Source organism: Oryctolagus cuniculus, chromosome X (genome assembly GCF_964237555.1).
Source record: "Oryctolagus cuniculus chromosome X, mOryCun1.1, whole genome shotgun sequence".
Lineage (NCBI taxonomy): Eukaryota > Metazoa > Chordata > Mammalia > Lagomorpha > Leporidae > Oryctolagus > Oryctolagus cuniculus.
This window is the reverse complement of record NC_091453.1, coordinates 110,626,077-110,770,255: the sequence shown is the minus strand read 5'-3', so window position 1 is coordinate 110,770,255 and position 144,179 is coordinate 110,626,077. Positions and strand designations below refer to the sequence as shown.

The following is a 144,179-nucleotide window of genomic DNA, read 5'->3' as shown; positions in this document are numbered from 1 at the left end:
TCCACTGGGATCTCACTCACAGAGATCTTTTGCCAGAGTGTCTTGGCTTTCCATGCCTGAAATACTCTCATGGGCTTTTCAGCCAGATCCGAATGCCTTTAGGGCTGATTCTGAGGCCAGAGTGCTATTTAGGACATCTGCCATTCTATGAGTCTGCTGAGTATCTCACTTCCCATATTGGATCACTCTCCCCTTTATTTATTCCATCGGTTAGTGTTAGCAGGTACTAGACTTTTTTTATGTGCTCCCTTTGACTCTTAGTCCTTTCATTATGATCAATTGTGAACTGAAATTGATCACTTGGAATAGTGAGATGGCATTGGTACATGCCACCCTGATGGGATTGAATTGGAATGCTCTGGTCTTTCTTTACAGACCAGAGGCAGCAGACGGTTAAATAACATCTTTTGATTAATTAAACACAAAATATAATAACCCTAAAAAAAAAGAGAACAATAAAAAAGGTCCAGTGAGCTTTTACCGCCTGCAGGATGTCCTTAAAATGCTCCTGGTAAAGTGCCCTCTTTCCAAGACGATCTCCAGTACCTGGGATTAAAGCATGTTGGGACTTAAAAAGGACTCTGAAACTCAAGGTGCCTTATTTTGAACCACAAATCAAGGTACGCGGTTTGCCAAAGGACTATTTTTCTACCTCATGGTTGTGTAAGAGCACTAGACATATACAGTTTGAAAAAAACCTTTTAGATCATGGACCATTTTGGATTTCAGATTTTTTTTGGATTAGGGATGCAACTGGTAAAGTCAATATAAATGTTCCAAAATCAGAATAAGTCCAAAATATGAAACATTTCCAGTTGCAAGCATTTTAGATCAGGGATACTCAAACTGTAATAGAAACAGTATTTTTAAAACAAACAACAAATCACCATCACAATAGGAACACACTGCAGAGAAATTAGGATATTTTGTGGGGTAGCTGGAGGAGGCAAGGGGCATGCCTAGTTGTTGCCATGCTTCAAGGCCCACCTAGAGCCTGAAATTTCAGGCTAGAGCTGAAGTGTCCACTTTTCTATTCAACAATTGGCTACTCTACTCTTTTCCTGAGCACCAGCTCTGTTCCCAGCCCGAATTTACTGGGCTGATGGTTCCTACCTGTGCTGATTTTGCTGCCCAGGCAATTTTTGACAATGTCTGATACGTTATTGGTTGCCAAGATACTGCATTACACAGCACATAGGAAAGCACTCACAACAAGAATGAAGTAGGGCCGGTGTTGTGGGTCACTAGGCTAATTCTCCGCTTGCGGCGCTGGCACCCCGAGTTCTAGTCCCGGTTGGGGCGCCAGGGTCTGTCCTGGTTGCTCCTCTTCTGGTCCAGCTCTCTGCTGTGGCCTGGAAGTGCAGTGGAGGATGTCCCAGGTCCTTGGGCCCCGCACCCGCATGGGAGACAGGGAGGAGGCTCCTGGCTTTGGATCCGCGTGTCGCGCCCCCACCGGCCACTTGGGGAGGGTGAACCGATGGAAAAAGGAGGATCTCTCTCTCTCTCTCTCTCTCTCTCTCTCTCACCGTCTAGCTTTGCCTGTCCAAAAAAAAAAAAAAAAAAAAAAAAAAAAAAAAAACCCTAGCCCCAAATGGAAGTGTTACGGTTGAGAAACCTTGCATTAGATTAAAATATCTGGAATAAAGCACCTAAGGGGTTATGGCACAGGGAGATCACAAATTGCTTTTTCTTATCATGAACACATTTGATCCCAGGACCAGACTAAGATAAGCCAAGTGAAGTGCTCAGAGCAGGAAACTGAAGGAGATATTCACCCGGGTGGTACCTCTGAGAGTGAATGCCTCCTTAAATTTTGTGCCCCGAGGGTCTCACTTTCCTCATCCTACCATCGCCTGGAGAAGCAGGTTGAGCAGGCCATAAGGGCTCACCCTGGACACCTCATCAGCTGCTGAGTTGGCAGCCAGAGCCCGAGGAAGACAGGGTCAGGATGAGCCGCATGTAGTCTCTCCAGGTAGTAGCAGCATGTTGCTGAGAGATGTACCAATTAATGGCCAGGCTGACAGCCGAACTTGAAGGCAGAGACTCCGTATGCATTGCATCTCCTGACTACCATATATTAGTCATGCGGAGGGGAGAAGCCAGCGCCGCCACATCCTCCTATACATCATCACTTCCCCATGAGCTTTTTTTTTTTTTTTTTTTGACAGGCAGAGCGGACAGTGAGAGAGAGAGAGACAGAGAGAAAGGTCTTCCTTTGCCGTTGCTTCACCCTCCAATGGCCGCTGCGGCTGGCGCACTGCGCTGATCCGAAGCCAGGAGCCAGGTGCTTATCCTGGTCTCCCATGTGGGTGCAGGGCCCAAGCACTTGGGCCATCCTCCACTGCACTCCCTGGCCACAGCAGAGAGCTGGCCTGGAAGAGGAGCAACTGGGACAGAATCTGGTGTCCCAACCGGGACTAGAACCCGGTGTGCCGGCACCGCAAGGCAGAGGATTAGCCTAGTGAGCCGCGGCACCGGCCCCCATGAGCTTTGACAGTGTACTGGGACCCTTCGGTGGGAAGACCAGCTGCATTCCATAAGGCTGCTGGTGTGTGCAGGCACAGGGCTCGGTAGAAGGAGCAGCTGGAGGCAATCCTCTGTTCTCCTGGGGCCTGGGTCTGCAAGGACCACCACCTTGCTTGCCTTGGGTTTAACCTTGACAAGGTCAGTTTCACGATATGTCACGGTGGGTCAAAAATAAGATTCATTCAAGGTACAACAAACACCAAAATACAGATAATAAAGGGAGACTCCGAAGCAGAGTCAAAATCCTCAGCAGCCAAGTCATGCAGCCGAAAGCAAAAGTGGTGGAAAAGCATTTCTAGAATGGCTGAGTAAGGAGTTCTGAGAACCCACTCCTCCGTGAAAGCAACAAGGACACAGGCAAAAATAATCAGAATCCACTTTTTCTAAACTCGGGAAATTAACCAAAGGCTTATAATAATTTGAGGCTCATTAGTTCAAGAAAAAACAGTCAAATCTCTGTAACAGCAGCAGCAACAGCAAGCTTTAGCGGGATTTTAACTTGCCCTATTCCCATCTCCCCTTCCCCAGCTCCACAGCAGCCATGGAAATCACAAGCTTAACGGTTACCGAAGAGGGAATAAGGGGTTTGAAGCGCCCTAATACCTATCCCCTGAGAATGATCACCATTTCACCTGTCTCACATCCCCCTGAAAAGCGCCCTTCTAAAGGTTTGTCTTTAATCTGACTCATGGCTTGCTCTGTGTGAACAGTCTTATCCCTAGGTCATTGTGGGAGAAAAAAAGGGGGCAATGCTTAGTATCACAGACACCTGAGGTGGTGTTAACAGTTGGGGCTAACAAGAGGCAGATCAAGAAGCTTAAAAGAAAAAAACTGGGGAATGAGATACCTAGCAGCGACTTTGTTCTTAGCACATAAGAAGTCCATTTGCCTGTGCAGGACTGTGCGCATGCCCAGCAAAGACCTGAGAAAGCCCAATCTCTCATCTCTGGCTGACCTTGAGGCTATGTACTTGCAGGAGGTGAAGGCTAAGGCAGAATTGTAACTGCTTACTAGAGCATTGAAGCCTTGTCCCAATACACACAAAGGAGCCTTCAACAAAGGCCCGGAGACTCACTGATTGAAGACCTTAGAGGAAATCTCTGTCTAATCATTAGCTGACCACTAGGCTAAGCAAACACAGACTTCAGTGACCTCACAATAAAGATTACAGACATAACAGAATTAGTTCTGTAAAGTCATTAAACAAACAGCAGAAGCAGCAGCAAGAACAAAGAGAAACAGCAACAGACCCTGTGGGAGGATCTGATTTCCAGAGGAGCCATATTTAAAATTTTAAAACATCCAGTTTTCAACAAAAATTATGAAATACACAAACAGCAAAGTATGGCCCTTAAACATGAAGAAAGAACTAATAAAAGTTCATCAGGTTTCCAGGGAACAAGGTCCATATTGACAAAAATCAGTTGCTTTTCTAAACACTGTAACAAACTGAAAAACACATTCATAAAACAATTCCACTTACAATATCATTAAATAAATAAAATGCATGGAAATAAATTTGACAAATGGGCGTGAGACTTTTACAGGGAAAAATCCAAGACATTTTTGCACGAAATTAAAAAGTCCTTAACAAATGCAAAGACATCCTATACTCATGGGTTAGAACACTTAATATTGTTAAAATTGCAATGCTTCTATAACTGACACACATATTTAAAGTGAAGCCCATCAAAATTCCAGTGGCTTTCTTTGCAGAAACTAACAAGCTGTTTCTACAGAAAAGTATGGTAACTGTAGCCTGTGATAAACGAAATGGAAGGGCTGATTTCCTGGTATGCTTGATTTACGCTATGTATATCTGTTGAAATATTGCACTATACCTTGTAAGATGTACAGGTATTTTATTTTAATCCAAACATTTTTAAAAGTTATTTTTTAAAAAAATTAACTAGCTGGTCCTAAAATCCATATAGAAATGCAAGGGACATTGAACTAACCAATCTTGAAAAGAGAAGAACAAAGTTGAATGACTCACTGTTTCATGATTTCAAAAATTATAAAAAAAAAACTATAGTAATCATGACTATGTGGTACAGGCAAAAGGATAGACATAAAGATTAATGGAAAATAATTTATTCCCATATCTTTATGATCAATTTATTTTTGATAAGAGTGACAAGACAATTCAATGAGAGAAAGAATAGTGTTTTCAATAAATGGTGGTGTAACAGCTATATATCCACATGCAAAAGAATAAGCTTAAGCCCCTTTTTCATACCAGATTTTTTAAAAACACATTTATTTCTTTATTTGAAAGTCAGAGTTACACAGAGAGAGAAGGAGAGGCGCAGAGAGAGAGAGAGAGAGAGAGGTCTTCCATCCGACCGTTCACTCCCCAATTGTCCACAATGGCCAGAGCTGTGCCGGTCTGAAGCCAGGAGCCAGGAGCTTCCTCCAGGACTCCCATGCGGGTTCAGGGGCTCAAGTCTTGGGCATCTTCTACTGCTTTCCCAGACCATAGCAGAGAGCTGGATAGGAAGTGGAGCAGCCGGGTCTCGAACCGACGCCCATATGGGATGCTGGCACTTCAGACCAGGATGTTAACCCAATGAGCCACAGCATTGGCCCCCATACCAGATATTTTTAAAAATTAATTCAAGGAATCGATGTTATGGTACAGTGAGTTAAGCCACTACAGGCAACGCCAGCATCCCATGTTAGAGTCCCAGTTCAAGCACTGGCTGCTCCTCATCCAACCCAGATCTCTGCTAATTCCCTGGGAAAGGAGTAGAAGATAGTCCAAGTGCTTAGGTCCTTACCTCACTCTCTCTCTCTCTCTCCCTCTCTCCTTTTGTCCCTCTCTCCATCTGTAGCTTTGCCTCTCAAATAACTAAGTAAATCTTAATAAAAATAAAAATCTCTCTCTCTCTTTCCTCTCTGACACTTTGCCATTCAAATAAATAAAATAAATCATTAAAAAGCAAAATTTTAAAAATTAACTCAAAATGTATCAAAAACAAAAAAAAAAAACCTCTAAAACTCTTATAGGCAAACATAAAAATAAACCTTCATGACTTTAGGTTAGATGATGCCTTCTTAGATAGGAAACTAAAAACACAATCAATAAAATAGGCTGAGTTGAATTTAATCAAAATTAAAACATTTTTTCTTCAAAGCACAGCAATGAGAGTGAAAAGACAACCCAAGAATATGAGAAAATATTGTTGAATCATATATCTGACTAAGGACTTATGTCTATCATACATCAAGAATTCTTACACTTCAACAAGAGGACAAATAACCCAAGGGACAAAAATATGACTGCAAAATTACAGATGAAAAAGATAAACTAGATAAATGGAACTACATCAAAAATCAAAACCTTTTAGATTGGGCATTGTGGTGTAGCCGGTTAAGCCACCCCTTGAGAAACCTACATTGCGTATCAGTGCCTGGTTGAAATCCTGCCTCTATTTCCCATCCAGCTTTCTGTTAATACATTTTGGAGGCAGCAGAAGATAGCACAAGTACTTGAATCTATTCCACCCACAGATAAGACCCAGATGGAGTTCCAGGCTTCTGGCTTCAGACTGGCCCAGCTCCGGCCATTGCAGCCATTTGGGGAGTGAACCAGTGGAAAGAAGATCTTTGTTTCCTCTCTCTGTAACCCTGCCTTTCAAATAAATTTAAAAAATCTAAAAAAGCTGGAGTGTTGAGTAAAAAAGAAAAAAAACTTAAAATTTTTTATTTATATAAAGGGAACAAAGTTCATGTATTTCATATACACAGTTTTAAAAGCATAATGATGCTTCACACCCAACCCTCACTCTATCGCTCCCTCCTTCACTCCAACCCTCTTCCTTATTTTTCTTTTAAGTTTCACAATGACATACTTTCAATTTGCTTTATAAACACAAGGATCTGGCATTGTGGCACAGCAGGATAAGCTGCCACATGCAACACTGGCATCCCATATGGATGCTGTTTCAAGTCCCAGCTGCTCCACTTCTGATCCAGCTCCCTGCTAATGCTCCTGGGAAGGCAGTGGAACATAGCCCAACCACCTGGGCCCCTGCCACCCACGTGGGAGACCTGGAGTTCCAGGCTCCTGGCTTCAGCCGGGACTTGGGGAGTGAACCAAGAGATGAAAGATTTTTCTCTCTTTGTGTCTCTCCCTCTCTGTAACTCTACCTTTTAAATAAATAATAACATAACTCTTTAAAATGTATTTGTTTAATTTATTTGAGGAGAGAGACAGAGACAGAGAGAAAGAGATCTCATCCATCGAGGTGCCCACAACAGTTAGGTCTAGGCCAAGGCTGATGGAGCCAGAAACTGGGAGCTCAACTCAGGTCTCCCATGTGAGTAGCAGGAACTCAGCAACCTAAGCCATCTGAGCCATCACTATTGCCTCCCAGGGTGTGTGTGCATTTGCAGGAAGGTGGACTCGGGAGCCAGAGCTGGGACTAGAACTCAGACACTCCAATATGGGGCACAGGCATCTCAACCAGCAGCTTAACCGCTAGGCCAAACACCTGCCCTGCACGTAGTCTTTATGTTTTATTTAAGATTTTTATTTATTTTTTTTTATTGAAAGGTGGAGAGATACAGAGGCAGACAGAGAGACAGAGTCAGAGGGAAATGGAGATCTTTGATGCACTGGTTCACTTCATGAATGCCCACAGCAGCCAAGGATAAGCCAGCCTGAAGCGAGGGACCTGGAGCCTAATTCAGGTCTCCTAAGTGGGTCACAGGGTCCCAAGGGCTCGGGCTACCATCTGCTCCCTCCCAGAGGCTGCACTGGCAGGAAGCTGAAATCTGAAACAAAGATAGGCCTGAAACCCAGGCATCGCGATAGGGGAGGGAGGCATCCCAAGTGGGCCTCTTAACCGAAGCACCAAACACTTGGCTCTCACTAAGAGTCTTTAAACGTAACTTTCCATTTTCTCGGAATGCCCCCTGGCACTTGGAAACTCTTGCTCCTTGGCTCTTCCTCTTCCAAACTCCCACACCTTCTTCGCTGCTAGCACAACCACTTGAAGTCCCACACAGTCTCTATTAATAGAAAGAACAAAAACATTTCCCTTTCAAACTTCTCTCCTTCCTACTTTCCCTACCTCAAGCATCCTCCTCTCACCACCCAATACATACTTGACTACGTCCTCATCCTCGGCAGTTCCAGCACGATGGAGTTGCGGCTGCCACAGCCCCAGGCTTTTTCCCGCGAAAAGGACTAGAAAAGTGATTTTTCACTCTTTTTTTGGGGGGGGACATTTTATTTTTTGTTGGTGCCCAGAGGTTTATTATTTTTCTCTCTTTTTAACATTTAATTTTTGAATTAAAATATCTATTTTTTTGAGATTTTCCCTCGTACTTTATATTGTACCGTTTATATAGTAGAGCCTTGGAATTAGTCGCTCCCTCTGTGTGTGTCTCTCTCTCTTTCTCTCTGTGTCTCTGTGTGTGTGTGTGTGTGTGTGTGTTTGTCTCTCATTCTTTCATTGAAGAAAATAAGAAGCGGATGGGGCCGGCACTGTGGCATTAGCGGGTAAAGCCGCCGCCTGCAGTGCCGGCATCCCATAGTCAGGAAAGCACTATAGCCAGAGTTGAGAATTACTGTTTGGAAGAAGAGGGAAACCAAAGTGGCCCAAGCCACTGTTTTCTGGGGCTACTAGAGCCCAGCAATTCTGTATAATAATGCATGACACAAATAGCCTGATAAAACGTAGCACATTTGCTTTTCAAATTGCTCATGGCATCCATGAGTTCTTTTTAGTGGAGGAGAACGTGATGGTAAGGTATCATAGAAATGCAGTGAGTTCTGTCACCTGGTTGCTAGTAGGCTTGAATGAGATCCATTGTGTTTGGGAGAAAAATGTGTGGGGAACAGAAATGGTGTGGAAGCAAAATGCTAACTTGACTATAGGAGTTTATTGATAGAAATCAGGCAAGAGGCCCCACATTGACAAATGTCAGAGAAAAGAGAGACAACAGGGCATGGCATATCTGTTCCTAGGTATGATCTGCATCCTCTTACCTGACTTCAGAGGCTTTTCAAGGGTTGAAGTATTTTCCTCTCAAAAGCTCACCAGGGGCCGTGGGTAAAGCACTGCAGGCCAGCATCCCATATGGGCGCCAGTTCATGTCCTGGCTGCTCCACTTCCCATCCAGCTCCCTGCTAATAGCCTGGGAAAGCAGTAGAAGAGGACCCAAGTGCTTGGGCCCCTGCACCCATTTGGGAGACCCAGATGAAGCTCCTGGCTCCTGACTTTGGATAGGCCCAGCTCTGGCCATTGTGGCCATCTGGGGAATGAACCAACAGATGGAAGATCTCTCTCTGTCTGTCTCTGTCTCTGTCTCTGCCTCTCTCTCTAACTCTGCCTTTCAAATAAATAAATACATCTTTAAAGCAAATCTCCCTCACAGTGGAGGCTACCCTCTTCCTCCCTGCTTCTGTCTTCGTGTGTTTCTCTCTTCTGCTTCTCTCCCTCGCCCTCCTTCTCTCCTGTCATGACTACACAGTTATCTATGCCTGCATTTCCAGTGTATACTTCTCTGGCAGACAGTCTTGCAATCCCATCCAAGCCTAGTTACTCTATCTACCTTTGGGACGGGGGCGAGTGGCAAATTGAGGTAGCAGTGGTGCTCAGATGCATCTTCTTAGTAGTTTATTACAGCTGTCTATGTGGCTTCAGTTGACTCCTGGATATGAGTCTTAGCACATGACACCCTGTCAAACAGCAGACGGTTGGTATCAGAATGCCACTTGTTCTCTGTGGTTCACAGCACGCTGAGAAAATACGAAATACCAAAATGCAAGCCCCAAACCAATAGCACAGATATTGGGGGAGGTCTGAATGTAATAGCAGCAACATAGATGAAGTACAAATTATGTCCAGAATTTGTTCCTGACATCAACAGGAGACAAATATTGTAAGCTGCTTTCCTGGCTTGCAAGGAGTCTAGAAATGTATATTCAAATATGCCAATGGTTTTCAAAGCAGATTTTGAGTGCTTCTAATGCATGCTGAGCCATACCAAAATGAGAATTTCCATGCAGCAGAAGCCCCCTGTAATGGGCTTTCATCAAAATGTCTTATTGTATGTGGTTCCTTTAGTTCCCAGTGTCTGTGCCCATGGAAATCTGATAATATCAAAGGCACTCATGGCTGTGTAAATACCAGATGTCCTATTGGTATGCTCTTTGTTCTTGATTTGAAGGGTGAGTGCTCCACTGCTGGTGATCTTTACCGAAGGCACTCTTTTGGAGAACCCCAGCGTGCTCACTCTGGCTATGTACATCACTGGCCAGTGGTTGCTTTGGTTTAATAAAGCTGCACTATGACTGCTGGTAGGGCTGTAAAATGATGTGGCCAGTAGAAAACAGTAAGGCGTTTCCTCAGGAAACTAAAAACGAAGCTACCATACAATCCAGCAATCTCACCATTTAGTATATATCCAAGGGAAATGAAGTCAGTATGTCAGAGACATCTCCATTCCCAATTCAGTAGCCAAGAAATGGAAACAACTGAAGTGTCAACCACCTGTGACCGGAAAAAGCAAACGTGGTGCGTTTACCCAAACAGAATACTGGTCAGCCATAAAAAGGAATGAAACCTTTGGCAACGACACGGGTGGAACTGTTGGTCATGATGGTGAGTGAAATCAGCCGAGCACAGAAAGACAAGCGCCACACGCTCTCACTCATTTTGGGGAATATAAAAACAACATTGATCTCACAGAAGTTGAAGGTACAATGGTGGTTACTGAAGCTGGGGAGATTGGGAGAGGAGTAGGGATGGGAAACAGTTGATTAGCAGATGCTAAGTCACAGTTAAGAGAAAGAAGTTCTGGCTTTCTATTGCATGGGAAGGTAACTATGGATAACAGATAATGATAATGTCCTGTAGATGCCTCTACAAACAATGCTATAAGGAAGGATTTGAAATGTTTTCATCATAAATAAATGATAAATATTTGAGTAGATAGATGTGTTTACCCTGATTGGACATTACACATTAAATACATGGCTCAAAACACTGCATAGTACCCCCACGAATCTGTACAATTTTTATGTGTTAAAATTGTTTTTTTCAATTTAAAAAATACTATATCTAGCACAACAGCTGTAATTAGAGCAATTACTTGATTGAATTTAAATCAGTCTACTGTCCTTTGGCAGCATCTGTCTGGTTTCTGCAGTACTCAGCCTGGTGAATCCAATGTGGATATGATGGGAAGAACCACCCCTGTATTCTTCACTGATCTCCGCCATTCCTCTGCAGCATTTTAACTTGCCATTCCTTCTGGGGCGGGGGGGGGGGGGTTCAGTAATGCATGTTGTCTTGTAAGAGAGAGGCCTCTGCATTATTTGTAAGCAGGGTGGTGGGGGGCACTGGATTTTCACGTGAAGGAGTGGGCAACTTCTGTAGGCCTGAAGGGTTCAGAGGAACTAGGGGGTCGCGACTTTTGAGTCCATCAACCCAGTTCCACCAGTGCAAGTCTCAAGGTCTCTCACTCCTTCCTAGTAAGGGCCCTGATTGCTGGAGTTGAGGATTCAACCTGCTACTTTTTTTTCCTAGCTTTATTGAGGTATAATTGACAAATCAAAATAGCATATATTTAATGTGCACAACGTGATGTTTTGATACATGTATACATTGTGAAAGAATTGCCACAAACCAGCTAATTTACATTCAAATCTTGGACCTGATGTTTGGCTGGTTTTCACATTGCAAGGAGAAAAACAAAGTCCTAGGCGTCTTAATGTGAGTTAATTTAATTATATTCTCTTTCCCAAGGTACATGATTCAGAATTGAACGCAAATGCTGCGTGCATATTGATGGAAGCAGACACTGAAAACAGAGATGTGGGTGAGGAAAGAGAATGCCATAGAGAGGATGGTGGGCAAAAAATATATGGAAGTAAAACTTCACAAACTTAGCATTTTTTGCTCTGTTGCAGTGTTAGACTCCACCTGCAACTGTGTGCTAACAAGGCAGGCTGCCACTACCCTCCAGGCTTGATGGGTGAAGAAACACCAATCTGCAGCCCTGTCAGGGCCCTGGGAGATGAAGATTGGTTTATGGAGCAATCTGGGAGCCGGCGAACCATGGTTTGCCCACCAGGATTCTGGGTCTGAAAGCGTGAGTGAGTTGTTGTAACGACAGCAAGTTGCCCTCGACTCCAGTGCCATCCAAATAAGTCATTTACCTCAGGTTGCTTACTGTTGTTTTTACAAATGATGAATCACTCCGACGCTCTGGACAAAGCAAGTCAGAGGGCCACTGTGCGCAAATGACTACCTTGGAAGCCTCTCCTCAACTGCTTTCCAGACAGAAAACAGCCAAGGTGAGAAGATTCTCGCTAGATTACAGGGAGGGCTGGTTTGTTTTTAAAGATTTTATTTATTTATTTAAAGGTAGGGTTATAGACAGTGAGAGGGAGAGACAGAGCAAAAGGTCTTCCATCTGCTGGTTTACTCTCCAAATGGCCGCAATGGCCAGAGCTGCACCGATCCGAAGCCAGGAGCCAGGAGCTTCTTCCAGGTCTCCCACACAGGTGCAGGGGTCCAAGCACTTGCGCCATTTTCTACAGCATTTTCAGGCCATAGCAGAGAGCTGGATCAGAAGTGGAGTAGCCAGGACTAGAACCGGTGCCCATATGGGATGCTGGCACTGCAGGCGGAGGGTTAACACACTACACCACAGTACCAGCCCCCACCATGAGTTTTAACCCCAAGTGATCATGTGGTCTTATTGTCAGATGCCTGATGTGGGTATGTACAGGAGCAGAAAGGATTTGTCTGTCACGTGGCTTTTGGTTTTGTGGTGGTGGTGTTGTTCTAATCAGGAAGAACACGATATATCCATGTAATCATGTATGGTGTCCCTTCTTACCACAGGGTGAATATCCATGATAGGAAATGCTTTAGGACCAGAAGTGTTTCAGATTTTAAAAAAATTTCAAATTCCACAGCATTTTGGATTTCAGGCTTCTGGATTAGGAATGCTCAAGGTGAATCATTATCCCAGCCCAACTATTTCTCAGCCGTCTCCTGGACCACTACCACTGTCTACTAACTGATCTTCCAATCACCTGTCTCATGCGCTTTGGATCTTTCCTCTGCACTGGCCCAGATGAATGTTTTTCTCCTATACACCTGCCCATGTCATCCCCTGCCTCAAATCCCTCCACTTACTGTCTCCCAGCTTCTGTGCTCAGGAGTCTGCACATAGTTGAGCAGAAGCTCTACGCGAGGTCTCACAAGGCAGCAGTCAAGGTGTTCGCTGAGGCTGCGTCATTATCTGAGGTTTGCCTGGGAAAGGATCTGCTTCCAAGCTCTTCTGGCTGTTGGCACTATTGAGTTCCTTTTGGGCTGCTACACGGAACGTGCCAGTTTGTTGGTGGTAGCCAGCCAAAGGCAGCTCCACACGTGGCAGCTCCACACGTGGCAGCTTGCTTCTTCCAGGCCAGCATCTCGAGGGAGAGAGCATCTCTCCTTAGCAAGAGGGACATTAGAATCTCCTGTCACGCAATCGCATACATAATCGCGTACACTCTCTCACTTTTGTTGTACTCCATTATTTAGCGATAGTCACAGGTCCTGCTAACACTCAGCGGGGGAGAAATCGCAGGAGCTAGGGATCATGGGGGCCACCCTAGAGTCCACCTGCCACAAAATCTTACCCTCTAGACTTACAGCCACCCTATTGTATAAATTTCTGGAGTCGGACATTATGACAATCCTTTATGAGATACTCAGTAAATATTTTCTGGCCAAAAGAATAAACACACTAGAGCTACACTGCCTTAGGCACCAAATTAGTTAAGGGGTAGCATTATAGAAAGAGTCTGAACTTGGGAATTCAGTGTTTCATCTGTCGGGGCCTCAGTTTCCTTATCAGTAAATTGAGTGGCATAAACCACCTTCTCTCTAAGAGCCTGTTCATCTCTAAAATCCTGAACTTCTATTTCTTTCCATCTGCACCCTTCACTAACTTCTTCATGACATACTAATAGCTAATGCTTATATAAAACTGACTTGGAGGCCGGCGCCGCGGCTCAGTAGGCTAATCCTCCGCCTGCGGCGCCAGCACACTGGGTTCTCGTCCCGGTCGGGGCACCGAATTCTGTCCCGGTTGCCCCTCTTCTAGGCCAGCTCTCTGCTGTGGCCAGGGAGTGCAGTGGAGGATGGCCCAAGTGCTTGGGCCCTGCACCCCATGGGAGACCAGGAGAAGCACCTGGCTCCTGGCTTCGGATCAGTGCGGTGCGCCGGCCACAGTGGCCATTGGGGGGTGAACCAGCGGAAAAGGAAGACCTGTCTCTCTGTCTCTCTCTCTCTCTCTCACTGTCTAACTCTGCCTGTCAAAAAAAAAAAAAAAAAAAGGAAAAAAACTGACTTGGAGTCAAATATTGCTTGACAAGTTTAAAACAGTAACACTACAGGCATACGTTCTATTCTCTCTCTCTCTTTTTTTTTAAAGATTTATTTATTTACTTGAAATCAGTTATACAGAGAGGAGATGCGGAGGGGGAGAGAGAGAGAGAGAGAGAGAGAGAGAGAGAGAGAGTTCTTTCATATGCTAGTTCACTCTCCAGTTGGCTGCAACGGGCAGAGCTGCACCAATCTGAAGCCAAGAGCCAGGAGCTTCTTCTGGTCTCCCACGCGGGTGCAGGGGCCCAAGGACTTGGGCCATCTTCTACTGCTTTCCCAGGCCATAGCAGAGAGCTGGATCAGAAATGGAGCAGCCAGGTCTTGAACTGGTGGCCATATGGGATGCCGGCACTTCAGGCAATGGTATTACCTGCTACGCCACAGCGCCGGCCCCATAAGTTCTATTCTTTTCCCCATTGTACGATTGAGGCAATAGATATTTGAGGAACATCAGTCTGGTCCTGAAGCGTACGCAGTAAGCGCATACACGGCACTGTTTATCTAAAAGAGAGAAACAAAGGAGAGAGAAAAAGGCAAAAGTAATTTACAAGGGCTGGCTGGTCATATTTAGGATTTCCTTTTTTAGAAGGTTCCCATGCGAGGTTTAAGCCCCACGAGTTTGGAGAAAGGAAAGGCGGAAAGTGCAGCTCTTTCTGGAAGCTGGCATCACCCCAGAACGTAGAGTGGGCATTGGTGGGACCAAAGCTCAGCACAGCCAGCAAAGAGCAGCGGGAATCAGAAGGCTGACAAACTGTAACAGGGACTGAACAAATTCAGTGTGGGGGCCATCTTCCCTTCCCTACCCCAGGCAGGCAGGCACCATCTCCCTCATGTCCATTTTTTTTATCTGCCTTGACTGAACAATGCCCCTTCCATGCTGAGAATTTCCCAGGAGAAAGGCAAGTAGGTAGGAGTCAGGTCAGCATGGACGGTGGGAGGGAGCTGCGCAGGAAAGGCAGTGAGGCACAACATACCCGAGTGACAGATGCTTCTTCATTAAATGATCAACTCCCTGACAAGCCAGACTGAGTCAAAGCCAAGGCCTATTAGGCCTGAACAGGGCTGGCCTCGTCCTCACACGTGGCTCCACAAGTCATTCTTCTATTTCTCTACTAGGTGTAAATCTATATTAAAGAGCAAGGTGCATTCTGACTCTCACTGCTTTCCTGTGAAGTGCTGGTTTCTGATCCACAGAAAGACATGAGGCTAAATCCTGCATTGCGATCTCTCAACCCTTTTGCATCTAAAGTGAATGGAAAGAATCATGCAAGCTGTCTACTTTGCCCCTTCCTTGGAGACTCCATTTTGCTCGCCTTCAATGAAATCAACAATTGAATATGGAAAGAAATACAAATTAATTTCCTTCATGGTCACCTTAGAAAGAAGGAAAACTCTGAACTCTGTCAACCTCTTTGCCCCAGCTTGCAGACACAAAAGGGGAGGCAGGTCGCCAGAGGCATTCAGACAGCACCACGGGGTGTGTACTGTGGTAGGGGGGTGGGCTCTGAGGCGGGGTGGGGGTGGGGAGGGTGGTTACCCTTAGGAGGCAAGGTAACTTGCTACAGTGTTTCTGAACACGCTGCCTGTTTATGCAGTCACATCAAAATAGCTGGAAAAGGTTTAAGTTTAGTGGAGGAAAACAAAGTGCAATGGAAAATTCTTCTGTTTTGATAACTCTTTGGAAGGCTTTAATGCTGGAGAATTCAGAAATTCCAACCTACTACAACAGTTACAAGTTTGGGGTCTCAAGGTTAGACTCTCTGGGTTCAAATCGGACTGCTCCCAGCTGTGCAACTGTGGGCAAGTTACTCAACCTCTCTGTGCTTCTGTGTTCTCATTTTTGCAATGAACATCACAACAGTGCTTATATTCACAGAGTTGTTACCAGGATTAAATGACTTAAAATTTGTAATATGATTACAATAGTGTCTGGCACATAGTATGCATATGTAAATATAAAATAAATAAAGTATTTGTTCCCAGCCTGTTAGGTCTTAAAATACAGATTTTTTTTTTCTTTTGTTTCACACAACTACCCTGAAAATTAGGTACTGTTATTTCCCATTTATTGATATGGAAATTGAGCCTGGACAGATTAAATGCCTTCCTCAAGTTTACACAGATTGTATGCTTCAGAAGAAAATTAAAAGCCTATTTTGCAGCCGGCGCCGCGGCTCAATAGGCTAATCCTCCGCCTTGCGCGGGTTCTAGTCCCGGTCGGGGCACCAGATTCTGTCCCGGTTGCCCCTCTTCCAATCCAGCTCTCTGCTGTGGCCAGGGAGTGCAGTGGAGGATGGCCCAAGTGCTTGGGCCCTGCACCCCATGGGAGACCAGGAGAAGCACCTGGCTCCTGGCTTCAGATCAGCGTGGTGCGCTGGCCGCAGCGGCCATTGGAGGGTGAACCAACGGTAAAGGAAGACCTTTCTCTCTCTCTCTGTCTCTCTCTCTCACTGTCCACTCTGCCTGTCAAAAAAAAAAAAAAAAGCCTATTTTGTAGGAATGGTGCTGTGGCATAGCGGGTTAAGCCACCGCCTGCAGTGCTGGCATCCCATATGGGTGCCGGTTCGAGTCCCGGTTGCTCCTCTTCCAGTCCAGCTCTCTTCTGTGGCCTGGGAGTGCAGTGGAGGATGGCCCAAGTCCTTGGGTCCCTGCACCCACATGGGAGACCCAGAGGAAGCTCCTGGCTCCTGGCTTCCGCTGGCCCAGCACTGACGGTTGCAACCAACTGGGAGTGAACCAGCAGATGGAAGATTTCGCAGTCTGTCTCTCCCTCTCTTTCTGTAACTCCAGCTTTCAAAATAATTGTTTTTAAATGAAGACTCTAGGGACAGGCATTTAGTCTAGCCATTTACACAGCTGCATCCCACCCCAGAGTGTCTGTGTTCAATACCTGCCTCCAGCTTTTCACCCCAGCTTACTGCTAATGTGAACACGGACTGAGAGGCAGCAAGTGTTGGTTCAAGCAACTGGGTTCATGGCACCAGTGTTGGCTCCTGGCTTCGGCCCAGTCCAATTCCAGTGGCATCAGGTGTTTGGGGTGGGGTGGGGGGGTGAACAAATGAAATAGAGTCCCTTTCTCTCTCAAATAATTTTTAAAGATTTTATTTGAATGACAGAGGGACAGAAGAGACAGAGACTGGTATTGTGCATATAGCTGGTGTTTTAGAGTTGGACATACCTCAATGTTAAGATCAAATGTACTTATTTCAAAATGTATTTATGGGGGAGGGTAGAGGGAGAGGGTTACCACCAGCCTGCTCACTCTCTAAATCTGGAAGCTGAGCACTCAATCCAGGTATGTTACACGAACAGCAGGGACCCAAGTACTTTCGCCATCCCTGGAGCCTCCCAGGGCGTGCATTAACAGAAGCTGGAGTTAGAAGAGCCAGGAACTTCGATGTATGATGTGAGAGGCTGAACTGGTGTCTTGCCAGTGTCATTAGTCCTAGGCAAATTGCACACCCCAAGTCCACCTATTTAAAGCTGTGATTAGTTGGACGAGTTTGTCTAATCTTTTTGTACCTCAGTTTCCCAATTTGAAAAAAAGCAGACAATAAAATAGATCTCATCGTGTTATGAGGATGAATGAAAAATATTCAGAATGGTTCCTGACACAAACACCAGGAATTGTGAACTCCTTTTTGCAGAATAACCTCCTAGACTCACTGGCTACATATTTTAACAAATAGCACTGCATTTTCTCCCTTGACTGCCTTAAAATCCTCAGATGACTATTGCCTGGGACCATTCCCCATGATTGATCTATGCGGACATAGTTTGTAAATTAGAATCAGAACATCTTGGGCACTCAACATATTCTACTCTAGTACATCTGCACGATCTGCTTCAACATCCAATACAGTGGCCGGCACCACGGCTCACTAGGCTAATCCTCCGCCTTGCAGCGCCAGCACACCAGGTTCTAGTCCCGGTCGGGGCGCCGGATTCTGTCCCGGTTGCCCCTCTTCCAGGCCAGCTCTCTGCTGTGGCCAGGGAGTGCAGTGGAGGATGGCCCAAGTGCTTGGGCCCTGCACCCCATGGGAGACCAGGAGAAGCACCTGGCTCCTGCCTTCGGATCAGCGCGGTGCACCGGCTGCGGCGGCCATTGGAGGGTGAACCAACAGCAAGGGAAGACCTTTCTCTCTGTCTCTCTCTCTCACTGTCCACTCTGCCTGTCAAAAAAATAAATAAATAATAAATAATCCAATACATGGAGAACATGAGAAGGAAAGTAGCAAAGCGAAAGGGAAAGACCCATTTCAAGATGGCAACAGAATGCCTCCAAAGCGGGCTGCCACATTATTTCGCACCTCACATGCTCTTTAGCAATGTGTTCTTGCCATTCTTTCTTTTTTCCCCTTTTTTTCTTCTATTTTTAGAAAGCTTTTATTTAATGAGTAGAAATTTCATAGGTACTGCTTTAGGAATACAGCGGTTCTCCCCCTGCCCCATACCTGCCCTCGCACCCCGAGTCCTGTCCCACCTCCTAGCTGCTCTCCCATCCCATGCCATTCTTTCTTTCCAGATGTGAATTCAGACTCATGCTGTGCCTGTTTGGACCAACAGAATCTGGCAGAAGTGACAGGGTATCTTCCAAAGTTGAACCTTTAAAGATCTTCAATTTCTGCTTTCTTGTTTAGAACACATCTTTCTTTCTTTTTTCAAGATTTTATTTATGTATTTGAGAGGCAGAGTTACAGTCAGAGAGAGGGAGACAGAAAGGTCTTCCATCCACTGGTTCACTCCCCAAATGGCAGCAACAGCCAGAGCTGAGCCGATCTGAAGCCAGTAGCCAGGAACTTCTTCTGGGTCTCCTATGCGGGTGCAGGGGCCCAAGCACTTGGTTCCACTGCCTTCTAAGGCCATAAGCAGAGAGCTGGATCTGAAGAGGAGCAGCCAGGTCATGAACTGGCGCCCACATGGGATGCCGGCACCGCAGGTGGAGGCTTAGCCAACTATGCTGCAGCACTGGCCCCTAGAACACATCCTTCTTGGAACCCAGCCATCATACGTTGAGAAAGCCCCACAAAAACTGACATGCTGCAGAACTGAGACTCGGCACCCTCCAGCCAACGGCTTCAACTGAGCTCCCAACCAGGAGCCAGCACCAATTGCTACTCCTGTGAAGGAAGCCATTTTGGAACGTCTAGCCATTCCAGAGACCAAGCCAACACCCCACAAAGGAGAAGAACCACTCATCCAATCCACATGTCATAAGAAATTAATAAATTGCTGTTGTTTTAAGCTATGGAGTCCTAGGGAAGTGTGTTACACAGCAATGGGTAATTGCTACTAAAACATTTATTTAATCATGCTGCATCCAGGTGCACTTGTTTACAAGGGAGCATCATCAAATGATATAAACCAGGGAAAAGGAAACACATCATATTACCTCAAAACAGGGGAGAGGCTTTGGAAAATTAGCAGGCACGTCTGTGTTAGTAGCACATAGATCTGTTCATATTTATAGAAGTAGCTTTTTACTACTTAATGTTTTAAACAGATTTGCATAGTGGTCAGTGTGAAAGATATATTTATGATTCTCATTGTGATTTCAATCACACAATAGGAAGCCATTTTTAAAAATCCTGCTGCTGAAGAGGTGAGAATGATTGAGTTCTCTATGTGACTTGCACATAAAGGCACTGAGACTTTCGGAGGAGAATGTGTGTGTTTTTGTACTGTATCTTTGGATGCAGTAACTGATTTTTTGTAAGCATTGCAACAAAATGTTATTTCCTACTCTGTGTTTTGGGTATGAACAGAAATTTGGGGCCTAGTAAAGAAACATACTTATAGGAATCTTAAATGAATGGTTTGTGTGACATTCAATTCTTCATTTATTCATTCAAAAGTCATTGCCTATAATCAAATGCCAAACAGGTTCTTCCTCTTCAAGGCTTAACTACCTTGTTTCATGTGAAGATACCCAAACTTTCATCACTGCAGTAAAATCAGACATTTGTTTCTTGTTCCACCCTTATGGGAACCTCAGTCAATAGTTCCATTGTCTGGAATACAAACCCACCCTCCCTATCTCTAGATTCCAAATCTGTGGCTTCAACCAACTAGGGATCAAACATATTTGGGACAAACTGCAACTGTACTGTACATGTACAGTGATTTTACTTATCTTGATTCCCTAAGAATACAGTATAACAGCAATTTCTTTCTTTCTTTTTTTGACAGGCAGAGTGGACAGTGAGAGAGAGAGACAGAGAGAAAGGCCTTCCCTTGCCATTGGTTCACCCTCCAATGGCCACCGTGGCCGGCACGCTGTGGCCGGCGCACCGTGCTGATCCGATGGCAGGAGGCAGGTACTTATCCTGGTCTCCCATGGGGTGCAGGGCCCAAGCACTTGGGCCATCCTCCACTGCACTCCCTGGCCACAGCAGAGAGCTGGCCTGGAAGAGGGGCAACCGGGACAGAATCCGGCACCCCGACTGGGACTAGAACCCGGGGTGCTGGCGCCGCTAGGCGGAGGATTAGCCTAGTGAGCCACGGCGCCAGCCCTATAACAGCAATTTCTACAGCATTTCCATTGTACTGGGTATCCTACATCATTTAGAGATGACTTAACACATATGGGAGGATGTGTTTAGGTTGTATGCAGATATGGCCTTTTTATAAGGGACTTGAGAATCTGCTAATTTTGGTATCTGTGGAGGTCCTGGAACCAATCACCTGCAGAATCCAAAGAACAATTGTACATGATTGTTCAAATGTAATCCAGCACCTTATTCAATTAAAGAAAGACCTTCCACATACGCCTGGCTAGAAATGATTAGTTGGCACTGAGTTCTCTGAAGAACTAGATGAGAGGCCTTCTTCTTGGCAATGCATCTACCTGCCTCCTGCTCTGGTCTGCATTCAGCAACCTGAGATGCGCGGAGCGAAAGGGAAATCACATTTTGCAGACCTACCCTAAAGAAAAACCTCTTCTCCTTGGAAAACACAGCCCTACTCATTAATTACTGTTCAGTTCATCATGTTTGGATAAGGATGGCACCTGATTAGAGGTAGTCAGAATTTTTAAATACTGTCAACGAATTGTGAATAAAAGACAATTTGCTTCCAAGGCAAAGGCACAAGTACTCACTTGATTCCTTGTTGCAAATAAATCACTAGAAAATTGTGTCTGGAAAGGAGAGGATCTACAGTGAAAAGCATTTAAATACTGACCTACTCAATGCAAGCCCTGGGCTGGGCGACTTGTTCATTTGGCCCATTTCTTTTACACTAAAGGACATTTTCCCCAAATGACAGTGCTCAGAAATAGATAAAACAAGCCTGTGATGCAAGCCATTGCATTCCAATTTCATTTAAACTACAATTCATTATATTCAGCCTGTACTTACTCAAGAACCCATTGTTCATTACTCTTTCATCACTCTATGATTACAACAATTTGTATGTGTCCCTTGTACATTGGTCAGATAATGAAATAATCATTTGTGCATCTACACAGTATTTTACACATATTGTTCACAGTCTAATTCACTTTACAAAACCATTTTATCATTTTCTAACAAGGGAGAAAAAAAATCTCTGAGGCATCACACCAATGGAGACAGTTCATTTATTTATTGAACTAATTTTTACTGGGCACATACTATGTGCAAGGCATTCTTCTAGGCACTGGGAAAGAGGACCAGAATCCTGTCCTTGTGAAGCTTACTTGTCAAAGAGAAAAGTCAGGCAATAAAAAGATACAAAAATGGGACCTGCTGTGGAACAGTGAATTAAGCCACTGCCTGTGGCACCAAAATCCCATATGGACACTGTGTCAAGTCCAAGGTGCTCCACTTCCAATCCAGCTCCCTGCTAATGGCCTAGGAAAGCAGTGGAAGATGGCCCAAGTTCTTGGGCCCCTGCACCCAGGCGGGGGACCTTGGAGAAACTCCTGGCTCCTGGCTTTGGATTGGCCCAGCTCCAGCCTTTGCAGCCATTTGGGGAGTGAACCAGCAGATGGGAGATCTCTCTCTCTCTCTCTAACTTTGCTTCTCAAATAAATAATAAAAATAAAACTTAAAAAATACAAAAGTAAAACACATGTTATACTGGGGAATAAAAAATACTATAGGAAAGATACATAACAGAAGAGGGGAGGGCATGTTTGGTGGGAGATTTGTGTACAGTAATTTTCAGCAGGATTATTGAGAAAGGCTTCATTGATAAGATGGCAAACCCACTAAGGCCTGAAGGGGAGTGAGTCAGTACGCTATACGGATATCTGGAAAATAGCTGTGCAGGCAGGTTGACTAGCAAGTGCAAAGGTCCTGAGGCAGAAGCATGTTCAGATGTGTTTGAAGAAGAGCAAAGATGCCCTGTGGAGTGGAGTAAAGTGGAGTGAGAAAGGAGAAGAGTGATGGATGAACTCCCAGAGTTAACTAGGCAGCATTACTGTTTACAGTCTTATTGGCTATTGTGAGAGCTTTGACCAGGATTAAAGCTGAGGACTGATATAATCAGACATTTTAAAATTTAGTTTGTACAAAATGGAGGAATCTGGAAAACATTATGCTGAGTGAAATAAGCCAGTCCCAAAGGAACAAATATCATATGATCTCCCTGATCGGTGACAACTAACTGAGCACCAAAAAGGAAACCCGCTAAAGTGAAATGGACACTATGAGAAATGGTGACTTGATCAGCCCTTGTCCTGACTGTTGATGAACAACTTAATACTTTATCCCTTTTAGTATTTTTTTGGTTGTTCTACCTAATACTATTTGTTGAACTCTGTAATTAACACACAATTATTCTTAGGTGTTTAAATTTTAAATGAAAAGTGATCCCTGTTAAATATAAGAGTGGGAATAAGAGAGGGAGGATATGTACAACTTGGGACATGCTCAATCGGACTTGCCCCAAACAGTAGAGTTAGAAACGTGCCAGGGGATTCCAATTCAATCCCATCAAGGTGGCATGTACCAATGCCATCTCACTAGTCCAAGTGATCAATTTCAGTTCACAATTGATCATAATGATAGGACTAAGAGCCAAAGGGATCACATAAATAAGACTAGTGTCTGCAAGTACTAACCAATAGAATAAAAAGAGGTACAGAACGATCCAACATGGGAAGCGGGATACACAGCAGACTCATGGAATGGCGGATGTCCTAAACAGCACTCTGGCCTCAGAATCAGCCCTTAAGGCATTCGGATCTGGCTGAAAAGCCCATGAGAGTATTTTAGGCATGGAAAGCCAAGGCACTCTGGGAAAAAAAAAAAAAAACCTAAATAAAAGATCTCTGTGAGTGAGATCCCAGTGGAAAGAACAGGTCTTCAAAGAAGGAGGTACCTTTCTCTGAAGGGAGGAGAGAACTTCCACTCTGACTACGACCTTGTCTAAATATGATCAGAGTTGGTGAACTCAAAAGGCTTCCATAGCCTTGCAACTCATGACAAGAGCCTAGGGTGATTACTGATGCCATAAACAAGAGTGTCAATTTGTTAAGTCAACAACAGGAGTCACTGTGCACTTACTCCTCATGTAGGATCTCTGTCCTTAGTGTGCTGTACATTGTGATTTAATGCTACTGTGATTTTAATGTACTCAAACAGTATTTTTTACTTTGTGTTTCTGTGTGGGTGCAAACTGTTGAAATCTTTACTTAATGTATGCTAAACTGATCTTCTGTATATAAAGATAATTGAAAATGAATCTTGATGTGAATGGAAGGGGAGAGGGAGCAGGAGAGGGGAGGGTTGCAGGTGGGAGGGAAGTTATAGGGGGGGAAGCCATTGTAATCCATAAGCTGTACTTTGGAAATTTATATTCATTAAATAAAAGTTAAAAAAAAGTTAGTTTGTAAAAGATTTATTTACTTATTTTTAAAGATTTATTTATTTATTTGAGAGAGTTACACAGAGAGAGGAGAGGCACACACAGAGAGAGAGAGAGAGAGAGAGAGAGGTTTTCCATCCAATGGTTCACTCCCCAGATGGCTGCAACAGCCAGAGCTGTGCTGATCCGAAGCCAGGAGCCAGGAGCTTCTTCCAGGTCTCCCACGTGAGTGCAGGGGCCAAGCACTTGGGTCATCTTCTACTGCTTTCCCAGGCCATAGCAGAGAGCTGGAACGGAAGTGGAGCATCCGGGTCTTGGACTGGTGCCCATATGAGATGCCGGCACTTCAGGCCAGGGCATTAACCCGCTGCACCACAGCACTGGCCCCTATTTATTTATTTATTTGAAAGTCCGAGTTATACAGAGGGAGGAGAGGCAGAGAGAGAGAGGTCTTCCATCTGATGGTTCACTCCCCAGATAGCCAATCTGAAGCCAGGAGCCAGGAGCTTCTTCCGGGTCTCCCACGTGGGTGCAGGGACCCAAGGACTTAGGCCATCTTCTTACTGCTTTCCCAGGCCATAGCAGAGAGCTGGATTGGAAGAGGAGCAGCCGGGACTAGAATTGGCGCCCACATGGGATGTTGGCGCTTCAGGCCAGGGCGTTAACCCGCTGCGCCACAGCACCGGCCCCTATTTATTTTAAAGGCAAAGATGCAGAGAGGTGGGGAGATACAGAAAACAAGAGAGATCTTCCACCTGCTGGTTCACTCCCAAAATGGCTGCAATGGCTGGGGCTGGTCCAGGCTGAAGCTGTGACCCTGGAACATCGTGCATGTCACCCATGTGGGTTACAGGGGTCCAAGAACTTGAGCATTCTCTGTTACTTCCCCAGACACATTAGTTGGAAGCTGGATTGGAATCAGAGCTGCCAGGGCTTGAACCAGAACCCATATGGGCTGCCGGTACCACAGGCGGCAACTTAACCTGCTGTGCCATGATGCCACCCTCCAATCTGACATTTTAACAAAGCCATTCTGCTACATCGAGAACTGGCCACTAGTCAGTAAGAGCAGAAGCAGGAAGACTAATTAGGAGGCTCCTGCAGCAATCTGGATGACAGATGATGGTGGTTTGGACAAAGCAGTGACAACATTCTGTATCTAGTTTATGGATAGGCACTACAGGCTTTGCCAACACAACGGCTAGAGAACATGAAAGAAAGGGAAGTCACAGATGACTCCAAGATTTTGATCTGAGCAGCGGGAATTATAGAGTTGTCACTTTATAAAATGGGAAGACCGATAGAAGATCCAGTTTTGGTAAAAAGATAAGGAGGCTCTTTTCAGATATATTAAGTGTGCGGTGCCTATTAGACGCCTAATAGAGACATTTTGTAGGTAGTCAGGGACATATGACTGGAGAATAGGAATGGGATGTGCCTGATGTTATGTTTTATGGCATCCTCACTTTATAGATGGTATGCAAACCATGAGAGCAGATGTGATCAATACAGGGGCAAAGACAGATGGAGAAGAGACCCAAAGCCTGAGCCCCGAGCCCCCTAATATTTAGAAGATAGGCTGAATCAGAAACCAGTAAGGAGTAAAAGAACTAACCAACTCTAGCCAGTTGCAGTTGTGAGAGTGTTGCCACTACTGAAGGCACAAGAGTGCTGCTGAGTAGACTCTCTTGGTAAGTCTAAAGGATGCTCCAACGAGGACCCTCTAATGAAAGAATGAGAGAGGAAGCAAGCCGATTCCTTGCATTTAAAATATTTGAATTGCAGGATGTTTGAACTCAAAGAGACCTCAGGCATCATCCAGTCCAGCCCCTTCACTATCTACATGGGGAGCAGGTGAAAATTACAGGGCTGTGAGACGCACAGGTGGAACTCGGGCTGCAGGCTTTTAGCAGCCTGCACATGCTCTTTCAACACACAGCTGACTCCTCCAGGGCACCACGGGTGAGAGTGTTCAAATCGACACACACTTTGAGGAGGTACCAAATGGAGATTTCCTCCCAATGTCAAGAGCTGAGGTGAATAAAAGAATTATCATGACATCAGGGAGGAAGATTACCAGCTTGGTGTTACCATTTCCTTTTTATAAATCTGTTTCTAGTCAATTAATTAAAAAGACATATGTTTTGCTCTCCAGATATCACTTATTATTATGTAAAGACAAACTCAGTCCTTGCCTGGGAAAGGTCGGAGCCTGCATTTTAATGCTGTAGTGAGCCACTATTTCCCCGAGAAACTTTCTAATCACTAATTCATTGAGCTCTTAGGATGCTAAGTGGTTTCTAGGTCAACAGATTAGCTGTCATTATAAGCTAAGAAATTGCCCATGGATGACAGTATAAATTTACACTTATTGTTTTGACAGCTGTTGAAGGAGATGGTTCAGGCTTTCTGCCACTAAGAGAAGGAACTTCCCAGGACAAATCCAAGATGACATCTAATCTAACACACAGCAAAGTAACCGGGAAAGTGCTGTCAGTGTCCAGTCTCTCCTTCGTAGTAGGATGCGATTCTGTGATGGAAAGAGAGGTTTCGTATTCAAGAATAGAATTCCACCTTGGGTAGAATTGGAGGTCCAGAGCTGAAATGAGCTCAGTTAGGAAAGCAAGGAAGGACTGGGACTCTCATAATTTTTCCTTTCTCTCCCCAAAATAGTAATGTAGTGCTGAATTATTTTGAAACAGTGTTTTCAAAATAGCCAGATTTTCTCTTTTAGTGGTGTCAGGTAGAGGTGGCTTATCCTTATGTCCCAGAGAGAAGGATGTAGTAGGCTGAATTCCCCCAGGGAATGATTTTTGGTGAAATCTTTATCTGCACTAGGGCCGAGTGGAGCCTCTGCTGGCAAGTGGTCATCTAATGAACTGCGAGAGACACTCGATTAGGCCAGGTGAGGGCAGCAAAAGGCTGATCATGGACCATGATTTCTGTCTGGTGTCAAATAATTAGCCCAGAAGGCATATACAAAGCGATGCACAATTGATCCATAATCTTTATCAGGAAGACCATAGCTTCAAGAAAAAAGTGAGAAAGTTGATCTCATCAAACTGAAACATTTTGCTCTGTTGGGTCCAGCATTGTGGCGTAGCCGGTAAAACTGCTGCCTCACATGCCAGCGTCTCATAAGGGTGCCTATTCAAGTCCCAGCTGTTCCACTTCCAATCCAGCTTCAGACTAATGGGCTGAGAAAAGTAGTAGAAGATGCCCCAAATATTTAGGACCCTGCCATCCATGTGGGATATCCAGATGAAGCCCCTGGCTCTTGGCTTCAGCCTGGTCCAGCCTCGGCCATTGCAGCCATCAGGGGAGTGAACTAGAAGACAGAAGATATTCTCTCTCTCTCTCTCTCTCTCTCTCTCTCTCTCCCCCTCTCCCTCTCGCTCTCGCTCTCCTCTCTCTCTCTTTCCTCTCTGTAACACTTTCAAATAAATTTAAAAAAAAATCTGCTCTGTCAAATATGTGAAGATGGAAATGCTATAGACTGAGAAAAAATACTTGCAAACAACATCACTGACAGAGCATTAATATGAAGTAACTTCAAAAAGTTCATGGAAAATAGAATTAAAAGATACATTTAGGGGCCAGTGCTGTGGCATAGTGGGTAAAGCCATCGCCTGCAGTGCTGGCATTCCATATGGGCGCCAGTTCGAGTCCCGGCTGCTCTTCTTCCAGTCCAGCTCTCTGCTATGGCCTGGGAAAGCAGTGGAAGATGGCCCAAGTCCTTGGGCCCCTGCATCCTCGTGGGAGACCCGGAAGAAGCTCCTGGCTCCTAGCTTCAAATCGGCACAGCTCCGGCCATTGCAGCCATTTAGGGATTGAACGAGCGTATGGAAAACCTCTCTCTGCCTCTCCTCTCTCTGTGTAATTCTGACTTTCAAATACATAAATAAATAAATCTTTAAAAAAGATAACATTTAGGCCGGCGCCGCGGCTCACTAGGCTAATCCTCCGCCTAGCGGCGCCGGCACACCAGGTTCTAGTCCCGGTTGGGGTGCCGGATTCTGTCCCGGTTGCCCCTCTTCCAGGCCAGCTCTCTGCTGTGGCCAGGGAGTGCAGTGGAGGATGGCCCAGGTGCTTGGGCCCTGCACCCCATGGGAGACCAGGAAAAGCACCTGGCTCCTGGCTCCTGCCATCGGATCAGCGCGGTGCGCCGGCCGCAGCGCGCCGGCCGCTGCGGCCATTGGAGGGTGAACCAACGGCAAAAGGAAGACCTTTCTCTCTGTCTCTCTCTCTCACTGTCCACTCTGCCTGTCAAAAAAAAAAAAAAAGATAACATTTATTATTTTTGGTGCAAAAATTTAAAATCCGTACATAATTTTTCATAATAAACATTTCCATGAAGTTTCTTTAAAAAAAAGATTTATTTATTTATTTGAAAGGCAGAGTTATGGAGAGGCAGAGACAGAGACAAAGAAAGGACTTCCATCTGCTGGTTCAGGCTGCAATGGCCGGAGCTGCGCTGATCTGAAGCCAGGAGCCAGGAGCCAGGAGCTTCCTCCAGGTCTCCCAACTGGGTGCAGGGGCCCAAGGACTTGGGCCATCCTCCATTGCTTTCCTAGGCCACAGTAGAGAGCTGGATTGGAAGTGGAGCAGCAGGGACTCAAACTGGCACCCAAATGGGATGCTGGCACTGCAGGCGTTGGCTTTATCTGCTATGCCACAGCGCCAGCCCCTCTGAACTTTTTAAAGAACCCTCATTTGTATAGATTTCAAACTATTTTGCACTATAATAAACTTATATTTTAAGTTCAATTTCCAAGAACTTTTTGACGTACCTCCTACATGCACATATACATGTGTATGCATGTGTAGATAGATACTTACATACATAGACAATGTGTAAGCCACGACAGTAGATGAAATCACTACATGGGTAAATGGAGAAGAGTCTCAAGACTAGAGCCCAGGGCACTCCATAGTTTAGAAGAAAGAAACAAAACTAGCGAGAAATGATAAAAAGGAACACTAGGTGCTTGAATATAAGTTGTATGATACATATATGTATATGAATCATATATAATATATAATGCTTCACTATATAATTTTGCTTGTGTTGCACCTTGTTCTATTTCCAAGATTGATGATGTGTATCTTATCTCCTTCTTCCCCCTTGGTTAAGTTGGCTAGTTTTCTTGCACTGGCCTGGATTCAATAAAAAAATTGAATCCATGCAGCAATTTAAGCAGTTGAAATTTAATACAGATAGTCCTCAACTTAGGACGGTTTGACTTATGTTTTTTTTTTCAGCTTTATGATGGTGCAAAAATGATACACATTTAGTTGAAAACATACTTTGAATTTTGAATTTGGATCCTTTCCCAGGATAGTAATATGTACTATGATACCCTATTGATGATGGGTAGCAGCAGTGAGCCACAGCTCATAGCCAGCCATAGGACCAAAAGGGGAAACAATCTATACTCTACAGTGTGCTTTATTGCTACGTTAGGATGTTTGGTAGGTTAGGTGTATTAATACACTTTTGATTTATGATATTTTCAACTTATGATGGGTTTATCAGGACATAACCTCATTGCCTTACAATAAATAAATGATTGGGGCTGGTGCCATAGTGCAGTAGGTTAATCCTCCACCTGTGGTGCAGGCATCCTATATGGGCACCAGTTCTAGTCCCGGCTGCTCCTCTTCCAATCCAGCTCTGCTGTGGCCTGGGAGAGCAGAAGATGGTCCAAGTCCTTGGGCCCCTGCACCTGCATGGGAGACTGGGAAGAAGCACCTGGCTTCTGGCTTCAGATCAGCACAGCTCCGGCCATTGTGGCCATTTGGGTAATGAGCCAATGGATGGAGGACCTTTCTCTCTGTTTCTACCTCTCACTGTCTGTAACTCTCTCTCTCTCTCTCAAATAAATAAATAAATAAAATCTTTTAAAAAAACAATAAATAAATGACCTACAATTCTACATAAGAAAATGCAACTATCGTCCTTATACGTGAAGAAATTCCCACCCTCTCCCAGATTAAAAAAAAATGGATAGCCAAAAAGTCATTGTATCAGTTTAGGTATTTGGCCTGGAGGTTAAAACAGTGCTTGGGACACTCTGGCCCCATATCAGAACGCCTGGGTTCGAATCCCAGCTCTGCTCCCAATTCCAGCTCCCTGATAATATGCACTCTGTGAGGCAGCAGGTGTTGGCTCAAGTAATGAGGTCTCTGCCTCCTGCATGGGAGACTGTGATTGAGTTTCAGGCTCCTGGCTTTGGCCTGGCCCAGCCATGGCTGCTGTGGGCAGATTAAGCCAATGCCTGTGATATGGATCAGAGTGCCAATTCAAGTCCTGGCTGCTCAGCTTCTGATCCAGCTACCTGCTAATGCATCTGGGAAAGAAGTGGAAGATGGCCCAAGTAGTTAGGACTCCGCCATCCACGTGGCGACCTCGATGTAGTCCCTGGCTCCTGACTTCAGCCTGGCCCAGTCGTGGCCATTGCAGTCATTTGGGGAGTGAACCAGCAGCTGAAAGATCTTTGTCACTTTGCCTTTCAAATAAATAAATAAATCTTTAAAATTATTAGCACATACAAATTAATATATGCACTTATCAAGCTATGAAAAAATACGGACGTCTACCACAATTATAGTTTCTCTAATTGTTCACAAAATTGTCAAAAGTTTTGGTTATTTTATGCAAGGAGAAGTTGAAAAAACTTCAATTTCCTTTGTCCTCAGCCAGAACTTCAGCTGCCCCATTTTTTACATGGTAGAATGCTCTAAATTTTGATTCCTGAAAGGTCTGTTTACCGAATCACACTGCCTTTTGGGTATTGTTGTGGTTTTCCGTTAATCTTTACTATTGGACATGGAAGTGCCAAGAAACACCTCTGAAAATCCCCGGCATTCCAGAGAGTTTTCTTGACTAAACTGTTTAGCACTAATCTGCCTTCCTGTTGATAATCTAGATCACTCCAGCCAGAAATTTAGCCTCCCTTTTTCCCTGTTTTGTTTAGTGGTATAAGAAGCCTAATATATTCAAGTGGTGGGCTCAGCTTCCAAATCAGTGTTATTATTTTGTGTCTCTTGGTGGAAACAACAAGTGATCTCCAAAACAGCAGAGCAGAGGGAGGTGAAAATGCTTTGATAGGGAAGGAAGTGACTCCCACTTCTAAACTTTGGTTCTGGGATCTATGTGATCTAGCTACCGAAGGGGTAGTACCATGAAACAATCAGATTTTACAGCATCCTGTTGTGAGAAGTAAACATTTGGTTTATTTTCAGAGTAAGATGTTTGTCTGTGAGTAGACAACTAGCTAACATAAAAAGCTAGGCTTACATGCACCTGAAAATTCTTAGGCAAACAGGCTGTTTGGGCCCAAACAGCTGAAGCCAAAGTGGAGAAGATTGTAACCCACAGTATTCGGCCAATGAGGAGCCGGGGGGGGGGGGGGGGCGGTGGGACCTACGTGCTAGGAAATAAATAGCTTGCTGTAAAGGACCCTGGGGTATGCTAGCTCACTAGGCACTCGGTCTTGCAAGGTTGTTGATGAAGTCTCGCTTTTGCTGCACTTTCTGAGTGTGTCCTTCGAGTGGATGGATGAGGCTGTTTCTCAAAATTTGTGGGCTTGTCTGGGGTTCCTGTGCCTGGGTGGAGTCAGGGCTCTGATAGAGGGGTAGAAGTGTCCTACCTGATTTTGGGTGGCCTGCTCTGTCCAGGTGCCTCGACTCACCACAGAAGCTTCAGAAAAGCTGGAGAGTGTTATTTGGAGGACAGTGGAGGTGGCAAAGAAATGGAAAAGAAAAAGCAGGTACTGCAGCAACCAGGCAAACTCATGCATGAGCCAAGGTAGGAAAAAATGGACTATAAGCACTGCCTTGGTGGTTGGGTATTTCAGAGGTCAACTGAATGTGAGACGTAGCCTAAGTACACAGTATTGTTCTCCTGTAGGGGAAAGGGCTGGAGATGGACAATGCGGGTCCCGGGGTATACAAGGTACCTCCACTATGGGGGATTGAGATCACAGGGAAACTCGGACACAGAGACCAGTCGAAATGGGGAGTCAGAATTCTAGGCCTAGGGAAGCGGGGTGCTGAAGAGGTTCTTTGACATTCACCCCGGATAGTCCATTGGGGAGAATGTTGGGGTCCTGGAGGGATGATCCTCGGATCAGGAACAAAGAAAAGGGAAAAAACGATTAGGTATTGCTGTTCTACTTGGCCTAAACACCTAATTTATGAACGCTCGGTCTTTTGGCTCAAGTTAAGCTCAGATGATATCACAAAGAAGTTACAAAAGATTGAGTGGAATGAGAAATCAATTGAGGCGCTATCAAGGGAAGCCCAGAAAGTTTTAATGGAAAGAAGAAAAACAAAAAGCCAAAATCATGGTTTCCACTGTAGAAGAGGTAGTTACAACAATTGGATCAGAATCTCCTCTGTGGGGCCAGCTCTGTGGCGCAGCGGGTTAAAGCCCTAGCCTGAAGCGCCGGCATCCCATATGTGCGCCAGTTCTAATCCTGGCTGCTCCTCTTCCGATCCAGCTCTCTGCTATGGTCTGGGATAGCAGTGGAAGATGACCCCTGTACCCACATGTGGGAGACCCAGAAGAAGCTCCTGGCTTCAGATCTGCACAGCTCCGGCTGTTGCGGCCATCTGGGGAGTGAACCAGAGGATGGAAGACCTCTGTCTCTGTCTCTCTCTGTAACTATGTCTTTCAAATAAATAAAATCTTTTTTAAAAATCTCCTTTAAAAAGATGGGGAAATCCCAAATTTCAACAAACAGCTAGGAGGGAAATACAGAAGGGAGCTTCTAAAACTATACGTGGATGTTACAGGTGTGGAAAGACAGGACATTTCAAAAGAGAATGCCCAGAATGGATTAAGTAGACAAGGTAACCTCCCTCCTGACTTTTGATGAAGTTTAGGGTGGATCAGGGGTTCCTTCCAAGTTTATCCTTGATAAACTTTACGATGGGACCTCAAGGGGAAGAGATGACACTTTGGTTGACACTGGGGCTGCTCGTTCTTTAATGCATCATCCAAAGGGCACAGAATTCTCCAGAGAAAAATTGAGAGTGTCAGGGGTAAAGGGGGAGAGTTCCCAGGTTCCAAAAAAAAAATGCTAATCAGACTGTGATCAGAGTGGGGGGGGGGAACGATCCCCTACTATGGGTAAGAGGGTAACAGGAGGATTAAAAAAGTGTACCATTACAAGTTAAACTCAAACAGCTGGGAGAAAACTACCCCATTCCTATTAAAAGGGAAAACTAGAACCTTGCCTGTCACCATGATACCTTAATTCTTCCAGTGAAAAAACCTGATGGGTCCTATAGATGACTATAGAACTTAAGAGCTACAAATCAAGTTGTCCAGGCTCACCGCCCCTTAATGTCAAATCCTCACACCCTCCTTAGTAAGATCCCGTATGAACACAAATGGCTTAGTGTGATGTGTTTAAAAGATGCTCTTTGGACTTGTCCCTTAGACTAGGGAAGCAGAGGTGTTTTTGCTTTTGAGTGGGGAAAATTCTGAAAATGGAAGGAAATAATACTGCTGGACTGTTACTACAAAATTTCACAGAAGTCCCAGATCTATTTGGCCAAGTGTTAGAAAAAGTCTTGGAGCCGACGCTGCGGCTCAACAGGCTAATCCTCTGCCTAGCGGCGCCGGCACACTGGATTCTAGTCCCGGTCGGGGCGCCGGATTCTGTCCCGGTTGCTCCTCTTTCAGTCCAGCTCTCTGCTGTGGCCAGGGAGTGCAGTGGAGGATGGCCCAAGTACTTGGGCCCTGCACCCGCATGGGAGACCAGGAGAAGCACCTGGCTCCTGCCATCAAATCAGCGCGGTGCACTGGCCGCAGCGCGGCGGCCATTGGAGGGTGAACCAACGGCAAAGGAAGACCTTTCTCTCTGTCTCTCTCTCACTGTCCACTCTGCCTGTCAAAAAAAAAGTACGAAAAAAGAAAAAGTCTTGGAACAGTTCCAACCTTTTACAGATACTCAGTTTCCACAATATGTAAATGATCTAATCTCCGGACAGAAGTGGGGATAAAGTGTCAGAAACCACTATAAAGTTAACTTTTGGGAAAAAAATGGATTACAAGTCTCTTAAAAAAGTAAACCACAGTTTGTAGAAAAAGAGGTAAAATACTTGGGACGCTTAGTGAATCAAAGTGAAAAATCAACCCAGAGAGACTATCGGGTATAGAGAGTCTGTTGTTGCCAAATATAAAAAGAATTCAGAAATCTTTTGGGACTGTCCAGTTATTGTAGATTATAGATGAACTCTTACGCTCAGAAGACAAAGGCTCCACATCACAAATTGTTAGAAGACCTCCCATAGTCTCCAGAAGAAATTCAGACAGAAGAATTAAAACGGGCCCTTATTAACAGCACCAGTCCTGGCCTTCCCATTCTTAGAACAGCCATGCCATCTCTTAGGTTAGACCAGGGTGTGGCTCTTGGGGTACTCAACTAGATGTAAGGAGGAAAAAAGACAACCTGTTGCTTTTGTCTCCAAACTCCTTGATCCCATCTCTAGAGGCTGGCCTCAATGTGTACAAGCAGTAGCAGTCACCAACCTGTTAGTGGAAGAGAGCAGAGAACTGGCCTTTGGCAGGACCCTGGTAGTGAGTACTTCGCATTAGGTCAGAAATATTTTAAGTAAAAAAGCTAGGAGATGGCTAACAGACTCCTGAATTTTAATTATGATGCCATATTATTAGAGATGACTTGATGTTAACAACAGACACCTGCCTGACTCCAGCTAGTTTACTATGGAAAAGAAAGGAGAGTCCACATCATAGAATACCAGACTAGGGTCAGACCATTTCTCAGGGAAATGCCACTATCTGACAGGATGAGATTGCTTGTGGATGGTTCATTCCAAGTGATAGACACAGTGATTTTGCTATCATCAATGGCAACAGTCAATTCTTATGTGAGGGTGTATGATTACCTAACAATTGGTCAGCCCAAACCTATGAATTGTATGCTCTCAATCAAGCACTAAAACTCCTTATGCCTAAGGGTGATACATATATCTGGGGATATCTGGACAGAGAGGAGCCTTATAAATAAGAGAAAAGGAGCTGGTGGTTCATTGGGAATTAGTGAAACAAGTTATAGGAAGCCTCTTCCAAAAGAATTTGCTATGGTTCATGTAAATGCTCATCAAAAGGGAAATTCTACAGAAGTTTTAGGAAAAAGACTGGCAGATAAAACTAAGAAAGCCTATCTAGAAGAAGAAATAAAAATATTCAATAGAATGCCACACATCCCAAGAGTCACACTAAAACCCAAGTTTACTAAAGGGGAAAGAGGAATGACACATAATATGGACCACTCTAACTGAAGATAGACCATAGGTGCCCCCTGATGGGAGAGAAATAAGTAAGCTCAGGATGAAGGAATTAATGTCCCATAATATAAGCATGTTGGGTCCCTAGGCCATGTGTGATGCAATACTTAGAGACTATGGGTGGTGTGCAAGAGTCTATACCATTGGCCAGTGCCACGGCTCAATAGGCTAATCCTCCACTTGTGGCGCCGGCACCCCGGGTTCTAGTCCCGGTCGGGGCGCCGGAATCTGTCCCGGTTGCCCCTCTTCCAGTCCAGCTCTCTGCTGTGGCCAGGGAGTGCAGTGGAGGATGGCCCAAGTCCTTGGGCCCTGCACCCACATGGGAGACCAGGAGAAGCACCTGGCTCCTAGCTTTGGATCAGCGCAATGCGCCAGCCATGGCGGCCATTTGGGGGGTGAACCAACGGCAAAAAGGAAGACCTTTCTCTCTGTCTGTCTCTCTCACTATCCACTCTGCCTGTCCAAAAAAAAAAAAAAGTCTATACCATTGCTAAGCAGATGTGTGGAGGTTGTATAACATGTCAGAGGATAAATAAAGTAACTGGAAAACAAACCACAGGATGAAGACCTCCTGGGTAATGGCCATTTTGAAGTAGGCTTTACAGAAATACCTAAGGTGGGAAGACTAAAATACTTGCTGCTAATAGATCGTTTTTCCGGCTGGGTGGAAGTTTTCTCCCTCAAAATTTCCACCATTAGTTTGGTTAGTTTTTAATGAGCTATTTTTCCATTAATTAACTTTTCTCTGGTGTGTATACTGATAAACCTATCAAACATGAGTATTTTTCATATCTCTTACCATTAGCATCTCCTTTTCATGATGTTTTTTATAATTCTCTTCTCTCTGGATATTCCCCATCTGTTTATGTTTTCTACTGAGCCTTTAACATCATATTCCAAGTTCTTTTTTAAAAAAAGACATTTATTTTAAAGGCAGAGAGCTTCCACCTGCTGGTTCACTATCCAAATGACCGCAATGGTCGGAGCTGGGCCAATCCAAAGCTAGGAGCAAGGAGCCTCTTCTGGGTCTCCCACGTGAGTACAGGGGCCCAAGGATTTGGGCCACCTTCTGCTTTCCTAGCCACAGCAGAGAGCTGGATTGGAAGTGGAGCAGCCAGGACTTGAACCGGCACCCATATGGGATGTCACACTGCAGGCAGCGACTTTAACCTGCTGCGCCACAGCACCGCCCTCCCCCCAAGTTCCTTTCATACTTCTAACATCTAGTTAATACAAATACTTCTTGATTTATGATGGGGTTATATACTGATAAATTCAACTTAAGTTGAAAATAATTTAAATTAAAATGCATTTAACATACCTCCCTTAGCAAACATTCTAGCTTAGCAACACAATACACTGTGGAGTATTCTTTCCCCTTAGGACTGTATCTGACTGGGAGTTAGGCTTGCTGTCACTGCCCCTCATCACAAGAGAAGATGAGTCCATGTATTACTAGTCCAGGAAAGGATCCGTATTAAAACTCGTAGTATCAGTTACACTGAAAGCACATCACTGAAATGTGATCCCTGTTAAACATAAGAGTGGGAATAAGAGAGGGAAGAGATGTATAATTTGGGGCATGCTCGGGCTGACTTGCCCCAATTGGTAGAGTTGGAAACATACCAGGGGATTCCAATTCAATCCCATCAAGGTGGCATGTGCCAATGCCATCTCACTACTCCAAGTGATCAATTTCAGTTCACAATTGATCATAATGAAAGGACTAAGAGTCAAAGGGAGCACATAAACAAGTCTAGTATCTGCTAACACCAACCGATAGAATAAATAAAGGGGAGAGTGATCCAACATGGGAAGTGAGATACTCAGCAGACTCATAGAATGGCGGATGTCCTAAATAGCACTCTGGCCTCAGAATCAGCCCTAAAGGCACTCGGATCTGGCTGAAAAGCCCATGAGAGTATTTCAGGCATGGAAAGCCAAGACACTCTGGCAAAAAGATCTCTGTGAGTGAGATCCCAGTGGAAAGAACAGGTCTTCAAAGAGGGAGGTGCCTTTCTCTGAAGGGAGGAGAGAACCTCCACTTTGACTATGACCTTGTCTAAACAAGATAAGAGTCGGAGAACTCAAGGGGCTTCCATAGCCTTGGAAACTCATAACTGGTGCATAGGGAGATTACTGATGCCATAAACAGGAGTGTCAATTGGTAAAGTCAACAACAGGAGTCACTGTGCACTTACTCCTCATGTAGGATCTCTGTCCTTAACGTGCTGTACACTGAGGCTTAATGCTATAACGAGTACTCAAACAGTATATTTCACTTTGTGTTTCTATGGGGGTGCAAATGACTGAAATCTTTACTTAATGTACACTAAACTGATCTTCTGTAAAAAAAAAAAAAAAAAAGAAAGAAAGAAATTATCAATTCCCAACTTGACTCTCACTGGGATTAAACATGACAATAGGTCTGATCTGATTTCATCATCATTTAAAAAAAATCATCTATTATTTTTCACTTTATGTTTTTGTGTGGGAGCAAACTGTTGAAATACTTACTTAAGGTATACTAAGCTGATCTTCTGTATATTAAGATAATCGAAAATGAATCTTGATGTGAATGGAAGGGGAGAGGGAGTGGGAAAGGGGAGGGTTGTGGGTGGGAGGGACGGTATGGGGGGGGGAAGCCATTGTAACACATGAGTCGTACTTTGGAAATTTATATTCATTAAATAAAAGATTAAAAATAAATAAAATAAAAAAAAAAACACTGAAAGCACATCACTTGCACATCATTGTGAAGTCGAAAAACTAAGTTTAGGGGCCGGCGCCGTGGCTCACTTGGTTAATCCTCCGCCTGCGGTGCTGGCATTCCATATGGGTGCCAGTTCTAGTCCTGGTTGCTCCTCTTCCAGCCCAGCTCTCTGCTGTGGACCGGGAGGGCAGTGGAGAATGGCCCAAGTGCTTGGGCCCTGCACCCCATGGGAGACCAAGAAGAAGCACCTGGCTCCTGGCTTCGGATTGGCACAGTGCTAGCTGTGGTGGCCATTTGGGGTGTGAACCAATGGAAGGAAGACCTTTCTGTCTCTCTCTCTCACTGTCTAGAACTCTGTCAAAAAAAAAAAAAAAAAAAAAAAAAAAACTAATTTTCACCAGTTTCAGTAGGGGAACATCTGTATCTGAGTTTGGTTCTGTTGAATGCTTCTTAACAGTTTGAGTTTTTTTTTTTTTTTTTTTTTTTTTTGTTTTGTTTTGTTTTGTTTTGTTTCTCTGCATCTCATCAATTTTGGTTGTCAGACATTTTAAAAAAGAGATGCTTCATAGGCTGAGAAAGAGGTAAGTAATATTTAAGCCTGGAAATGCACACACGTTTATTCTGCTAATATTTTAGTGTGGGCAGTTAGGATTAATCTAGTCAGGTGTTGTGCTGGGTATTGGATTTTGCTGTAATTCCTGGTATATCACTAGCTTCAAATTCCACCGGCACTGCCTTGTGCTTTATTGAAAGGCCACACGGTTGTTGGGTTTTCCTCGTCATTCTTGGTCCACCTTCAGATTTAGGATTTCCCTATGAATCTGTGCCTTACAGAAGCTCCCCATCGAATGCTTTGTTTGCTGTCCCTAAGAAGCATACTGCTGCTGCTTGTCAACATTCTTAGCTTAGTTATGAGGGAGATAGGACAGGTCTCTATTTTATTTTTTTTTGCAAGACAATCGGAAAACAGTTATTATACTGGATGTGTATGTCCTACTATTAAAAAAAAAACAAATTTGCTGGTGCCATAATTTATTTGAACCTGTTTCACTGGGACAGACTCGTGTTCCATGCTATCAGTGTAATTTCCGGTTTGATGAGCTTGTCGGTACTTTTACTCCTACTTTGAAAGCCTGGTGAGGAGTTCAAAGTAGCACACGGCATCAGATGCCATTTATTGTTCCATTATAAATCATGGGACCCAAGAAGGAATGCTAAATTGACAAGCAAAACCGTAAAATAAGGGGGCGAGAAGTTCACTTCTTTCCCAAGCGACTGGCACAGAAACGTGTGGTCGCACAGTGGCAGAGGAAGGACAGAAAGGAAAGCCCTCCTGTTTTCTTGTTCCTCCTCAGGCTTAGGCAAGCCCTGTATCTTCGGTGTTCTACCTTTCTCATGATAGGAATCTGTAATGGCCTGAGTCCTGACGATAGTTTCCTTCTCCTCACTTCTCCATAGACTTTAATTTTTGTTCCCTTCACCCAGCAAGGGCAGCTAGTGATCTGTGCCATGAGGACAACAGGATCTGAAACATTTTCCCCATTGTAGCACGTATAGGGCATGGTCTGTCAATGGCTTCATGCCTATCCCTTGGTGGCTGCTGCTCGGCTCTCCTAGGTCCTCTCCAAAAGAGGATCTCTCTTCTGTTCTCCTACCCTCTCCTCTGTGTGATGGATCCAAGTAAATGATTCTAACCGGGAGGGTAAATTCCCTTTACGTCCAGGCTCCTAGGAGTCCTGTATTCCCCTGCTACCACATCTTTTGCCTTTCACAATTCATTAAGATTTTAGCTGAATTCTAAATACCAGCTTGTATGACACGACACTTTTCTTTTGACTTGGCCCCCATAAAAGCAAGAGCTCACATCAACATTAATCTTGGATATGTTTGTTTCTGCTTAGATCCAGGCTACTTGCCAGCTCTCTGCTGTGTTCTGGAAAAGTTATGACTTTGTAGATTATCTAGCATTTTCTTGTCATTAGTGTAGTAGTGATGCTATTTCCTGTTTTCTACATCCTAAGTGGAAGCTGCCTCTTTTAATGTTACAGCTGATAATTATTACATCTGCAAATGTAGTTATATATTTTTGTAGTTATATATTTTCATATAATTCAAATGAGAATGTTATTTCAGGTAGTTACCATTTCTTTTGCACTATACTTATTCCTGAATATCTAATATTTCCTTTCTTATAGAGTCCCTTGATTATGAGAGTTTATTTTAGTGTTTTTGTAAAGCAGATGTGCTGGTCACAAAGTCTCTGCATTTTCCTTCATCTGAGAAGTGTATTTTTGCTAGCTGCAGGATTCTGAGTTGACTTTGTCACTTTGGCACTTTATAGATGCTTTCCCACAGCCCCCAAATCTCCATGTTTTAGGATCTGAATTGCCTAGTTATTAGTATCAGTTTTTCCAAGTATGTAATGAGCCATTTTTCTCCAGCTATTTTCAAGACATTATTTATTTTGGACCTGCAGCAGTTTGACTATAGTGGATCAATGTGAAGTTTTCTTTGAATATTTCCTTTTCAGAGACAGCTGGTTTTTTTTTTTTTTTTGAGTTCTTATAGTATATTTTGCCAAAGTTGAGGGCATTGCTTCTTCAAATATTTTTTTCTACCCCAATAACTTTCTACTTTTCCTGTGACTCTAATAACATCCTTATTAGAAATATTACCTCAATTTTTTATCCTTTTCAGAGTAGGTTATTTGATTGCCTTATCTTCATATTCAGTATTTCCTATTTTCTTATTGAGTGCAATAAAATATTCATTTCAAGTTCAAATTAATGAACATTTTAGAATTGAAAATTTTAAGTGTGTTGTCCTTTACCTCATGCATAATATTTGCAATAGCTGCTTTAAAGTGTTAAAGCATTGGGTATTTCAATGTCTGGATCATCTCTGGGTTACCATATGTTAATTCCCTTTTCTTTCCAGAATGGGTCATGTTTTACTGGCTCTTCGTATGTTAGTAATGTTGACTTGTACCCTGAACATTGTAGTTATTTTGTGAGACTCTGGCTTTATAATAATCCTTTGGAGAATGTGGATATTTTAATTTTTTAAAGATTTATTTACTTATTTGAAAGGCTGAGTGCCAGAGGGAGAGACAGAGACATCGTCTACTTGCTGGTTCACTCCCCCAAATGGTTGCAACTCCAGGGCTGGGCCAGGCTGAAGCCAGAGCCAGGAGCTCAATCTTGATCTGCCACATGGGTATCGGGGTCCAAGTATTTGAGTCAGCTTCAAACTTCTTTCCTAGGCACGTTAGCCGGGAGTGGAATTGGAAGTGGAAAAGCTGGGAGTCAAACCCCCACTCCCACATAGGATGCCATCATTGCAATCAGTGACTTAACCCCACTGTACCACAGTACCAGCCCTTGAATGTTTTTAATTGTATCATTCAACACTAGCAGAGTCATACCATAAATTCTGACTGTCCTTCCATTAGAGATGGTTTCCATCTAATGTCAGTTCTCAAAAATTATAATAATACTAGTTTGGGACTATGCCCTGCCTGAGTGGTTCAGAGCTTAAGGCTGAGCCAGAGTTCATAGTCCAGATGAAGGGATCCCCTTTGCTAACTTTCCACCATATATCTTCACCACTTTGGCTCCTATGTTTTCATCAACACTTATTATATGATTTTAATTCAGCCATCCTGGTGGGTTTGTAGTGGTATCTCTTTGTAGTTTTGATTTCCATTTACTGATAACTAAAGATGCTGAACATCTTTGTTTATTGACTTTTGTCTACTTTGGGAAAATGTCTATTTAGATCTTTTACCCTTTTTCAAATTGGGTTATTCTTTTGTCACTGATTTTTTTTTAAATTTTTTGACAGACAGAGTGGACAGTGAGAGAGAGAGAGACAGAGAGAAAAGTCTTCCTTTGCCATTGGTTCACCCTCCAATGGCTGCCGCGGCCGGTGTGCTGTGGCCGGCGCACCGCGCTGATCCGATGGCAGGAGCCAGGAGCCAGGTGCTTTTCCTGGTCTCCCATGGGGTGCAGGGCCCAAGCACCTGGGCCATCCTCCACTGCACTCCCTGGCCACGGAAGAGAGCTGGCCTGGAAGAGGGGCAACCGGGACAGAATCCGTTGCCCCGACCGGGACTAGAACTCGGTGTGCCGGTGCCGCTAGGCGGAGGATTAGCCTAGTGCGCCGCGGCGCCGGCCCTCTTTTGTCACTGAATTATAAAACTTCATGCAAGTCATCTTCAAAAATTCACAGAAAGTAATTAATAAAAGTTATGCATGGATTTCAAAAATATTTTCATCAGAATTTAACTTTTAATTCCATTTCCCCACAAACCTTTTAAAGCACTACTGTGTATTTTAAATATAAGTCCCTCATCAGACAAATATTTTCTTTGATTTTTGTCTGAGTTTTCATGATCTTGTTAGTGTCTTTTTTAAAAAGATTTATTTACTTGAAAGTCCGTTAAACAGACAGCAGACACAGAAATCTTCTATTTGCTGGTTCACTCCCCAAATGGCTGCTATAGCTGGAGCTGGGCCAGGCTGAAGCCAATAGCTGGAGGCTGCTTGTGCACCTCCCATGTAGGTGCAGGGGCCCTAGCACTTTGACTGTCCTCCACTGCTTTACCAGGAACACTGGCATGGGGCTGGATTGGAAGTGGAGCAGCTGAGTTTGAATCAGCACTAATATGGGACGCCAGTGTCATAGGTAGTGGCTTTACCTGATGTATCGCAATGCTGGCCCCTTTAGTGTCTTTTGAAGTGTAAAATTTTTAATTTTGATAAAGTCCAATTTATCAATGTTTGATTGTTGCTTTTCATGCTTTTGCTATTATATCTAAGAATCTATTGACAAATCCAAGGTCAAAGATTTACTCTATGCTTTCTCTTGAATTTCAAGATTTTAGTCCTTACAATTAGGCCTTTGATCCATTTTGAATTAATTTTTGTATATACTATGAGGTAGGGGTCCAATTTCATTTTACGTGTGTCTATATCTATATGTCTGCCTCTCTTCCAGTATCACACTCTCTTGATTATTACGGCTTTTTAGTAAGTTTTGAAATCTGAAAATGTCAGTCTTGCCACTTTCTTCTTGTTTTGTTCAGGATTATATAGGCTATTCTGTTTCTCTTCCTATTCCATGTGTATTTTAGAGTTTCGTTATTTATACAAAGAAGTCAATTGAGATTATGGCAGGCAATGCACCTTCCCCTCTCTCTCCCCCCACATACCTCTCTCTCTTCCCCCTCTAACTCTTTCAAGTATTTTTTTTTAAAGTTAGGTATTATGTTCTCACATATTATAGTTGAATTATCTATGTCTTCATTTTCATTAGCTTTTGCTTCCTGTATTTTGGTAATATGTTACAGGGTGTATATGAGGGGTCTTCCAAAAGCTCATGGTAAGTATTTATTATGAAAAACTGCCTGGATTTCACAATTTTTATACCAGAATAAAGTTAAGTTTTAATTCTACTTTTACACAAACTTCCTGAAGTACCATCTTATCTTTATAATTCTCACATCTTCATGATTGACCATTTGCTATTATAAAATGTCCCTCTTTGTCTCAACATTTTGTTTTAAACTCTATTTTCTCTGATACTACTATAACCACTCCAGTTTCCTTATATTTACTGTTTGTATGATTTATAATTTTCAGTCCTTTTACTTTTAAATCTGATTAATTTTCTATGAAGAACATATTCCATAGTTAGCATACAGTTTGGAATCATGTGTTTCTTGTTAATCTAGTCTGACAATCTGTTTTCATTGGATTGTTTAATTCATCCACAGGTAGTAGTTTGTGGTATTTTATCCAAAATTTATAGCTGGCATTATGTTGGAAAAGCTGTTTGGATTTTACTCTGCTTTTGTAGTCCTGAATATTCTTGTTTTTTATTGAGTAAAATTTACACACAAGGAAATTGCCTAATCTAAAGCATATAATTTATAAACTTTCAACAGATCCATATATACATCTGTGTAACTAAAACACTAAGATATAAAATAATATCAACCCATAAATTCCCTGTATGTATCTTTCCATTGAATATCTGCTCCCAGCGTACATCTAGATAACCCTACTTATTATTTTCACAATTATGAGAAACTTATTAGGAGCTGCTTGCATCTAGTTGATTTTTTTTCTGAAAAAATAACGTAAAATTTTATTACAAGTGAAGTGCTTTAAAAACCTCAACCAGATTTAAAGCAAGTTTAAAACTTTTAAAGGTGTATTTAGAAAAAAACAGGCTTTATAAAGACAAATCTGTCATTACCCAAAGGACATCTTGAGGTAAAAATCAAAAACCCAGATCAGTTACATGGTCACCAGGCTAAAAGCAAGTGCTTAAGGTTTCCAACTGCAAACTTCTGTTCGTTTCTCATTGCTGGAATTTCATAGTCATTTGTACTTGTTGGATGACTAAACCAAAGGTTGTAGAGATGGTACTTCTACTTAGTGGCAAAAGCAGACGGATTCTCTGTTGGCGGGGCAGCTGCTTATGTCTCTTTGCCACCTTGTGTTGAGGGTTTTCTGGGTGTCTATGTTGGCAACCGAGGTTGCAGTTGCATGAATGTTCAGGTGGCCGGTGACCTTGGATCTCATCTTAATTTTCCTCACCTTCTTCAGTGCTATCCCCTCTAGGCTATTTCTGATGAGAATTCCTTAGGAGCCAAGGTCTGTAACCCCCAGAAACAGTCTTTCTGGTCTACCTTGTTCTTTTGCACCCTCAGCTACTTCTCTTTGCACTTAAAGGCTGATCGGAATGTTATGGTTACGCCCACAGCTTCTCTGCATGTGTGTGTGAAGCTGGGATCCTTCCCCTGCATGAGGTTTGCAATAGGTGGGTTCTGATTCTGAATTGTTTGCCCACCTTCATTATTATGATAATTCTCTTGGCAACTGGGTGGAGGCCCCCTAGGTTAGGTGGTATGAAAAATAGTTAGTTTATTATCCTCCCATAGGACCTTGTAAGCTTTGCTAAAAATCAAATCAACGGTCAAACACTCTGTCTCCGATGCCATGATTATTATTCACACACAGTCTGGAGTACAGATACCTCCTTTGGTGTCACTCCCATGACCAAGCCTTTTTTTTTTTTTTTTTTTTTTTTTTTTTTTTTTTTTTACAGGCAGAGTGGACAGTGAGAGAGAGAGACCGAGAGAAAGGTCTTCCTTTGCCGTTGGTTCACCCTCCAATGGCCGCCACCGCCGGCGCGCTGCGGCCGGTGCACCGCGCTGATCGGAAGGCAGGAGCCCGGGGCTTTTCCCGGTCTCCCACGTGGGTGTAGGGCCCAAGCACTTGGGCCATCCTCCACTGCACTCCCGGGCCACAGCAGAGAGCTGGCCTGGAAGAGGGGCAACCGGGACAGAATCCGGCGCCCCGACCGGGACTAGAACTCGCGGTGCAGGCACCGCAGGCAGAGGATTAGCCCAGTGAGCCGCGGGGCCGGCACCTCTCTATTTCTTAGACTGGAATATTTAACTGTTCTTTCCCTACCGTCCTTCTGATGACGTTCTTGTCTCTGTGCGGTGGTGCCACGCTCGGGGTCCTTGGCGGTGCCATGCTCGGGGTCGCAGCGCTGAGGGAGGGGCAGTTGGCGGTGGGGGCGTGGCGGGGAGGGGCGGGGAGGGTGTGGAGGGCGCTGTGGCGCGTCGGCCTCAGAGGTCACAATTGGGGTGATGGTGAGTAGGGCTGACAGACTAGAGCCTGCAGAAGGAGCTGGCCTCCTCCCAGGGTATGATGGTAAGTGAGAGGGGCAGCTGAAGCAAAGGGGTTGTTCAGGATTCCCTAGGGTTTGCTTTGAATTCCTGTTAGCAATTGAACTTCCAGATGCCATTCTGATCACCTTAGTTTACCTTTTCCTGTTCTGGAATTTATGTAGATATCATTGACATAGAAGTTGGCAGTTTTACCTTTTGCTTATAACTTTGGTGTACAGTAATACAGGGTAAAATGTAAAGTTTTGTTTCCTTACACGTAAGGAGACTGCTGATGTGACACAGCAGGTTATGGGAGTCTCTGGTATCACAAATTGAGTAGCGGTTCCAGTTTGGTCTATTGCATTCCCTATTATTATATTCAGCTCCCTATTACTGCCCTTGGGACCCTGCCACCCATGTGGCAGGGTGAAGTTCCTGGCTTCTGGCTTTGGCTTGGCTCAGCCCTTGTCATTGGGACCATTTGGGGATTGATCCAGCAGATGGAAGATCAATCTATGTGTGTCTGTAACTCTGCCTTTCGAATAAGCAAAATAAGCTTTAAAAATGTTAGTAAACTGGATAAGATGCATTAGTTTATTAATATTTTGCTTTTCATGAATGAACTTTGATCAAATATAACCATTTTGTAAAAATATTTTTTAAAGCTGGAAAATAGTCAAGTTACCAGGATTTTTATATTTGTTTACTTATTTTTAAAAGATTTATTTATTTGAAAGTCAGAGCAAGAGAGTGAGAAATAGATATCTTCCATCCTCCGGTTCACTCCACAGTTGGCTGCAATGACTGAAGCTATGCCAATCCGAATCCAGGAGCCAGGAGCTTCCTCCGGGTCTCCCACGTGGATGCAGGGGCCCAAGGACTTGGGCCATCTTCTACTGCTTTCCCAGGCCATAGCAGAGAGCTGGATCAGAAGAGGAGCAGCCTATATGGGATGCCAGCACTGCAAGCAGTGGCTTTACTTGCTATGCCACAGTGCTGACCCCTGACTTTTATATTTAAATCATGAAAATTGTTATTCACTCTTTTATATAAAAGTTTATTTTGTACTGTTTTCATAGCCAAATTTGCCTAGAAAATTAGTAATTTTCTGTTATGATAAACTTATTTTCAATATGAAACTTATGTACACATATTTGAGTTAAATCTCTTACATATTTACTCAATAGTGTATCACTTAAGAAAAAACTTGTTTATGCTAAACAACTATAAAAGTACAGCATGTAAAATTGTGTGGCGCAATGTTCAGAAAAATATGCATGTTGGAAATGATCTAAAGAATAAAGTAGTTACAAGTTTGGCTAGGAAAACTTTGAAGTTGTTATCTCTCTAATGCTGATGTTATTAGAACAAAATTACCATCAAATTCAGACTTAAGAATCTTCTTTGAACTGTGAGTAAGAAAAAATGAGGAAAGATTTTAGAAATTTCAGGAACTATTGAACATAAATGTGAACACGAAAGAAGAGGCTATTTAAAATAAATTTTAGGAAGCTTACATCCTGAGTGTCAATTTCTGATAAAGTAAAAATGAATTTAATAGAGCATGGGACTGATGAAGAACAGATTTTTCACATCTTAGAAAATCTATTTTATTTGGCAAAGATTTCCAAATTACTTTTAAAAAATCTCATAATGGGCTGATGTACTGAGGCTGACTCATTTACTCCAAATAATCCTTATTTTTACTCTACAAATGTTTTAGCAATAATATATCAGGAACTAAAGTTAAATAACTTTTATTTGCATTAGCTTTTTGAAAATTATCTTGGGTTTTCTATATAGACAATCACATTATCCGCAATTAATGGCAAAAATATCTCCAGCTTTTTTTTCTTTTTTTTTTTTTTAATTGAATGAACGCATTTTTACATAGATACAGCTTTAGGAATACAGTGGTTCTTTCCCTCATGCCCCACCTCGCTCCCTTCCCACCTCCCATTCCCTCTCCCATCTCCTTCATTATGAATCATTTTTAGTATGACTTTATATATAGAGGACCATCTCTATGCTAATCATAGATTTCAACAATTTGCCCCACTCCCCCACACAATATATAGAGTACAGTTTGGGGAGAGAATTTGCAGTTGATTCTCATAACCTCGTTTTTTGTGTTCAATTTCCTAGCAAGCACCTCCAATATAATGTTTAATATTAGTAGCCAGAGAAGTTATTGTAGTTTTAGTCCTATTTTTAGTGACAATAAATGTTGCCATTTGATGTGATTCTCAAAGTTTTTGTTAAATGTTTTCCATTGATTTAAGAGGTTATTAGGTATTTCCCTCTAATACTTCTTTTTAAAAAATTTGAATGGTTTGACATTATCAGAAGCTTTTTCTGAAAGTATTGATAGATCACAAGGTTTTTGTTTTTTAAATAAAGATTGACTTAATCTGAAAGAGGGAGAGACAGAAATATCTTCAACCCACTGGTTCATTCTCCAGATGGCTGCAACGACTGGGGCTGTGCCAGGTGGAAGCCAAGACCCAGGAGTTCTATCTGGGACTCCCAGGCCAATGGCAGGGGTCCAAACACTTGGGCCATCCTCTACTGTTTGTCCAAGGCCATTAGCGAGCTGGGTGCGAAGTAGAGCAGCCTGGTGCCTGCCAGCATCACAGGTAGAAGCTTAACCTGCTAAGCCACAATGCTGGCCGCCGATCATAGGGTTTGATCCACTGTTCTGTGTATCACTCAGTGTTCTCACACCACACACTATGCTTAAGGATTTATTGTAGACTGTTTATGAAAGAAACAATTTTCCAAAGAGTGAGCCAGTAAGTGATGATACGACCCAGAGTCTAACAACAGTTGGAAGCATTATTACCACGATGCATAAAGGTTCAAGTAGAAGGAACAATGTTACTAGAATTAGAAAAATCTGTATTTGTGGGAGGAAGGTTTCCTGTGGAAGTTTAACTGTAGATAGGGGAATACAGACATCTTTTCCCCAGAAGCATTTTACTTAAGGTATACAAACTTCATGCATTCCATAATTTAGGAACATACTGATTGTCCCAATCCAAGCCACACTCCCACCCTTCCACCTCCTCCCTCTCCTATTCCTATCCTTATTTTTCACTAAGATCTATTTTCAATTAACTTTATACACAAGATTAACCCCATAATAAGAGTTCAAATAGTATGAAAAAACCTGTTTCTCAACAGTCGAGAAGAAGGCTGCTCAAAGTCATTGCACCTTAAAGTGTCAATTTCATTTCTATAGATTACCTTTTAGAAACTCTGTTGGTTAACACAGATCAAGAAGAACATATGGTATTTGTCCCTTTTCGACTGGCTTATTTCACTAAGTATAATGTTATCCAGTTTCATCTTTTTTTTTTTTTGCAAACGACAGGATTTCATTTTTATTTACAACTGTGTAGGATTCCATAGTGTGTGTGTGTGTGTGTGTGTGTGTATAAAATCTCCCATGATTTATTTATCCAGTCTTCAGGTCATGGACATTCGGGTTGATTCCATGTCTTAGCTATTGTGAATTGAGCTGCAATAAACATGGGGGTACAGATAACAATTTCATATACTGATTTCATTTCCCTTGTGTATATTCCCAGGAGTGGGATGGCTGGGTCATATGGTAGGTCTATATTCAGCTTTCTAAGGTATCTCCAAACTATCTTCCACAGTGGCTATACCGTATACAATATTCCTATTCACTTTAGATTTCTTTTGTACTTTTACTGGGAGATTTTCTGCCTGCACCTTCTTCATAGCGATGACCCTGTATCTGTGTATTGCACATTCTTGAGTATCTTTTGTAAGGCTTTATGAGTGGTGACAAATTCTTTGAATTTCTGTTTGTTATGGAAGTTCTTTATTTCACCTGCATTCATAAATGAGAGCTTTGCAGGGTACAGTATTCTGGGTTAACAGTTCTTGTTTCTCTCAAGACTTGGACTATCTCGCCATTCCCTTCTAGCCTGTAGGGTTTCTGATGAGAAGTCTGCTGTGAGTGTCATTGGAGATCCTCTGAGAGTAATCTGGCCTTTCTCTCGTGCACATTTTAGGATCTTTGCTTTACTGTGGATAATCTGACTACAATGTGTCGTGAAGATCTTTTCTGGTCACTTCTATTAGGAGTTCTATGTGCTTCCTGTACTTAGATGTTCCTTTCTTTCTCCAACTTAGGGCAGTTTTCTGTAATTGTTCCACTAAAAAGGCCTTCTAATCCATTCTGTTCCCACACTTTCAGGAACTCCTAAAAGCCATATGTTGGGTCGTTTGATAGCCTCCCATAAATCTCCTGCACTGCTTTATAGTTTTCTAATATCTGCTATTTTTGATCTGACTATTAAAATTTCCAGAGACTTGTGTTCTAACTCAGATATTCTTTCTTCTGCCTCACCGATTCAGTTGTTTAGGGTTTCCACTGCATTTTCTGATTTGATCTGCAAAATTCTTCATTTCAAATATTTCATTTTGATTTCTCTTTTTTTGAAGATTTATTTATTTGAAGGGTAGTTAGAGGCAGAGAGAGAAAGAGATAGAAAGATATCTTCTATCTACTGATTCACTCCCCAATTGGCTGCAATGGCCAGAGCTGGGCTAATCAGAATTCAGGAGCCAATAGCTTCTTTTGGGTCTCCCATGCGGGTGCAGGGGCCATCTTCTACTGCTTTCCCAGGTCATAGCAGAGAGCTGGATCAGAAGTGGAGCAGCCAGGATTCAAACCGGCTCCCATACAGGATGCTGGCACTGCGGGCGGTGGCTTAACCCGGCCCCATCCAGGGAGCTATCTAACCGACCTTGACCATAGCAGGGGTGGATGAAGCAATGGACTCTTATTTATAAGGACTTGTTTTATCTGAAGGCCTTTTTACAATAGAGGCTCCCCGACACACACACTTTGTGACTTTGTAAGTCTGGAGCAAAAATCTAACAAGCAAATTGAATAGAACAGGATCTAGAACATAAAGATGAAATCATTATTAGAGTACCTAGAAAGATACCTAAACTAGGAGGAAGTTTTCTCATGGAGAGAGGCATGTAGGCCTGGCTAGATATATGTGAGGCTCAAATCTATCTATCTCATTGGATGGGATACTGGAACAGATATAAGAAGATGTGAACTTCTTTAGGGAAAACTTGCTGTTGACTCTCATTACCTAGCTGGCCTGGGAGAAGAGCTGGCCAGAACAGGAGGTTAGTATAGAATAGGTGGCATATCTAAAAGGAAGATCATAGTCCTGCCTGTACTGATCCTAGGCCTTCCCCTCAACAGTGATGCTCATCTTGGAAGCTGGGCAGAATAAAGGGCTTTGTCTGTTATTTATTTGAAAGAGTGTTACACAAAGAGAGAAGGAGAGGCGGGGGGGGGGGGGGGGGCTTCCATCTGCTGGTTCATTCCCCAATTGGCCACAGCGGCCAGAGCTGCGCTGATCTGATGCGAGGAGCCAGGAGCTTCTTCCGGGTCTCTCATGTGGGTGCAGGGGCCGGAGGACTAGGGCCATCTTCTAGTGCTTTCCCAGCTATAGCAGAGAACTGGATTGAAAGTGGAGCGGCCGGGACTCAAACCGGCACCCATTTGGGATGCTGGCACTGCAGGCTTTACCCGCTGTACCACAGCATCAGCCCCGTAAAGGGCTTTTTCAACTTGGAGCTAGCAGGGTCTGTGGTTTTAACCTGCAAGCCCTTCAGCCCCAGGGCAGTTCCACTTATCCAGCTCTTGACAGAATTTTGTAGAGGCTGGTTTTCTTCAGTACAGCTATTTGCCCAATATCCTGGCTTTCCATATCAAAACCTGATAGTATGTGGGGTGACTGGCCTCACTGGGTCTCTTCGATGCCAGAACACTGTTATAAAAAAGAGTAAAGTACTACACAGGCTATGTAGATAAATCTCAAAAACAGCATGGTAAGTGAAAGAAACCAGACATAAAAGTCAACTATTGAATGATTTCAGTTACAAGAAAGCTTCAAAATACCCAAGTCTATAGTGACAGAAAACAGATTGGTGATTTTCAGGAGATGGGGATCAAATTGGCATGAAGGGCTTATTAGGCTTATCCCTTCTGGGGCCACGAGGATGTTTTTGGACTACTTAGAGATAGTGATTGTGCACATGTAAATGTACTAAATGCCACTGACATGTTTGCTTTAAAGTGGTTAATTTTATGTGACTTTCACCTCAATAACAAGGCAGCTTCTCAGCAGATTCTGGTGTAAGGAATTTAGAGTTCATAGGTATAAGATCTGTACTTAGTTTTTTCTCAACTTAAAAGCCTCTGAGAAATTCTTAAGAAACCAAATCAGAGCAGACCAGACCATGTCAAACATATCCCCTTACTGTATAAACGGGCTTGTCTAATTCGATCAGTTTATCTTAGTCTCTCCACCCCTCCAGTTTTCTGTCCTGGTGGTTTCTTCCTGCTTATCTTGTAACATGGTTACCATGTGGCTTGAAGTCCTGGCTCTGAGCAGCCCTAGGGACTGCTAGATTGCCGAGTTTGCAGTTTACCAGCTTTGTTTTCAACATATAGCTCTAGATTGCAACAGCTCTGACCTTTAGGAGACAAATAAGTATTAGTGTGTTTCCACTGAATTTTGCAGAACGTCTCCAACCTTAATACAAGTGCAAACCTTTGAGTACAAACTTGGATCCTTAGAACGATGTCCATTCCAGTGCTAATTTAGTGTATCCAATATGCCTGCGCACCCCAATGCCTCTCCATACCCCCCCACCACGTAGCAGCAGGAGAGAGCCCATTAGGGTCAGAGAGAGGGTAAGAGGGCCAGAGAAGGCACCGAGGAGGTGGCGTTTGGCTTGCACTCTGTTGAGTGGGCAAAGATGGAGGGAAAGAACATTCTAGTAATTAGAAACCACACACAGGGCATACATACTCCGATACAGAAATTTAAAGCACGGATGTTGGTGCTGGAGGGTGAAGTGATTAAACTAGTCTCGCTTTTTTCTATCTCTTCTTGCCATTGTATTCCTCAGTCCTCTCACCACTCCGTCCAGTGCCACCACCCCTCGATCCTCCCTGTTGGCAAAACACTCTCCAAACTGCCCGTGCTCTGGTAGTTATTCATTCTGCACTAAAGTGACCGTATGACTCCTCATTTAATATCCTTAGTGTATACGTGCAATTGTAAGTGAAGGTGTTTTTTCCCCTCCAGATACTGCCCTAACATCGCTTCTTTTCCTCTTTGTGAAATATAGGTGCTGTGGTGGGGGGTTTAAATTCCCCCCAAAGACCAATCAGGCTTCCGTCAGATGCAAAACGCAGAAACTACAAGAACTTTCTAGAAACCGGCACCAATATACAGAAAGCTTCAGAGCGCGCTCAGCACCTTATTTGAATTCATTGCCAGAACCAATCAAGAAGTGTGGTGCTAGTTACTTTATGGTGGTACGTTTACCCTCCACATTCACGTCTCGTGAAAATTTGCCGTAAGTGTAAAAACTCCAAGCGCAAGTCTGTCCCACCAATAACCAGCGAACACCTGGATATATGCAGATTTTCAAATTACAGGGAAGCCAGGAGTAGACAGTATCCCTGTCAGTCATTTAGCCGCAACCAATTGGGACCTTGGAAGGCAGGGCCATAGACAGTACAAAAGGAGCCCGCCGGCTCAAGTTGAAGTCTATTTCTTCGGGGGTCGCGAAGTGGTCTTGCAGCAGGGCGGCGGCCTCAGCTGTGAGCTAAAGCAGCGTTGGCTCCTGCAAGCTGTCTTAAGGTTAGTTTGCTTCCGATAGATACTTGTAGTGGGCTTTTAACGATCAGCTCTATGGAATGGAATATTATAATTTATTAATATGTTAAAAGTTTGGCGAACTTTGGATTTATAGCAAGTAGTTTGCACAAGATTGTGCTTTATGTTAAAACATAGTGACTTCAGTATTTTGTTTAAATGCTGGTTTTGGTTCCTTCATGTCGTTTTAAGATACCAGGGTGTTCTCAACTTCAAAATATAGAAATAGGTGGCGATTTGGGGGGAGCAGGTGCTGTGGCTTCCGGAGAGGTGATTTTTGCCTTTTATATCTTCAGGTGTTTCTTGTCACCATATTGTTGAAATTTTGGTTTCTGGCCCCTCCAGTTTGACTACTTTTTACTTGAAAAGGAGAAAAGTACGCGCGGAGGGATGTGCGTGGGATTCCCACCGCGAATGGCTCCTAGCTGCCTTTGAGTGTATTGTACTGTTCCTTTTTTATATGTTAAATGTAGGGAATCGCTCCCTTCATGTGCTGACTTTTAAAAAAGCTAATTTTCCATTTGGGGTGGGCATTTACCTCACTGGTTAGCATGTTGCTTGGGACGTGGAATTTGGCGCGCAAACCGTTAAGATGCCGCCTATTGGACCGCCTACTTTCCCTCCCTGCTCCCAACTCTTGCTTCCTGCTAGCGTGCGCTATGGGAGGCAGCAGGCGTGGATTGGGTCCCTGCCACCCCTGGGGGCTGGGATGGGGAGGGCTTCCCGGGCCTGTCTGTTGCAGGCATTTGGGGAGTGAACCAGCAGGTACGCGCTATTTCTGCTGGGCTCGGTGCTCGCTGACTATGTCTGGAGTATACTCTGGTGCGCGCTCTCCCTCTTGAATTTTTAAAAATATTTTTAAGCCGGCGCAGCTCACTAGGCTAATCCTCCGCCTAGCGGCGCCGGCACACCGGGTTCTAGTCCCGGTCGGGGTGCCGGATTCTGTCCCGGTTGCCCCTCTTCCAGGCCAGCTCTCTGCTGTGGCCAGGGAGTGCAGTGGAGGATGGCCCAAGTGCTTGGGCCCTGCACCCCATGGGAGACCAGGAGAAGCACCTGGCTCCTGCCTTCGGATCAGCGCGGTGCACCGGCCGCGGCGGCCATTGGAGGGTGAACCAATGGCAAAGGAAGACCTTTCTCTCTGTCTCTCTCTCTCCCTGTCCACTCTGCTTGTCAAAAAAATTTTTTTTTTAAAAAAAGCAGTTGGGTCACATCGGGCATTATTTCTTGATGCCTTTCATTGAAGTGCTTCTGCATTTTCAATAAATTGTTGATTTTTAACATACATTTTTGTTTAAAGATATTTTTAAAAATAAACATGTTGGAGCAGTGGCAATCGCCCCTCTCTTCCCCCTCCTCCCCCCTCCATCCTCCTTCTCCCATTCTTCCCCTCTTCCTCCCCCTCCCCTCCCTCTCCCTCCTCCCCCATCCCTCTTTCTCCTCCTACCCCCTCTTCCCCCCTCTTCCTCCCCCTCCTCTTTCTCCCCCTCCCCTCTTCCTCCTCTCCCCTTCTTCCTTCCCCTTCCCCCTTCTCCCTCCTCTTCTCTCCCTCCCTTCCTCTTCCCCACTGCCCCCATTTACCTCCTCCCTCCTCACCTCCCCCTCCCTTCCCTTCCACCTCCCCTCTCTCTCCTTCTCCCTCTCATTCTCGTTTATGTCCATGCTCTTTATTTTTTATTGCTGACACCATGAATTGCTATTGTACCAAAGAACTTCAAACGTTCATAGAAAAGTAGAATTAAAAGAGTTTTATTGGGGCCAGCGCTGTGGTGTAGCAGGTAAAGCCACCACCTGCAGTGCCAGCATCCCATATGGGTGCCAGTTCGAGTCCTGGCTGCTCTACTTCCAATCCAGCTCTCTGGAAAAGCAGTGGAAAATGGCTCAAGTCCTTGAGCCCCTGCACCCACGTGGGAGACCTGGAAGAAGCTCCTGGCTCCTGGCTTCGGATCAGTACAGCTACGGCCATTGTGGCCAATTGGGGAGTGAGCCAGCGGATGGAAGACCTCTCTCTCTCTCTGCCTCTCCTTCTCTCTCTGTGTAACTCTGACTTTCAAATAACTTTTAAAAAGTTTTACTTTGGTGCAACTTTTTTTTGAAACTTATGCATAATTTTTTTAACTTTTATTTAATAAATATAAATTTCCGAAGTACAGTTTATGGATTACAATGGCTTTTTCCCCCCATAACTTCCCTCCCACCCGCACCCCTCCCATCTCCTGCTCCCCCTCCCATTCCATTCGCATCAAGATTCATTTTCATAATTTTTTTAAAGATTTTTAAAAGAGTTACAGAAAGGGATTGATCCACTGATTCAATCCCCAAATGACTGCAACTTCTAAAGCTGGACCAATTCGAAGCCAGGAGCTCTCCAGGGGCTCCCATGTGGCTGCAGTGTCCCAAGCACTTGGACCATCTTCCACTGCTTTCCCAGGTGCATCAACAGGGAACTAGATTGGAAATAGAGCAGCAAGTACCTACTTGGGATGCTGGCACCACAGGCAGCCACTTTACCCACTTCCCCATCGGCCCCTGCATAGTTTTTTATTTATTTATTTATTTATTTATTTATTTATTTATTTATTTATTTTTTGACAGGCAGAGTGGATAGTGAGAGAGAGAGAGAGACAGAGAGAAAGGTCTTCCTTTGCCGTTGGTTCACCCTCCAATGGCCGCCGCGGCCGGTGCGCTGAAGCCGGCATACCACGCTGATCCGAAGGCAGGAGCCAGGTGCTTCTCCTGGTCTCCCATGGGGTGTAGGGCCCAAACACTTGGGTAATCCTCCACTACACTCCCTGGCCACAGCAGAGAGCTGGCCTGGAAGAGGGGCAACCGGGACAGAATCCGGTGCTCCGACCGGGACTAGAACCCAGCGTGCCGGTGCCGTAGGTGGAGGATTAGCCTAGTGAGCCGCGGCGCCGGCCCCTGCATAGTTTTTTCATAACACATTTTCCAGAACTTTTTGAGGATTCTTCATATGCATAAAGTTAAAAAAAATTAAGATTTATTTTGAAAGAGTTACAGAGTGAGACACCCACAGAGAGAGAGAGCGAGCGAGCTTTGATCCACTGTTTCACCCCCAGATGGCTGCGATGGCCAGCACAGGGTCAAGTGAAAGCCAGGAGCCTGAAATTCCATATGGATTTTCTGCATGAATGGCAGGGGTTCAAATACTTGGACCACCTTCTGTTGCTTTCCCAGTTGTTATTAGCAGGGAGCTGCATTGGAAGTAGAGCAGCCGGGACTCAAGCCGTTGTCCATATGGGATGTCCACGTTGCAGGCAGCAGTCTATCTGCTATGCCATAATGTCTGCTGCTCAAAAATTCTGCATGAAAATAAGCTTAGTCTTTTTTTTTAAGATTTACTTTATTTTTTGAAAGGCAGAGTTAAATAGATAGGGGAAGAGCCTGGAACTCTATTCAGGTCTCCAAGCACTTGGGCCATCTTCTGTTACCTTCCCAGGCACACTAGCTGGGAGCTGGATCAGAAGTGGAGCAGCCAGACCTTGAACCAGTGCCCATATGGGATGCCAAATAGGCAGCATTTTAATCCGCTGTGCTACACAATGGTCCCTAAACTTATCTCTTAATTCCGTTTCCATGAAATTTTTGAAGTACTATCATTCAATCTGGTGAATGTCTCAACTTTCCATTTTAAAGGCTATTATCTGTGATTCTACATGAATCTTAAGCTACTGCTTAAAATTACCTGATTTTTGTGGCCACAAGATTAATGCAGTCTCTGTCTTACGTTATCGCTCTGCATGGTTGGGTGCCCTGGCCCCACCAATCATTTTCAGAAGCTCTTCCAGATAAGTGAGAGAGGACTAAGGAAAAGAGGTTGTGTGCCTCAGCCACTCAGGTAAGTGTGTCTGAGTTACATAATTTTCTTGCAGTGATGCTAGGCTGTTTGTGCTCGGGTAAGTGTCCATGCAGATTTGTCCAGTCCTCTTCTTCAGAAACAGAACCATTGTCAGGACCACATAGATAAGTTCAGGGCATCCTAATGTGGTATGAGGTGACTGGTGTTCTGTGGAGAGCAGCCCCTGCTTTGGTCCCGTGTAGTATCATTGGAGATGGTGCTAATATCTCTTCTGTATCTAGAGATAGGGACCACAAATGGTGGCAGGGTTGCTGACTAACTCCATGGTAGACACCCTGTTTCTATAACCTATGCCTTTTAATTGGACAGTTCTTCTTTCTGCCATATTTACTTGTTTTCTTCTTCTGCATTGCGGGTGCCACTGTTATATACATATTGGCATTAGACTGCTTTGGCTTCAAAGAAACCTGATTTTGACGTTTTAACACTAAAGTTTTGATTTTTTTTTTTTATTTTTGGAATGCCAGGAGCTGGCAGCAGAAGGATGTGGACTGGATTGTAGTAAGAAAACTTCTGGAGTCAAGGGAGTGTTGGAGTCCTGCTCAGGTGTCTTTGTTTCAGGTATGAGGATGTGGATCTGAATTAATTATAAGGCCAGCTTTATGACAAATGGGGAAACTAAGGAAGAACTGATGTACTGACTGCATGGTAGGGCATGGCAGTCTGCCAATCAGCCCCACTCATGGCATTTACTTGGTAGGGATCCTGAAGGCATAGGGTAGCAATGAAAGTAATTTGTAGGTCAATACTTGTCCACATATTTACACTTGGTGACATTATTGCCCATTTCCTTGCTTTTGTAGACATTGCTGGGACACTCAACTCATTTTCACTCCGAGGGCAGTAGTCTGGCAGCTCAGCTGGTTTCTAATATTATTTCCACACTTTGTTGCACTGCTCAAAATTGTTAGTGGATTCAGGTATTGGAAGCTGGGGGAAAGAATTTGAGATTTGTACGCTAAGATTTCCTGACCCTACCCCTGTATTTCCTGTTTCATAGAAAAGAAGTGCAGTGGGATGAATAGGATGAATGTGTGTGGGTAAATGGATCACGCATCTAGTGTTAATTTTGTTATTTTGGGTGTTTCTGTCTAATAAGTGATCTCTCTTGTCTCTGTCCAGATTAGAGTCACTGTTCCATACAACACCTAACTTCAAGGCCTGATTGGTAAGGTTTCCCGTGTATTTGGTGCTACTTCCCCTGAAAATGTATATTTCAGACATGTAGAGGACCTGTGTCTGAACTTAATTTCACCTTTGCTAACTATTTTCTCGGAAGGTATATAGTGCCCGTGTCAAGGTTGTCTGATGAGTGATATATTCTGATATCAAGTTGAGGTTGAAACTTTTGGTACATGGGGATAGAGAGTCTCAGAGCAGAGGATCTTCGAACCAAATTTTATACTTTTGAAGTTGTTGTCCACCATAATAAGCATTATAGAGGGTGGCCTTCCCCTCGAACTATTTAACAGTAAGTTTTATGAGTTGTGATTATTGCTAACATCTGTGGAGCAAATTTCTGCATTATGTGACTCTTAACACTTGGCACGTTTTAAATTGCATCTTGGGCTGCTTTGGATTCAGTTAGACCTTGCCTCAATCTGGATTTGCCAGTAACTGTCTTTTCTTAGTCCCTAACTAAATTTTGGGGCTCCAGTTTTCCTTGTCTGTAAAACAGGGATCATACACTACTGTCAAGAGATTTTGTGAGAATCAAGTGCAATAATCATTGTAATGCACCAGGTGTACAGTAGGTACTCAGGAATTAGACCTCCATTTTCTGAATGCACATACTGGAACAGAACACTATAGGGCTTGGTGTAGCTCTCCTCCCTTGTCCCTTCCTTTCTTTTCTTTCTCGGGTAAAGCACATCCTTCATAGTTAACACAGGCTTCTCTTTGGAAACCATAACTCTGTAATCTTGCTATGAAGCAAGAGGTGGCCAAAGAATACAGATTTGTCTTCACTCTGAATTCTGTTGTAGTGACTTGGGTAACTTGTAGTATGTCCAGCAAGACTTATCTACTTTTTTTATTTTTTTGACAGGCAGAGTGGACAGTGAGAGAGAGAGACAGAGAAAGGTCTTCCTTTTGCCATTGGTTCACCCTCCAATGGCTGGCACACTGCGGCCGGCGCATCGCGCTGATCTGAAGGCAGGAGCCAGGTGCTTTTCCTGGTCTCCCATGCGGGTGCAGGGCCCAAGGACTTGGGCCATCCTCCACTGCACTCCCAGGCCATAGCAGAGAGCTGGCCTGGAAGAGGGGCAACCGGGACAGAATCCGGCGCCCCGACCAGGACTAGAACCCAGTGTACCAGCGCTGCAAGGCGGAGGATTAGCCTAGTGAGCTGCGGTGCCAGCCAAGACTTACCTACTTTTAAAAAAATATTAATTTGAAAGGCAGAGACAGAGGTCTTCCATTAGCTGGTTTACTCCCCCAATGGTCACAATGGCCGGAGCTGTGCCGATTTGAAGCTAGGCGCCAGGAGCTTCTTGCAGAACCCCCGTGTGGTTGCAGGGTCCCAAGGACTTGGGCCATCTTCCACTGCTTTACTAGACCTAAACAGAGAGCCGGATTGGAAGTGGAGCAGCTGGAACTTGAACTGGTGCCCATATGGGATGCCAGCACTGCAGGTGGCAACTTTACACTCTTAAGTTACAGTGCTGGCCCCGATTTACTTTTTTAAAAGATTTATTTATTTACAAGGCCAAGTGAGAGAGAGAGATATATCCCATCCTCTGGTTCATTACCCAAATGCACGTAGGCTGAGCCAGGCAGAAGCCTGAAGTGTGGACTCCATCCTGGTCTCCTTGGTGGGTTGGCAGGGGTTCAAGTACTTGGATCATCTTCTAATGTTGTCCCAGGCACATTAGCAGGGAGATGGGTTGGAAGTGGTACAGCCTGGACTCAAAGCAGCACTCTGACAGGGAATGCCAGCTTTGCAGGCAGCAGCTTAGCTCACTGTGCCACAGTACCACTCCCTGCAGGACTTTCTACCTGGACATGCTGTAGGGTGGCTACTAATAGGTACTCTTGGAAATCTCATTATTTGCCTATAAAAGCCACATTGACGGTTAAGGGGAAGACATTTGACTATGTGAGAAATAGAGGAACAATATTATATACATATGCACTATCCAAAGTGTTCTCAGAGAGACTCTCAACATTTAGCCTAACTAGATATCTCTGGGTCCTCTACTTTTCTGTTAATACAGAATTTATTCTGGTAGCATCATGTAAACCATAAAGTTCATCCAGCCAAGGTAAAAAAAAAATCCACATTTTAAATATTAGGAATAAGCTGGCACTATGGCCCAGTGGGTTAAGCCACAGCCTATGACCTGGTATCGCATATTGGAGCACCAGTTACAAACCAGCTCCCTGGGAATGCAGCAGAGGATGGTCCCTGTATTTGGGTCTCTGCCACCTACTTAGGAGACTGGCTCCTGTCTTCAGTCTGGCCAAGCCTAGCCATTGTATCCATTCCCATGTAGTGGAAACCTGAGGCCAGGGTATTTAGAAAACACTAATCCAAAACCATTTATTGAAGATAGGCCAACCAAGTTCCTGCATCAAGTGACATGACAGTGACCTTATTTGCTAGTCTAAAAAAGGTGTAAAATTAACCATAATTTTGATACTTCCTCCTCCTTTTGCATGCACTTGTGCCCACTGCCTTTCATAGTCACTTGGGTCTCATTGGGAGAGTCTTGGGAAGACCTAAGTGAATAGCTTAGTGGGTAATTTCATTAAGGATTGGGATTTAAAAAGTTGCAAGTTGGGTGTTGTGGCACTGCAGCTTAACCTACCACTTGTGATGCTGGGGCCCCATGTGGGTGCTGGTTCAAGTCCTGGGTGCTCCACTTTTGTTACAGCTTCCTGCTAATGTGTCTGGGAAAGCAGCAGAATATGGTCTAAGTACTATGGTCTCTGCCACCTGCATGGTGGACCAGTGTCAACTTCCAGGCTCCTGGCTTGGGCTTGGCCTGGCCCTAGCCATTGCCGCCATTTGGGGAGTGAACCACCAAACGGAAGATTCCCCCCCTCTTTTTCCTTCTCTCTTTCCCCCTCTCTCTTCTCCCCCTCCCTCCCCCCTTCCCCTTTATCTCTTCCCCCCTTCCACCCTCTCTTCCCCCCTTCTGCCCTTCTCTCTCCCCCTCCCTCCCCCTCCCCCCACTCTCCCTCCTCTCTCACCCCCCTCCCTCTCTCTCCCCCCCTCCCTCCTTCTTTACCCCACTCTCTACCCTCTCTCCCCCTCTCTCTCCTCCCTCTCTCCCCCCTCTTTTCCTTCCTTTCTCTTTCCCCTCTCTTTCCCCCTTCCCCCTCTCCCCCCCTTCCCCCTCTCTCCCACCCCTCTCTCCCCCCCTCTTCCACCCCTCTCTGCCCCCTCTCTCCCCTTCCCCCCTCCTTTCTCTCCTCTCTCTCCCCTTCCCCCCTTTCCACCCTCCCCCCTCCCCCAAAAGAAGGGAAGGGGGAACATGATATGTAGCATTTGCCAGTTTCTAGGCATAATAGTCCCACAATGGCCAATTTCAAGTTACCAGTTCAGTGCGGCTGAATGCAGATTTATGAAGAGATGTGTCCTCTCAGCTCATACGAACTAATTTTTATACCTCACTGAATAGTCTTTAAAATCAGTGACAAACTAGCCTGTTGGTGTTCTTCACGTTAGTCTTAAAATGAAAATGCATGTATTGGTACTGTTGAGATTCATAACTGGTTTTTAAGTAAATATTTGTTTCCTCATTCAGATATCTGACTCCATCCCATGTTTCCAAATGCAGATATTACGCACCTGCTTAGGAAAGGCATAATTCCGTGAGTTTATTTTAAAGACTATAATCTTTGTTCAAGGTAATGCTCTAAAGATCAGTGTCCAGTGTGAAATTAAAAGTCATGTGGTTCATTCAGATGTCTTTTCCTTTATGACAAGAGTGACAGCACATGGAGTGATGATGGAAAGACCATGATCTAGGATCATGCTACAGGAGTAGTTGCAGTTGGTGTGGATTGATGCAAACTAATTATAGGTCTGCCCATGGGCAAGTAAACAGAAAGGACAGAGATTTCCTCTGTCCTGTTTATACTTGTATTCTCAGTATATGTAATTGGTTTTAGGTATACACTGCCTCCCAGTAAAGGACCTCAGATCTATTTGAGGCTTCAAAAGGGTTAAAAGACAATACTCTCTGTCTATAGATAATTTAAGAAGCTGTGCCTAAGACCTTGAAAGAGTTGGTGAAGTTGCCATTCCATGGCTGGATCAGGAGAATCTCCGGTTGCTTTCCATGGAATATTGAATGGAGACTGGATAGTCAAGAATCCCTCAGAAAGACCTTGTGCTGGTAGCTTCCTGAACAGCAAACCTGTGAGCTTTCACTGGGGCTGACTTCCACAGTCAGAGCAGAGGCTCTGCTCCCCTTGCTTAGGTCCTATTCCTTCTGATAGTACAGTGATTGATGTCTGTACGAGGACCTCACCAGATGAGATAGGGCAAAAGATGGCAGCTGGCGGTATGGTGGGAAGAGAGCAGCAAGAAATGTTTAAGTTCCACAAAGGGATATTTGTAGCCTGATGCTCAGACTTTTCCTTCGCTAAATCTGGTTTCTTGTTAACAGATCCTGTTTCCATCTGGGCTGCTAAGTGCCTGCCTTTCTCAAGATCTTTGTGGAGGTAAGGACATGCGAGAGTTGCAGAAGACAAGTATTTGTTTTAAATTTATCGTTTTGATTCACAAAACAAAGTGGCTGCCTGTGAAGATTTTCACAGTTTTTATGAGTGTTAATTTGGACCAATTAGAAGCCTTGGCTGTGAGAAGTGCTTGTTTAATTTAAATATGTATGTGGAGAAAGTGGGCCTTATCAATTAAAGCCATGGCAGGAACTCAGCCATCAGGAAATCCACAGACCATCTGTTCACTTGAACATCTGATCAAGACAAAATCACCTCCACACACTTAGTTTAAGCATAGATCATTGTAGGTGCTTCAACCCAGTGCAAGCTTTGATTTCTCTATTAAGCATGAACAACTTCCCAGCTATTTATTTTCAGCACCCCTCATTTTTGGCTATTCTGGATACCTACCTGTCCTCAATTTGCACATGTAGTTCAAGGGATCGCAGGGGAGTGTTTATGAAATTCCATTTAAAAAGGTTTTCATGAAATAGGTTTATTGGTATTCTGGATGAGCTGATAATGACTTCTTTTCCATCTGCACCTGCTACTCTATCACTCCTCTCCCTCCCTCTTGAACTTTTGCTTGAGTCTAGGAATCAATTTTGTCTCATTTCCAGCCATTGCTTCATTGTGGTTTGGCTGGATTCATTATACATACACCCAGAGTAGAAGGTAACTTGGTGCATCTTAATGACAAATACTGCCCTTACAATGAGAAGCATTATCACTCTTCTTGCTATTTTGTTTTGTTCCTTGGGATAATCAGGAGATAGAATGATATTAAAATGAGGGGCTTTCTTATGGCACATTTTCCCCACTGTCTCACTTCATGGTAAACTCTGCTCAGCACTTATAGGCATTTGTTGGAACTCAAACTTTTCATATTGTTCTGACGAGTCATAAGTGATGCAGAAAGACTGTCACTTTGTCATTGACTGTCCCACCATGGGGCTGACATGTATTCCCTGTGGTCTTTCTGTTCACAGCTCTTTAGAGTATAAGTTAGCTAGCTATTCATTGGGTGCACAGATCAGTCACTGAATTGAATTTTGTGTCTAACATCTATGAAACTTACTCATGAGTGGACTTTAAAGAATCAGATGATTCCAGAAGGTGTACTCGTGAAACCAGTAGTTCACCATCTCTACCACTACTTCCCCAGTTCTTACTTGCCATGTTCATTTAGAAGTGACACAATATAATTCTGTGGTTATACAATAAACTGGTGCTGAAAACTGATCAGGAAATAATGGGACCGCTGAAAGGTTTTAAGATGTGGTTCTTGGACGGCACCGAGGCTCACTTGGCTAATCCTCCGCCTGCGGCACGGGCACCCCCCGGTTCTAGTCCCGGTTGGGGTGCTAGATTCTGTCCTGGTTGCTCCTCTTCCAGGCCAGCTCTCTGCTGTGGCCAGGGAGTGCAGTGGAGGATGGCCCAAGTCCTTGGGCCCTGCACCCCATGGGAGACCAGGAGGAAGCACCTTGTTCCTGGTTTTGGATCGGCGCAGTGTGCTGGCCGTGGTGGCCATTTGAGGGGTGAACCAACAGAAGGAAGACCTTTCTCTCTGTCTCTCTCTCTCTCACTGTCTAACTCTGCCTGTCAAAAAAATGATGTGGTTCTCTAACCACTTTTGTTGACTGTCTGTCTTAGGGGGAGAAGAATTAGAGGTTGGAGCCACAGAAAAAGGGGATCAGGAGACATGGAATAACAAATAGCCTAGAGATGAATGAGAAATCCCTGAATAGCAGTAATCTATAGAGATGCTCTTTAGGATGAAGATACAGCAAATAGGATGACAAGAGTGTTTGGTGTGAAAGGTACAACAGGCTTTGCATGTTTAAGGCACTGCCTCCTGTCCCCTTTGCCTTACCTACTCTTCTGTGTTTTTCATCTTCCCAACTTGACAAGCAACTTAAAGGTATATAATAGTTCTGGGACTTTGATTATGTGAATACATCTTTAAGGGGAGGTGTGTGTGTATATAGACAGAATTAACACCCTTTGCAGATGCCACCTCTCCCTCTAAGATTTCAACTTTAGAATAATGGGAATTCCAATGAAATGTTCTGTATTATTGCCAGTCATTTTTCTTTAACTTGCATGTGTCTTTATACCTTCTGCCTTAAAGTTTGATTGAAGTAATAGTAATACCTAGGAAAAAGCCATCAGTTGAAATTTAGTTACAGTACCCATGCAGGCAATCTTAGATCAAGATGCATCAGTTGCTTTAAATGCTTCAGTTATGTGTGTATTCCATCTGTGGTCTACTTTTTAAACACTTGAGCAAGAAGCTGGTAACACTATGCTGCTAATGCTATCATCTTTCTTGGTTTGTCTCTAAAGTGACAGAAAGACAAAGTTCCTGATACATGAGTAAAGGACAGTTAGTAGTAGTTATCATCATCTTTTAGTTATCTGCAACCTGAGAACAATTCTTTTTATCCTTGAAAAGTTTGATTCACCAAAATGCAGAAGGAGATTTGGGCTCCATGCAGGTATTTTCTTTTAAGTTATTTTAAGTTATACAATTTTCATGTATTTCACATACACCACCACCTCCCTCCTGCCCACACTCCAACTCTTCTTCCTCCTCCCTCTCACATTCCCACTCTTAATTTTTAGAGATCTATTTTCAGTTTACGTAATGATCATATAGTTAACCCTATACTAAGTAAAAGTTCAACGTCGTATGAAGAAAAAAAACTAAAAAAAAAAGAGCACTGTTCTCAACAGAAGAGAGAGGGGCTGTAAGCAATCATTGAATCTAAAGATGTTTGTCACTCCAATATATTATATTTCAGATACTCTAATAGCTACCTCGGTTAGGGAAGATGATCTCTTTTGGGGACTGGCTTATTTCACTAAGTATCATGGTTTCCAGGTATGTCCATTTTGTTGAAAAAGACAGGATTTCATTTTTTACAGCTGAATAGTACTCCCATAGTGTATATAAATATCATAATTTCTTTATCCAGTCAATAGATGATAGACATCTTGGTTGATTCTGTATCTTTGCTACTGTGAAATGTGCTGCAGTGAACATGGGTATCATTTGGTTTCGGTAAAAATCCAAAGAATGGGATGGCTGGATTATATGGTAGGTCTAAGCTCAGATTTCTGAGGTGTCTCCATACTGTCTTCCACAGTGGCTGCACCAGTATATGTTCCCACTAACAGTTGACCAGGATGCCTTTTTCCCCACGTCTTCACCAGCATTTATGGTTTGTTGATTTCTATATGAGAGCCATTATAATGGGGGTAAGGGGCAGAGAGGTGAAACCTCATTGAAGTTTTGATTTTCATTTCCATGATGGCTAGTGATCCTGAGCATTTTCTCAAGTGTCTGTTGGTCATTTGAATTTCCTGTCTTGAAATTGTCTGTTCAAGTCCTTTGGTGATTTCTTAACTGGATTATTTGTTTAGTTGTAGAGTTTCTTGAGCTCTTTATGGATTCTGGATGTTAACCCTTTATCAGATAGTTGCATAGTTTACAAATTTTTTTCCCATTCTGATGGTTGTCTCTTCACTTGGCTGAGTGTTTCTTTTGAAGTGCAGAAGGTTCTCAGCTTGATGTAATCCATTTGCCAATTTTGGCTTTGCCTGTGCTTCTGAGGTCATTTCCAAGAAGTCTTTGCCTATGCCAATGTCTTGCAGAGTTTTCTCAGTATTCTCCAGTAATTGGGAGGTATCAGGTCATAGGTGTAGGTCGTGGAACCATTTTGAGTAGAGTTTTGTGTAAGGTGTTAGGTATGGGTCTAGTTTCAAATTTCTGCACGTGGAGATCCAGTTTCCTCAGCACTGTTTGTTAAAAAGACTGTCCTTGCTCCAAGGATTTATTTTAGCTCCTTTGTCAAAGATGAGTTGGTTGTACATGTGTAGATTATTTCTGGAGATTCCGTTATGTTCCATTGGTCTACATGTGTATTTTTGTGCCAGTACTAGGCTGCTTTAATTATAAATGCCATGTAGTATGCCCTGAAATCTGGTATTGTCATGCCTCCAGCTTTGTTTTTGTTATATAAGATTGCTTTAGCTATTTGAGGTCTCCTGTTCCTCCATATGAAATTCAGCATCATGTTTTGTAGATCTGAAAAGAATATCTTTGATATTTTGATTGGAGTTGGATTGAATCTGTAGTTGCTTTGGGTAGTATGGAAATTTTTATGATGATTCTTCCAATCCATGAACATGGAAGATTTTTCCTTTTTTTAAATATCCTTTTCTGTTTCTTTAGTATTTTGTAATTTTCATCACAGAGACCTTGACATTCTTGGTTAAATTTATTCCAATGTATTTAATACGTTTTGTAGCTATTGTGAATAGGACTGATCTTAAAAGTTCTTTCTCAGCCATGACATTGTCTGTATATACAAAGGCTATTGATTTTTGCATATTAATTTTATATCCTGCCACTTTATCAAACTCCTATGAATTGCAGTCATCTCTCTGTGGAGTCTTTTGGATCCTCACTATGTAGAATCATGTCATCTGCAAATAGGGATATTTTGACTTCCTCCTTTCCAATTTGTATCCCTTTGATTTCTTTCCCTTGCCTAATAGCTCTGGCTAAAACTTGCAGGACTATATTGAATAGCAGTGGTGAGAGTGGGCGTCTTTGGTTCTGGATCTTAGGGGGAATGCTTCCAACTTTTCCCCATTCAATAAGATGCTGGCTATGGGTTTGTCATAAATTGTCTTGATTGTGTTGAGGAATGTTCATTCTATACCCAATTTGCTTAGAGTTTTCTTCGTGAAAATGTATTATATTTTATCAAATACTTTATTGAGATAATCATGTTTTTTGTTCTTCAGTTTGTTAATGTGATGTATCACATTGATTTGTGAATGTTGAACCATCCCTGCATACCATGGATAAATCCCACTTGTTTTGGGTGAATGATCTTTTGGATGTGTTGTTGGATTTGATTGGCTAGTATTTTGAGTATTTTTGTGTCCATGTTCATCAGGGAAATTGGTCTGTAGTTCTCTTTCTTTGTTGTATCTTTTTTTCTGACTTAGAAATTAAGGTGATGCTGGCTTCATAGAAGGAGTTTGGGAGGATTTGAATAGCTTGAAAATTGGAGTTGTTTTTTAAATGTCTGATATAATTCAGCAGTGAAGACATTGGTCCTGGACTTTTCTTTGTTGGAAGGGTCTTGCTTATGGGTCTGATGTATAGGTTTTCTGTGTCTTCATGACACAATTTTGTTACATTATATATGTCCATGAATCTATCAATTTCTCCTAGGTTATCCCTGGTTTGTTGGCATACAGCTCCTTGTAATTCCTGATGATTTTTATTTCTGTGGTATCTGTTACATTTCCTTTTTCATCTCTGATTTTGATTTGGCTACTCTCTCTCTTATTTGTTTAGTTGGGCCAATGGTATTATCAATTTCGTTTATTTTTTTTTTCATAAAACCAGCTCTTCATTTCACTAATCTTATATTTTTTGTTTCAACTTTGCTAATTTCTTCTCTAATTTTAATTATTCCCTCCTCCTACTAATTTGGGATTTGATTTGTTCTTGTTTTTGCATATCCTTTAGATACATTGATAGCTCGCTTATTTGGTACCTTTCCAGTTTCTTCATGTAGGCACCAATTGCTATAAACTTTCCTCTTAACACTGCTTTTGCTGTATCCCAAGACTTTTGATATGTTGTCATCTTCATTTGTTTCCAGAAATTTTTTTGATTTCTCTTTTGATTTCTTCCATGACCCACTCTTCATTCAGGAGGATGTTGTTCAGTCTCCATGTGTCTGCATATGCTTTAGGGATTCCTGAGTTGTTGACTTACAGCTTTATTCCACTGTGGTCAGAGAAGATTCATGGTATGATTTCGATTTTTTTTTTTTGTTTAAATTTGCTGAGACTTGCTTTATCGCCAAGCATGTGGTCTATCCTAGAGAAAGTTCCATGCACTGGTGAGAATGTGTATTCTGCAACTGTAGGATGAAGTGTTCTGTGGATATCAGTTAGGTCCATTTAGTCCATAATGTCAGTTAGCTCTGTTGTTTCTTTGTTGATTTTTCTGTCTAGTCGGTCTGCCCAGGGATGAATGTGGGGTGTTGGTGCCCCCCGTTACTGTTGTATTGGAGTCTGTGTCTCCCTTTAGATCCATTACCATTTCTTTTAAATAGCCAGACACTCTGTAGGGTGATGGCATTCTTTAACAAGAAGCACCGAAGACAAGTTTAGGTGAACATGTCTGTTTATTAACAGTCAGGCACAAGGTTTTATAGGAGTAGCTAGCTCAGGGTAGCAACACTAATTCTGTAGGATAAAGCAGATACTAGTGCCTCTATGCTTTTCCAATCAGCTTGAAATTCATATAGCTTATGTGGCCTTCCAAGTGGTCTTATGGGTCTAGGCTACACCTGGGAGCTGTTTACTAGGTTGACAATCACAAGGCCCCTCAACAGGAGGTGGGGGTGTGGGAAATGTGCCTGGGGCCCCTGCTGCCTGCCTGCAGTCAGATCATGTGTGGATCTCAATGTGCTGAGCTGCTGACTGGGGTCTTTCCTGGAAGGCATGGTGTACCATGCCCTCTTAGCCTCCTGTGTGGGCAAGGCAGGCAGTCTCCCAGGTAGGCACAGTAGGCACAGGATCACCCACATGCATATATATTTGTTATAGTTACATCTTCCTGTTGAATTGATCTCTTATTCATTCTTTGTCTCTTAACAGTTTTTGTGTTATTTTGTCTGATATTAAGATGGCTACACCAGCTCTTTTTTGGCTTTCCATGAGCATGAAATACCTTTTATTCCATCCTTTCACTTTCAATTCGTGTGTATCTTTGTTGGTGAGATGTGTTTCTTGTAGGCAGCAAATAGATGGGTCTTATTTTATAATCCATTCATCCAGACTGTATCTTTTTTAATATTTATTTTTAATTTGTATGTGTCTCATAAATACAACATTATGTACATAATAATTTTTCACACCATGCCTACCCTCCCACCCATCCTTCCCTTCCTTCCTGCTCTTTCTCTTGTTTTATCCTGGAGAGTTGAGACTATTTACATTCAAGGTGACTATTGCTAAGTAATGACTTTTTCCATAAATATTCCTTTGTTTACTTTGGATTTTTTTTGTGCTTTTATGGGGGGGATTATCTGCCTTCTCATTTTTGCATAATGATGGTTATCTTTCTTTGTTTCTCTGTGTAGCACATCCTTAATCATCTTTTGTAAGGCTGGCTGAGTAGCTACAAATTCTTTCAGTTTCTGGTTTTTGTGGAAGTTTTTTGTTTCACTTTGTCATAAGTGAGAGCTTTGTGGGTTCTGTATTCTGGGTTGACAGTTTTTTTTCCCTCTCAAGACTTGGGCTATAACTCACCATTCCCTTCTAGCCTGTAGGGTTTCTGATGAGAAATCTGCTGTGAGTCTAATTGGAGATCCTCTGAATGTAATCTGGCATTTTCTTGTGCACATTTTAGAATCTTTTCTTTATGTTTCACTGTGGAAAGTTTGACTACAATGAGTCATGGTAAAGATCATTTTCTTCATGTCTATTAGGAGTTCAGTGTGCTTCCTCTATTTAGAAGTCCCTTTCTCCAAACTGGGGAAATTTTCTGTAATTCACTAAATAGACCTTCTAGTCCATTCTCTTTCCATACCTTCAAGAAATTGTAAGACCCATATGTTGGGTGGTTTGATATTATTTCATATGTCTTCAACACTGTTTTTAAGTTTTCTATTTTTTTTTTTTTTTGCTTTGATGGTAAGATTTCCAAAGATTTGTCTTCTCATTTGGATATTCTTTCTTCTGCCTTGCCAAGTCTGCTGTTTAGGCTTTCTACCACGTTTTTTTATTTGATATATTGAATTCTTCATTTCTAATATATCATTTTAATATCTTTAAAATCTGAATTTCATGGGAAAAAATTTCATTCTTATGTATGGTTTTCTTTAGTTTGTGGATTTGCTTCCAATTGCTTTTGAGTAGTCCTATGATTAATTTCTTGAATTCCATTTCTGGTATTTCCTCAATGTCTTCATCTTCCCAACTAATATTGAAATGTTGCTTCCCTTTGGGGTGGGGTCATGGTATCTTCCTTATTCTTCTTGAATTTCTGTGTTTCCTTTTAGGCATTTGTGGGGTTGATTTTCCTCTGATGGCTTTTGTCTTTGAGCTATGCTTCTGTGGCTTAAAGAGTGCCTGTACTTTCAGTGAATAACAAGAGAGGTGTGGTGGGTGTGGCCAAAGAGCTCTGGTCAGTGTTCCGGTTTGGGACAAATATCCAGGGTAACACCCAGTTTGGGTGAGGTAGATATCAGTGCCCGGATGTTAGTCCCCAGTGTGTTCTGTGCCACCATTTTAACCTCACAAATGATTTGTGCAGCCCTCACTGTGAGCACAGTGAATATGTGGAGCTACTCCTGGTGATTGTACAGAGACCCAGGTACTCCTTGCACCTTCTCATGTAGCCACTGAGTTCACATGGGCTCAGCAGAGAAGGTTCCCATAGTCACTGGGTGCAGAGGTTTCTGTTTGCCCTGCCATCCTGCCCAGTCAACAGAGAGGCAGATGTTCTCCACTACAGTTCTACCTAGGCATCTTCATTCTAGAAGGCTGTGGGTGCTTCACTGACCTATGTGGTTGCCCAGCCACCTCTGAGCTAGGCTCGAAGTCAGTGGGGACTGCATATGGTTCCCTCCACTAGAATCACTGGATGACACGGGTACGCAAGTGCCACTGGCTGCGTGTTGCTCCGCCAGCTCCGCCAGTATTGCTGTGAAGGAGGTGTCCTGTCTCAGCCACTTGCTGTAAACATGCACAAAAACAAATGGTGCCCACCCCTCCTCAGCCAGGCAGTGGGTGCTGTTGTGGGCAAGCCCTGGGGCAAGACAAACGTGCCGCCTCTACTTCCTCTGGGTCTGTAGGCAACCCCTCACCCCCAGGGCTCCCATCCAAGCTCACATCACGCTCACCCTCTGGTTATATCGCCATGGGTTGCTGCAGTCTGGTCTCACCTTCGTTTCCAAGCTGTTGCCTGCGTGGGCTCTGGGCTGCTACGGTCACATGCTGTGCCCGCATTCGTGCTGCACGTCCTCACCTTCCACAGAGGTCCATGGGGTTCCTCCTCTTGTAGGGTTTCCGGTGCGGTTTTTCTTTCCAATTCTCCCTTGAAAGTGCACTTCCTAAATCCCTTTCTGTCACTGTTTATCCCTACTCTAGTGCATCACGTCACTCACTAATCTGCCATCTTGGAATCTCTCTCACAGGGGTTTTCAATACAAACTTTTGGTAGTAGCTTCTCAGCTGGGAAGAAGATAGTTCAAAGTCTTAGGTCTTTAAACTTCATGAGTTCACACAAGACTGAGACAGTTAGACAATATGGAAAGGAAGGAGAGAGACGATAGTATGTGAATTGGGAAGGATTTTTTTGGAAATTCAGTTTGTGACATCTGTTTGAGAACCTCGAGGTCAATTTCAAGTGAGTAGTTTGGAATTGGTCTGTCATAATAATGTGAGAGGAGCATCTAAGAATTATAGAAATGGTCCCTGATATAGTGCTCCAAATACACAAAAGAGGCAGATACTTCTACCCAATTTTAAGTATCTAAGAATATACTATCCCCATGCAGAGTTGAGAAATTGGTGATGGGAGCAGCTTTTTATTTCCTATTTTCCCTGTGAATCCTATATTTGAGCTGATACAAGCTTTGCTTCTCTTGCCTCATATAATTTTCTTTTTAAAATATTTATTTTTGGGCCAGCGCCGTGGCTCACTTGGCTAATCCTCTGCCTGCGGCGCCAGCACCATGGGTTCTAGTCCTGGTTGGAGCGCCAGGTACTAGTCCCAGTTGCTCCTCTTCCAGTCCAGCTCTCTGCTGTGGCCCGGGAGGGCAGAGGAGGATGGCCCAAGTCCTTGGGTCCCTGCACCCGCATGGGAGACCAGGAGGAAGTACCCAGCTCCTGGCTTCAGATTGGCACAGTGCCGGCCGTAGCGGACATTAGGGGAATGAACCAGTGGAAGGAAAACCTTTCTCTCTGTCTCTCACTGTCTATAACTCTCTCTCTCTGTCTCTCTCTCTCTCACTGTCTAACTCTGCCTGGCAAAAAATAGAAAAAAGAATTATTTTTATTTATTTGAAAAGTACAGCGACAAAGAGGGAAAGACAGTGAAAAGCATCTTCGATCTGCTGGTTTACTCCACAGGTGACCCCAGTGGCTGGGGCTGGGCCCAGGCCAAGCCAGGAGTCTGGAACTGCATCTGAGTTTCCCATGTGGATGGCAGGGGCCCAACTACTTGGGCTTCCTTCCATTGCATTTCAGGTGCATTAGCAGGAAGCTGAATCAGAAGAGGAGCAGCTGGAACTCAATACTGGTCTTCCAATATAGGAGGCTGGCATCACAATCTGTGGCTTAGCCTGCTGCACCACAATGTCAGCTCCTTGTGGATTTTTCTTGAGCATGTGAAAAATGGCTTTGAGGATAGGTGGCCACAAGCCTCTTATTTATTTAGGGAATTATCTGGGACAGACTTCTGCAACTAAGTTGCTCTATGAAGGTGAGGTTCTTCCAACATACTCCTTGAGATAGTTTTCCTTTGGCCTTTCCATATCTTTGTGCTCTGCCTTAATCTGCAGTCATGATCATTGCCTTTAATATTTCCGTTGCCTCTTATTTTCCCTTGCTGCTTTTCAGGGGGCCTAGCTAAATTTCTGATAAACTCTGTACATTGGTCAGTTTCTTACCTTGAGCTAGTTCTGTGTGCAAGATTTCAGGGCTTGCTTTTCTGTTTTCTGATCCAGACTTTGTTTTCTAAAAGTAATTTATTTGTGGGGTCTCACTGTAATGACACTTCTGAAATGATGTGCTTTGTATCTGTCTAAAGCATTCACTGTACGCTAAATTGCTGTCTGTCCAGTATCTACTCCAAGGTTTGAGTTGTTTCTGTCCTTGCTCTGTGTGGCCCCCTTTGCCATGTCTCATCTTTGTGCCTTTCCTGAGGGTCCTATTCCACAAATTTCTCTACCATATCACCTTAAGAAATGTAGAATTTCTATTTGCTGACCTATAACTGTCACTAAAAATCTAGTTAATTCTAAGTCTTGTTATTATTGCATTGTTATTGAACTAACTTTCTAATCCATCTAGGTGTTTTCTAAAGATTTATTTATTGAAAGAGCTAAAAAGACAGATACAAGTGGGTTTGAGGAAATTCATACTGATGGTTACAGTTCTGGTGTTGCAGGGTATGTTGGGGCCATTACCCAGATCTCTCGGGGTGTGGAGCCAAGGTGTTAGGGATAGTGGTTGTCCCCTGTCTAAAGCAGAGCAATACAACTAGAGCACTCCAGGTACTGCGAGTGAGTATGAATTGCTCCAAAGATTATAATACCAACATCAACAGTCCGATTTCACAAGGCACAGGTAAAACTGCCCCCAGTTTTCTCACGATGGATGCAAGGGTGTTCCTGGGGTTTGGGCCTGGGCCTTCCAGCATCATGAGCTAGAAAGAGTAGAGGGAACTTTCTCAGGTTGGGTATAGATTTTTATGGGCTGTGCTGGTGATAACCCCAAGAAGCTGAGGAGAGCCACCCTGGATTACGTAACAAGAGTGAGTGAGTACAGCTCTGGGCTTATGCTAAAATTCCCACAGTTGCAAGATGCAGGGGTTTTGCTTTCTGCCCTGAATGTCTGCTGACTCTGGTTGTTTCTGGTAATGGCAGAACAGAGATCAGCTGCATGGCAGTCTGTGCTCTGCAGTGGTGGGGGAAGGAGGCAGTGTGGCTGCCCTTCCCAGAGTCAAGCAGTCACTCAGACCCCAGTCAGTTCCCCAGGCTGAAGTTAAAATCCGTGTGTGACTGTGGAATTCTCCCTCAGCTAAAGCTTCTGGTGGCACAGCATTCAGCGACTTCTTCCCACCTTGCCTTGGGAAGATGGCAATTCTTAGCTGGCAACTGGTTGCACATGCTACTGGTCTCCGCAGCATGTCTGTCCTCTTTCTTCACTGTCCCATGGAGTCTCTGCCACTTCTCCACTGAAAATTTTTGTTAGACCCTTGGCAATGTGATCCTATGCTTTTTGTATGCTACTGTGGGTGAACTCAGTGTGTGTTCTCCCTGTTAGCCATCTTGGATCTCCTGATTTTTGAGTTCTTTCTCACTCACTTCAATTGTTAGGTTCATGGATCCTGGTCACCCTTTGTGATCTCTAACAACTTAAATACTTTTCCATATCGAAATAAAATCTTGAAGATACCTTAGACCTGGATTTCTTTCTTTTTCTATTATCATCTGTTCATCTTGGTCTTCAAGATCTCTTAGTCCCCAATCTACACAGTTGACTTTTAAGATCTCTTGTTTAAAGAGTGTCAATTTGTAAAGTCAACAACAGGAGTCACTGTGCACTTACTCCTCATGTAGGATCTCTGTCCTTAGCGTGCTGTACATTGAGACTTAATGCTATAACGAGTACTCAAACAGTATATTTTACTCTGTGTTTCTATGGGGGTGCAAACTGTTGAAAGCTTTACTTAATGTATACTAAACTGATCTCTAAAAAAAAAAAAGAAGAAGAAGAAGAAGAAGAAATTATCAATTCCCAACTTGACTCTCACTGGGATTAAACATGACAATAGGTCTGATCTGATTTCATCATCACTTGAAAAATCATCTATTATTTTTCACTTTATGTTTCTGTGTGGGAGCAAACTGTTGAAATCTTTACTTAATGTATGCTAAACTGATCTTCTGTATATAAAGAGAATCGAAAATGAATCTTGATGTGAATGGAAGGGGAGAGGGAGTGGGAGAGGGGAGGGTTGCGGGTGGGAGGGACGTTATGGGAGGGAAGCCATTGTAATCCATAAGCTGTACTTTGGAAATTTATATTCATTAAATAAAAGTTAAAAACTCTTGTTTAGTATTAAGACCACTTACTTCAAGATTAATCTGTTTTGCTTTATTTTTGTAAAATTCTTCCACTATATATAGTCTTTGATTTGGCATATTACTCAACTCCTCTGAATTTTAGTTTACCTAAGTATATGGTGGAAACTGTAAGATCTGCTCCAGCTTCTTAAAGGGGCTTTTACAAGAGTAGAAGGAAGTGAGGGTGTTGTTGAAAAAGCTGGTATTCAGGCTGGTGCTGTGGCTCACTAGGCTAATCCTCCGCCTGCGGTGCCAGCACCCCGGGTTCTAGTCCGGTTGGGGCACCCGATTCTGTCCCGGTTGCCCCTCTTCCAGACCAGCTCTCTGCTGTGGCCCGGGAGTGCAGTGGAGGATGGCCCAGGTCCTTGGGCCCTGCACCCACATGGGAGACCAGGAGAGGTGCCTGGCTCCTGGCTTCGGATCAGCGTGGTGCGCCTGCCACGGCGGCCATTGGGGGGTGAACCAACGAAAAAAAGGAAGACCTTTCTCTCTCTATCTCTCTCTCTCTCTCTCACTGTCCACTCTGCCTGTCAAAAAAAAAATACAGAAAATGCTGGTATTCAAAAATTCCAGCAGAAAAACATGTTGGTAAGGCAAAGTTGAGTTTACTCTGACTGTGATAAGACTTTAACAGAGGCTTAGTAGCATAGCTGAGAAGGGCAAGCAAAATGGAGGTATTTATGAGATTTCAGATTCTGATTTAAGGTGGCTCTTTGAATGTAGGAGTTTGTTTAGGATTGTGATATAATAGCGTAGAATAGGTGGACACAATTATGGGAGGTTTTTGAAGGAAGTGACTTTCATTTTTAATCCTACCCACTGAAAGTCTGTTTGCTGCTTGTTTTCTTTTTTTTTTTCCCCAGAAGTTTCTGGAATGAACAGCAGATATGTTTGTGATTTTTTTTTCTTCCTGTGAAAGAGCTAATTGGAATGGTAAAATTATGTTGATGAATACAATGGAATGATAAAATTGTATTAGGGAAGACAACTAAAGAGTAAAATTATGCTAATGTAAACAGTGAACTGTAAAGAAGGTAGATACTCCAGAGTTCTTAGTATAAAAAAACACTTTGTAAATGACAAGGACTTTATGAATCGTAGTGGAAGCCTTAATAAGACAAGTATTTTTGCTTGTTTTTGCTTCATACATTTTTCTACCTAAATGCAACATTTTTCCACTTAAACACAGTAGGAAAAAGTACTTATTAAAAATGACTACGCTTCTGAAATATCATTTATATCCCTTCAATGCTTGGGCTCAGCCTAGCTTGAAAAAGTTAAATGTTCAGCAAATACCCAGTTTTCTTCCACTATTTCAGAAAGCCTCTAATCACAAGAGATAATAGAGGACAAGTACAGAGGGGTGTTCCTTTAAGTTAATCCTTCCAAATGAGATAAAATATTTTGGAGCAGATATACGCTGACATGCAAAGTAGTAGCACAGAAAGAAAACTCATCTGGCTAACGAAAGGTAGCCTTCTTATTTTTTGTAGTTTATCTGAGATGAGATCTCTGTAGGTCTCTCCTATATAGTTTCTATTCTGGACCTAATGCTAGTTTCTCTAGTTAGCTCCAGCCAAATCTTGTGTAGACTCTTGTTTTTTAAAACTTACGATAGTATAAACTTAAGAATGGGTTGCTCTTTCCTGATAAATGCAGGTAAAATATCATGGAAAGATTATATGTTAACAGTTAAAGCTTGTTTTTTCCCAAGATAGTTGCTTCAAAGTCAGTTATATCTAGGCTACATAAACATCAAATCGATATTATTGATTAGTCCTCTTAATTTAATAGTCAGGTGTGACTTCTTCCTAATGGTATTGACATTGTTGAGAAAATAATGGACACAGAGGAAGGAGCATTGTACTTTGGTATATATTATGGCTCCTTAGTAACCAAGAGCTTGTGTGTTATGTTATGAAATTTGAAGAGCTCCTGAGTATTTGGAGTGGAGGAGAAATGGCTGCAAGAAGTTGAGCCCAGTGCTTTGTATTGGTTACTGTTCCAAATGGATACCTAATATTAGTAATATGAAAGGTTTTCAAAAAATTCATGGAAAGCATGTATTATGAAAAATCTACATGGCTTTCAAAACTTTTTGCACTAAAATAATTTGTTTTACTTCATTTTCCCACAAACTTTATGAAATCCACTAATGTTGATTATAAGAAATTGTTCTAAAATTTAGCAACTTAAAATAATAAACATTCCTAATTTCAGTGTTTCTGTGGGTATGAAATATGATTGTGCGTTATCTGGGTGGTTGTGGCTCAGGTTCTTCCAGGAAGCTGTGATCAAATTGTTTGCCAATGTTGTATTGTCCTCAAGGCTTAAACTGGACAAGATGTGCTTCCAAACTCGTTTATGTGGCTGTTGGCAAACCTTAGATCTTTCCTGGCTGGTGGCTGGAGACATCAGTTTCTTGCCATTATTAGACAGCTCACAAAATGACCGCTGGAGTGAGTGAGAGTAAGAAGTTGCCCAAAATGAAAGCCATAGTCTTGGTAACTTAACCTTGGAAGTGGCATCCCATCATATCTACTGTGCTTTCTCTGAGAGAATCTGGTCAGTAATATCAGGCCACTCTCATGGGGAGGAGATTACATAAGGTTGTGACTACCAGAAAAGTAAGAATCATTGGGGTACATCTTACCACACTACCTGCCTCAGCCCTACAGTTCCTTCAGAAGACTTAATGGGAAATACCCTCACCTCTCCACTCAAGTGATGGACTTGGACTCAGGCAGTGCAGTGAAAACAAGACTTTATTCATCTTGCAAGATGGGGTGTCTGATGAATAGGCACACCTGGAACAGTTACAGCAAACAATTTATATCCTAGCATGCAGGTGCCTCCCCTGGTTCCTCATTGCCTGTATACTGTGGGGTGTACAATCTTCCCAGATGTTGCCTAAGCTATGAAGGTAACTTCCTTGTCTATAATTTCCTCTTGTAATTTGGCTACTCCTTCTCTGTACTTTAATTTCCTCTTCTGAGTTGCCTACTGAGTTTTGCTACATCTGCAAGTCAGCTAACAGTAATTTACTATGTTGAAAATGGACCATTGGACATTTTCTTCCAGCTTAGTCTTGCGGTTACTTCGGAGGACCAGCACTCAGCAGTACTGTCTTCATCATGACATCTTGTGAACTTGAGGAGTTAACCTTTGTTCCACTATTGTGGACAAGGAAAATTCATAGAATCATAAATCCGCTCTGTGTTCTTTCTAGATGAAAGGTATCACCTAGTTTAATGATCCCAAGCATCTACAGCACCAAGAAACCATTTGATGGATTTTCACCATATACTATATGTTTAGAAAGGCTTTATGAACTGAAGAAAATACATTGTTAATTTGGTTCTGCATCACATAGAAATTTTTGGAATTGGAAACTATCAATTAGAGCTTCCAGTGACCCATGTTCATCCGCCAAGTTGGAAAACTTCCTGCCTTTGCACCCATTTCTACATGTTTATCTTAAACTCTTGGACTAGGACAACATGAATAATAATGTAGCTGATGTGCCTTGGTTCTCATTTGACAGAGGCTTCGATAGATGAATGCAGCTGAAGACGGAGATAGCGTGTACAAAAGGTACTCAAACAGTCTGGATTGCCCATTTAGGTTTACAAAAAGAAAAACTGCTTACTACGAGATTTTTCTCATTTCTCCCTCTCCTGTAGATTTGAGCTGTCAGTAAAACAGCTGCTTAAAAGGAAACAACTGTTTATCTCAGTTCTGTTACTGCTGGTAAACTGTGGGACAATTTGACATAATTTTTTTTCTGTAACCACTTCCATAACTCTGGTCCCCTTTTTTGTTTCATATGTATGTCAAGTACTATCCATCTCGGGGTTTTTGCTCATCCTATTTCCTCAGGCTTCAATGCTGCTCTTAGTTGTACCTGGCCACTGATGTCAGATCATCCGTAGTCTCTTTGCAGTGTGGTTATTTTTTTTTATTTTTTTTATTTTTTATTTTATTTTATTTTTTGACAGGCAGATTGGACAGTGAGAGAGAGAGACAGAGAGAAAGGTCCTCCTTTGCCGTTGGTTCACCCTCCAATGGCTGCCACGGCCAGCGCGCTGCGGCCGGCGCACCGCGCTGATCCGATGGCAGGAGCCAGGAGCCAGGTGCTTTTCCTGGTCTCCCATGGGGTGCAGGGCCCAAGCACCTGGGCCATCCTCCACTGCACTCCCTGGCCACAGCAGAGAGCTGGCCTGGAAGAGGGGCAACCGGGACAGAATCCGGCGCCCCAACCGGGACTAGAACCCGGTGTGCCGGCGCCACTAGGCAGAGGATTAGCCTAGTGAGCCGCGGCGCCGGCTGCAGTGTGGTTATTTGACCATTGGAGTACAAATCTGTGCCATCATGCATTAGGAGACCTGGGAGGTGTCACAGTGGCTAGCCACACAGAAATGTGTCTCATTTGATAGATAATACCAATAAATAGATTTGCTCATTAACTGAAAAGTACATCACACACTTGAAATAAACTCGGGACAAGGCCAAAAACTGCAGATAATGAGAAAACATGGTAAAGAAACGATTTTCCCCCAAGAATCTAATGACCTAAGTCAGAGTGATTTAGATTCACTGAATCTGTGTAATAAGTTTGAAGGAAAGGAAACATTGCACTTTTTTTTAAAAAAAGATTTATTTATTTATTTGAGAGAGTTAGAGAGGTAGAGACAGAGAGAGGTCTTCCATCCGCTGGTTCACTCCCCAGTTGGCTGCAACAGCTGGAGCTGTGCCGATCCGAAGCCAGGAGCTTCATCCGGGTTTCCCATGCTGGTGCAGGGGCCCAAGGACTTGGGCCATCTTCTGCTGCTTTCCCAGGCCATAGCAGAGAGCTGGGTGGGAAGTGGAGCAGCCAGGACTCGAACTGGCACCCATATGGGATGCAGGCACTGCAGGTGACAGCTTTACCTGCTATGCCATGGCGCTGGCCCCCAACATTGTGCTTTAGATACTAGCGAAGTCTTTGGAAATCTTGGTGGTGGGATTTAACCTGTTCTGACTTCCCAATGATAAAGCAAGAGTAAGAATGCACAGAGGAAATGGGGGGAGAGTACTAGAGAAAAGAAAGATGTGTAGTAAGCAGATGAAAGTGGGAAGACACAAATACATCTGCCATCTGAAGCACTGGGTGATTGAAGTCTGACTGCAGCAGCGAATTTCATTCTTTCCCAGTACTCATGCCACTCGGCTCTGGGTACACAGAGGCTTTATTGGATTATTACATCTGTGACACTATAGCTATTAGTCACCCTCAGCCGTAAGACCTGACAATATAATGATGTTCTATTTTTGACTTCTGTCCTGATGACATCCCAAAAGTACTGAAATTTTGACCAGAAAATTAATCTCTTTACATTTGGACAAGAAGTAAAGAGACAGGGAATAAGTCTACATTAAAACTATAATCTCTAAAGTTGTTTAGAAACACTTTGTATTAAGTGTTTGGGGCTGAATTTTGCATTATACTTTGTTAGTCTTTCCCAGAGGAACTGATGGAAGAAATGGCTGATCAAAAATATTAAAAAATTAAAAAAAATATTAAACAGATATGTGTACATACACACCCACAGTTGTAACTGATTATTTTGCAAGATTAAGAAAGGAATGGCTATCTTTTGTGCCACATACCTGTTTCCCTGATTATGCACATGAAACCAGCTTCCTCATCCAAAGTTTAAATGTTTTTCTTTGGAAATCATTGGGCTGGGGGGGGGGGTGATCCTTTGACAGGGTATTCAATGGACTTTTCCAGTGTACTCTGGAAATACAAGAAATAGTGTCTAGTGGTTAAGGTGGTATACACATGTAATTAAAATGAAGAAGCATTGAATCTAATACTGGAAGATGAACACAGCAGAATATTTATGTTCTCTTCTATGTTGAATTTCTGGTAAAATCAGGCCCCAGTCAAGGGCTTCCCTGTACTCTTTGCTAATACTGAGCCAAAGGTCTCACACTGTTCAAGTCGGAAGGACCCTAGAGACCACTCTCCACTGTGTAAGTGGTGTGATGGTGTATTAGTGAGACAAAGGCCACACAGGTTGTGATTGAGCTGAGAAATAGGGTCTTGTGTTTGCTATGTTTTGGTAGTTCCCTGCCACCATGCATCTTTCCACTCTGGAGAACTGAAAGTTCATGTTTCCAGGAATTTAATAGTTAAATTAACTCTTTTTCCATGTGAAGGAAGGAAACCATAGTGATCTTAAATGACTTATTCACAGGGAGGGGACTAAGAATCTACTTCACCATGCCATGGCCACAGCTCTTTTTGATAACTGCATCAATATTTAAGAAGAAATGCTATACAATTAATAGGTTAATGTTCTAAGACCACTGGGAAGGTACTGCCATTACAAAGGCTTTACCATCCCTTCTAGAACTCAGTTTTGTAGGGCTTCATAAATGCACAACTAGATTACTGTTAGGGTTGAAACATTTAGAGATGAGAGAGGGCAAGTGATATGGGAGAACACAGTTGAATCCGATAGGAGTTTAGCCTTATAGGAGCTTTGGAACATGTAGTTAGCATGTTTTATAAGCCTGTAATTAGAAAGCAGTAGAAAGCACTACTTTTGAGGTTTGGAAGTGGTAGTATTCAGAGTGTTAACTGTAAGGCATAGATACAAGGGACAGGAGAGTGTCTTAAGCACATGATGTCTATAATGTTGACTCTGGCAAAGACAATAAATAGAACAATTAGATGCACTGGGAGAAAATAGAATATATATTTAAATGAATAAGAGTGAAGCACAGAGCTGGTGTTAACCCTGGGGATACACTATCAGTTTTCTATTTAGAAAGTTTGAAATCTCAGATTTTACACTAAAAGCTGCTGTTAATTTGAATGTTGTTTACAGATTGCCATACTGCTTGCATTAAAATTATCACCCCTGTTGCAGCTTGATAATATTTTTTTAAATATTTATTTGAAACAGAGTTGGGGAGAAAGAGATCTTCTGTCCACTGGTTCACTCTGCAGCTTGCTGGTACGGCTAGTGCTGGAGAAGTCCAAAGCCAGACACTCCATCTGAGTTTCCCATGTGGGTGGCAGGGGCCCAAGTACTTGGGCCATATACTGCTGCTTTTCTCAGTCTGTTAACACAGAGCTGGATCAGAAGTCGAGCAGCCAGGACATGAACCAGTACCCATTATGGGATGCCTGTGCCATTAGCGGCAGCTTTACCCATTGGGCCGCAGTGCTAGCCCCAATAATATTTCTGTTGAAATTATTCATCCTAGTGTTGAAGGGATTCTGTGCAAGTCAACAACGTCATAAGTTCTTACAGTACTTAAAAGAAAAACTGTATTCCACAGTGGTGTGCAAACAGTTATGAACCAAATTGGCTATCTGTTGTTCTGTTTCAGGCCTTTCTATATTTAAAGGCTATCAGGAATGCTATGAAAGGGCCTCCTAAAAGAGGACAGGAATTTAGCCCAGATGACCTGTAAGGTTTCTTGAATATACCATTTGGTGAAGGGCTGAATTTGTGGTGGATGGGATAGAAATCATCTGCAAGTGACATTTAAAGGCTTTGCTTTTTTTTTTTCTTCTTAGAACTGATAACCAAAATTCTTCTTGCCAAAGTACAAGTTTACCTTCCTGTTTATGCTATCTATTCATTTACCACACAATTTGCAATAATAGAGTGTTATGTTCAACTTCATGATGCTAACACTTTGAAAATGTTTTTTTCTTTACATGCCACTTGCAGAATGCTCTGTCATACCTAAGCCTTGTGTTATTGAAAAGCAAAAATGACCAAGAACTTCGCTGAGATCCCTATATACATGAATGTGTTTGAAATGGACAAGTGGAGAATTTATAGGAGCTCTGATTGAGGATATTTGGGGAGTGTTATTCCCACTCAGTGCACTTGTATGTGTATGTGTGGCAGACTATACCACCTATAAGGTCAAACGTTCAGTTGGTAGGCCTGCTTTTTACTTTTTCTTTTTTTTTCTTTTCTTTTCTTTTCTTTTTTTTTTTTTTTTTTGACAGGCAGAGTGGACAGTGAGAGAGAGAGACAGAGAGAAAGGTCTTCCTTTTGCCATTGGTTCACCCTCCAATGGCCGCCGCGGCCAGCGCGCTGCGGCCGGCGCACCGCACTGATCCGATGGTAGGAGCCAGGAGCCAGGTGCTTTTCCTGGTCTCCCATGGGGTGCAGGGCCCAAGCACCTGGGCCATCCTCCACTGCCTTCCCGGGCCACAGCAGAGAGCTGGCCTGGAAGAGGGGCAACCAGGACAGAATCCGGCGCCCTGACCAGGACTAGAACCTGGTGTGCCGGCGCCGCTAGGCGGAGGATTAGCCTAGTGAGCCGCGGCGCCGGCCTTTACTTTTTCTTAAGCAGTGGTTCCTGACTTTTTTTTTTCCAATCACAGAACAAGGTTATAACCTTTTGACATAGTATATAATTTCTTTGGAAAAATAGGTCTTTATACGTACTCATAGATATTGACAATTCTCCAGTGGTGCAAGGATCAAATTGAGAATTCAGTGTATTTCCTAAGGTAAGAATCACTATTAATGTTTTCCAAGCAGTTGTTTCTTGATGTTATCATAAGGTCTTTAAATGCCTACTATGTACTATGGGCCCTGTGCTAAAGGCAGGACATGTGTTACTTCTTTACTAAGCAGCTAGGTAACCTTGAAGAGCCACCTTTTACCTCCCGAGGAATAAGTTTCCTGTGATATAAAACCAGAGTGCTCTAATGGTATAATCTCTGAAGCCTCTTTGTAGTGCTTTCTTTACTAATCCCTATTCTAGGCAGTGAAGGGAATTCACAGTCCAAGCATCCCATACAGTAGGGCAGTGACCAGAACCAAGCTAAAGAGACAAAGGGCTCCTGTTAAGTAATTTAAAGACAAGACACTCAGGGAAAGAAACTGTCTCATTGGTGTGAGGGTACTGTGGCACCAAGTAAACCTGTACATTTGACACTTGATGTTAGAATAATAATTATGTTTATCCTTTTGGGCTATTTGTGTTTTGTTTTATTGTTAGAATACTTTTAAATGTTTTTTAAGAATTGGACAATTTCCAACCAAATTTTTAAAAGTATTTTTTGAAGGGCAGAGAGATGGAGATCTCTCATCACTCGGCCAAATGCCTACAACATCTGGTGGCTGGGCCGGGGTGAAGCCAGGAGCCAAGAACTGAATCTGGATCTCCCACATGGGTGGCAGGCAATCAACTACTTGAGTCATCACCTGCTACCTCCCAGCATGTGCATTAACAGTGAGCTAGAATAGGGAGCAGAGTCTGACTGTGACTTAAAGCCAGGAACTCCATATATGGCATGCTCAAGTGGCATCTTAACTGCTGAGATAAATTCCTACCTTACCACCGAGTATGTAATGGGTTGAGTTAATGTTGCTGGGCAGCAGGAAGTTAGGGAGATGATACTCTTTGTAAGGAGGTTAGGAGTGGAGTTTCATTCAAATCCCTTAAAACAAGAGTTGAAGTTTTATGTAATTACAGGCTCTACTGACAACATTTCAGAAGCTCTTAAACTTGTTCCTCAGCTCTTTATATTTATTCATTCTGCAGAGATTCATTTGCTCATGTTGGGGTATGTGTTTGTTTTGGGTGTTTTTTTTTTTTTTATTTTGAGAGGCAGAATAAGAAACAGGGTACACTCTCTGTATGTCCACAATGGCTAGTGCTGAAGCTAGGAACTCAATCCAGGTTCCCTGTGAAGGTGGCAGGGACCCAGGTACATGAATCATGACCACTGCCTTCTAGGGTCTGCATTAACGAGAAGCTGGGATCAGGAGCCATATCAAAGAATTGCGTACAGGAACTCTGATATGGGACACTATTGTCTCAATCTGTTGTGCAATGCCCACTCCTTTAGTTAATAGCCAATATGATTTAATTTTATAGTTTAGGTTTGTATGACTGAGGCTCTAAACTTGTATCAGGATTTCCCATTAAGTTCATTAATTCTGGGAGATTTTCTCCTAACAAGTAGAAATTCATCAGCATGGAATAATGACATCTTAAACCTATTTAAATAGAAAATTTCTTTTATACTCACCGTGGAGCTTAAATAGGTTAGCCAATAATAATTAAATACCACCCAAACACTCGGAATTTTTGAAAAGAGAAAATTAGCTGGTTTTAATATGTCTGGAAGATAAATCAGACCATGAACATTGTTCCATTTATATGAGAAATTTATATAACTCACATTTTAAAATACCAGATCAACGGAAAATTAAAGTAATTAAACGTCCCAGGGGATGAATTCTATTGGAAGAGCAGCAAAAGATTTGACATGCCAAGAACACTGCAAAGACCTCATCCTAGACACTGTCAAGACAGTGCAGACAGATAAGGCTAGAGGGTGTGATGAAGGAGTAGGTTCCCCGGAGTTCGTACAAGTAAAGAGGAGGAGCCCAGGGTATCCAGATTAAAAGGTAGGTGACTAATGAAGAACATATCCACACAGTGATAGGAGACAGATAACATAAAGGTTGACCTCACTCCTTTTGATTTAAATTAATGCACTGATGGCCTTCTAATTGAGCAGAATTCTGAGTAACAGCTTCTCCTTTTACTCCTTTCCCCTTGCACCCTCTTCATATTTGTTTAGTTCTTCTCAAACATTTACATGTTTGTCTTAGGAGATTGTGTCCAGTCTTTCCTAGTAGCTCATTTATCCCATTCTCATCTATCTTACTATTAATTTCCCCATTGGTTACCTCTAGAACCTCAGTTACTCTACTTTAACCTCCCATCTCATGTGTCCAGACTCCATGCATGACAAGGACATTTATTTTGCACTTCTATCCTGCCTTTCACTTTCTCCCTTTAACATTCTGCCCTGTCAAGTGTACCTTTACTTTTATATTTCCAAGTTTGCTAAAATTATTTTCTTGTTATAATCCCCTTACTTTTTCAGTAAATTGTTAAGTAAGCTCCCAAGAAAGGTGTGTGCGAAAGAATGTTTCTGAATATTTTTTCAAACCTGACATTTTGATTGATGCTTCAAATTCTAGATTCAGAAGTATGAACAACCCCATGATTGTTTTCTCTTGTTTATCTTTTTGGATATTGGTCAGATAATGGGATTTTCTGGACCAGTCATCTGTAATATATATATATTTGTTTCTTCATGTGTCTCTCTGGGTCTTTCATTTCTTGTTTTCGGAACACATTCCCAAACTGTGAAACTTTTATTTCACTGGACATGTTTTGTAAGACCCCAGTGGACTTTACATTTCCTGGATCTTTCCTTGGTTCTGTTCTTTTTCTTTTTTTTTTTAAATATTGATTTATTTATTCGAAAGTCAGAGTTACACAGAGAGAGAAGGAGAGGCAGGGGGGAGGGGAGGTGTTCTGTCCCCTGGTTCACTCCATCATCTGGCCACAATGGCCGTAGCTGAGCCGATCCAGAGCCAGGAGCCAGGAGCTTCGTCCAGGTCTCCCATGTGGGTGCAGGGGCCCAAGGACTCAGGCCATCTTCTACTGCTTTCCCAGGCCATAGCAGAGAGCTGGATGGGAAGTGGAACAGCTGGGACTTGAACAAGCGCCCACATGGGATGCCAGCACTGCAGGCAGTGGTTTTACTTGCCGCACCAAATTGCCAGCCCCCACAGCTTCTTTTTACACCACTTTTCTTTGGAATGTGAGTAAACAAATAGCACGAGATTATGTGTTAAATGAACCATTTAACAAAACATCTTAGGTAACAAATGAAGGAAGAAGGCAGGTTACATGTGTAGCAGTCTCCCTATCAGAAAATTATAAATTTTAAAATCTAAAGTAAGTACTCTATTGTTGCCAATTAACTCATTGTTAATTGGCTGGACACTCCCAGAATCCTGCCTTGATAATACTGATAGCTCTATCTATCTATCTATCTGTCTGTCATTTAATTTAAACTCTTAAATTTACTCCCTGGAATACATAGCATCCACTCTGTTGTGCAAATTCTTGACACTTTTTCTTGTGAAACTGTTTTGTGCTGAATGGAATCTTTGCAGATGATGGGCTCATCCATCCTCCCATTTGATGCAAGACTCTGGGCACACTTAGACTTCTTCCCTTTCTCTTGGTTGGTAATTGACCAAATCCTTCTGCTTGAACAGAGTTCATATTGTCAGCTGGTACAGGCAATGAGTAAATGAAAAAAACAATCTTGCTCTGGGGCAAGATTGAGAGACAAGTGGGGCTTCTGATCTTAGAATTTGATTTTTTTTTTTTTTTGACAGGCAGAGTGGATAGTGAGAGAGAGAGACAGAGAGAAAGGTCTTCCTTTTGCCGTTGGTTCAACCTCCAATGGCTGCCACGGCTGGCGCACTGGGGCCGGTGCACCACGCTGATCCGAAGGCAGGAACCAGGTGCTTCTCCTGGTCTCCCATGGGGTGCAGGGCCCAAGCACTTGGGCCATCCTCCACTGCACTCCCGGTCCACAGCAGAGAGCTGGCCTGGAAGAGGGGCAACCGGGACAGAATCGGGCGCCCCGACCGGGACTAGAACCCGGTGTGCCAGCGCCGCTAGGTGGAGGATTAGCCAACTGAGCCACGGCGCTGGCCAGAATTTGATCTTCACATTTTGAACTAGAAGGCACTATTCCTTTGAGAACCATTTCATGTGTCTTTGTCATTCATTGTTCACATAAGCTGCTCTTAGTAGAGCAAAAGTTTCACATGCCATTCCTCATTTCGTAATCTCTGAAAGCATATACAGATTTTAGAAGTTAAACTTGTCTTCCACATTTAGAAGAGATGAAGTATAAGACTGTTAACAAACATTGTTTTTCAGTCTGCCCCATTGGGACCCTCATGAAAGACTCTGAAAGAAAATGCTTCTGTATGTCAGGATTTAACAGGCAGAAAGTGCATTCTAGAAGATAATATCTTAGGTCTTGAGAAACCATGAACTTTATTTGAGCAACCAATTAATAAAGTCCTTCCACAATTCCCTTTGACCATTGTCAAGGTCATTAGTAGAGCAACAAATTATTGACTTTAGTAAAATCACCAACATGTATTTTACTCTGTACTGAAACTTACTGTTAAACCATTCTGGTGGTAGTAAAATAAACTTAGCTTGTATAAAGTTTGGAAAAAGATTACTATGATTATCCCAGAACATTTATTAATGAATCTTTTCCATGAATAGATGTAACTTTTAAAGTGTCATGAATTTCGACTGTAAGTGCAGTGATAATCTACAAAATGTTTTTAAACATTGAAGGCAACTGTAAGAAGGATCTTTACTATCTAGGAAGAAAAATGTACCACATTAGATCACTGGCATTAGGAAAGTAACATCTAAGTAAAATACTCATATTGTGAATAGTGGCTTCTTTTTTATTTTTGCCTGACTAATATCTGGCCCATTGTCAGCTTTCTGTGCTCTTAACACTAATCTGCTGAACAGAATGTATTTTAGTGGAACGTAATGAAAAGTTAGGGGGAATGATTCGGACTCATGGGGAGTTACTAGGACTCCTGTATGTCACACTGTCTCCTGCCATAGTAGAGCTTGTGTTAACACTAAAAACTCTGCTCACATATGCTTGTCTCCATTCCACTGCAGTATTGAATTATTTTTTGAATAATGCTGCCTTCTGCCATGTAGCATCCATCACCCTGAACTTGGAAAATGCTGGGGTACAGGGAAAGAATTGGTGATGGCCTGTTGTCAGTCTTTGGGCTCTTCTTACATTAACCTGCTGAACAGGATGCAATTCAGTGGAGTGGGGCCTTAGAATATTAGGAATTACTAGGATTCTGGTAGTTCCAAAGACCTGTTTTTCTTTTAAGTCTTAGATTATTCTTTGTTTTTAAATCTCTTGGAGATTATTAGTGATATTTAAATAAGAGGAGGAGTGGAGGACAAGCCAACCAATGTATTACAAGCTTCTGTAGAAAGTGCTTAGCTAGATCCTGGACCTATTTATTTACAGAGTTATATTGGTTTGGGGGGATTGGCGACATTTGTGGCAGGGATAGGCATTTGGCACAGCAGTTAAGTTGCCACTTGTGATGCCAGCATCCTATATCACAGTGTCTGGGCTTGAATGCCAGATACCCTGCTTCCCATCCAGCTTCCAGCTAATGTGCACCCTGGGGTACAGCAGTGATGGCTCAAGTATGTGGGATCCGCCACCCACGTGGAAGACCCAGATGAGTTCTAGACTCCTGGCTATGACCTGGCCCAGCTGTGGCTTTACAGGAAGTTGGAAAGTGAACCAGACTGAAGATATTCTCATATTCTTTCTCTTCCTCCCCCACCTCCACCCTGCCAACCTTTCAAGTAAAATTAATTCATTTAAAAAAAGTTAAGGGTGGGGATGGATGCCGTGGCACACTAGGTTAATCTGCCTGCGGCGCCGGCATCCCATATGGGCGCCAGTTCTAGTCCCAGTTGCTCCTCTTTCAGTCCAGCTCTCTGCTGTGGCCTGGGAAGGCAGTCGAAGATGACCCAAGTGCTTGAGCCTCTGCACCCACATGGGAGACCAGGAAAAAGCTCCTGTCTCCTGGCTTAGGAACAGCACAGCTCTGGCCATTGCAGCCATTTGAGGAATGAACCAACAGAGGGAAGACCTTTCTGTCTCTGTCTCTGTCTCTCTCTGTCTCTCTCCCCACTGTCTGTAACTCTACCTGTCAAATAAATAAATAATCTTAAAAAAAAGTTAAGGGTGACAACCTCAGAGCTTTGCTTCATGGAAAGAGAAATCTCAGCAACTAACTTACTGGACTATTTTTCAGCTACAGCGATCCCAGTAATCACAGGGAGCCTCCCAATCTAGGATTCATGGATTATCCTTTGTCCATTGTCAACTTTGTCCTCAGATTCTGGTTCCATGAAATGGTGACACCAGAAAAAAACTAACTAGTGTTTGTTGAAGGCTTAATGTGTGTCAGCTAAATTGCAAATAGCAGTGAATTCTTACAGATACCTGGTGAAATAGGCATAGAATCATGAGATAGGATACTGACCCTTACAGAAATTCATTTCTTGCTCAACCTATGGGGCTTGGATTCAAACCTAGATAGTGAAACTCTAGATGTTCCCAACTATTGAATGTGTCATGATGTCTTTGGCACAGTGAAATGATAGAGAAGGATTTAACTTTTAAAAAGGAATTTCTTTGGTACTATTCCTTGAGTTTTTTATATTTTTAAAATTCTTATTTATTTGAAAGGCAGAGACAGTGAGCAAAAGATCCTCTGCTGTAGGTTGAGTCCCCCAAAAGCTTACAACAGCTGAGCTTGAGCCACCCTGAAGCCAAGAGCTGGGAATAAAATAAGTCTAAGTCTTTGATGTGGGTGGAAGGATCCAAATCCTTAGACTATCACCTGTTACCTCCCAGAGTGCTCATTAACAGAAAGCTGGAAATAAGAATGAATGTGAGACTTGAACCCAGCGCACTTAAACATGGCACTCAGATCACTAAGCCAGATGCCCCTCTCTAACTTTTTTTTAAAGATTTATTCATTTGAAACAGTTACACAGAGAGAGGTCTTCTATCCATTGGTTCACTCCTCAATTGGCCACAATGGCTGGAGCTGCACCGATCCGAAGCCGGGAGCCAGGAGCTTCTTCCAGGTCTCCCATGTGGGTGCATGGGCCCAAGGACTTGAGCCATCTTCCACTGCTGTCCCAGGCCACAGCAGAGAGCTGGATCGGAAGAGGAGCAGCCAGGACTAGAACCAGCGCCCACATGGGATGCTGACACTGCAGGTGGAGGCTTTACCCACTATGCCACAGAGCCAGCCCTATCCATCTCTAACTTTGATAAGTCTTAGGAGTTTCTGTACTTTTTGATCTTAAATTGGTAGCCAACCTACTGTGAAAGGGCTTTTAAAAGAAGTTCTTCAGAATGAAAATTATTTAAGTAGAAAATAAAATCTATAAAAAGGGAAGAGTATCACCTAAATAATGAAAATAAATCTAAAATGATTACGTAATTTTACTGGGTAACTTCAAATAATAATGGTAGCAGCATATTTGGTGATTACAACATGTGAATTAGTGAAAGTGAAACTAATGACAACAATATTGGTTTTTTTAAGATTTATTTATTTGAAAGAGTTACAGGGAAAAGGAGAGGCAGAGAGAGAGAACTACTTGAGCCTAAAGCAAAAACAAGTAAGAAAAAAATTAGTGGAGAAATAATTGAAATTTAAAAACAGGGAAACAGGCCAGCGCCGTGGCTCAATAGACTAATCCTCCGCCTTGCGGCGCCGGCACACCGGGTTCTAGTCCCGGTCGGGGTGCCGGAATCTGTCCCAGTTGCCCCTCTTCCAGGCCAGCTCTCTGCTGTGGCCAGGGAGTGCAGTGGAGGATGGCCCAAGTACTTGGGCCCTGCACCCGCATTGTAGACCAGGAGGATGTACCTGGCTCCCGGCTTTGGATCATCACGGTGCGCCGGCTGGGGCGGCCATTGGAAGGTGAACCAACGGTAAAGGAAAACCTTTCTCTCTTGTCTCTCTCTCTGTCCACTCTGCCTATCAAAAAAAAAAAAAAAAACAAAGGATACAAAAATTGGCAAAACCAAAATCAGATTATTTGAAAAGATCAGTAAAATGGACAAGCTTCTAGCAAGGCTAATAAGGAAAAAAAGAAGACACAAATTACTAATATTAGAAATGAAAATGGGGTCATTCCTACTGATCCAGTACACAGTAAATCTAAAAACTTCTTGGGGTCGGCACTGTGGCACAGTAGGTTTATCTCATTGGAGTGCTGGTTCAAGTCTGAGTGGAGTTCTGAGTCCTGGTGCAGCTCTGGCTGTGGTGGGCATTTGGGAAGGAAATCAGCAAATAGAAGAGATTTGTCTCTTCCTCTCTTCCCCTCTCATTTTTTTTTTAATCTTCAAATCTAAAACTTTGTAAAACAATAAAAGGTATTTAAAATTACATGATTAGTGATTAATGATTTAGGAGTTTGCTGAAGCATATTGGCCTCCATGTTAGATGATAGAATGCATGGAAACGTTGAGCTTACAAAAGGTCTTGAGTTTAGGGGTCAGTGTCAAGCCTCAGGCTGCTGTTGCTGCAGAGAACAATGGGACAGAGTTACTAGAGAGCTTGGCCTAACCAGGCCTGTAAATGTATTCGGGTTGGGGAGGGTGGGCTTACTTAATTGGCCTTCACCAGTCTTGGGAACTCAATTGGATTAGTAGAGATTTTCACAAGAATAGAAGCTACTTTTCTCAAGGTCAAGACTTGCCTTGCCTTCTGTTTTCTCTTAAGGGGAAATGGGCCTTGATATTAAAAGTAAGGATAATGCATAGAAGATTATATGAAAAGATAAAGAGCATAAATAGCCATAATAACACTTAATAATAGTACCTTTCAATTTTTTTAACTGCCTATGCCAGAGTTCTTTCTGTACATTACAAGGAAGCAAGCTGATTGTTTGCAATTTCAAATGTTGTATTTCTGGCCGCAATTTCTGCCTCTGAGTCACAGGACTGCTACTCTAACTCCTAACAAAAAGAAATCCCTTAATTGCTTCTACCTAATAATCTCTAGCTTTGTAGCACAATTGGTAAGTCTCCACCTGGGACTCCTGCCTCCATATCAGAATGTTGGTTTGAATCCTGGCTGCTCCACTTCCAGTCTAGCTCTCTGCTAATTGACCTGGGAAGCAGCAGATTGATGGCTCAAGTACTTGGGCCCTTGCCATCCATGTGGGAGACCTGGATGAAGTTCCTGGCTCCTGGCTTCAGCCTGTCCTAGCTGTGGCTGTTGCAGCCATTTAGGGAGTGAAACAGCAGGTGGAAGATCTCTACCTCCTTCCTCCCCAACTCCCACACACACACCTGCCACTCTGCCTTTCAAATAAATGTATCTTAGAAAGCAGTGAGGTTGGGGAATGTCAAGGGATCCAGAGAGAGGAAGAAAAGGTGCAAACCAGTTGTTACCATACCTTCTGTATTGGAACCCAGGGATTTGGAGGAGAAATGGCAGAGAATGGGAGTGCTCAAATAATTTAGGAAAGAGGACCAAGGTATCTAGTTTGATAGCACCTGGATTGCTACTGTCAAGATTCACTTGGCTCCTGTTGATGAAAATAACTGCTATCAAGTACTACTGTATACTTACTCATTTCTGTTCTGCATGGGCAACATCTTTGATAACTTCAAGACTCCAATCATGGCCCTTTTTTGGTTATTAGGTCATGTGGCTTATTTTAATATACAAAGAACAAGTCTCACTGGAAAATAAAATCATGTTTATAACCCCAAAGGGTATCACCTCTCCTGTGTACCAAATTGTGCCCTCTACCCCCAAACTCAAAAGTTGAAGCTCTTATCCACAGTGTGGCTCTATTTGGGGATAGGGTTTTTAGGAAGTAATTAATAAAAGGGTAAGGTAAAAAAAAATAGTCTTAAAGGTAGGCTTCTGCTCTGATAGGATTAGTGGCCTTAATATGAAGAGAAAGCGATAACCTCTCCTCTCCCAACCCCCGATAAACAAGGAAAGGCCATTTGAGGACATGTGGAGAAGTTGGCCATATCTGCAAGCTAGAAAGAGGTCTCCCCAGAAACCAAACCCTGCTGGACCTTGATCTTGGACTTCCCAGCCTCCAGCTTGGCTGTGAGGAAATACATACCTCTTGTTCAAGCCACCCAGTGCATGGTATTTTTTATGGCCTCCTGAGTGGACCATGACATTCTCCATCCTTCTTTCTCTAGCCATAGAGGATCACTGGGAGCAATAGCTATAGAATGTGCAGGTAAAGCACAGATAAAGAAATCCCCTGTGTGGAAGCTTGGTGTTTACAGTTCTTTAAAGTGCAATTTGGCTTGTCTTTCTATTTTAATGGCACAACAGCATTTCACGTAATAATTCAACTCTGTGGCTGACTAATCTGGGTCTGTGGGTGGAAGGTTTGCATTCCTTGTGATTTACATTGCCTGACACCCAATATAATGACTTCCACTGCAAGGGCCATTGCTGTGGCTGTGCAGCTCCAATCTGTCACTGGCAACCTTCTGAGAGCTGGGGGTATCCCATTCAATCAGGAAACTAGTGCTGTACGTAATTAATTACATCCCTTCCCCCCTACCCTACCAACTGCTACACATCACTTCTCTTAAAACTAAGTGAAAGCAATATTTTTCTCATCTCCTCTCTCTTCAGTAAGTGCAGACTTGGCTGTGCAATCAATCATTGAAACTTTAGGCTCTTTTTCCATTTCAAGTATTCATGAGCATGTCTCTTGAAAATTTCAAATGCGTTCTTTTAAGAATGTCATAGTACCTGAGCTCTCTAGTTACTTACTGTACTTGAAGTTGTTCTTTGAAGATAGAGTCCCAGCCATCTGCATGTATGCAGCAGCCATTTCTGCGATTGTTTTCTAGGACTGTAACAGATATTTTGGATGATAAATATCACCTGTAATTTTATTGTCAATATTGCAGTTCAGTGACAATACCTAAGAACCTGTTACTCTTTGGGCTAGGCTGGATCAATAACCTTATCTGGTGATAGAATGTAGGAATGGGATTTTGAGGGAAGGGTTTGCTTTGATTATTTAAGTTGTATCATTAGGCATTATTCTGCCAAATCATTTATGCAAGTGGATGGTTTTCAACTTTCATATCAGATTTTGACTGATAAGAAATGGGGTTCATTATGGGGGGTAAGAAGAATAACATACATTGGGAGCTTGAAGGACAGAATCTTTTTTTAAATTTTTTATTTAGTAAATATAAATTTTCAAAGTACAGTTAATGGATTACAATGGCTTCCCCCCCGTAATTTCCCTCCCACTCAGACCCCTCCCATCTCCCGCTCCCTCTCCCATTCCATTCACATCAAGATTCATTTTCAATTATCTTTATATACAGAAGATCAATTCAGTATATATTAAGTAAAGATTTCATCAGTTTGCACCCACATAGAAACACAAAGTGTAAAATACTGTTTCAGTACTAGTTAATAGCATTACTTCACATTGGACAACACACTAAGGACAGATCCCACATGAGAAGTAAGTACACAGTGACTCCTGTTGTTGACTTAACGATTTGACACTCTTGTTTATGGCGTCAGTAATCTCCCTAGGCTCTAGTCATGAGTTGCCAAGGCTATGGAAGCCTTTTGAGTTCGCCGACTTCGATCTTATTCCGACAGGGTCTTAGTCAAAGTGGAAGTTCTCTCCTCCCTTCAGGGAAAGGTACCTCCTTCTTTGATGGCCCCATTCTTTCCACTGGGATCTCACTCGCAGAGATCTTTCATTTAGGTCTTCCTTTTTTTTTCCCAGGGTATCTTGGCTTTCCATGCCTAAAATACTCTCATGGGCTCTTCAGCCATATCCGAATGCCTTAGATTCTGAGGCCAGAGTGCTATTTAGGACATCTGCCATTCTATGAGTTTACTGTGTATCCCGCTTCCCATGATGGATTGTTCTCTCCCTTTTTGATTCTATCAGCTAATATTAGCAGACACTAGACTTGTTTGTGTGATCCCTTTGACTCTTAGATCTATCAGTGTGATCAATTGTGAACTGAAATTGATCACTTGGACTAGTGAGATGGCATTGGTACATGCCACCTTGATGGGATTGTATTGGGATCCCCCTGCACATTTCTAACTCCACCATTTGGGGCAAGTCTGATTGAGCATGGAAGGACAGAATCTTAAAACCATCTAAGCCCATACTCCATTCCAGCAAATTGTTAAGATGCCATTATTATGTTAAGTTTTCTGCTTTCCTATAAAGGTCTCAGTATTTTCTGTTGACCATTAAGGCAGAGCAAGGCAAACCAGAAAGCAGTTGTGACTTGAATGCTCAGTGCTGTAAAACCATTGAATGAATCCATTGTAGTTTAGGTATGGAGAATGATAGTACCTCTGTGCTGTTTATATCATTAAAACTCAGGAGCAAAGATATAAAATGAGTGGAAAAGAAGGTAAAAAATTTAATTGGAGCTGTGAGACCCATGACACTCGCAGCTGATTAGCTCCTTCTATAGATAAAGAATTAAATGCTATCTAGAAGACACTGAGTGAGTCACTTCTTGAGAAATTTGTGGAAGGCTGTTAACCTTTGGTGGGAATGGAGGAACCAAAGCCTCTGGATTATACTCTCTGTGTACTAGGAAATAGAAATCAGGATAAAGCAGGCTTTCTTGGAGATCATCCAGGATAGTTTAGTTACTGAAATAACAAATATCCTCATTTCCCAAACTCTCTTCTCTGGGACAACACGATTCCTTGTACTTTCTGACTGTTGTCCTGCTTCCCATCTCTGAAACACCCCCATCCAAACCTTGGATTTATTGAATAAAAGTTCTTAGCCCAATCCCAAGGTAGACTGAGAAAGAAAATGTATACTAGATAGGAGCCTTGAGTTCTAGTCCTATCTCAAGTGCTTAAAACCTCTCTGATCTTAAACATACTTATCTGACAAGCTTGGCTATGAGGCTAAGGAACTTCTATGTCCCATAAGTACAAACAGCTCTTTGAAAAAAATTAAAGGCCGGCGCCACAGCTCAACAAGCTAATCCTCTGCCTGCGGCGTCAGCACACCGGATTCTAGTCCTGGTCGGGGCACCGGATTCTGTCCCAGTTGCCCCTCTTCCAGGCCAGCTCTCTGCTGTGGCCCAGGAGTGCAGTGGAGGATGGCCCAAGTCCTTGGGCCCTGCACCCGCATGGGAGACCAGGAGAAGCACCTGGCTCCTGCCATCGGATCAGCGCGGTGCACCAGCCACAGCAGCCATTGCGGGGTGAACCAACGGCAAAGGAAGACCTTTCTCTCTGTCTCTCTCTCTTTCTCACTGTCCACTCTGCCTGTCAAAAAAATTAAGATTGATTTTGAAAGAGTTAGAGAGAAAGGCAGAGATCAGTCTTCCACTCCCAGGTGGGCACAACAGCCAGCACTGGGCCAGGCTGGGGCCAGGAGCTTCATCTAGGTCTCCCACATGGGTGGCAGAGGCCCAAACACTTGGGTCATCTTCTACTTTCCAAGGTGCATTAGCAGGGAGCTGGATCGGGAGTGAAATAGCTAGGATTCGAACGAGTGCCCATATGGGATTCTGGTGCTACAGGTCTCGGCTCAACCCATTACACCACAATGCCAGCCCTGTATATATACATTTTTAAGAGCTTAATGGTACTTCCCTCCATTCCTGCTTCCACCGTCCCTCTTCCTCCCTTTGTTATTTTTCTTTTAATTTTTACAATGACATGCTTTACTTTATAATTACAAGCTTAACCCGCCACTAAACAAAAATTTCAACAAGTAGAAAAACCACCGTTCCTCAAGAGTATAGATAAGGGCTATAAACAGTAATCAAATCTCAAAATGTCAATTTCACTTATATACATTACATTTTTTGTACCCTGTAGTAGTTACCACAAATCAGGGAAAACCTTTTTTTGAGACTGGTTTATTTCACTAAGCATATTGTTGCATCCATTTCATTGTGAAATACAGGTTTCATTCTTTTTATAGTTGAGTAATATTCCATTGTGTATGTATACCTTATTTTTTTAATCCAGTCATTAGTTGATGGCATCTGGGTTCATTACATATCTTAACTATTGTGAGTTGAGCTGCTATAGACATGAGAGTACAGATAACACTTTCATATGCTGATTTAATTTCCTTTGGGTAAATTTCCAGGAGTGGAATGGCTGGGTCATATGGTAGATCTATTTTCAGATTTCTGAAGAATCTCTATACTGTCTTTTATAATGGTCGTACTAGTTTACATTCCCACCAACAGTGTGTCAGGGTACCTTTTTCACTGCATCCTTGACAGGATTTGTTATTTGTGGATTTTTTGGGCAATAGCCATTCTAACTGGGGTGAAGTGAAACCTCATTGTGGTTTTTATTTGCATTTCCCTGATGGCTAAGAATCCTGAGTATTTTCTCACGTGTCTGTTGGTTGTTTGTATTTCATCCTTTAAGAAGTGCCTGTTCATATCCTTAGCCCATTTCTTAATTGATTGTTTGTCTACATAATTTATTACTGGAATCACTTTGAATGGGAAGTGTTAGAAAAATAATTCAAAATAGCTTATAAACAAAAAACGGAATTTTTGAATGTTGCTGAGAAATCCTGTAGTGGCACTTAACTTTTTTTTAAAAAAAGATTTATTATTTATTTGAAAGTCAGAGTTAGAGAGGGAAAGACAGATCTTCCATCCACTGGTTCATGCCCCAAATGAACACAACTACTGGAGCTGGGCTGATCCAAAGCCAGGAGCTTCTTCCTTGTCTCCCACCTCGGTAGCAGGAGCCCAAACACTTGAGCTATCTTCTTCTTTCCCAGGTGCCTTAACAGGGAGCTGGATCAGAAGTAGAGCAGCCAGGACTCAAACCAGTACCCATGTGGGATGTCTGTGCTGCAGGCGGTGGCTTTACTTGCTACCCTGTCAGCCCCATGTCATTTCCATACAGTATTTTCTTTTTGTTTCACAGCTCTTCTTTCTTTTGTTCTCTGAGTCCTGGGTGCTTTCTGACACAGAAAGTTCCTCTCCATATAGCAAGAGGAGATAGCTATTGGTGCCCCTCCCTACATTGTAAGGCGAGCCCCTCAGAGTCGGGGTCTTGATTGTTTCCACATGGCTTGGATGCACCATTTCCTCCATCAGTATTGGTGGACGGGGGTTGTGGCTAGCATGATGGGCAGACAGTGCTGTGATTGCCTACTGACTAACAGTCCACAGCAGTCTGCATTATATTCAATTGCGAGTCTTCCCAGCACTCTCATATTCTCACTCTAATGCACACAGCAGTCCTGTCCTCTCCATGGGACTCTGTACAAACAATCCCACACCTCAACCTCATATTACAAATAACACTCATTCTCTTTCCAAGTTAAAATAAAAGACAATCAAGTTGATATTTCTGTTGTTATCTGTGGAGGGACTTCTTTCCTGAATTGTGAAAATAGTTACGTCTATTGTCTTTTAATAGATGCTACATTTTCCCACCTTTTCAGCAGTCACAAACATACTGTCTCCCTTTCATGCCTTTCAAAGTGCTTTTTCAAGTGGTCCTGAAGCCCTGTAAACATTGAGACCCACTGTGTTCAATTGGTCACACATAAGGCTTCTGATGCTGCTTGTGATTGGAATGTTAAGTATCCATACTGACCCAGTTGTGCTGCCTGAACTCTCTAAATGTGTAACTGATTGTCTATTGCAGTCCATCTTGAACTTAGCTCTATTGTCGTAGGACAGTTTGAGAGAGAGAGACCGATCTTCCATTTGCTGGTTCACTTCCCAAATGGCCACAACAGCAAGGGCTGTGCCAGACAGAATCCAAGAGCTTCTTGCAGGTCTCCCTGTGGGTTCAGGGGCCAAAGCACTTGGGCCATCTTCTGTTGCTTTCCCACGTACGTAATCGTGAGCTGGATTGGAAGCAGAGCAGCCAAGACTGGCACCCACGTGGGATGCTGGTGCTGTAGGTGGCAGCCCTGCTTCCTGCTTTCTTACTGACTTGCTCTTTTTAATGCTGAACATTTTATTTCTACAGTTTCATCTCACTATTCTTTGCCACTCTGTCATTGCCTGTAAATCTATGGCTTTAACTAGTAGTAGTTTAATTATTTTAATCATTAAAGCTGCTGCCTCCTGTGCCAGCATCATCTCATTTGGGCACTGGTTCAAGTCCTGGCCACTACACTTATGATCCAGCTCCCCGCTAATGTACCTGGGGAAGCAGCAGAAGACCCAAGTTCTTGGGCCCTGGCACCCACATGGGAGAGATCCTGATGAGGATTTTGACTTCGGATCAGCCCAGCTCCAGCCATTGTGTCCATTTGTGGAGTGAACCAGCAGATGAAAGATGTGTTTTTGTCTGTCTCTCTCTCTCACCCCCCCAACATACACTCATACATACTCTTTCAAATAAATGAATAAATATTTTTTAAAAAATAAAAAATGGTATCTTGGGCTGTCAGTTTCTTTTCATGGCTTCTTTCCTGTGTGAATATAGAATTGATGATTAAAGCTAAGCATCATTTAGTTATGTTTGACTTAACAAAAAATTTTACTGCATGTTAACTGCAACTACAGGATCTTAACCTCAAGAGTTTGTGCTGTTGCATCAGAGAAAATGGTGTTGGTAATAAAGTTGCTCCTTGTGTAGTAGCTCTAGATCATTACGGGTCGATACTCTTGTGATCTTTCATTTTACTCTGCCATTCTGAACTTGTTAGCTTTCTAGTTCAACTAATCTGAAATGTGTTTTCTTCTCCAAACCTTTGGAATTAAATGTCATAAAACTCCATAGCCGGTGATCCTGGGCTTTCATCTGCAAGTGAACAGAACATAGCTATGGTAGCTTAAATAAGTATGGTAGTTATTGCAGTGGTTCAATGACATCTTCAAGGAACCATGCTCTTAAGAAATACGTTGACACTTCAATTCTGGTTGTAGTTCGTCTTCATATGTCTCATGAGCCTAGGAAGGCTTCCTTATTCTAGCTGTCATCTTTATACTTGTCATCTCCTAGTACTTCATTTCCTTATTCCAGCTGTCACATTAAGTATTGAGTCCATGAAATGGGAAAGATTGACTATCAAATGGCAAAAGGAGTCCTTCCAGGCATGTCTGTCCTTTATCAGGTAAACAAACTCAGTAGACTCCTGCCACTGTCAGTTGACAGCTATGCAGCATGTTCTCCAATCCCCGGAAGGTTGAGAAGGGAAATATTGTAGAAGGGGATTGGTTCAGGCAGCCTACAATATCTGCCATATGGGAATAGATACCACTATAGATTTTTTCAGAACTGGCAGTGTACTAAGCTGTGCCTACAGTCAACTTTTATAGATCTGGCTAGTAGCTACTAAAAATATTAAATAGGTGCCAGCACTGTGGTATAGTGGGTTAAGCTGCCGTCTGCAGTGCCAGCATCCCACATGGATGCCAGTTTGAGTTCCAGCTGCTTAATGCACTTCCAACCCAACTCCCTGCTGATGAACCTGGGAAAGCAACAGAAGATGGCCTAAGTACCATGCACCCGTGTGGGAGACCTGGAAGAAGCTCTGGGTTCCTGGCTTCAGCCTGACCCAGCCCCAGCTGTTGCAGCCATTTTGGAGGGTGAACTAGCAGATGGAAGATCTCTCTATATATGTATATCTTCTTTTCTCTCTGTAATTCTGCCTTTCAAATAAATCTTTTAAACAAATAATGATGTTAAATTCAAAAATTGGGTTCCTCAGTCTCATTGGCACATTCAAATGTTTAATAACCACATTTGACTGCTGGCTATACTATATTAATAGTGCAGATACAGTACTTTTCCATCACTGCTGAGAGTTCCATTATGTAGCGCTGTGCTAGATGAAATAGGGTCAGTGAAGAGGCAAGGTTAGTTCACAGTTCTCACAGCTTGCTAGAAACAGAGTGCAGACCAGACACTTGTTCTTTAGATGTTCAATATTTTAAATAGATAATGTGGTTTTTTTTTTTTTACACATTCCTTTTCCTTGTACCTAGTACTTTTTTGTTTTCAAGAAACAATACCTTTTTTTGTTGTATGGTCTATCATACCAAGGCACATCAAAAAGTTCACAGAAAAATACTTTTAATTCCATTTCAATCCATGAACTTTTTTTTAAATTCTTTTTTTGACAGGTAGAGGGGACAGTGAGAGAGAGAAAGGTCTTCCTTTGCTGTTGGTTCACCCTCCAATGGCCGCCGCGGCTGGCGCACTGCGGCCGGCGCACCGTGCTGATCCGAAGGCAGGAGCCAGGTGCTTCTCCTGGTCTCCCATGCAGGTGTAGGGCCCAAGCACTTGGGACATCCTCCACTGCACTCCCTGGCCACAGCAGAGAGCTGGCCTGGAAGAGGAGCAACCGGGACAGAATCCAGTGCCCCGACCGGGACTAGAACCTGGTGTGCCAGCGCTGCAGGTGGAGGATTAGCCTATTGAGCCGCAGCACCAGCTCAATCCATAAACTTTTTAAAGTGCCTTCATACTGTCTTCCACATACAGAGTACAAAAATTTAATGTATATGCATGAAATTGACATTTTGAGATTTGATTGTTTATAGCCCCTATCTATACTCTCGAGGAACAGTGGTTCTTCTACTTACTATTTGTTGAATTCTCTATTTAGTGTAGGATCATGCTTGTGATTATAAAGAAAATTAAAAGTATATCATTGTGAAAATCAAAAGAAAAAGAGGGATGGTGAGAGAAAAGGAAAGGAGGGTGGGATGTATCATACTCTTAAAATTATATATAAAATACATGAAGTTCTCTTTTTATCAAATTTAAAAATCCTTCATATATTAATTGCAGAGAATACTGACATGAAGAATCCGTGGGGTTTTCATTCATTGAGCTAGTTAACACTGAGAACAGGAAGTCAGTTTAGAATAGGCACAAATTGTGATAATGAAAAATTCTGTTTTAGCTTAATTCTGTGTGTGAGTTTTTGTGATGGCTAAACAACATTGCCCCTTTAAGAAAAACAGATGGTAAAAATTGTGTTTTTTTAAATGAATGAATGAGGAATAGCTAGAGGCACAAAATGTTGTTTACTCTTTAAAAAGCCTTTTAGATCCCCAGCCTGGAGAATGGCTAGAGTGGGAGAGAAAAGTGCAGAACTGAAGAGGTTGGTAAGAGTAATAAAGGGGAGAAAGGCTGTTATCGCCTAGGTTCTATGCACTATCAAGGTGTAAATGGAAATTCCTAGTTTAAAGTGTATGTGGGTGTTGGGGGGTTTTAAAAGAATAGGCATTGTTAGAAAAATATGGGTATTAGAAGTAAGAGATAAGAGTGTACTTGATGCACTTAAATTTCTTCTTTGTTCAGTCATTTATTTTACTGGGCTATTTCACAAATAGTAAATGGAAAATATTAAGCTCTAATTTTGTATTTATCTAAAAATATGAGTACATAATCTGGTTTTTCGATGCTGTTCTTGATTTCCTAACAAATTAAGCTGACTTGCCTATATTGCTTCGTTTAGACATTATGAATCACCTTGTAGCTGTAGCTAGAAGGGAAAGTACCTCAGAGGAATCAACATCACCCTCTTGGACCCCACCTTTGTTTTTAATTCCCATCATACAATGAAAAACCTTGAACACTGAAAAACAGATACTTGGTGGTGTGTTAGGACATGTCCAGTATCCTTTTTAAAAAAAAATTATTTATTTGAAAGTTAGAGATGTTCCATCTGCTGGTTTACTCCCCAGATGGCTGCAACAACCAGGGCTGGACCAGGGCAAAGCCAGGAGCTTCATCCTGGTCTCCCATGTGGCTGTCAGGGGCCCAAACACTTGGGTCATCTTCCACTGCTTTTCCCAGGCCATTCTCTGGGAGCCAGCTCGAAAGTGGAGCAGCTGGCACTCGAACAGATGCCCATATAAGATGCCAGTGTCTCAGGTTGCTGGCCCTCATTTTATTCATACTGAAGAAATCCAACTGTATAACTCATTCCCCTGGTCCATTCAATCTGTGTGCTTGTCTCTGTGCATGGTTTACAAGCCCTCAGCAAGGAGGAAAGTAAGCAGTATAAGCCATCTATAGATTGAACAAAAAATTGCATCCTATGCTATTTGTTTCCATATGTCCAGAAAATAAAAATGAAAAAATTTCATTGTGTATCTTGGAAAAATGTTGCACAGGTGATTGATGAGTGGAGAACCTGAGTTCAGGTCTTACACATAACATAATGTGTGCCTTGACAGTATATGCACAGACATTGAAAGAATTTAAGGGATTTTGGCCGGCGCCACGGCTCACTAGGCTAATCCTCCGCCTGCAGCGCCGGCACACTGGGTTCTAGTCCCGGTCAGGGCGCCGGATTTTTCCCCGTTGCCCCTCTTCCAGGCCAGCTCTCTGCTATGGCCAGGGAGTACAGTGGAGGATGGCCCAAGTCCTTGGGCCCTGCACCCCATGGGAGACCAGGATAAGTACCTGGCTCCTGCCATTGGATTAGCGCGGTGCACCGGCTGCAGTGCGCCGGCCGCGGCGGCCATTGGAGGGTGAACCAACGGCAAAGGAAGACCTTTCTCTCTGACTCTCTCTCTCTCTCACTGTCCACTCTGCCTGTCAAAAAATTTAAAAAAAAAAAAGAAAGAATATAAGGGATTTAGCTTTGTGCCCTTGAGCAAGTCATTTTTCCATAGGAGTATTTTCCTCATTTAGAAATAAGGTGCTTGGACAGTTGGATGGCACAACTTTCATGATTCTGTATGGGAAACATTCCTGCTTCAGTATTGGGAAGTAGTTAAAATGTGTCACCTCTCAGCAAAATGAAAAAGTACAATGGAAATTAGTGACAACAACTGCAGTAGAAAATGGCCAGTACAATTCATTGTCTCTTTCAGGGAGAAAATTGCAAGTTCCCAGGGAAATTCTCATGAATTCTGACCCTTGTCATAAGGCACGGAGTAAATCAATGTATTATTGATCTACCTGCTCTTATGAATCTATTTTTCTTTCCTTCTATCTCTATACCCATATGGTGAGTGACATGTCCAGCAAAAGCCTGTTACCCAGGCAGCTCCTCAGAGAAGTAAGCATATGTGGTTCACTGAATTCCAGTTGTGTTTGACTTATCAAGCAGAAGCAAGTGGACACTACAGGGAAGGAAGCAACTGTTCCACTTAGTGTTGGCTTTAAATTAGCACTCGCTCTAGGACACGTAAGTTCTGTCATATGTGCTGTCATGTGTCCAAACACATGAGAAAGTAAAATATATAAAGGAATACTTAGGAAAATAGGGATATAAAAAAAGCCAAATCCAAATGCCTTTCAGTGACTTCAAAGTGAAAACCTAGAGAACTTCTTTTTGTAATTATTCTCTGCCTACTAAATCAAACCTAATCCTATCATTTCACCCTATGAACTAATTACTAGATTTGACATGTATCAAATGGGCATGTTGAACACTGGCTCCTGAAAATACCGTTAGAATAACCAGTTGCTAAGACAGGGTTAGTTGAGCTTATTGCTTACCACCATAAGGGAGAGCTCTGCCTTGACAGTTTGATAGCATTTAAGGAGGGGAAGGGCAAGGCTAGGATGTTAAGCCTTTGAAGTATGGTTTAGTGGAAGAGGAGAACTTGATAAAGATTTGGTAGAGATTATGATATGGTGATTTAGAATTGGTGGGCCTGACAAAATGGGGATTTGGAGGCAAGAAGTTCAAAAAGTCTTGAGTACAAAGTTAATACTTTCTGTCTTAGTCTGTTTGCTCTGCTGCAAGAAAATCTCGTAAACTGGGTTGCTGATAAACAACAGTTTATTTCTCACAGTTAGAGTGGCTCAGAAGTCCATGGTCAAGGCACTGGCATACTTAGTGTCTGATAAGGGCTCGCTTCTTGGTTCATAGAATGAGGTCTCCTCACTGTGCTGCAAAGAGCTCCCTGGTTCTCTGTGTCCTCTTTGATAAGGGCACTAATCCCAATCATGAGAGGGTACCCTCATGACATAATCACCTCCCAAAGGGCACATATCTTAATACCACTACCTTGCGAGTTAGCATTTCAGCATGAGTTGGGGGAGGGAGATAATCATGTAGTCCATTGCACTTCCTTTTCAGCAGCTGCTGTAATGAACAGTAAAGCTGCTTACAACCTTGCAGCTTCCTGTGCAAGTCTTCTGGAGTAGGAGAGTCAGATTGGTGACTATAGCGGAATAGCAGTAGACTTACATTTATGAAGACAGTGAACGGATGCATTCTCAGAACCTTTGTACTAAAAGAAGACATGTGCCTTGCTGCTCTGCAGGTACTTATGCATTTAAAAATGGTTTTATTTGGGGTGGGTGCTGTGGCTTTGCAGGTTAAGCTCATATGGGCGCTGGTTTGAGTCCCGGCTGTTCCATTTCTGATCCAGCTTCGTGCTAACGCATCTGGGAAGGCAGCAGACGATGGCTTAAGTCCCTGGGTCCCTACCACCCAGGTGAGGGACCTGTAAGAAGCTCTGGGCTTTGGCACAGCCAGCCCCAGTTGTCGTGGTCATTTAGAGAGTGAGCCAGCAGATGGAAGATTTTTCCCTGTCTCTCCTCTCTATCTCTCTCACTTTCAAATAACTAAATAAATCTTTTTAAAAAATGGTTTTATTGGAGAAACAAAAACCTCCTGTCTGCTGGTTCACTCCAAAGATGAACATAGTAGGTGGAGACTGAAGCCAAGAGTGGGGAACCCAATCTAGGGTCCCCCACATGGGTGACAGGAATCCAATTACTTGAGCCACCACTGCTACCTCCCAGGTTCTGCATTAGCAAGGAGTTGGAGCCAGGAACCAAAGCCAGGTAATCTGATGTGGAACATGGACATTGTAATTGCTAGGCTAAATGTCTGTTCCCTGTTGACATATTTTAAAATTCACAGAGGTAAGAAGTAAGAATTGAGGAGACAGATACAAGGTTGTGAGAATGGTAGGCTCACTCATGGAGAGAATATTTGAGCTAGACCTTAATCATTGGGCATAAATCTGTAGTTTGGGTAGAAGCCTACTATTTCATGTTAAAGGCTACTGTTGCCTGGCTTGTCATAGTTTCTTTCCTTTAGAGGTTCGTTCAGGGAAAATAAATTTTTGCTATGGTCTCAAGGAGGGAAAATGGAAGCAGAGTCATTAGTTGAGGCACTAACCTTATTTATTTTATAGTTTGTTATAGTTTATTGAAGGGTAAAAATAATTTAAAATGATTTTTTTCCTGCAGGATATAAATAGCATTTAGGTCAATTATGTTTCCATAATGTCAAAGTAGAAACTGTAGTTCAAACTGAATGTATTAATTTTTTCGTAAATTTTCCTCTTAATTTAGTTCTTTAAAATAGATTACGAAACATCATCCCTAAAGTCTAATATATTGAATGAAAAGTCTCTCCTTAGATATTTTATAATATGTGTGAAATAATTTCTAAGCGGGTTATTTATTTTTTTAATTTTTATTGATAGAGGACAAATTTCATAAATTTCATAGGTAAAGTTCCGAGAATACAATTATAGTTTCATCTCCCCTTCTTCCTTTCGTTCCTCTTTTTCTTTTTAATTTTCTGTGATTACACACTTTCAATTCATAATCACAGGCACAGAGCCTTATTTTCAAAGGCTTCTGGGGCCCATGCAGCAAGCTAGCATGATTCCTTAGCTACGACTTGTGCAAATGAAACTTGGGACGTGGAGCGGAGTTTCTTAGCTCTATGCCCGCTTTTCTTTGAGGATGGCCTCTTTTCGCATCATACAAACACTAAAATGTCAGCAGGGAAAGAAGGGCAAGGTGCTTTGTTGGACTGTTAGGCACTCTGTTTAAGTGTGCAAATCCACAGCAACTGCTCATTTTCTTCTCTGAGCTTTATAGGCTCCATTCTCCTCCAAGATAGCTGAGAGCAGAGCCCTGTTTTTTGTCAAATGGTGGTTTAGAGAACCCAGGAGGCAGGAGCTGCAAAGCTCCAAATAACTGTGGAAACATTGGCTTTGTTGGATTTTTGGAGAGGTCTGTCTCTTGTCTGTCCTTCTGTCTCCTTGACACACATACACTTTCCAGGGCAGCGAAGAGAATTAAGATCTTCTGTACAGAGTGAGCGGCAACTAAAGTAAGGAAATAAAATCACTTTTTATTATTTATTTATTTGAAAGGCCTGCACTGTGGCATCGCGGGTAAAGCTGCAGTGCTGGCATCCCATATGGGCACGGGTTCGAGTCCCGGCTGCTCCATTTCCAATCCAGCTCTCTGCTATGGCCTGGGAAAGCAGTAGAAGATGACCCAAGTCCTTGGGCCACTGTACCTGAGTGAGAGACCCAGAAAAAGCTCCTGGCTCCTGGCTTTAGATTGTGGCCAACTGGGGAGGGAACCAGCAGATGGAAGACCTGTCTCTCTCTGCCTCTCCTTCTCTCTGTGTGTAACTCTTTCTTTCAAATAAATAAATAAATCTAAAAAAACAGTGGAGCAGTTGGGTCTCAAACCAGTGCCCATATGGGATGCTGGCACTACAGGTGGCAGCTTTACCTGCTATGCCACAGCGCCAGCCCCAGCCCCAGAAAATCACTGTTTATAGGGGTTAAACGTATGATTTTCATTTTGGGATTCCAGTATTATGGGTATTTCAGGATAAGTTTTAGAGAATGAACAAGTTAAGGCAACTTTGAATTTATCCTCTTCAAAGAACTGACGATCCATTAGACAGATTGATATTTTGAAGGCATTATGAGAGATTTTTATATCAGCACTTGGCATTTAATGTATTTTCAAGTTCCATTTCCCCCCAAAAAAGTGGTCATAGAAAATTCCTTCACAACTCTTACTAGGCTTGCGCTGGATTTATCCTTTACTAAATGGAAGATGTGGAAGAATGGCTCTTTTACCTTGGAAAGGAAAATGCTATAGCTCCCCCTTGTGTTGTGTGAGGTTAAAAGCACCATTGATTAATTCACAGCAGTGGGACCCAATCTGTTAGTACCCTAAGGTATATCTTCACGGCTTTTATTTGTTTGCTATAAAGGCGTGTGTCACATTCCTTTTGTTGAAAAATGAACTCATCCACTAGTCAGTAATTGGAACAAGACATTGCCCTTTCCAGAATTTTACCAGTGCTCATGGAAATCCCCTTGATGCGACAGTCATTGCTGGAACAATCAATAACAAGAAGTAACTTCTGTCATCATTGTCTGCTTGTGATTTGTTTTCCTTATCTGACTTCCCAACATACTTCTTTCAAGGAGGAATGTGAGGGTCATAGATGGATTGTTGGGCAAAAATAGTATAATTTATCCTGGAATTTTCTTCAAAGATCAAGTACCCTAGTTTGTTTTGTTTTATTTTTACATAAATCTACAGTCAAAATCAATAGTTCACCATCTGATTACTTGCAGTACTTCTTTTAATGCTGTTTTTCTTTTGTGGAGCAATAACTTTGGTTTGTGGCCCTGGATTTGGAACTTTGAACATGAGATGCACCCTAGCCCTGCATATGTGCTGTGGCAGAGCTCTTTAGTCAGGGGTCAAGACTGCGAACAAGGGTGCCAGTGAAGAGTTAGAGATTGGTTTATCAGTGACTAAGGAGAAAAGAGCACAGGGAAGCAGAATCAAGACCTGAAGTTCTGCTAAACAAAGAATGTAATGGGATATCAAATATGAATGAGGCTGAGGGTTATTCTGGACAGAGAGTCATAATTAGGTAATATTGCACGTACAGTGGAAGAAGAAAGAGGGGTTTGTATCTGAGAGCTTCAGTAACTGAACATCTTCCAGCAGCTCTGTTACCATTGGCCTCTAATAGACTTTGTAAACTTTATATACTCTTACCTTTCTTTTCTCATAAAGAAATGTTATGACTTAAAATATTTTTGTTCGAGAGGAAGAGAGAAAAGCCCACAAGGGAGCAAGCCCCTATATATACTGGTTCATTCCTCAAAACTACTGAAATAGCCAGCAATGGGCAGGGCCAAAGCCAGGAGCTCAATTCAGGTCTTCCGCATGGGTGTCAAGGACTTGACCACGTGAACCACAAATGCTGCCTCTCGTGAGATGCAGTAGCAGGAACCTGGAGTTAAGGAGCCATAGCTGGGCATTAAATCTACGCAGTCTGACTCAAGATGCTGGTGTCTTAACTGCTGGGCCAAATGCCACCCCTGCAAAGAGATGTGAGAGATCATGAATTCCTATGTAAGGTAATTCTAAAGATTTTCCCAATTCAGTGTCTTCTCAAAATCCTCATCTTTCTGGTACCTCCTTGAACTTGATTATTTTCCTAGTTGCTCCTAGAACCTGCATCAGTCTCTTCTTGAACACTTAAGTATTTACTGTCTGAATCAGATTATTGACACCAAACCAACTCTGTCCAGCAATATTTAAATTATATCCTTGGATTCCTGATGGCACTCCAGAACTCAGAGGGAATTAAAACAAAGAGCATCTTTTTTTCCCCTTCCTAATTCAGGTCCAGACTGCGTTCTTTTTAAGATTCATGTTACTTTACTGTCAAAGTTGGTCTCAGGCCTTCCTTCCCACTTCTTGAGTGCAGTGTTTAGCTATTCTCCTGCTTAGAGAATATTGACCCACAGCAGCAAAAGGCACTGCAACTGTGTGCCATAAGGACAGTTAATATTGGAACACCTGGGTTAAGCTTCCTCTTAGGATGCCTATAACCCATATTGGAATGACAGTTCAAGTCCCAGCTACTCTGCTTCCAATCCAGTGCCCTGCTAATGTGCCTGGGAAGCAGCAGTGATGGTTTAAGTACCTGAGTTCCTGCCACCTCCCCACCATAAAGAGGTCTTTATGGAGCTCCTGGCTCCTGGCTCTAGCCTCGCTGTTAAAAGCCATTTGGGGGCCTGTGCTGCGGCTCAATAGCTTAATCCTCTGCCTGCGGCGCTGGCACACTGGGTTCTAGTCCCGGTCGGGGTGCCAGATTCTGTCCCAGTTGCTCCTCTTCCAGTCCAGTTCTCTGCTGTGGCCAGGGAGTGCAGTGGAGGATGGCCCAAGTCCTTGGGTCCTGCACCCGCATGGGAGACCAGGAGAAGCATCTGGCTCCTGGCTTCAGATCAGCGCGGTGCACTGGCCGCAGTGGCCACTGGGGGGTGAACCAACGGAAAAAAGGAAGACCTTTCTCTCTCTCTGTCTCTGTCCCTCTCTCTCTCGCACTGTCCACTCTGCCTGTCAAAAAAAAAAAAAAGCAACTTGGGGAGTAAACCAACAGATAGGAGAGCTAATGTTCTCTCCCTCCCTCCTTCCCTCTCTCTCTCCCCCTCCCTCCCTCCCCCCTTCCCTCTCTCTCTCCCCCTCCCTCCCTCCCTCTCCCTCTCCCTGTCTCTCTCCTTTCCTCCCTCCTTCTCTCCCCCTCCCTCCTTCCCTCACACACAAATACAATTTGGGGCTGGTGCTGTGGCACAATGGATTAAACCGCCATCTGCAGTGCCAAAATCCCAAATGGATGCCACCAGTTCAAGTCCCGACTGTTCCACTTCTGATCTAGCTCCTTGTTAACGTACCTGGGAAAGCAATGGAGAATGGCCCAAGTGCTTGGCCCCTGTACCCACATGAGAGACTAAGAGGAAGCTCCTGGCTTCAGCCTGGCTCAGCCCTGGCTGTTGTGGCCATTTGGGCAGTGAACTAGCAGATGGAAGCTATCTCTCCTCCTTTCCCCCTCTCCCTTTTTCTCTCTGTAATCCTGACTTAAATAAATCTTTAAAAATTTTTTAAAAGACAGTTCTTGTATTGCCAACAGGATGGAAATGCTATTTGGTTGAAAGTAGCAGTTTGTTTTGTTGATAAATAATGAGCTTCTTCAACTGCTACCCTAAAGCTGAAATCATCTATGGTTTTGGTTCTGCTGTGATCCTGCTTTACCTTGGGGCAGAATTGTTTTCCCTCTTTCTCTGGTTTACCTGCTAATCCACAACTGTGGATGTTCTCCCCAAAATGTGTATAAGATTGGAGTGTCTCATATGGAAAAGTCAATGAAAGAAAGGAAATGAGAGGGAAAAACCCCCAAAAATACAAATTGATTCTCAGGCTGGATTTCAGGTAGAAAAGAAAAAAAAAGGTTGACTAAATTAGTCTCTGTAGATAAGGAAAATGGATCAAAACATTTCTGTTTAACATTGTGCGTTTTGAGTTCCTGTGTCCTGTATTATAATAGGCTATAAAGGCAGCTGTCCTGAGGGAGGCAATATTGAATTTGGAAACTCCTCCACTGGGACCAACACCCAGTACTCTTCTCTGATAAAGTGGGCTCCCCAGCTACTCTTTTATAACTTCCTCCTTGTTTCCTTATCTACAGCTTACCCAGTGAAACTTTTTCTTATCCGAGATACATTTCTTTGGGATGGTTTTCTTCATGAGCTTGTGCCATCATTTGGTATGTAAAATCTTGGAGCATTTCCTTTCTGAACACAGGAAGTGGAACTTGATTTCAGTATTGCCTTCCCTCTCCCTTTTGGCCTGTCATAGGAGCAACTTCATTCAGTACCACGAACTATTAAGTCTTAGACAAACACCAGTTTCTTTGCTCCTCCAATTCCAGTATAACCATGTCAAATTTCCCATGACTTGTACTCTTACTACGTGAGTTTAGCTTAAATAGTTAAGTTGTTCAAGAAATATCTAGCCAGGGAATGAGATGCAGTCAGAAATATTTAGCAAGTAAGTCCCTAATCTTAGTCTCTCTACCACATTGGATTTACAGGCGAGAGTAGAGGAAATACCACAGTGCTCCCTATTAGTGAATTTTCTTCTCATAATCTGTAACAATTTTCTTCACATGTATAACAGTTCGTGACAGCGTGATTGATTACTGCCAGTATCACAAAGCAAGACAAAGTCTCATAGGTCTTTTTAAGATTATGAAAGATGCTGATTGTTAAAAAGATGTAGAGGTTTGCAATTATATCTATGATAGAGCAAAACTTTAGTAGAGGGGTTGCTTCATTAAAATGCCTATGCACTTTAAATTTGATAGATATTGATCTTCACCTGTTTAGTCTCCTGTCTCTTTTAACTTGGTCTTCTTGTCATCGCCTGTTGTTTCAATAACATTTCTAGCCCATTAATTTTACTGCTTCCTTCCCTACAAGCCAGTATTTTAAAACTTTGCAAAGTGTTTTCTCCAGGAAAGTTAAAATCCATTGATTCTAAACCTTAAAGGGCTCCTGCTTGTCCACATTTATGATTTCTCTAAGCAAAGAAAAATTTCACTCTAAATACATGGAAAACAAACTCAGTTGCTTTCTAATATTAACTTTGTGGTTGGGTCATATGGAGCAGCAGTACAAGGTAGTGCAGGTAAAGTGACAGCCTTACAAAAAATGAAAACTTTGTGAAAAGACAAACCAGAATAGCAACCATCTAAATGAAGGGATACTTGGATAGGTTCTTTCTTTCTTTTTAAGATTTACTTATTTATTTGAAAAGGAGGAAGAGCGCTTCCACCCACTGATTCAGTCCCCAAATGGCCACACTAGCTGGAGCTGGGCCTATCTGAAGCCAGGAGTTTCTTCTGGGCCTCCCACAAGGGTGCAGGGGCCCAAGCACTTGGGCCATTCTCTGCTGCTTTCCCAGGCCATTAGCAGGGAGCTGGATCAAAAGTGGAGCATCTGGGACTTGAACCAGCACCCATATGGGATGCCAGCACTACGGGCAGTGGCTTTACCCATTGCACCACAGTGCCAGCCCCTTAGACAGATTCCTAAAAGGAGGGATGGAAATTGCACAAAGCCAGAGGAAATGCTGGGAATTCCAGACAGAGAGAGAATGCTATAAGAATCCGAGATGGCAGAAAACATGTGAGCCCTGAGGTAACATTAACCAAATTGTACTTACCTTAATGAATGTATTTTTCTGTGTTTTGCTAGTATTTGTATTTGACATCTTATCTGAAATCGGAATTTTTTTTTACTTCATCTTTAGGTTTGGTCCATAGTTAATATCCCTAGTTGACTGAGTATCCACAAGTATTTTGTTAAAAAATAAATAAAAAAGAATGCAGTAGTTAACAGACAGACATTGTAGCGTAGCAGATTAAGCTGCTGCCTGCAATGCCGACATCCCATATGGGTGCCAGTTCAAGTCCTGGCTGCTCCACTGCTGATCCAGCTCCCTGCTAGTGCATCTGGGAAAGCAGCGGAGGATGCCCAAGTTCTTGGGCCCTTGCACCCACATGGGACACCGGATGAAGCTCCTGGCTTGGGCCTGGCCTAGCCATAGATGTTGCAGCCATTTGGGGAGTGAACCAGTGAATGGAAGCTCTCTCTTTCTCTCTAAGTGCCTCCCTCTCTCTCTCAAAAAAAATGGTAGAAAGGGTTGCAAAACACTGTGAAGGGTTGCAATAAGAGAAAAAAATGATTCACAGAAAGCCCCTTTTATCATAATTTCATTTTAACAAGTACATTTTTTTGATGAAAGAACACTTTCTTAATGAAATAATATTTTTTGAAAAATTATTTATGCATTCCTTTTTTCTGATCAACTATGTGTTATTAACAGCACTTGCATAGTGATTTTAAAAGAATGAAAAAACTCTACCAAATCTTGTCTCTCAGAAAGTGTTTAAAACTTGAATAGTTCATGGGAGCAGTTTGCTAGTCTGGAGAATTCTTCCCGTTTGGGTCAGGGCCTGCTATGGAGAGATTTATGTGCAGTGTATGTCAAGAAGCAGAATAATGGCATTTCTCTGCTATACAAAGACTTGGACATTTGCTAGGTGCAGAAATGCACCTTTTAACCAGAGAAAGGAAAGGGTGAGTCTCTCCTAATCCAATCATTTTGAAAAACCTCACACATTGAAGCTAGGACCAAACGTAATGACAGGATTGAATTGCTGATGCTCTAGAGGCTATGTATCTTTGGATGTGTTGACCTTTAACCCCAAATTGGGAGGGTGAAAAAGGGAGAAGGAATGGTTTACTCTCCCCTTCTATACACCTGCACCTCTCTAATTCACCCCCCATCTGATCACACCTGCTTCTAACCTCCAACTCCTTAACTGTCCCCCTCCCCATATGCTCATGCCTGTTTCTAAAGCAGTTTACATACCACTAACTTCCAACTCTGCAACTCCACATCTATTAATTGCTTCTTACTTGGGAGCCAGGGTGAGAATAACAGAAGATCATAAAGGAAGGTGAGAAGAGAATAGGAGAAGAAAGTCTACAAGCAGTTGACAGCTGCTTGGAAGCAGGGGGCAAAATTACTGTTACTGAAATAAGAGCTAGAATCCTGGTTCCCTGATGCTTCTACTTCACCCTCGTATATTTCATGAGGCCTTTCTATATGTTTTTGTCCTCTGTCCTCATTTCACTCTTTCTGGATACGTATGTGTGGTCACTCCTTTCTTCATACCTTTAGCTCCTATTTTCCTCTTTCTTAGTTACTTTATGGATGACAAGATACTGAGTTAAATTCAAAACATTTCCTATTATACACCTGCACCATGGCAACTGGACAGTTGAATGTAGCTGGAGAAAAACAAAATATGTTGTAAATTCATGAACATAGCCTAAATCATTCCTTACTGCTGCTTACCAAGGTTACTAGTTCATTTGTTGTTCTATGAAATTTTGATGCCTTTTTTCTCCCAATTCTCACTGTTCCGTGGATACACTGGCCTGCTTGCTGTTTCTAACTTACCAAGCATATTTCCACCTTAGAATCTTTTGATTTGTTCTTTCTCCATTCTGGAGTACCCTGCACATAGCCATTTGCTCCCTCACTTAAGACCTTGCTATGTAATGTCACCACTATTAGTCAGGCCTTCCTAGGCACCCTGTAGAAGGCAGCAGACACATCCCCGTCACAACCGGCACATTCTGTTCCCTTGACTTTTTTTTGAGCCGTTATCATGATCTGGTATTCTATATAGTTTATGTCCCCCTGTTGCTGTGGATTCGTTTCTGGGAGGAGGAGCGTGGTCGGGGAAGAGGTGCAGAGGTGCGGAGTCACCACACAGACCCCGTGAGTCGGGTGAAAGCAGGCCTGAGGCAAGCAGCCTACAGACTCGTTTATTTCAGTTGCTACAACAGCTTATATCCAATCCGGTCAAGGGGCGGTCTATGCCCCAACCAATCACACCCTCCTCGGCCCTTGGTTAATAAAGCCAGGTAACCCAGTGTGTGATCTTATGTATGAGATATACCATGGGTGTTTTCTGTTCTCGGTTAGCTCTTTAAGTGTTGTGAACATCTGGTCAATTGGCTTATTGGTCGGGTTAAAGACTGCAAAAGGGATCGTCTTTGCTACCTGTACTGAGTATTTGCTCTCCGAAAATATATTTACTGGCCCATCCTGGCTAAGGAGTAGAACCTTGACTATTGCCCTTACTTCTCCCAACTGTACTGATCCCCCGTGGGGTGCTACATGGATTTTATCTTTTTCTGTTGAGGATTTGATCACTATTTCAAACATGACTTGTTGGCATCCGTAAACGCACACGGTCTTGGTTATAGGTCTGTTTAGGTTTTCTGTGTCTTCATGGCTTATTTAGGTAGGTTGTATGTTTGCAAGAATCTATTCATTTCTTCTAGGTTTCCCAGTTTTTTGGGCACACAGCTGTTTGTAGTAATTTCTGATGATTCTTTTTATTTCTGTGCTGTTGTTACATTTCCCTTTTCATCTCTAATTTTTTAAATTTGGGTCTTCTCCCAACCGTTTTGGTTAGTTGGGCCAATGGTGTGTCAATTTTGTTTATTAAAAAAAACACAGCTGTTTGTTTTGGATTCTTTGTATTACTTTTTTGGTTTGATTTTGGTCTCTAATTTTGATTATTTATTTTCTCCTGCTAGTTTTGGGTTGGTTTGTTCTTGTTTTTCTAGGTCCTTGAGATGCACTGATAGCTCATTTATTTGCTGCTTTTCCAATTTCTTGATGTAGGCACATATAGCTATAAACTTTCCTCTTAACACTTATTTTGCTGTATCCCATAAGTTTTGATATGTTATATTGTCATCTTCATTTGTTTCCAGAAATTTTTTTATTTCTCTTTTGATTTCTTCTATGACCTACTGTTCTAGGAGCATGTTGTTCCATCTCCATGTGCTTGCATATGTTCTAGAGATTCCTGAGTTGTTGATTACCAACTTCATTCCATTGTGGTCAGAGATGTGTGTTATGATTTCAATTTATTTTTAATTTGCTGAGATTTGCTTTATGGCCTAGCATGTGTTCAATCCTAGAGAAAGTTCCATACACTGGTAAGAAGAATGTGTATTCTATGACTGTAAGGTGGAAAGTACTGTAGATATCAGTTAGGTCCATTTGGTCTATAGTATTGATTAGATTTGTTTCCTTGCTGATTTTCTGTCTGGTTGATCTGTCCATTGCTGAAAGTGGGGCATTGAAATCCCCCATTAGTATTATATTGGAGTCTATGTCTCCCTTTAGATTCTTTTTTTTTTTTTTTTTTTTTTTTGACAGGCAGAGTGGACAGTGAGAGAGAGAGACAGAGAGAAAGGTCTTCCTTTTGCCGTTGGTTCACCCTCCAATGGCCGCCGTGGCCGGCGCGCTGCGGCCGGCGCACCGCGCTGATCCGATGGCAGGAGCCAGGAACCAGGTGCTTTTCCTGGTCTCCCATGGGGTGCAGGGCCCAAGCACCTGGGCCATCCTCCACTGCACTCCCGGGCCACAGCAGAGGGCTGGCCTGGAAGAGGGGCAACCGGGACAGAATCCGGCGCCCCAACCGGGACTAGAACCCGGTGTGCCGGCGCCGCTAGGTGGAGGATTAGCCTAGTGAGCCGCGGCGCCGGCCAACATTTCTTTTAAATAGCCAGGTTCCCTGTAATTAAGTGCATATATGTTTATAATAGTGACAACTTCCTGTTGAATTGATCCCTTGATCATTACATAGTGCCTTTCTTGTCTCTTTTAACAATTTTTGTGTTAAAATCTATTTTGTCTGATATTAGGATGGCTACATCAGCTCTTTTTTGGTTTCTGATAGCATGGAGCATCTTTTCATATCCTTTCACTTTCAGTCTGCGAGTATCATTCTTGTTGAGATGTGTTTCTTACAGGTAGCAAATAGATGGGTTTTGTTTCTTAATCCATTCAACCAGTCTGTGTCTTTAACTGGAAAGTTGAGGCCGTTTACATTCAAGGTAACTATTAATAAGCAATGACTTTGTCCTGCCATTTTCCTATAAGTATTCCAATTTTTTTTTTACTTTGAATTTCCTTTGTGCTTTTACTAGGATATTTTCTGCCTTTACCCTCTTTCATAGTGATGACCATGTTTCTATGTGTAACACATCCTTAGGTATCTTTTTAAGGCTGGACAGATGGTGACAAATTCTTTCAATTTCCATTTGTTATGGAAGATCATTATTTCACCTTTATTCATAAATGAGAGCTTTGCAGGGTATAGTATTCTGGGATCACAGTTTTTCTCTTAGGACTTGGAATATATCTCACCATCTCTCCTAGCCTATAGTGTTTCTGATGAGAAGTCAGCTGTGCGTCTAATTGAAGTCCCTGTGAATCTGGGATTTCTCTCTTGCACATTTTAGAATCTTTTCTTTATATTTTACTGTGGAGAGTTTTACCTCAGTGTGTCATGGTGAAGATCTTCTCTGGTCATGTCTATTAGGAATTCTATGTGTTTCCTGTACTTCAACGTTCCTTGATTTCTCCGAATTAGGGAAGTTTTCTGGTATTATTTCACTGAAAAGGTCACCTTTTTTAAAAAAAAAAATATTTATTTGAAATGCAAGGTTACAGAGAAGCATAGGTGGAGGGAGAGAGAGAGAGGTCTTCCATCTACTGGTTTACTCCCCAGATGGCCACAGAAGCTGGAGCTGTGCCAATCTAAAGCCAGGAGCTTCTTCCAGGTCTCTCACACAGATGCAGGGGCCCAAGGACTTAGGCCATCTTCTACTGCTTTCCTAGGCAATAGCAGAGAGCTCAATGGGAAATGGAGCAGCCAGGACTTGAACCAGTGCACATATGGGATGCCAGCACTGCAGGTGGTAGCTTTACCTGCTATGCCACAGCACTGGCCCCTGAAAAGGCCTTCTAATCCTTTCTTTATTCACATGCCTTCAGGAACTCCTAAGACCTGTATATTAGGTTGTTTGATAGTATCTTATAGATCTCCAACCGTGCTTTTTAGTTTTTTAGTTTATCCTTTTTGTTTTTTGGTCTGACTGTAAAATTTCCAGAGATTTCTCTTCTAGCTCGGATATTCTTTCTTCTGCCTTACTAACTCTGTTGCTAAGAGTTTCCATTGCATTTTAAATCTAATCTATTGAATTCTTCATTTCTAGTATTTCATTTTGATTTCTCTTTAAGATCTTAATTTCATGGGAAAAGTTTTCATTCATATCATATAGTTTTCTTTAGTTCATGAATTTGCTTCTAATTGCTTCTAAATAATCTAATGACTAGTTTTTTGAATTCCATTTCTGGTATTTCCTCAGTCTCTTCATCTTCACCTTCTAATATTGAAATGTTGTAGTGTTCCTTTGGGGGCTCATAATGTTTCCTTATTCTTATCTCTTGAATTTTTGCCTTGTTTTCTGGTATTTGTAGATTTTTTTGTCTGATGGCTTTTATCTTTCATCTGTGCCACTGTGGCTTCTCTCCGGGTGGTGGAGTGCCAGTAGGGCAACTTCACCTTGCTAACAAGTTCTGTATGTAAGTGAAGTAAGGAATTCCCAAATCTGCTGTGTTTGGTCCTCCCAACCAGACTCGGTGTCTGTGGGGAAGGTGGGTTTTTATCTCGTTAGGTCTGTGGTTCACAGGCACACAAAATACCTGCTTGCTGCAGACCTTCTCACTTCTTAATTGCTGGGCAGGTAGGCAAGTTCCACAGGTGGCACTTCCCCTCCATAGGGGCAGTTCTCTCTCCCCACCAGTTGCCAGGCATCTGGCAGAGTGCAGCTGGTGCAGAGGAGGAAAGAATTCTTCTGAATTGTTGTGGCCCTCACTGACTGGGTGGATGGCAACCCCTGTTATTGCTGGGCATGCCCATGGGAGTTGGGGTGGCTGCTACCTGCTTGTGTCCTAAATGGAATATGACCTCCATTTAGGTTCCCAGATGGCTGCATGTTTCTGTTGTAGCAGGGAGTGGAGAGGGAGAGATAGGCACCATCTTTTTTTTTTTTTTCCATCTGTGGTTGATTGGTCGCCTGCTGTCTGGGGGATTTGCATGAAATACTAAAAGCAGTTAATCAAGCTCTCTCTCCCACTGTATCAGCAGTGCCGTGGTCCCATGGATTCCCCTGTCACCTGGTTTTCTAGGGTGGGTATCTTTCTGCCCAGATCCCAACTTTTGTTGTCTTCTGTTGTGTATTGGCTCTTTCAGCAGGGGTCAGATCACTTCTGCTGCGTTGACAGGGTTTCCCACTGTGGTTCTCCCACAGCTTTATCCTAAGAGTGTACTTTATCTCCTTTTATGAATAATAATTTTGCCCCACATAAATCAGATTGTCCTGTCGCTATTCCACCATCTCGGAACCCTTCAGGATTTCTTAACTGTATACTACATAGATCTTTGTCTCTTATCCTACATATTTTCAAGAAGTTGTGAAATAAAATGATCATTCATAGTTACCACTAATATCATGGTTTCTTCTCTACCTGGACTCTCACTTATTCATAGAGATGAAACACATACTGGATTTTTTATAGATTACCACAGTTGTACTTACATGTCAGTGGAGGAGAACTGACAGAAATGTTACTTTCTCATGGTCATTGAGCCTAAAGAGCATTCTAGAGTTTATTCATCTGCCTCCAGGTGTAACTCCATCTAAACTTTCTGAAATGGATAGTTGTCTCTTAAATCCAGTTAGCTGAAACACTTGAAAGAAAACAATTAACTTGTCAGTTTTCTTTTTATTATTCTATTGTAATGGACACTATGGGGTTGGGAAATGTGTGTTCAAATTTTAAAGGTGTGTATTTATTTGAAAGTCAGAGTTCAGAGAAAGAGAAATCTTCCATTCACTGGTTCACTCCCCAGGTGGCCACAAGTGCAAGCATTAGTCCAAGCCAAAGCCAGGAGCTTCATCCAGGGCCATCTTCTGCTGCTTTTCCCAGGCCATTAGTAGGGAATTGGATTGGAAGTGGAACAGTTGGGACATTAACTGACAACCATATGGGATGTTGGTATTGCAGGTGGCGGCTTTCCCTGCTACATCATAGCGCTGGCCCCAGGAAACCTCTTTCTGATCATGATGAGCAAGTAACTCGAGTGTTAAGAACCTAAATTATTTAGGTCCAATGAATGCTCACAACTTTTGTGTCCCTGAGAACACTGGCTGTGATATCCAGCATCGAGCAGACATTCAGTAAATCATAATTTGCTTCGTAGAGCAGATGTTCAACAAATATATCAGTGACCAGGAAGATCAATGTAGAATGAATTAGCATATTAACAATGAAGCAGACATTTCTACAAGATTTCAAAAATCCTATACCCAGCATCTTGGTAGAATATATTATCCTTCAATATCTAACAGAAATATTGTAAGTTTGTGAGTATCTGGCTATGCTCTGAGATCAGCAGCTAGTAGTTGATCAATCAAATTTAATGGATTCAACTGGTAGGTAACATCAAAGGAAAGCATGAAGGCTTTCACAACTTTTGAGTAGAATTGTCTTCCATATGTTTTGAATCTGGTGTGGTGGTAGCAAGAGGAAGAATGCCATTACCCTGAAGGTTATTTTAGGCCACATAGAATAGTAGTCACATTGAACTCTTCAGTACAGTTATGGAGAATCCATGCATATTTTTTTAAATCTTCTAAGAATGACCAAAGTAAGTTTCAAAAGTCTTGAGTGAAGTGGCAGAATCAAAAAGAGGATTTAAGTTTAATGTGTGTAGGAAAGTGGGCAACGGATCAGTCACCCAGCTGTCCTGTACTGAATCTTCACTCTCCTTGCCCAGTGGCCTCCAGGAAATCTGCTTTATTCTAGAATGAAATGTAACTAGGTTGAACTGTGAGGAAGGATTGGTGAATAGACATTGTTTTGTGAACAGGTCCTTAACTGTGTTTTTGAGGGCAGAGAAGAAGTGCCAGGAAGATGTTAGATGATTTCAATTATCCTTGGAAGGATGGGACAGCATTTCTTGATTCACTCATGCAGATGAAGTAGAATTGCAAAAGTTTTTAAATTCAGACTAGAAATGGTCTGAGGTTGTAGATTCATGCAAGTGGTTGAAACAAAAATGAATAAGACAGACGTGTTTTTTGATGGAGTGGAAATAGTTTAAACCCTTACTTAGCATTTCTGGTAGATTGAACTATATATAAACCAAAGAACTTGAATTTGCTGTTGTGCTTTTGTTTTTATGGCCCCATTCACACCATGATAACTATAATCATACTCTTACTTGGTTGCATATGCACTTCTTTATATGGATGGGTGCAACCCCTACTTCACTGAACATAGGTTGATAGATGAAATACTTTATAGAACAAAAGTCTAGTTAATTTATGCTCTAACAGCTTGGATTTTTTGATAATTTGAACACAAACCAAGCGAAAGTTTAGTTTATCCATGACGCCAGAGTTTGCTGAGCAAGTTAATAGCACAGAGAAGATTCAAGAAGGATATTTAACTATTTAGGAGAAGACACAACTCCAGTCAATTACTGGACATATACCTAATGAGAAACATTTGTAGTGCCAACTGTTAACCTAGTCATTGACTCAGATTGGTTCCAGAGTTATTCAGAATTTTATAATTCAGAAATATTAGTGATTTAAGTATTTTCATCTTTCCCCACTGATTTTGAGTTCATGGAACAAATTCAGGTTGAGTGGACCTGTTGAGTGTACTCTGTAGCCAGAACTGTCTGCAAGAGACTCACTTATATCTAAGAGGCATGAAGATGTTTTTCTTAAACTTTTGCCAATGAGAGTAAGGTGCCTGGATACTTCTTGGTGCTAAGTGAAAGGAATAACCAGATTTGGAAGGAAATAGATTGCTTTACTTAGAGTAATCCATGTATGAAATCCAGTAGACATCAAAGAATATGTATTTGTTACTGGGTTGAAAGTTGCATAGTGCTTCTGCTTCCTTTTTTTGGAAAGATTTATTTATTTATTTGAAAGAGTTACACAGAGAGAGAAGGAAAGGGAAAGAGAGAGAGAAAGAGAGAGAAAGTCTTCCATCTGCTGGTTCACTCCCCAGTTGTCTGCATTGTCTGGAGCTGCAAAGATCCAAAGCCAGGAGCCAGGAGTTTCGTCTGGGTTGCCCATGTGGGTGCAGGAGCCCAAGGACTTGCGCCATTTTCTGCTTTCCCAGGCCATAGCAGAGAGCTGGATCAGAAATGGAGCAGCCGGGACTCAAACTGGCACCGATACTGGATGCCAACACTGGAGGCGGTGGATTTACCTGCTACACCACAGTGTCAGCCCCAACTTCTACTTCCTTATTTGCTTCCTATGGTTGCTTTCTGAGGTCATTCTATGGCAGGAAGATTAGTATATTGTGTTTCCACAGTGTATTGAAAATTTTCCTGGTGTGTCATGATTTCAGTTGAAGTAGGGAAATTAATTGAAATGGAATCCAATATTGCAGTGGGAAGGAGACTTAATGTATAGGCATATAGTTTGAGATGTTTTTTAAAAAATAATTTACTTATTTGAAAGGCAAGAGGGAGGGAAGGAGAGAGAGAGTGAGCGAGCGAGAGCGCAAGAGAGAGCATGCAAGCGATTGATCTTCTGTCCACTGGATCACTCACCAAATGGCCACAACAGCCAGATCTGGGACAGGCCAAAACCAGGAGTCACGAAGTCTGTCAAGGTGTCCTGCATGGGTGGCAGGAACTCAAAACTCAAGTACTGGAGCCACTATTTACTGCCTCCCAGCAAGGAGCTTAACAGGAAGCAGAGTAGCTTGGGCTTGATCTACCACTCCAGTATGGGATGTGAGCACCCCAAATGGTGGCTTAACCCACTACACCATGATGCCTGCTCCCAATTTGAGCTTTAGCCATGCATTTCTCTGATAGTTTAAATAACTTAAAAAGTTTTCTTGATTTGTCCCATAGTAGTCTTGCCTTGGGAATCAATACTGCCCGTGTTCAATTGTGGACAACTCTCAAAAGGTATTTTTTTTTTGACAGACAGAGTGGACAGTGAGAGAGAGAGACAGAGAGAAAGGTCTTCCTTTGCCGTTGGTTCACCCTCCAATGGCTGCCGCGGCCCGCGCGCTGCGGCCGGCGCACCGCGCTGATCCGATGGCAGGAGCCAGGAGCCAGGTGCTTTTCCTGGTCTCCCATGGGGTGCAGGGCCCAAGCACCTGGGCCATCCTTCACTGCACTCCCTGGCCACAGCAGAGGGCTGGCCTGGAAGAGGGGCAACCGGGACAGAATCCGGCGCCCCGACCGGGACTAGAACCCGGTGTGCCGGCGCCGCTAGACGGAGGATTAGCCTAGTAAACCGCGGCGCCGGCCTCTAAAGGTATTTTTCATCACGAATGAGCTATATATCCAGAACCTAAACACATGTAATATAAAAGCAACTAGAAACAGGATAATTCAATGTACAAACTAAAGAGTAATTTCTTGCTGTTGTCTCCATAGGTGAAGTTGAAAAACAAATTGAAACTTCAAGATTGTCAATTATTCAGGAATAATACATTCAGTTGTCAAGAAAACATGGATGCCGTGATGGTACATGGTTTTGTCCAAATGTGGGAGAAGAACAGTGGGATGTCAAAGTCAAAAGAAGCATTCATTGAAACAGTGCCAGGAAGGAAGAAAGATAAACTAGTGATCTATTTCAATGCTGAAAAAATGAGAACTTTCCAGCTAACTGATAACATTAAAAGTGTGGTCCTTAGATCCCGTGAAGATGACCAAAATCACCTGCATTTAACTTTCCAGAACAATAACTTCTTGTTCATTGAAAGATTGTCCTCCTCAGATGCCCAAGAATTGAAGTTATACCTGGACAGAGTCCACCAAAAGAAGCTTGAACCATCCATGAGAGCTCATAAAGACAAGCCTATCTCTATCAGCAAAGCAACACAGCAAGAAATCAGTGAAAGTTCAACTTGCAACATTGCTAAGAATTCCAAAAGTGGATCCCGTGAGACAGCAAAAGGGAGTGTGTCACCTGTCCACCAGAAGATACCTAAAAAGTCAGTACTTAATTGCAAAAAACTATTGGAAGATCAGCATGGGAAGAGGAAAAGGATGTTGTCTGATTCAGAGATAAATGAGAACAAAAGTCTCACGAAAGATCCCACAAGAAAGAAGAAATCCGACAGGAACATCTTGAAGTGCATAAGCCACAGTTTGAAGTTAAAAGAGAATAAGAAATTAGTACTCAATTCTTCATTCATGACCGAGTCTTCTGAAAACCCTTGCCTAAAGGGCAGTGAAATTCTCCAAACTCTCACTGAGGAAATGTTTTTGGCATTTATGTTGAAACAAAAGTACAGTGAGTATTTCCCAGAGTGGGATAAATTAGGGATATCCTTTGACTTTCACCCAGAGAAAATATGGCAAGGCCTCCCCAATTTGGGAAACACCTGTTACATGAATGCAGTTTTGCAGACCCTGTTTTCAATTCCATCGTTTGCTGATGATTTACTCAATCAGCGTTTCCCATGGGGTGGAATTCCTGTTGATGGTCTTAGCACGTGCTTGGCACAGCTGCTCATTTTGAAAGGTATTTATAACGTGAAAGTTAAGGAGAAGTTACTTGTGAATGTTAAAAATGCCATTTCAGCAGTTGCAGAGATATTCTCTGGTGATACACAGAATGATGCTCATGAGTTTTTAGGCCATTGTTTACAACAGGTGAAAGAGAATGTAGTAAATTTAAATACAATGTGGATGAATAAAAATGAATCTGAGGAAGAAAATTCATCTCAGGATGAGTTTGCTAGTAGTAGTGCCAGCAAAATGCCTGCTTGTCCTGTCATCACCAATTTTGAGTTGGAGTTGCTGTGCTCCATTATCTGTAAGGGTTGTGGTCAGTTTGTTATAAAGATGGAACCAAGTAATTATCTTTCCATCAACCTTCCTCAAGGAAAGAAAATGTTTCCTGTATCCATTCAGTCTACTTTGAATAATTTCTTTTCAGCAGAAGAGCTTGAATACAAATGTGGGAAGTGTCAGCACAAGAGATCTGTTGCATTTCACAAATTTAATAGGCTACCCAGAGTCCTTATCATTCATCTGAAACGCTATAGCTTTAATGACTATTGGTCGATAAGGAAGGATGACCAAGAAGTCATTATTTCCAAATATTTAAAATTGTCTGCTCATTGCAATCTAAACACCAAACCACCATTTCCCTTGAGCAAGAATACACATCCGAGGGAGTTGCAAATTTTAAAAATTTTTCAAACAGTTAATTCTGGAATAATCAGCTCACCACCTTCAAAGAATTCGGCATCCGATTTGAAGAAGTCTCTGGATCTACCCGTTGCATCATACGATGAGTCTAACAAATTCCAGAGAATCTTTAAAGGGTCGAAAAAAGGAAAGAAGCAAAATGACCTTGGAAAAGACTCTAAATTGAATACGGTAGAGGCAGAATTTGTAAACCCAGGAGATAAGACACTTCGTGAAAAACAACCATTAGCTGGCTCAGTGAGGCATTTAGGAGACACCTCTCTTTCTCTGAATCGCAAAGGTAGAGGTAAACACACCACAAACCCATATACTCGTCTTGAAGCTCTTCTTCAAAAACTGACTGAAAATCGAAAACTACAGGTGTATGGGAAAACCAGTGTGCCTGTGGAATTAGATTCTGATGGTGTCACCAAGACTAAAGATTCTTATGAAAATAAAAAGCACACGATTCAAGAAGGATCCCCAAAAGTGGCTAACCATATCCAGAAGTGTGCTGGGGTGAGAATTTATAAACAAGCTTCTCAACAGGTACCTCCTCAAAGCCTTCCAAAGTCAAAAGCCCAGAAACAAGCAGAGAACCTCACAAGATCTACAGAATTCAGTTTCCAGGCAGTTAGTGCGAATCATGTAAGTGCATTGGGTTCCAATACGAACCCCGGAAACAAAGGCATCTTTGGTGAGAAGAAGATGGACTCTAAAGCCCAGGAGCCAAAAATAAATACCGATAAAGCAAATCATACCTATCGTCTCATTGGTGTTGTCAGCCATCTTGGGTCATCCCCAGATTCAGGTCATTATATCAGTGATGCCTACGACTTTGAAAGGCAAGCCTGGTTCACTTACAATGATCTGCATGTGCAAAGTATCCAAGAGGCCCCGATGCTGAATTCTAGGGCTTGTACCGGATATGTCTTCTTTTACATGCATAATGATATCTTTGAAGAGCTGTTGAAAAGGGAGAAGAACTCCCAGCTTCCCTGCACTGGGGCAAGAAAGACCCCTCAGAAGAAATAACAGGAACAAACCCCTCACTGCACAGATCTGCTTGACTTGCTCACTATATCTCTACCTTGGAAGGAAAAATCTAAACTGTCTCCAGAGAAGAAAAGAGGTGATTTTTCCAAGACCACAGTTCAAGCAGAAATACAGGAAAATCTCTATTGAAGCCCTGACGCAGACACGTCAAGAATGAACATTCTTCTCTCCTGCTAGATCAGGACTGTGATTTCCATCTTTTAATGCAGTCATTTTGGAATTGTGCTTCCCAAACATCAGAAGCATTGAGGAACCCATTGAAAATGAAAAATGAAAATCTTGGGTTCCACTGAAGATCTACTGACTCAGAAACTTGGGGTTGGGAGGTAGCAATCTGACGGAGACCAATGCCTGATAAAGTTTAAGAATCACAAAGTGTGTAGAGTACATTGGTGTATTTTGTTGTTGAATTTCTTATGTTAAAGGTTTTGATTACATTTTATATATTTTTATGTTCATATATGCTTTTCCTTTGTGAGATTATTAATACCAAATCCTCACTCTTTGCTGATAGTACTCAGCAATTTGGTCAATAAAAAGTTGCTGAGGGCCGGCGCCGCGGCTCACTAGGCTAATCCTCCACCTTGCGGCGCCGGCACACGGGGTTCTAGTCCTGGTCGGGGTGCCGGATTCTGTCCCGGTTGCCCCTCTTCCAGGCCAGCTCTCTGCTGTGGACCGGGAGTGCAGTGGAGGATGGCCCAGGTGCTTGGGCCCTGCACCCCATGGGAGACCAGGAAAAGCACCTGGCTCCTGGCTCCTGCCATCGGATCAGCGCGGTGCGCCGGCCGCAGCGCGCCAGCCGTGGCAGCCATTGGAGGGTGAACCAACGGCAAAGGAAGACCTTTCTCTCTGTCTCTCTCTCTCACTGTCCACTCTGCCTGTCAAAAAAAAAATTAAAAAAAAAATTTGCTGGAATCCTGGAAACTGTGTCCAACCAGATTTTAGCAATACATATTAAATGAGGTTGATAACTTTTCAATCCTCTTGGTCATATTTAGGTGATACTGAACATCAAATCAAGTCTCCAGATTGGCTGAACTGTTCTTTTTCCTCAATACCAAATGAGCAATCATCTTGAAGATGGAAAAGTTGATTTGCTTTCAAGAAATCGGTCCACTTTTCCTATATGCTAGCAAGTTGTTGGGCCTTGGTGGTCTGAGCCCACCTTGCCATCTTGGTTTTCCTTAGAAGGGTGCTTGAATTCCTTGTAGGATCTTTGCTTACCAGGACTTTATCTGTGAAACATTGAACAATTCTTTTGAAAAAACATTGCAAGACTAATTCCCAATTTCTTTTATATCTCTGTTTTATAGTGTGATGGCCTCGTTTCTTTAATGAGTAAATAATACATCCTTTAAGTACCTGTAGTATTTGGAAGTCTTACTTGTTAGTAATCTTATAGAACATCAGAAATACCTGTATTGTAAATGTTTTGCTTTTAGTACAATTTGCATGTATACTGGGGTGCTCCTATTCTATAGAAATTGAACAATAATTCTGATGCCAAACATGTACCCATCTCTGTAGCAGTCTTTTATTGCCTTTGAAGCAGTAAATTTGTAGTGCCTTGCCACCTTTTTATGAACAAGTGATTGGTATGAATCAGCTTTATTACAGCATATACAGGGATTGATTTTCAGTCCCACCTTTATGAGCATAAGTGTCCCTCATTTGTATACCTGTATTCAAATGGAAGAGATTTTGATCCTCTCAATCTTAGGTTCCTTTAAAGAGCTGTATTGTTTCCAAGGGGAGAACTATATTCCAAAGTTTGAGGTTTCTTCTCTTGTTCAGAACAGAGTATCAAGAACGAGGTCTGAATGAGACCTGGAGTTAGCATAGATATATAGGGGGGGTGTCCTAGGTCGAACTAATTGCTTCTGTGGAAGAAACTGCACAATAGTGAGAGAATGTACAACTTCTGTATACTTCAGCAGCTGCAGTAGCATTTAGAGTATAGGAGAAATATTTTGTTAAAAGTTCAGGCGTTTAAGCTATTCAGAATAGTTAATTCTGAGCCCCTTACATACCTCAGAACAGCATGCTGTTTTGGTAAGAGTGAAGGAGTTGCTAGTTCTTAAAAGGGTATGAAGACACCAATAGCTAACTTTTTTTTAGTGGTATGGAATTGTACATCCTTGATGTGCTCCTCTGTATGTGGTACCTTCAGATACAGGGCAAACTGAAAGGTGAAGATGATGTCAGGGTATCTAAGGGAGGATCTTTGGTGGAATCCATCATTGTCCTGTGAGAAAATTCTTGGGTGCACAATAAGCAATTGTATGTTACCTACATGTTAATTTGTTTTTTCAAATAAAAGAATAGAAGAATTCTTAAGTGGCTGTTGGCTGTTTATTGTGGGTATAAATTCATTCTCTTATCAGGTTTTCAGTTGAATACATGGAGATAAAAACTTGACACTCTTAATTTTCTGTTGCCTCTGTAACAAATTACTACAAACAATACAGCACAATTCTATTTTGTAGTTTTGGAAATTAGGAGTCCAAAGTGGCTATTAGTGGGCTTAAACAAAGGTGACAGCCCGGCTGCCATCCTGGATTCTTTAAGAATACAATCTATGCGTTTGCTTTTTTCAGCTTTTGGAGGCTTCCCGCTATTTCTTGGCTCATGCCTTCTTTCCTCCATATTCATAGCAGTGTTGAGCAGACACAACAAAAAAGGTTCAGGGCTCAGACCCATGGGAAACAAACACTTGGGTCACTCCACCACGTAAAGAACTCAAAGTTGCTGAAGTTTTAGCAGAGGTTGAAGGGATATTGCCATTAGTAATTGAAGCACTCAGACCTTGAGGCCAATTAATTAGAGAAATAAGGACCACAGCTGCTTTGCATAATATGCATTCATTTGTATTTGCCTGTTATTCTAATTTTTTCTATCCTTGTTCCTATTTTCAATTACATATATGTAGAAACATGTGTATAGGTATAAATAGCATGTTTTATTAGAGGTTAACTTTACTTTTTATTAGGTGACAGAGTAGTCCATGGGAGACTGGGTTTGAAGAATAAGTTGCCGGTGCCGCGGCTCACTAGGCTAATCCTCCCCCTGCGGCGCCGGCACACCGGGTTCTAGTCCCGGTTGGGGCGCCCGATTCTGTCCCGGTTGCCTCTCTTCCAGGCCAGCTCTCTGCTGTGGCCAGGGAGTGCAGTGGAGGATGGCCCAAGTCCTTGGGCCCTGCACTCCATGGGAGACCAGGAGAAGCACCTGGCTCCTGCCATCGGATCAGCGCGGTGCGCCGGCTGCCGCGCGCCAGCTGCGGCGGCCATTGGAGGGTGAACCAACGGCAAAGGAAGACTTTTCTGTCTGTCTCTCTCACTGTCCACCCTGCCTGTCAAAAAAATAAAATAAAAGAAGAATAAGTGAACCCATAATGGGTGCAAACCTGAAATTTTGGGTCATCAATTTTTGGGGAAGAATATTTTGCTTATAAAAAGGATTAATGTATCTTGTTAGGTAGAAATTGAGTTATTAATGTTTGCTACAAGGGAGTTCAAATTATTGTAAAGGGTAGCTGAATAACCAAAGGGGTAGACAGCCAGATTATCAGTGTAGTTCCTCAGCTTCAAGTTCACCTTTCAATATGTGTTCAATTAAAATAGAATTTCTTTAGGTAACCTCTTTATAGTAAATACATTGTGAACTTCCCAATTCATGTTGAGTTAATAGCACGGCTGTAATTATATCTGGGTGGTGCAGTGGCCCAGCCATGAATGCAGAATATGTGGTCTCTTATTCCCTTACCTTCAGCATGAGCTTGTGATCACATTCTGCTGCTATATCCACACAGATAGCATATTCACTTGACCCTGACCTGTACCAGTGCTCTTGACTCCCTCTGCCCTTGTGTCATTCCCAGGTTCATATTTTGTAATTCTAACTCCCAGCTCCCCAGACAGGAATATGGTACTCGCCAGACCTATTGTCATACTGGCACTCCCAGTTCCTCCATATGACTAGTATCTGGAAGGTTACCACTGCGAACTCCAATATATCTACATGCCCATTGACAGACTTGCTGACATCCTGACTGTACTCTCCTTGCTGTCCAGATTTGTTTTTTGTTTGTCCAGTAACTGCAGATCAGGTCTGGCTCAAACTACAAAACTTCATTGCCATTAATAGATTGCATCTGTACCTTCAACAAGGTCTGTGGGCTGGCGCTGTGACATAACTGGTTAAACCTCTGCCTGTGAGGCTGGCATCCCATATGGGCACTGGTTCAAGTCCTGGATGCTCTTGCTTCCAATCAGCTCCCTGCTTGATGCACCTGGGAAAGCATCAGATGGCCCAAGTGCTTGGACCCCTGCATCCACATGGGAGACCCTGAGGAAGCTCCGGGCTCCTGTCTTTGGCCTGATGCAGCTGTGGCCGTTGCAGCCATTTGGGGAGTGAACCAGTGAATGGAAGATCTCTCTGCCCCTCCTCTCTCTGCCTTTCAAATATAAAAAGCCTGAACCTTAGCATTGTGGATCAGGGCCCTTTCCAAATTTTTCCTTCCTTGAGCCCTAGGATGCAATACAGATTTTTCTTTTATCTTGTGGCTATAGTATAGTATTTATGTTAAACTCCTTTTTAAGTAATTTCTGTCTCCTGGTAGGACCCAGGATGATAGACAAGGCTGAGTATAGGCAGTAGTCTAGCTATAATAGTATAAACGAAGGAGTTTGAATTTATTTGAGAGACTGAGTCATAGCAAGCAAGCACATAAGAGTGCCCATCTTCTGTTCCATTCACCAAATTTCTAGGAACTCAATCCCAATCTGATGGGAGCGGGGGGCAGGGACTTGTACTTGAGATATCACCTGCTACCTTTGAGAGTGAAGATGAGCAGGAAGCTGGAATCAGAAGAGCTGAGCAGGGACTCGAAACCAGGATCTCACAAATCCAAAGATTTTAATGTAGAATCTTTTGTTTTGATTTTACTGAGTATTGTTTTCTGATGGAAAGCATTGCAAAGATTTCTGGATTCAGAGTAAAAATATTCCAGTTAAATATGTAACCTCTTGGAAAGGTTGGCTGAGATTCCAAACAGTCACCTCTTGCATACATCATCTGTTATGTGGATAACAGTATGGATTACTGATGGTTTATGAGGTCATTGAAGTTCAGACAGGTTCACATGGCACTGACAAGAATTTGGGACATCACTATAGTATATATGCTCACCTATCAATTTAGTTAAACTTCTCTGTTTTGACCCCACCCAGGAAAAATATCTTGAAAGATAATTCTTAGAAAAATCTGTTTCTGTAGCCTAACAGAGTGGTTTATTTCCCACAACAGACATCTGTAAGTCTCATACCTGAGATTACCAATATATGAGGAAGAGCTGACTTATAGCTTAGAATAATTTAGTCAATACATTAGCATATTTTCTAGATTTTGTGGCAGAAATATAGCCAGGATCCTCTTTATAACTTAATGAGTGCTTACCAGGGAAATGGAACCAACACAGGTATGCATGCATACCTGTGTGTGATGACTCCTTGCATGCATGGATTTCATTTTCTGCATCAAAAGGTTCATTAAAATGTTTATTTTTTTTCATCTACTTGGAAGGCAGAGAATAAACTTTTTTCCCATTGCTTCACACTCCTAATTGCCTGCAACAGCCAGGACTGGGCCAGGTCAAAATCAGGAGCCCAGGACTCAATCCAGATCTGCCATGTGGGTGACAAGGACCCAAACATTTGAGCAATCTTTCTGGCCCCCAGGACATGTGAACTGGAAGCAGAAAAGCTAGGGTAACAACCAGGTACTCCAATATGTGATATGGGCTTCCCAAGCAGTGGCTTAGCCCATTGTGCCACAATGCCAAGCCATAGACGTCTTTTAATACCATTTTCCATGAACTTTTGTAAGTACCTTGTGTATCTGGGTGGACAGAGAGATTTGAGTGATTGACTCATGTGCGTTGGCATCAGTTTGATGGTTACCCAATGTGTCAATTTGGGCTAAGCGATGCTCAGATGACTAAAACATTTCTGGACATGTCAGGGTGTTTCTGCAGTAGATTAAAATTTGAATCAGTGGACTGAGTAGAGAAGATCACTTCACCAATGCATTTGGGCAACATCCAATTCATTGAGGACCCGAACAGAGCAGAAAGATGCAGGAAGGGCAAATTTACTCTGTGGTTGGACTGGATTACAAATCTGTGCTTGCTCCTGGTTGTTGGGCCTTATTACTTGAACAGAGACTTAGACCATTGGTTCCTGGGCCTTTGGGTTTGGTCTGGAACTATGCCATTGCCTTTCCTGGGTTTCCAGCTTGTAGATTGTAAGACTTCTCAGCCTTCATAATCATGTAAACCAATCACTCATGATAAGTCTTTCTGTGTCTCTCTCTCTACCCTATCAGTACTGTTCCTCTGCAGAACCTTGACTAATAAATATGGCAAGTTTGAATTTTGTAGGACAAGCTGGCTGAATAAATTGAAGCAGAAGACAGTGTTGCAGTCTTGAGTGAAAATGTAAGGCAGACCAACACACTGGAAACTCCTGTAGACTCAAAACAAGAATGCTGGCCACAGCAGAGAGCTGCGGCGCCGGCCCGGCCCCTCTTTCTAAATATTTTATTTATTTATTTGAGAGAGAAATGATAGAGGCCAGCACCGCGGCTCACTAGGCCAATCCTCCGCCTAGCGGCGCCGGCACACCGGGTTCTAGTCCCGGTTGGGGCGCCGGATTCTGTCCCGGTTGCCCCTCTTCCAGGCCAGCCCTCTGCTGTGGCCAGGGAGTGCAGTGGAGGATGGCCCAAGTGCTTGGGCCCTGCACCCCATGGGAGACCAGGAAAAGCACCTGGCTCCTGGTTCCTGCCATCGGATCAGCGCGGTGCGCCGGCCGCAGCGCGCCGGCCGCGGCGGCCATTGGAGGGTGAACCAACGGCAAAAGGAAGACCTTTCTCTCTGTCTCTCTCTCTCACTGTCCACTCTGCCTGTCAAAAAAAAAAAAAAAAAAGAATGCTTCTTTGGGAAACTAAGGTTTTGCTCTTAAGACCTTCAGCTGATTGCGTGAGACTCATTCACATGATCAAGGGTATCTCTATTACTTGAAGTCATGTGATTGTATATGTTAACTACTTCTACAAAATACCTTCACATCAACATTTATGTTACCACTTGTTAAAATAATCAAGGACTACTGATTAGTCAAGTGTACAGATAAAGGTAACCACATGTGTTAAGTCCAAAAACTTAAGAATAACATGAGAAGCTGATGTGGAGTAGCAGGTAAAGCTGCTGCCTGTGACACTGGCATCTCATATGGGAACCAGTTCGAGTCCAGGATGCTCCACTTCCAATCAAGCTCCCTGCTAATGGCCTGGGAAAGCAGCAGAAAATGGCCCAAGTGTTTGGGCTCCTGCACCCATGTGGGAGACATGGAAGAAGCTCCTGGCTCCTGGCTTCAGCCTGGCGCAGCTTGAGCTGTTGTGACTATCAGGGGAGTAAATCAGTGGATGGAAGTTTCTCTCTCTCTCTCTCTAACTCTCTAACTCTGACATTGAAATAAACAAATCTTTTTTATTTATTTATTTATTTTTGACAGGCAGAGTGGACAGTGAGAGAGAGAGACAGAGAGAAAGGTCTTCCTTTTGCCGTTGGTTCACCCTCCAATGGCCGCCCCAGGGGGCGTGCTGCGGCCAGCGCACAGCGCTGATCCGATGGCAGGAGCCAGGTACTTCTCCTGGTCTCCCATGGGGTACAGGGCCCAAGCACTTGGGCCATCCTCCATTGCACTCCCTGGCCACAGCAGAGAGCTGGACTGGAAGAGGGGCAACCGGGACAGAATTCGGCGCCCCGACTGGGACTAGAACCCGGTGTGCCGGCGCCGCAAGGCGAAGGATTAGCCTAGTGAGCCGCGGCGCTGGCTCAAATAAATAAATCTTTAAAAAAAACTAGCACAAGCAACAAAATTTGTTAGAACGCACTATGTTTTGTGTTACAATGGATTCTTTTTTTTTTTTTTTTTTTGACAGGCAGGACATTGAGAGAGAGAGAGAGACAGAGAGAAAGGTCTTCCTTTGCCGTTGGTTTACCCTCCAATGGCCGCCACGGCCAGCGCACCGCGCTGATCCGAAGGCAGGAGCCAGGTGCTTCTCCTGGTCTCCCATGGGGTGCAGGGCCCAAGCACTTGGGCCATCTTCCACTGCACTCCAGGTCCACAGCAGAGAACTGGCCTGGAAGAGGGGCAACCGGGACAGAATCCGGCGCCCACCCCGACTGGGAATAGAACCCTGTGTGCCGGCGCCGCAGGCGGAGGATTAGCCTATTGAGCCAAAGCGCCGGCCACAATGGATTCTTAGGAACAAAATTTGAATTGGATAGCAGTAAGGATTAAAAAAATACACAAACCCAGGTCTTGTGGAAACTGTTCCTCAGGCTACTTAGTAAAACTTTCAGCTAGCTATGTATTCAGGTTCATTAATGAAAGAACTATCATTGTTTTCCACCAATTTTGAAGCATAAAACCCACTGCATAAAACTGAAAAGTTTTAAAGAATGGGATATTTTCAACTGACATACACTCCATCTAATTTTATTTATTTTTTATTTTTTATTTTATTTTTTTGACAGACAGAGTGGACAGTGAGAGAGAGAGAGAGACAGAGAGAAAGGTCTTCCTTTGCCGTTGGTTCACCCTCCAATGGCCACCGTGGCCAGCGCGCTGCGGCTGGCACACCGCGCTGATCCGATGGCAGGAGCCAGGAGCCAGGTGCTTTTCCTGGTCTCCCATGGGGTGCAGGGCCCAAGCACCTGGGCCATCCTCCACTGCACTCCCTGGCCACAGCAGAGGGCTGGCCTGGGAGAGGGGCAACCGGGACAGAATCCGGCGCCCCAACCGGGACTAGAATTCGGTGTGCTGGCGCCGCTAGGCGGAGGATTAGCCTAGTGAGCCGCGGCGCCGGCTTAATTTTATTTTTAATTCCATTTCTGAGTTGCCATCCTCCAATGCTTCTAAGACCCCTCTGCATTTTTGTCTGCCATGGTAGAATCTGTTACAAATGTAAACAAGGTTCTCAATGGAAACATACACTCCTAGGCCTTTTCTGCACATCACAAAACTTCCATTAAATGCAAGATAGGTAAAAGGTACTGTCACTCCCCCATTCGTGGAGGAACGACACCAGACCCTGCGCTGTTCTTTTTGCCCGGCCCTTCCCAGGTTAGCTGCCGTTCCCTCACTCATGGAGGAACGATGCCGTCCCAGGTTAGCTGCCGGCCCCCCTGCCTCCATGGAGGGGCGGCACCCCCGCCGCTTTCCCCACTTCCGCGGAGGAGAGGCACACCACCGGCCTGCTCTCTCAGGGGTTCCTCAGATGTTCCTCAGGTGTTCCCTGGTGCATAGTGTGTCTCTCTTCCTTTATAGTCCTCTTCCACCAATCCCAACTCTGCTGCCCACACGCCGAGCATGCTGCTCTCCTCCAATCAGGAGCAGGATCAGCTCCTGCAGCTCGTCAGTCGAACTGGTGAGGCAGCTGTGTAGAAGTTGTTTGCTGTCTCTCAGCGCCATATTGTGGGAGATCAGATGCATAGAATTAGTCTTAGCAGCTCCAGTAATTTAGTCTAATCTCGGTTGCTCCCCACAAGGTACATGATTGGTAGTATATAGATATGTAGATAAAGATGATAATCGAATACGTATATACATACATACATAGATGAGGGATTGATAGTGGGAGAGAAATGGCCATTGGTTTTGTGTTATTTTGTAGACGGGGGGAATGCTCACAATGAAGACTATAAGCCAGGGTTCAGCAAACTGGTCTGTATTAAATCTGAGTCAATGTCTATTTTGTGAGTTAAATGTTATTGGAACACAGCCATATCAATTCATTTATGTATTGTTTATAACAGCTGAGTTGAGTAATTTTGAAAAGATCCTAAAATATTTAATACCTGCCCTTTAAAGAAGAAGCTTGCTAATCCTCTGCTAGTGCTTAAAGCTTCTAGTAGGAAGACATTCTGGAGATATTCCTATTAGTAATGGAAAAATACCTGGTTAGGCACAATATTACAGTATTCATGAGGTTGTATATCTCCTTCAAATTAAGGCTGAGATAGAAATGATGAAAGGGATAAGAAGAGGAGAAAAGGAAGTTGGGGAATTGAGAGGTGCTGTAGGATGGAGTGCACAAGCTAGGGAAGGCGTGGTTGTGAGAACTATTTATCCACATAGGATACATGCAGAGAATAGGGAACTTAAGATGGCAGACTTTTATGGGTGTCATTCTCTATATCTGGCAAAGATAAGCCCAGAAATGGCAGAATGGCTTGGAGAGTGCTGCACTAAGACTTTGGATAAATACCAAAATGATTAAAAAAATGTTCTAGTTGAAGTGAATTAAATAAACCTGAACAAAGATTAATTGAATGCTTCTATACTAAGAGAGGAAAGTGGCATAATCTAGCTGAGAATAGAAAACTTGATCCATTGATACCAGTGAGGTTACCATCCTTGAAATAATAGCATCAAATTACCTCCACCCTTTCCCTCAACTGCCATGTAGCCAATCAATCTCTTCCCTTTCATTCATTGCTGGTGCTACCAACCTATACCAGACTGCAATCAATCAACTCAGATAATCCTTGAAGTCTACAATGTACATATGAAAATATAACATGGCACCATACAATGCCAAAGAGAGGAACAAGACTGAAAGAGATCAAATTCCAGAGAGGGGGAGATTGCTTGTGGCCTGGTTTGGTTAGAGAAAACTTCAAGACAGAAGTGGCAACTGAGTTGAGACTTGAAAATTGTATATACATGTGGAATGGACTGGCAATGACGTGTTAAATTACATGTGACTATTATAACACACAATGGTACTAAAGTAGAACCTAAAACTCTCCCCTCAAGATGAGGTGGGTCAAGGAGAGCAGTGAACAAACTGCGGAATCACTAAAGAGCTAGCTGAGCATACTCAGATTGTTCACTTAAATTACTGTAAGAGTATGTGCTGATTAATGGTCTCTTATACCCAAAGAGAAAATGCTACTTACACTAAATATAGCATAATTGTTGGGGGAGCAGGGAGCAAGTGTAACTCCATATATGCAACCTGTACGGTGGCATCCTAGTGAAACAAATCCAACATGAAGAAATAAAGGTGGTGTCTGTGTCTACGCTGAGACCATGATAAGAGGTTTTACAGTTCATTCATAATTCTGTGAAATTCTTAAGGAATCAATACAATGTAATTCAATTCTGGTTTGTTCACCGAGTCTGTATGAATTTATCCACCAGGGGCCATGAAATATCCCATAAAACCAATATGAAAACTAAGTCTTGGAAAATCTCCCCTCTGCTATATCTTTTAGAAACTAATTCAATCTAAAGGGCCATTGTTGAAAACACAATTTATCTGCACTTTCCTGCCTCACCTACCCCAGCATAGTTGTCTTCTCAGCAGGTAGCCAAGGTGGAGGAAATGAGGATTAACAATTCCCACAGCGAATAATATCTTTGTGTTACTACCTTCCAATGACTATTTGTATAATTATAATTATTTGTATAATTCACAAATCCATTGAGGCCATTTGAAATTCTGAAGCAATACCTTCTACTCATCTATGCTGGTTACCCTTTCACATCAGTGCGGGATTCCACTTACAATCCATCCCCACAAGAGCCAACATCAGGCTTCTGAGAATCTGGCCAGTGCATGAATGATGTCATTCCTGCTGAACAGCATTTAGCAGGAGAAAGTCTGGCAATTGATCAAGGATGTTCAGGACATTAAAAACACGCAGGAGCAAATTCCTGTTGCAAGATCCTCACCCATCACCCAACCATCTAGATGAATGTCCTCTTGCATTCCCCAAAAGACAATGTTCCTGCAAAAGACATGTTTTTCTTTTAATGAGTGAAACTCATCCCAGTGGTTGGTAGATTAAATAACCCCTTTAAATATGTCCACATTCTAATCTCCAGAATCTGTGAATATGTTATGTTACATGACCAAGGGGAATTAATGCTGTGGATGGAATTAAGGCTACTAGTAACCTAACATTAAAATGGGGGATTATCCTGGATTATTTGGGTGCACCCAATGTAATCAAAAAGAACCTTATAAGTGGAAGAAGGAGGGGACAGCACTGTGGCGTAGATGATAAAGTCATTGCCTGCGGGGCTGGCATCCCACATGGGCACTGGTTCATGTCCCAGATGCTCCACTACTGATCCAGCTCTCGGCTACGACCTGGGAAAGCAGTAGAAGATGGCCCAAGTCCTTGGGACTCTGTACCTGTGTGGGAGACCCGGAAGAAGCTCCTGGCTCCTGGCTTTGGATTGGCCCAGCTCCGGCCATTGCAGCCACCTGGGGAGTGAACCAGCAGACAAAAGACTCTCTCTCTCTCTCTCTCTCTCTCTCTCTCTCTCTCTCTCTCTTGCTTCTCTGTGACTCTGCCTTTAAATACATAAATAAATCTTTTTAAAAGGAGAGGAGGGAAGAGGTAGAAAGGACCACAGAGACAACAGCATGGGGAGAGTCAGTCTGATAACACTTTATTTGAATAAGGAGGCTGAGGCCATAAGCCAAGGAGCATGAATGGCTTCTAGAAGGTGGAAAAAGCAAGAAAATGGATTCTCTCTTAGCACCTCCTGAAGGAATACAGCCCCATCAACACTTTGATTTTAGTCCAGTGAGAGCCATTTCTGACTTTTGACCTCCAGAATTGTATGATAATAAATATGTGTTGTTGTAGCCAATAAATTAACAGTAATTGTTACAACAGCAATAGAAATCTAATATAGTATAGAAGTACCAAGAGGCACCCCAGAGACTCTCCTGGGATCCAGATGACAATGTTGAACTTTGCCTGAGCCCTGTGTCACTAGAAAATAGTAATGGTTAAGAAATACTCCCACTCTTTTGTAATTCAGGAAATGATTTATTACAAAGAATCTTTCCTCATGTAACTTATGCATTGACCCCTTGTCTGCCTATGCCTGGGCCAGCACAGACTCAGAACCCCGCTTCTTTCTCATATAAATGGAAATGAAACCTTGATTCTCACTGACCCATCTTGACAAAATATCAACTAAGCTGACATAAAATTAGTCTGATTTCTCCCTTTCTCACAGGTCCCTGAACTTTGACCCACTCTCTAAACCTCAGAATACAGAACAGTTCCCCCTTAATCATCCCTCAAGAAAATCATCTGACCACAAAGAAAGACATTCTTAGTCAACTGTCCAGTTATACCACATATTTATCCCATTTCTCCACATCTGCTTCTTTATGGCCTTTATTACTCCTCCCAATAAAATAAAATCTTAGGGCTGGCACTGTGTCATAGTGGGTTAAGCCACCGCCTGTAGGGCCAGCAACCCATATGAGAACTGGTTTGGGTCATGGCTGCTCCACTTCTGATCCAGCTCCCTGATAATGCACCTGGGAAAGCAGCAGAAAATGGCCCAAGTGTTTGGGCCCCTGTACCCACATGGAGATCTGGCAGTAGCTCCTGGCTCCTGGCTTTGGATGGCCCAGCCTTGGCCATTGCAGCCATTAGGGGTGTGAACCAACAGATGAAAGATGTCTCTCTCTCTGCCTCTGCCTGTCACCCTCTCTGTAACTCTGCCCTGCCTTTCAAATAAATAATTCTTTAAAATTTTTAATTGGTTAATTTATTTTTAAAATTTTACTTAAGGTATACAAATTTCATGTATTTCTTATATACAGATTCAAGAGCATAGTGATATTTCCAAGACTACCCTCACTCCTGCCCATGCTCCTACCTTTCTTCCTCCTCCTTCTCCTATTCCCACTCTTAATTTTTACAAAGATCTATTTTCAGGATACTTTATATTCAGAAGAGTAACGCTACACTATACAAAGAGTTCACCAAATAATATGAAGAAAAAACACTGTTCATCACAGTAGAGACAAGGGCTATAAACAGTTATCAAATCTTAAAATGTCAGCTTCAGTACTATACATTGGTTTTTATGTACTCTATTAGTTACCACAGATCAGGAAGAACGTATGGTACTTGTCTTTTTGAGAATGGCTTATTTCGCTACATGTAATGGTTTCCAGTTGCATCCATTTTGTTGCAAATAACTAGATTTTGGGGTTTTTTCTGCTGTGTAGTATTTCATAGTGTATATATGCCATGACTTCTTTGTCCAGTCTTCAACTGATGGACATCTGGATTGTTTCCATATTTTAGCTATTGTTGATTGAGCTGCAACAAATGTGGGGCTACAGATCACTCTTTCATATGCTAATTTCATTTCGTTTGGCTAAATTCCCAGGAATGGGATGGCTGGGTCATATGGTAGTTCTATATTCAGATTTCTGAGTTATTTCCATACTGTCTTCCACAGTGGCTGCACCAGTTTACATTCTATTTTTATTTATTTATTTATTTATTTATTTATTATTTTGACAGGCAGAGTGGACAGTGAGAGAGAGAGACAGAGAGAAAGGTCTTCCTTTGCCGTTGGTTCACCCTCCAATGGCTGCTGCGCTGCAGCCGGCGCACCGCGCTGATCCGATGGCAGGAGCCAGGTGCTTCTCCTGGTCTCCCATGGGGTGCAGGGCCCAAGCACTTGGGCCATCCTCCACTGCACTCCCTGGCCACAGCAGAGAGCTGGCCTGGAAGAGGGGCAACCGGGACAGAATCCGGTGCCCTGACCGGGACTAGAACTCGCGGTGCCGGAGCCGCAAGGTGGAAGATTAGCCTAGTGAGCCGCGGCGCCGGCCTACACCAGTTTACATTCTCATCAATAGTGGATTAAGGTACCTTTCCGCCCACATCTTCTCCAACATTTATCTTTTGTTGATTTCTGTATGAGAGTTACTCTAACTGGGGTGAGGTGAAACCTTATTGTAATTTTGATTTGTATTTCCCTGATGTCTGGTGACCCTGTGCTTTTTTCATGTGTCTATTCACCATTTCAATTTCCTCTCTTGAAAATGCCTGCTCAAGTCCTTTGCCCATTTCTTAACTGGATTGTTTTTTATTATTGAGTTTCTTGAGCTCTTTATATATTCTGGATACTAATCCTTTACTTACATAGTTTGCAAACTTTTTTTTCTGCCATTCTGTTGTTTGCCTCTTCACTTTGCTGAGTCTTTCTTTTGCATCTCAGCTTGATGTAATCCTGTTTGTCAATTTTGGCTTTGATTGTGCTTTTGGGGTCTTTTCCAAGAAGCTTTTGTGTATGCCAATGTTTTGCAGAGTTTCCTCAATGTCCTCTACTAAGCTGATGATATCGGGTCATAGATTTAGGTCTTTGATCCATTGTGAGTGGATTTTTGTGTAGGGTGTAAGGTAAGGGTCTTGTTTCATATTTCTGCATGTAGAGATCCAGTTTTCCCAGTGCCATTTGTTGAAGAGACTGTCCTTGCTCCAGGGATTGGTTTTAGTTCCTCTGTCAGAGATAAGTTGGTTGTAGATGTATGGATTGATTTTTGGAGTTTCTATTCTGTTTTATTGGTCTACATATCTATTTTTTGCCAGTACCTGGTGTTTTGATTATAACTGCCCTGTAGTATATCTTGGAATCAGGTATTGTGATGCCTCTGGCTTTGTATAATATTGCTTTAGCTATTCTGAGTCTCTTGTATTTCTTCTTCTTCTTCTTCTTCTTCTTCTTCTTCTTCTTCTTCTTCTTCTTCTTCTTCTTCTTTAAAGAAGAGGGTTTCTTTTTTTAAAAGATTTATTTATTTATTTGAAAGTCAGATTTACACACAGAGAGAAGGAGAGGCAGAGAGAGAGAGGTCTTCCATCTGCTGTTTCACTCCCCAATCGGCCTCAGTGGCCAGAGCTGTGCCGATCTGAAGCCAGGAGCTTCTTCTGGGTCTCCCATGTGGGTGCAGGGGCCCAAGGACGTGGGCCATCTTCTACTGCTTTCTCAGACTATAGCAGAGAGCTGGATTGGAGATGGAGCAGCCAGGACTTGAACCGGCGTTCATATGGGACTGCATCACTGCAGGTGGAGGCTTTACCCGCTATGCCACAGCGCTGGCCCCTCTTGTGTTTCCATATGAATTTTAGCAGTTTTTTCTAGATCTGAGAAAAAGGTCATTGATATTTTGATTTGCATTGAATTGTAAATTTCTTTTGGTAATATGGGCATTTTGTTTATGTTAATTCTTCCAATTAAAAAATATGGAAAATTTTTCCATTTTTCATTGTCTTCTTCTATTTCTTTCTTTAATGTTTTGCAATTTTCTTTGTAGAGATCTTTGACATCTGATTGAATTTATTCCAAGGTGTTTCTCTGGTTTTTTTTTTTTTTTTTTTTGGTAGCTATTGTGAATGGGATTGATCTTTCATCTGTCAATTAGGATACTTGTAGATTTTAAGAAATTTTTAATTTTAATTTTTAATTCATTCTTAACAGATTCAATGTGAGTGTAGGTGTAATCTAAGAATGTAATGATATTGCCTACTCCCTCCCTCCCACTCTCCTTCCTTCTCCCTTTCTTTTTTTTAGTTTTTTAGATAACATATTTTTTTAAAGATATATTTTATTTATTTGAAAGACAGAGTTACAGAGAGAGGCAGAAACAGAGAGAGAGGTCTTCCATCTGATGGTTCACTCCCCAAATGGCTGCAACAGCCAGAGCTGCACTGATCCGAAGCCAGGAGTCAGGAGCTTCTTCCGGGTCTCCCACGTGGGTGCAGGGGCCCAAGGACTTGGGCCATCCTCCATTGCTATCCCAGGCCATAGCAGAGAGCTGGATCAGGAGAGGAGCAGCCAGGACAAGAACCGGTGCCCTTATGGGATGCCGGCGCTTCAGGCCAGGGCATTAACCCACTGCGCCAC

At 42.8% G+C, this 144,179-nt stretch overlaps 1 protein-coding gene across 5 annotated transcripts; it reads left to right on the top strand.

The window, feature by feature from the left end:
• Positions 1 to 45,421: 45,421 nt before the first annotated feature.
• Positions 45,422 to 129,686, top strand: USP26 (ubiquitin specific peptidase 26). Of its 5 annotated transcripts, none has more exons than XM_070067373.1 (8): positions 45,422 to 45,482; positions 52,637 to 52,826; positions 57,514 to 57,607; positions 58,169 to 58,214; positions 61,798 to 61,864; positions 62,665 to 62,719; positions 79,157 to 79,206; positions 124,558 to 129,686. In XM_070067373.1, the coding sequence occupies exon 8, from the start codon at positions 124,633 to 124,635 to the stop codon at positions 127,354 to 127,356; it is 2,724 nt and encodes a 907-aa protein (XP_069923474.1). In that variant the 5' UTR covers positions 45,422 to 45,482; positions 52,637 to 52,826; positions 57,514 to 57,607; positions 58,169 to 58,214; positions 61,798 to 61,864; positions 62,665 to 62,719; positions 79,157 to 79,206; positions 124,558 to 124,632; the 3' UTR covers positions 127,357 to 129,686. The 5 variants fall into 5 exon arrangements, with proteins under 5 accessions (XP_069923474.1, XP_069923472.1, XP_069923473.1 ...); XM_070067371.1 differs by having other exon boundaries at positions 52,637 to 53,154; XM_070067372.1 differs by lacking the exon at positions 79,157 to 79,206 and having other exon boundaries at positions 52,637 to 53,154.
• The last annotated feature ends 14,493 nt before the right edge of the window (positions 129,687 to 144,179 follow it).

Coding starts and splice junctions, on each gene's coding strand:
- USP26 (XM_070067373.1), top strand. CDS start 124,633: ATGGATGCCGTGATGGTACATGGTTTTGTCCAAATGTGGGAGAAGAAC.